The 144,179-nt window shown below is 46.8% G+C and overlaps 1 protein-coding gene and 1 long non-coding RNA gene across 6 annotated transcripts; one reads left to right on the forward strand and one right to left on the reverse strand.

Annotated features, from left to right (window-relative positions):
• Positions 1–10,858: 10,858 nt before the first annotated feature.
• Positions 10,859–93,002, reverse strand: SERTAD2 (SERTA domain containing 2). 5 transcript variants are annotated; one of them, XM_057423486.1, is made up of 4 exons: positions 89,488–89,958; positions 89,321–89,422; positions 33,238–33,394; positions 10,859–16,343 (listed from the first exon to the last, which is right to left on the reverse strand). In XM_057423486.1, the coding sequence occupies exon 4, from the start codon at positions 16,337–16,339 to the stop codon at positions 15,395–15,397; it is 945 nt and encodes a 314-aa protein (XP_057279469.1). In that variant the 5' UTR covers positions 16,340–16,343; positions 33,238–33,394; positions 89,321–89,422; positions 89,488–89,958; the 3' UTR covers positions 10,859–15,394. The 5 variants fall into 5 exon arrangements, with proteins under 5 accessions (XP_057279469.1, XP_057279471.1, XP_057279468.1 ...); XM_057423488.1 differs by lacking the exons at positions 89,321–89,422; positions 89,488–89,958 and adding an exon at positions 92,988–93,002; XM_057423485.1 differs by having other exon boundaries at positions 89,321–89,958.
• A 1,218-nt stretch (positions 93,003–94,220) lies between these two features.
• LOC130606883 (uncharacterized) lies at positions 94,221–94,967 on the forward strand. Its single transcript, XR_008974098.1, has 2 exons — positions 94,221–94,425; positions 94,800–94,967. It is a non-coding gene; the product is annotated as an uncharacterized LOC130606883 (long non-coding RNA).
• Positions 94,968–144,179: the final 49,212 nt, after the last annotated feature.

Here is a 144,179-nt window from a genome sequence, read left to right on the forward strand (position 1 = left end):
GGTTTCCCAGTGCTGCTGTGAGGGAAGCTCATTTTTGAGGGATACAGAAAGTGCTGTCTACAACTATGGGATGTGAAAGATGAACATACCTGTAATGAGGCAGCAAATCTCATTTAGAAAGGTTCCTTAGTGGAAGAAGTACATCTTCCTCAGGTGCTCTGTTGTTTTCTCCATGAATTTGGGTGTCTGATGCCTTTCTGCCACCTGGCATGCTGTTAAGTGTTCCCTACATCAGTAGTGGTCCTCAAATCTGCGAGCTGGTGGGGTGATGACATCCCTCCTGGTGACAAGATGCAAAATGAAGTAATGCAATGGCACACCGCGCTGCCCCAGATTGAATAGTTCCACCTTCAAAAGAATACCCCTGCTCTCCTTAAAGAAACCTTTCCAGATGCTGTCGTGCTGCAGGCAGGGATGTATCTGTGGTGTGTTCCAGCAGCACGAGGAACTCGAGATTGCACCTTAGCACATGCATCCTGAGTGTAATGTGGGAGGAGAAGCTGCACAGCCGTGGGGTTGCATTGCATTATATAGGGGCACATGATACAGGGGCCTGGGAAGCCTCCTGGTCTTGTACGTTTGGGAAAGTTATGTTGATGGAAGACAGTTATCGGTGGTGCCATTAGCACCAGGTAGGCTTTCCTTGCATTTGGAGGGTTGTAAGTGAAGAGGGGCTTTGCAGAGGCTGAGATTAGCAACGCGGTTCTGATTGCGGGGAGCTCCCGTCAGCAGCGCTCCAGTTTTATGAAAAGAAAGAGAAAAGGACAAAGAAAATAAAAAGGGGGGGGGGGGGGGGCTGTTTATTCCTCTGTAAGGACTGAGTTGGTTCTGCAGTGACAACGGGGTGACAGGCAGAATACAGCACAGAGGCACTAAAGGTTTCTCTTTGCTGCTTCCCTGCAGTGAGCCCAGCACTGACTTCTCGGTGCAGAAGCATTAGGGTAAAGCTGAAGCGCTGGGCGGCGGGGGAAGACTTTGATTTATGCACTGGTAGGGGCTGTTTAATCTTAGGTCTGCCTCGTTCTCTTATTTTCTGTCTGCGTTGCTTATTTCCATCTCCCTGGGTACCTCTCCCAAGACTTCTTAGCTCATTTTGTGTTTAATCTTCCCGATTTGTCTACAGCCCCGGCTGCTCTAATCTCTGCAGGTCACTGTGCAGTTGGCATGTTTGTTACTCGTCGGCTGTTTGCTGCCATCAGCACATTCGATCGTGGTTGAATTTACATCAAAGAAACACCTGACAAAGAAGCAGGCCTGATAATAGGCTCTGGTTTCTTCTCGGCAACCCAAACAGGTAGAGGCGGACGAGGGAGCGCTGGCAGGACCACAAGGGACTTGGTGCTCTACTTTCAATGCGGTGTGCTTTCCTCAGACCCCGCTGCTGCTGTGGGCTCCCCAGAAATAGAGCTGCTGCTGCTGGAAAAGAGGAAAACAAGGCAGAGAAAAGATCTTCTGCTAAACAGGCCCACACGTGGGGACGTCTGACTAGAGACAGGGAGGGAAAGGCTCTCCTGCAGTTGCTGTTGTAGCTGCACAAACGCAGCTCCCGAACCAGAGGTCCCTTTCCCTGCAAGGAGAGTTGGCTCAAATGCCAGGGTCAAGAGAGATGCTACAGTCATGGTGATTGTTTCCTGCTTCTTTGGAGTTGGTCAAGGAAGAGGCTTCTTTAGCAAAGGCTGACTTCTCTAGCAAAACACTTCAATATCTAAATAGGGATTTTGCCTTTGCTTTGGCTTGTATAATTTATGCTGCCCATACCACTTTTGCAGTGTAGTTTGCTGTTAGGAGCTGATTTTATATAATGATCATATATAGTTACATACACTTATACCCCCACGCAGTGATAGATACATAGAGATAGATATATGTGACATTTGGTGCAGCTGGGACTATTCTGTCCAATACTGGGTGCTGTTTAGGTTGGTGCTAGTGTCTGGTTCAGGGGTGTCTTATGGATGCATTGCTCAGGGTTTGGCAGCACACAGGAGATGTTCACCCTCAGGTTGTGGTGGTGTTTGGGGTGCTTACAGAGCCCCAGCCCTTTATCCTCTGCTGAAAGGAAAGCTGGTGGCACCACATCACGTCTCCTACAGGCTTCCCCTGATGGTGTCCAGGAGCTGGTACTCTCAAACCACTGTATGAAACCTGGGTGTTTGGGGGCTGCTGTAAACTGTAGGGGAGAAGGGATGAGATCCTGTGGTCTGGCTGAGCTCCTTGGTGCTAGAGCTCCCTGGGCTTCCACTCTGTGGAAGTGTGCAGGGTTAAAAGCAGTGTTCATCAGGGGCCAGGTCCACAAGAGGGATGTGGACTGCTGGAGCAAGCCCAGAGGAGGCCATACAGATGCTCTGAGGGCTGGAGCAGCTCTGCTCTGGAGACAGGATGAGAGAGCTGGGGTTGTTCAGCCTGGAGAAGAGAAGGCTTCTGAAGGGGAGACCTTAGAGCAGCTCCAGTGCCTGAAGGGGCTGCAAGAAACCTGGAGAGGGGCTTTGGACAAGGGTGTGCAGTGACAGGACAAGGGGGAATAGATTTAAGCTGCCAGAGGGAGACTGAGATGAGCTCTTAGGCAGAAACTCTTTCCTGAGGCGTGCTGAGGCCCTGGCACAGGGTGCCCAGAGAAGCTGTGGCTGCCCCATCCCTGGCAGTGTTCAAGGCCAGGTTGGACGGGGCTTGCAGCAACCTGCTCAAGTGGAAGGTGTCCCTGCCCATGGCAGGGGACTGGGACTGGATGAGCTTTAAGGTCCCTTCCAACCCAAACCAGGCTGGGATTCCCCTTCGAGGGATTTCCAGCTCCTTCCATTGGATCAGGGTTGGAGCTGGCTGCTGTGTCCCTGGTGCGAGTGGACGAGGACGGACAAGCAGGACAGCCCTTCACACCTCACATGCTGGAAGCACCGCTGCCCACCAGAGCAGGGGTGCCGTGCTTGCTGCTTTGGTGCCGGTAGCCGGCCATTTGGGGACTAAAGCTGCTCTTTATTTAGGAGAAGATAATAATAAATCAGACCTGCCTGCAGTGTTGTAGGGACTCCAGTATCCAAATGAACTCGTGATAAATGGAAGTATTGGCTCATCAAACATCGCTTTGGAGTTTGCCCTTGGGAAGGCTCTGGTTTCACAGCGTGGCTGCGATTGAGATGGTCCAAGTTCTGCTTTGTTTTGGGTTTGTTTTGGTGTTTTCTCTTTGTCCCGAGGCCCGCTCTGTGTTCAAAGCCACTCTCAGTTGTGAGCTGTTAAAACCATCGCCAGCAAACTGTCACTGCCCATCCCTGCCTGTTTGTGGGGTAGGAAAACAACTTGTGTTTTGTTTTCTACTGTTTTAGACCCAGGCCTGGGTATGACGTGTGGAATATCTGCTCTTTGCTCCTGACCGTTTCCACTGAGGAGCGTGGAGGGATGTCTGGAAGCTGTGAATTTACAAAGAGAAGCTGTGCTAAAGCTTCACATGAAGCAACGGTATTCAGAACGGAAACGTGGATAGATGGGATTTATCCAGGTGTATTTCTCTGGGCCCACGTGTTCCTGTCCCATATAGCCAGCTCGTGCCCCCCGGACATCAGAGCCATCCAGCAGCCATTAAACTCCCAGCAAAAGGAGGGTGATGAAGCCATCCCACTTTCTGGAATTACATACGGATGGATGCCGTTTCTTCCTCTGTATCCCAAGGATTTAACCCTCGGCTGCCCTGGGTCTTAGCATTTTCCCACTGCATAGGTGGATGCAGCTACAGAGCACAAAGAAGCAGAGGCTTCCAATGAAACAAAACAGGGAATGAAATGGGAATCTCACTGTGGCGTTAAGTCCTCAAATTGCATCAGTCTGAATGGGAAGTCAGCATCCTGCATCCTGTGATTAAACATAACAGCACTGCCTTCACGGGAGCAGCAGGAATGCTGCTCATGGTTGGGTTAGAGGAGAAAAGCAGGAGCGCGCTGCAGAGCTGGCTCACAATAGCAGCAGCGGTGCCATCATCTCCCGGTTCCTTTCTTGCCTCGCTAATAAGAAGTATTATTCAGTGTTCACAACGTCCCAGACCTGTGGCTGTTCGATTCAGAGCCTTAATAAGGTTCTGCTGCCGAGCCAAGCAAAGCTCAGTGGTTTTCAGCTCACTTTCTTCTGCTGGGTTTCAGTTTCAGGACACTTGTGCTGTGCCCGAGCCCTGTTTCTTTGTGAAGCCTGTATTCCTTCAGGATCACTGATGTCCGTGTTGAAGCTACCGGAGGTGTGAGTTGGTTGGGCTGGGGCTGGGTAAAGTCTTGAGCAAATAAAAGGGAATTTTGGCAAAACAGAAGCATTTTAGGAGCCGTTCTGATTTGCCAAAGCTTTTTGCATGCAGAGAAGCGGGACAAAAAGAAACCCCCGTTTTGTTTCCAACGAAAGCCTTTGAGCTTTTTCTCTTTGAAGCAACTTTTCGCTTTGAGTGCTCTCCGGAGCTCACTTCTGTGAAGGGCTGCAGAGTCAACACGAAACGTTTGTTTCACTCGACCCCAAATTGTTTCCCCCCCCCCCCCCCCCCCCCCCAGCGGACCGAGATTGCCAGCGGACCGAGAAATCAGTTATTCACCCAGCTTTGTACCCACCGTACGCAGATAGAGCCTCGGAGCACCCCAGTGACTGCTCCTGGCGTGCAGCTGCCGCTAAGCCCTCCATTTATGTGTTGGTAAATTACTATGCTTCTCAGGGCTGCGTGAGATGTAAAGCATCAGCAAGCGCCTGTTTGCCTGCCTTGGGTTAAGAAGGAGGCGATGCTGCACAAAATACACCCCTAACGTCGCTCCCATCGCACGGCAGGTATTAACTTTGGCCGACGTGCACTTGCAGGACCTGTTTGATGCAGAAGGCGTGTGTTAACCTCCATGGAGGCTTGGCTGCGGGAGGAAAGGCGTCACGTTAGGAGCTGGTGTGAAGCAGCAGGGCTGAGCTCGGCTTTGGGGGGAGCCGCACTTCAAACAGAGGAGCACAGTAACCCAAGATCAAGTGCCTCATCTCGGGGTTAACCACAGTCAAACAGCACAGTTAAAATGTGCTTTTCCTATGGTGACTTGGATAGATTATGCATAACATGAAGCTATTTATTTAAAACAGGTTGGTTTAACTCTTTTCGGCAGGGTGCGTTTTCCCTTCATGAAACAGTTGTTTGCTTTCTGGAGCAAATTCCCTGGTTTTACTGCAGCTGTGGATTAATCCCTGCAGAACAGAACCAGGATACGGTCCTGCTGGTCTGGCGCAGACTGCGGTGTGCTGGGGAGAAAGGAGTCGGGCCAAATAGGTTTGTTCCTGCTCTTCATCTGAAATCTGAATTTAAGCTTGAAATCTTAAGGGCCTTCAGCTGCGAGGCCTCAGCATTTTGGGCAGCACAAAGCAGGCTCCGTGTGTGAAGTGCTCCTGAGGTTGGAGCTTTCCCTTTGTGCCGCTGTCCCACTGAGAACTGAGCAGGGTAAAGCGGGGTTTGCATGGGCACAGATGCTGGGGGGGCTGGAGGCATCAATGATGCTCTATGGTGCATCATTCCTGCTCTGTCTGAGCCTGGTGAGCAGGGCCAGGAAGGCACTGGATGGGCTGGGGTTACCTGGAGAGGGGTGTTCTGTGGTTTTAAATCTATTTCCTCTATTCCCACCTCTGGAGAGCTCTGACCCTGGCTTAGGATGAGGCATGAAATGAAGTTAGAGCCAAGCAGATTCACTATGGCCCAGGAGCCACCTGTGGACTCAAATGGTCAGATCTTCTCCCATCCCTTCTAAGGACACTTTGGTTGAGCAAGCCCCATGGCTTTGAAGCCCTTCTCCTTCTCCGGCCTCATTCACTTCATCCCCTGCATCTCCGCTCCCCACAGGCCCTGTTTTCTAGGCTCCTGTTTGATCTGATCCCACACCAGGAGTAAATTCTTCCCTGTGAGGGTGCTGAGGCCCTGGCACGGGGTGCCCAGAGAAGCTGTGGCTGCCCCATCCCTGGCGGTGTTCAAGCCCAGGTTGGACACAGGAGCTTGGAGCAACCTGCTCTAGCAGAAGGTGTTCCTGCCCATGGCAGGGGGTTGGAAGTGGATGAGCTTTAAGGTCCCTTCCGACCCAACCCATTCCATGCTCTCCGGGTGCCGGAGGGAGCGGTTGCACAGAGCCGTGCCAGGAGGGAGGTCGCAGCAGGAGCATGGAGCGTGGGAGGGAGGCAGGAATCAGTCTCCGGGAGCAGGGAACAAGCCGGGACTTGCAGCCATCCCGAGCGCATCCCCGGGGCCGCACAGCAGAGCCGTCCCTCCTGCCCAGCGCGTTCCTCTCCCTGCCGCCCCGCTCCCTGCCCCTGGGGTTGCACAGGCCGGGGCTGTCCGTGAGCTCCTGGGGGGGTTCAGACTGGTTGGACCAAGTCGTGGCAGGTGATTCAGGGATGTGTTCCAGCCCTCGCTTTCTTCCCCAGCGTTTGTCAGCAGCTTCCACCTTCACAGAGGTGCTGCTGCTGTCCTCCTGTGTCACTGCAGCAGGGATGTGCAAGTCATAGATCCATAGAATGGTTCGGGTTGGAAGGGACCTTAAAGCTCATCCAGTTCCAACCCCCCGCCACAGGTGGGGACACCTGCTCCAAGCCCCGTCCAACCTGGCCTTGAACACTGCCAGGGATGGGGCAGCCACAGCTTCTCTGGGCAACTCAGCGCCCTCATTGTGGAGAAGCTAATTATTATTCTAATACCTATCCCACAGGTAACCCCCAAAGGCTTCTGAGATCCTGGAACTGCTCCTGGTCATCTCCCCCCAAAGCTCCTGCTTGGACTAAAGCTCCACAGCCAGGAGCAAGTCTTTGGGTTCTCTCTGGCCTGCTCTGGCCAGCCCCTGTGTGGTTTTGGGGCAGCACCACTGCTTCTATTTGTACTTGTTTCCTCTGGGGGACACGGTCGGGGACCAGACCCGGCTCTTGCTTCCACCCAGCAAAAGTTGAGATCTGTCAGCTCTGCTCATCGTCCCTCAGCCCCTGTGTACCCTAAAGCTGTGTCCCTGCAGCCACATTCACGGAGGTCCATGCCTATAGCCTGGAGGGAAGCAAGATGCTCTGGTGCACCTACAGCTGGTCATCTGCTGCTTTCAGAACGGAGCTGTACAGGACAGGTGGGAATAGGTGCTCCTTGCACTGAAATCAGAGCACTCACTTGTGTGTCTCCTATAGCTGTGGGCAGCCTCAGGGACCCTCAGCCCCGTTCAGGGCGGCAGAAACAGCTTCTTCCCTGTGCTGGGGGCGAGAGCTGTGAGGGCAGAGCCTGGGCTCACAAGCGGCTCTAGAAACCGGTATCCGCCGCGGGCCGGGGCTGAGCCGGATGCCCGGCCCCGCCTGGGAACGCTGCTCCCGACCGGAGCAGGACTCGGAGCCACCCGCAGCCCCGAACGCTGCGGTTCCCCTCTGGACCCTGCCCCGGGGGTCTCCTGCCCTTCTCCCGGCTTAGCCTGAGGCTGTGTTGGGCTTCCCCATCGAGCAGCGGGGAGATGCATTGCTCGGTGTGATGGTGCTGGAGGACTCGGGAGGAAGCTGTGACTGAAGCCAGGGGCTGCCGCGGTGTTAACCCCGGGCAAGCAGGAGGAAGGCAGTGATAAGAGATGACGTTGGCACAGGGGGAAGGGGGTTTTGTCCCTGTGTACGGGATGCAGACCCCATAGCGGGCAGGGTTAGCTCTGCCGGGGGACTGTGAGCAATACAGTAAACTCCATTTGGAGCAGCCTGAATGATCCATCCCTTCCTGTGTGAGCTGCGCAGGGAAAGCAAGGGTGAGGTTGCCCTGACCAAGCATTGTTTCCTAGCAAACTTCCAGGGGTTCATGGCTTTTTCCTCCCACATACAAATGCAGGCACAGGATCCGTGGCATCCCTGCTCGCACCAGCAAGGCAGATGCAAAGGCAGCAAGAAACGAAGGCTGTAGGCTGAACAAAAGGGAGAGAAAGCAAGGGGAGGAACAGGGGGAGGAAGCCCAGTGAATAGGGGGAAAAGGAGAGGAAACGGGAGAGGAAGTAGCCCCGGGGAGAGCAGCGCGAGGTGGGCACGGCAGGGCCAGAAGAATGGAAGGAAATCCTTGAAGAAATGGGTGATCTGAAGCCTGTTCCTTCTGTGCCCGTGATGTGCCTTCACCCGGCGGGGCTCTGGAGCTGGGGAGGAACGGGCTGGGTTGGGAAAGAGAGGGGGAAGGAGGGTGAGGAAGAGCCCTTGCCCCCGGAGCACCCGGCTTTACCTGGAACACTCATCGCAGAGGATGGGTGCTGGGGGGTGACCTCAGCCCAGTGCCACACACACAGGGATCCCACAGCACACCAGGGCTCACGGCTCTGCCCCCCCCCAGCGCATCCCAGTGTTCAGAGGAGGAGCAGGGGGTGGGAGGACGAGCGGGCTGCCAGCTGCTAAGGCAGCTTCTGCAGGAGGGAGAGGCGCTGCGGGAGGAGGGAGCTGGTGATGCACAAAGGGACCGGGGCAGAGAGGAGCCCACAGCCCCCCGTGATGGAGGCAAGCGGGGCCGTGGGCACAGAGGGAGCCGAGGAGAAGGAGCCAGGAGGAAAGGGATGAAGTGGAAAACGGGGAGGATCAGGGAGCAAAGGCTCCTGGCACAGCTCAGCCGTGGAGGCGGCATCCCCATGGACCTGCCCCAGCTGATGGGTTAGCGCTGGTTCAGAGCAGCGCTAGGAAGCATTGCCTGTGGCCGGAGGGGGTTTATCCCCAGTGGCTTTTCCCTGCTGTGTTTTCTCTGGTGGGCAGCGGATGTGTGTGACCCGGGGAGGCTGTGCCAGGAGCTGGGCTCGCTCTGGTTGCTGGTGCTGGAACACTCACCCCCCCTACCCCCCCCCCAGGCCCGGGTCAGATGTGCAGAGGCAGGAAGCGTTATCCCTCATGGGCAGGGGTAGGACAAGGTGCCTTTTGCTGTCCCACCCTTGCATCAGTGCCGCCTTTGAGTGCGTTTCTACCCACAATGGCACCTACGTGGGGAGGGTCTGTGAACGCTGGTGGTGGCCTGGCCACATCACCTGAATCCTCCAATTGCTTGCCCCAGGTTGGAGCGTGCTGGACATTGTCTGCTGTGGGGTTGCTGCCCTGGCTCGTGGTGATGGGGCTGGATGCAGCCCTTCGCCAGCTCCGAGCCATCGCTGCTGGCAAGGAGCTCAGCACTGCAGCTCCTCTGCTTAAATCCTGCTCCTGGGGCACCTGGAGCTCCTTCAGCCCCGAGGACACCCAGGCTCCCATCACCTCTGTGTGCTGTACTCTGCTGTGGTGTCAGTGAGGTGCCTGACCTGAGCCTTGCCTACCAGTACCAGTGCTGAACCCCAGTCCTGCTCCCCATGGAAGCAAGCTCGAGCAAGGGCTGGCTGTGCACATAAGCCTGGCAGCTGCCCCCAGGCCAGAGCAAGCACCCTGCATGGGTACCCCGTTTTAAAAGCCCAAAGCAATGCTGGAGGTTGGAGCAGGCGGGAAGCCACTCACTTAGGGAAGGGGTGAGCAGGGCTTTGCATCTCTCACTAACAAGTTCCAGGTGAGGAAAGAAGCTCTTCAGAGGTGGCAGCAAAATCAGAGCAGCTTTGGGAGCACAACAGCAGCACCTGCACGTGTGCTGCACCAGCACGATGGGAAAGGTCTGCACCGTTGGCCAGCACAGTGCCAGCACTCACCATAGCCTGGGAGGGAGCGGAGCCACTGGGAGAGGGTTCACACCATTGTGCTGGGTGCGTCCCACCCGTGCTGAGCAGGCAGGATCCAACCCCTGAGTGGTTTAATTCTCCCTTTGCGTTTCTGGTGTCTCCGCAGCCATTGGTCCCCGAGCAGCAGTTGATGCTCAGGGCCCCGTGCTGTGGTGCTGCCTCCTGTGCCAGCTCCCTGCAACACAGGCCGGTTCCCTGGCATTGCACTGGGATGTGGGGCATGTCGGGATGGGGAAACTGCTGCTTGTGGGTCGCTGTAAACGCAAACTGGAGCAGTTTTGTCTCTGTGGGTGTAGGAGGGCAGGAGAAGTGGGTGAGGATGGGAGACTCACTGTCCAGAGGGCACTGGTGGCCTGCACACACTGACCTAGATATCTTAAGGTCCTTTCCAACCTTAACCATTCTATGAGCTATGGCCACAAAAGGCTGGAGCCAAAGATGGGGTGAGATCTCCCTCCTGACTGGCCCTGAAAGCAAACAGCAGTCACCTGGGAGGGGGATAAAGGGGAAATAATAGGGCACTGATAAATGAAGCAATGGATTAAGGTATCAGATGTTTCCTGCTGGGATTTAATGCCCTAAAGGCCTAGTGCATTATATGTATTAGAAGTGGATAGGTTCTGCTCTCAGCTAACTAAGCAGCACCCTAGTAACACACAATCAGAGCTGCAGATTGTACTGCATCAGGGCTGAGCACCCTTGGCACACATTATCCATGAAGGGTGGCAGGACATGGTCACTGAGGGCACCTCAATGTGAGGAACAGGCCTCACACAAGGTGCCCTGTTGTATAAGGTGAGGGAGGGGGTGACAGAGAGCAGGCTGTCCATCCCTTGTGTGCTCCTGACTCTTTACAGGCAATAGGAGAAGGGGGAATGGCTCTGAACTGACAGAGGGGAGATCTAGATCAGACATGAGGCAGAAGCTCTTTACTGTGAGGGTGCTGAGGCCCTGGCACAGGGTGCCCAGAGAAGCTGTGGCTGCCCCATCCCTGGCGGTGTTTAAGGCCAGGTTGGACACAGGGGCTTGGAGCAACCTGCTCTAGTGGAAGGTTCCCCTGCCCATGGCAGGGGGTTGGAGGTCCCTTCCAACCCAAACCAATCTGGGATTCCCCTGCCAACTCCCACAGACACCCCGTGGTGGATGAGGCCCATGGGCTCTGTCTCCCCCTTTCCATCCCCTTTTGTTTGCAGAACAAATCAAAGCCAGAGTTTATTTTAATTGTTTATTGTATAATATAAAACTACAAAAGTAAGACTGCTCATTTCCATGTACATTTGTCCAATTGTTTTTTTTGATTACAGCCCATACCTACATGTGAATACAGTAATCTGGTTTCAGATGTATATGTCTGTAATATTGCATAGAAAAGGCACAGCTCTAAGGTCTGTGGGAGGGGAAGGGGAAATACAGCCTTTTTTCTTTTTTTTTATATATTTTTCTCTTTTTTTTGACAATAACAAGCCCTGTTCAAAAATCCATGCACTGAACATGTCACACTATTTACACTTTATCCAGAATCCTGGCCCTTCCAGGCGCTCGTACAGGTAACGCTCCGAACTAGATAGGAGTTGAGGTTGGGATTTTATCTGCAATTGGTGTGTCTCAAGAGGCTCCAGAACTTGCTTAGTTTTCAGGGGGAAAAGAAATAATAAAGAAAAGAAAAAGTGCTTAAAAGGAACTAATTTCTTGAAAACTGTTCAGTCTCATTCATTAACAGAAGCACTGAAAGCAACTTGCACAGAAGCAGGATCCTGAAACCTGATGGGGGGAGAAAACCAAACCAAAACCAAACCGAAAGAAACCCTGTAACAAGAACAAGAAGCTCACAATGTGCTGGAGTGAATTAAACCGTTTGTCAGACAGGACCCATCGCGATTTACTCAATTTAATGGTGATAAAAGCACAAACTTCGGGGTTCAAACACTGGTTTAAAACAACCCAGGCTGTCGCCACGCAGCACCGAGGAAAAACCAAATTACCTTTCACAAGGTCCAGATTTACTCTCGCAGTGATTGCTTCAGACGGCGGCTTTACCGCTATGCTTTCCCCGCTGCCCGCAAGGAAGGTGCCACTGGTGGGTGCAGTTCTCTATGACGCTGCTCAAAGACGGTCTCTTGAAGAGGGACGTTCCCCTTCCTTTACATACGGGGCTGCGTGGTCCTGCGGTGTCCAAGGACGGGCTGGTCGGACTCACGGGGCAGCGCAGGTCGCTTGAACCCTCTGCCGCACGTGCACAGCGCGGTCCTGGCTTCGTGCCTGGCCTCGCCTTCTGGCAATGAGGTGGTCGCGGCTCTGTCACCCCTTCCAGGGCTGAAAGGGGCCATCCTGTGATGTTCTCCAGCCCCGGGGACTTCAGCTGGGCTTCCCGTGAGTGACAGAAAGAGATTCCCCTTTGTCAAACATCAGCCAGGCCAGCACGACGGGGATGATGCGTTAGCTCCTGCCTCCTGCTTGTGGACACCGCCAGCGTGGACAGGGTAGGAGCCTGATTAGGATGAATTTTGAACCTAAAACTGTCCCTCATCCATACCTTTTTTTTTGCATATTTCAAACAACCAGACCCATATTAGAAAGAGTGGGGGGAGTTACAAAAATACTAGCATTGAACCATACGCAACCTGACTGGAACTCAATTCATGTTCTCTGAATCTGGCTCCCACACCCTCTTCCATAGAGATTTACATTCCTACAAGAGGATACATTCCTACCATACATTCTGTACATGTTACAATCCAGATGTTGTTAGCTTCACAATAAAATAAATATATTTACAGAAGGAAAAAAAAAAGGAATAAATAATTTATGAAAAAAAAATCACTTCAAATCCAAAGCTCTTTTATTCTGCTCCCATCTTGTCACTTCATTGCACATTAATGTCAATGTCCATCCCTGCTGTGGAGAAACTCCACACGTGGCTGCTGTTCTGCTGTTAGGACCGAGGCAAAGGCCACACTAGAGACAGTAAGTGACTGCATGGGGACAAAACCACAGCTGAGCCTTTCCCACTGTAGCATGCACTACCTTGCTAACCTCTTGCCCAGTCCCATAGCTTATATCCTATGGGATTCCCCTAAGAATTCTGCTACAGGACATGTGCTTCAGCACCAAGGATACATAGACATTATCTTCTGTGTGGAAGAGAGGATTCAGAGATTGGCTCCTGTCCTCTGGATACAAAAAACAACTAACCCCACTTGACAGCACAGCTCTCCAAAATGGGACTGATGTCAACTTTTGCCTGGCATATGATATTTGTTTAAATGCATAAGGAATCCCAAAACCACCAGGCAGCTCCAGCACACTGCAGATCAGTTTTTAACCATGGTAAGGCAAGCACTTACCAAGTTACCATGGGAAACGTGGTAGCACTGACAGCACTGCCCATGTTTTCCCAGTTACTCCAGCTCCAGGAGGTGCAGAATCCAACAGGGCCATTTGTTTTCCTACAGGGGCTGCGGTGTGTGAGATGGAACCGCCCCCCCCACCTCCCACCCCGCATTTCTGATGGTCCCTAAAGCTACACTTGGTCAATGGTTTTCTGGCTGAAACAATAGCTTACTTTCTTTTTTAAGTCTATGTAAGGAAACTACTTCAAATCCATTGCTCCACTGAGTTCAGCTTGGGAAAAAGAAGAAAGCAAACCCACCCCCTTAGTTATTTCCCACAGCCCCACATCTCACCCTGGCAGATGAACTAGGAGCCAGAAGCACGTTTTGTACTTGTAGATGACGCATTTCCATTAGGAGTTCCTTCATTGCAAACCGTACTTGCTCTCTCACTGTGTCTGTGCGCACATCTAAGTTACATCTATCTATCTACAGACTAATAAATACATATGGCCTGGTTTAAAGTGCCAATTTATAAAAAGCCGCCTCCTCACAAGGCAGGCGAGACCCAATTTCATCCATGACAAGAAGGGAGCAGAATGGACTGAATATTGCCAAATGACGTAAAACATAATTTAAAATTTCTTAAATAAATATAAAAGTTATTCCTAAAGAAGCCATAGGCATGTCAACAATACAGGTTGTAACCGGCACTCAACAGCTAAAGTACCATTGAAAAATTAAAATGCCATAGCAACTTCAGCAATAGGCATGATACATTGCAAACGTAGGTCTTTAAATTAAATGTACACCACAATGAACTTAAAAAATGCTATTGGTGCAGTAATGAGAAGACTTCTCAGGTGTTAGGGGGAACGGGACCATGCATAGAAAGCTGTGTCTGTATATTCGTTGTAAAACAGGTCTATAAAGTGTAAAGCAGGTAACACAGTTGATACAAGAAACCAACCCTACGCGAGATGCCAAGTGATGCAACACGACTGGCTCCAGTTTCAACAGCAATGGATATTGAAGCAAGTCCATCCAGTGCAGGTTAAGAGATGAGCTTCACTGCAGTAATACTGAAGTTGCCTTTTTCAGCACTTAGCACAGTGAGGTGGGGAGAGGGAAGGAGAAATGCTCCAAGATAGGGCGAGTGGATGCTGCCAACGCCAGTCTTCTGCCCGCTCCGCTCATTCGCCTGTCGGTCACGAAGGTTGAGAGCTGGCTCTCGGTGGGCAATGGGCACGTTCCCCCTCAAAACCATTCATTCCCAGGAGTGAGGAATTCCATCCACACCTTCGGGTGAGGAAGTGCTGATCCGCCGCTGTGTTAAGGCGCTCCACGTCACGCGGGATGGACTGGATGCCCCGGCAAGGGGACACCGAAGCGGGGAGGCTGGAGCCGCGGTGGTGGCGCTCAGGACCTCTCCGGGTGAAGTTCCACAACTGTTTCCTGCCAACTGCTTCACATACGTGTTGGAAAAGGACATGGCTCTGAGTTTCAGGAATCACAGTAGTGCGCAGTGGGTACAGCAGGGAGCAAACACTTGTGAAACTCCGACAGAAGCAGCTCCCAGCCCTTTCTTAAAGCACTTTTTTGTTTGTTTGCATTCAGGGAAACCGACTGCAGGCTTATTTGATCCAATTTTCTCTTTGCACCATACACATATAAAACATTACAACTCTGTATAAAAGTACAAGTGGTTCTTGTACATCTGAATTATGCAGGAACTATGTGAGCAAATCCTATCAAAATAGCTATTTTTTTTGTGTGTATAAACAGCATTTGTTTTTTAGAAAAAACAATATCATAAACTGCAGAATCTGTACAAAAATATAAAATAAATTTGGGCAGCAGTTTCTAAACAGCCATGTAAATGCAACACTTAAAGAGGAGCAGGTTAATGCCTCCAAAAGGCTGAATTGCTAAGTCAACCTAGACAGGGCTAAAATGGTATTGAGATTATCTAAATAATAAAATTTTCTTTACCTCTTGCAATAAAACTTATAGAAAAAATAGACAAATATGCACATGCAATTTACAGCTTTCCCCAACATAATCCTTGTGCTTAGCTTTGACATAGTTTTTTTCCCATTTTTTTATCTTTTTTTTTTTGTAGTAACATACCATTGTCTACAATAGATATTCTTCCCTATCCCAGGATATTCGGTCTTCCTTGAGGAACCACTTTAACAAAAATACATTAGAAGTGGTCAGACATGGATGAAGGCACTCCAACTCTGCTTGAAGCAAAAACTAGTGTGATCCTTTTCTCTTCCAAAAAGGCAAGCAAGGACGCATGCACAGTGCTGTGAATTGGGGGTGGGACTATGGAAATACTACCGAGTGTATATATTGGTACTTAAAATAATTAAAACAACAACAAAAAAAAAAAATTTGCTATATTTCTATGCTTTAAGACCCAACGAGCACCTCCATGATGTGATCCAGTTCCGTGAGGTCCATTTTGAAAGGCTGATTTGGAGTTACTGGTTGACTGCTGTACGGAGCGAGTGTTTTTAGGAGCTCATCTGCTGAGACAGGAGCCATTTTTGAGGCAGCCCCCGTGGCAGATGTGCAGGGGTCAAAATCATACATGGACGTATCAATGTCAGCGAACAGGATATCATCCAGGGTCAAGTCCGTGAGGAACCCTGTGGAAGCTGTTATCTCAAAGTTGCCAGGAAGGGAGTCCATGAGTTTGGATTCAGCCGTTCTGCTCTCCGGGAGGCCCTCTGGCTTTTGGACACTGGACTCACTGGGGTGGTCTTTAGAGTCATCGGCTGCTGTTTGGGCTGCTACTGCCTCTGCGGAGGTAGGTGCTGGACAAAGCTCCTCGATTTCGTCCAAGGCTGAGGAGAAGCTGTCCTTTACTGGTTGGAGAGCAGGAGGTGGTGGTTTTGTGGGACCATCGTGCTGGACAGTCGGGGAAGTGCAAAACGTGTCGTCCTCGAGCAAAGAGGCTGGGGTGAGGCAGGACTCCAGGGGCATAGTGCTTACGAAGTCAGTGGGGAGAAGGGGCTGGGAGGCGAGGTGGCTGAACGCCGGCTGCGCCTCGCGGAAGTTGTCGCTGAGAGGGTCGGCAGGCTGCGAAGCGGTCACGAACACGGGCCTTAAGCTGCCTTCTTGTTTGAGTTCTTCCTGGATTCGCCTCAACATGTTGTTAATTAAAACTGTCTTTTGCAAGCTTGGCTCAGTTAATGGCCTGTGGTTATAAAGTTTCATAAGGGAAATGTTGAAGATAGTCTGACGCTGTAAGGTGTAAGACACCTTAGAGGGACCGTCAGTAGGAGACACCACTTTGCCTTCCAACCCATCTTCATGCTCGTCAAACTTCCGCTTTCCTCCTTTCCCCAACATATATCTGAAAGGAAAAGAGTAAAGACTGATGAAGCCAGCAAAGCCTGAAGCCTGTTCTTCCTGCCCAAGTCACTATCCCAATCCAACTACTCCCTTGCACAAGCAGTATGGACAGATTGACCACTCTGTCTCTGCCTTACTTACCCCTAACAAGTGGAAATCAGTCCACATAAGCACAGCGGACACCTTAACACAGTGCTCTGGTCCACCACGTTTCAGCACCGCTACACTGGTAAATTACAAGCAGGAACTCAAACAGCATCTATAAAACTCAAACCCTTGCACTCTTGGCAGCAAATTTCCCTCTCAAATATGTTAAACGTATGATCCCCAAGTATCTGCACACTGGTGCACAAGCTACAGATGGTATATAGAACATTCCTTTAGATTTCCTGACTGATGCAGTACTATGCTTAGGAACACAAACCTAATAGACCAAAGTTCTTGCAATGCATTTCCCTTGTCATTCAAGAGCATGTTGACAGGGCGAAGGAGAGCAAGGCTCAAGCAATCATATACTGAGAGAAACCTCTCTGGTGAAGTCAGGAGATTGAACCTTTCAGCACACCAAGCTATATGCCTATGAGACCTTGTGGGATTATTTAACTGATTGCCTAAGGACTTAACTACTAAAGCAGAAAATGCAGTTGGTACACTCAGAATCAGATAAATTACAGATGAAGATGATGATCCATCAGGTTTTTCAGTCTTAATCCCCAAGACCATTCTCCACACTACTCTCTCCTGCTGCAACCAGGGCCTTCAATCCTGACAGTGCCTGGGTACCAGTTTGAGGACAGGTGCATCTGCCTCAGAAAGCTTCAAACGATTTTGGCATCTCCTGAAGCTCTGAGCATCCCCCTGGACCAGACTCCAGGAGCACCCCTGGTCCCACATTGTGAATCCATATGGGAGTGTGGACCTGCCGGCCCCTTGCACTAGGGTGATGCCGCTGCATCCTCACTTGCACATGAAGCAATGGCAGCTCTGACAGAGGGCTGTGTTCTCACCCCCTGCTCTTCTGGGTATGGGAAGCGTTTTCACATGATGGTGTTTGAAAAACTCAGCTTCTGCCTGGCTACGGCAATGCCAGCAGCCTTTGCTTCCTCTGGCAAGACTCTCGGGAGCTTGCTAGCCACAGACAAAATAGCTTTTGCACCAGAGCAAGGACGCATCACTCTGGATGCACCATTTGTCTTTCCTTCCCCCCATCAAAGTGTTTCTCACTCAGGGCTACATCCATGTCAGGTTTCATTTGAGAACAAAAGAATGGTGGAGGGCTTTTTAAGGAACAAAAATCAGCATAAATGTGTGCGCTTTTCTCCTGCTCAGATGGCAGATTTTGAAGAGGGAAACAATGGGAATTTTACCAAACTTGCCCCCGTATCATAAATAATTGCTGAGCTAAGAGTAAGTAGGGCAGTTCAATCCTGGTGCCGTCTCTTCCAGGATGCTTCCGGGCGCCTGGAAACGCTCCTCTACACAGCAGCCTCATTTTGTCACCGTTATTTTTGTGACATGAAGATCCCCCCAAACACCGATGAATGCAGCAATTGCTGCGCCGTGACAGAGGCACAACCTAACATTCTACACCTGAAAAGGAAGGTGTTAGGGACAGAAGCCCTCTGCCCCACACCACCACCCATCTCCAGTAAGTAGCCATGGTTTGGTTTGGTGAAATAGCCGCAATCACATAGGTGAAACAGCACAGGCCTTGGGACAGGGACTTCCTTCAGTGCTGGTGAGATGGCAAGTTGCCTCCAACAGGCAAAGCAGCTAAGGACTTGCAAACCTCCCCAGGAATGGGTGACAAACATATTAAAAGCAAAGAGCCCTTGAGAAGCAGGAGAAAGGGGCAAAATAAGTCAGGGTCTCAATGCAGAAAAAAAAGGGCTTCAGAAAGCATTTGCTGGCTGTTCAATCCAAAATGAGACTGGGTGAAGTGAGCCTCTTCTGGTCTAAAATAAGTCCCAAATCCAGATCATTTTCTAACATATTATGCAATTAAAGAAGGAAAGGCAGGGGGGAGAGAACAAGCTGAGCGAGCTGAGGAACAGGTAGGCTGTCATCCAAGCTCCTTGGCCAGCTACCAGCAATCCCCGCGCCTGGAATCTCGGGTGAACAAAACCTCTCACTGCTGCTGAAGCCTGGTTTTTCTCTGCTCCCTAGTGTGACTTCCATGGACTACTCCAGAGCTGTGCATATGGGTCTGGGGTGCAAGGGGGGGGGTTGCTGTTCAAGATGGACATGCACCCTATCACTTCAGACAGAGCAAGGAAGGGAGCACCAGGCTACCAAGAATTGACACCCTTGCCCAAGTCCAGCAATGGGGAGGAGGAGAGCTAGGAGCTTTCTGTCCCTTCTTGCTACCTCTTCCCCCTGAAAGAAGGCAGACTCTGTCCTAAAGACATAGCAATGCTCTTTCCACAGTGCTCTATTTAAAGGAGACATTTTTGAATTGCTTGGGGACTATCAGAGCTTCAAAGTTTGTCAGGCTCTGCCAGGAATGTATAAAAATATTCACTGCACAAAGCAAACCTTTTTCCCCCCAATAAAGGAAACAGACCGTCTGGGTGGCCACGCTCAGCTCCCTGGGCTCAGCTATTAGCTATTATTATCAGTTGTTATTATTATTCATCAGCAAGCATTCTGGATGAACCCAACTGAATCCACTTGCATCAAAGATTGAGGGGCTGGTAGTTAAGATGCTGTTTAAGCTGATCAGTCAGAGCTATGGGATCATCATTAGTAAACACGACAGCCTCTCACTACGTCATTTTCCAGGAAGCTTACAAATGAGTCAAGGTTTCCTGTATGTATGACTATGAAGCTTCCACATCTTACTCAGTCTTCACATAGCTTGGTTCAGGGCTTATCCTTTCAAAAGATAAAATAGATCAGGCAACTCCCAATGTCACCTACTAGCTTTTCAGCACAGCTTTCAGTTTCCTTTTCCCCAGTAACACTCTCTGAAGCGGGTCTAACCATTAAAGGAGCAAAGCAGGATGCCAGCCTAAGCAAAGGGGTTTTATTCCCCCACAGAGGGGACTCAAATGAGTATGACCAGACTCTCAGCTTTATAAAGTTTCATTTTATTCCCTCCAGCATGCAAAGGGGAATTGTGAAAACATTTTCCTCCAGTTTCCATAAATCACTTTATTCATTCTAGCAAGCAGGCGGTATCTTTTAGCCCAACTGATAGACCTGGTAAAAACACACATGCTTTCAGGCTTGCAAGCCTTTCTCTGGGTTTCCATAAAGGAGTTATATAGCTTCTGACCACCAGAGCTTAAGACGTTGCCTGTTTGTTCTTTACAGTTCAAACATATTTTCTCCTTCAATCAGCAGCTTCATGCATACATTTAAGAAATCAGTGTTGTACTTCTTAAGATACTGAGTAACATTACAAAGTCAGGATGTACCATGCCAGCATTTGATCTAGCTCAGGTCTAGCTCATCTCAAACTTTGCTCCTAGCCTTTTCAGCTGAAGTTCCTGCTGGGAAAAGGAAAACACAAAACTTAACAGATCAGGCTGGCCAAAGATCAGTACAAAAGGAGACAGACCCACACCCTCCCAAGTGGCAGAAGACAAGAGTTGGCCTACCAAGTCTCATGGCCATAATGGGACAGTTGGCCAACAACAATCCACCAAACACGAGACTGGACAGGCAGTGACAGACGGTCATGTCCATAGAGGGTCTTCCAGGCATCCATTTTGGCTGAGCAGCAGTCCCAGCCAGATGTATTTCTGCTATATTTCCATCTGTCTGCCAGCAAGCATCATTTTGGGGCCAAGCATTAAGAGTTGAGATGGGATGTCACTTTGTTGTTGTTTTAATAAAGGGTGTTGCAGGGTTTTGGTATGCAAGCTAGTTTTCAATGTTACTGAGTTATGTGGAACCAGAAAGCTGATGAAAGGCAATGGAAAAACTGCATTTATCCAGGGACTGGGGTAGGGGGAGTTGCTTGGAGATCTTCCCAATATTACCCACCAGTTGGCTCCAGGTCTGGCAGACCCAGACCCAGAAGCTGAAGCACTGTTGCTGCGAAAGCTTCAACTTGCTTTTTTGCCCATTTAGGGTGATTGCACGCGCCTCAGAGCCAGCAAAACCCTAGCATTGTCTGGGAGTTGGCTTTTCTTAATTGAAAAACAAAAGTTAATATATATTTGTATGTCATTTAGCTGCCTGTTATTGGCTCTGCATCCTCTTCAGACAGAGCTGGGGAAAAAAAAATACAGCTGGGGCTCAACAGAAGAGATAATCAGCCTGGAGCGGGTGGTTCTCTGGAGTCACCCATCCTCGATTAAACACAGCAAAGCTTGTGCAATGCCTGACTATGTCTCTGAACCCACTCAGTGATGAATCCTTCACTCTCCAGAAGACAGAGGTACACAACATGCTGTGAGACAAGTAATGTATTTATCAGTTGTACTTAGGACATTATACCTTGTCTCTGCTGGACTATTTCCGAAGTCTTTAATAATCGGGAGATTGCCATAGGGAAGCACTAGGTGTGTAAAAATGAAGGGTAAAAGTGACTTGGTTATCTTACCAATAATAAAAATACCCTTTAATGTAAATTCTCAAAGGCTTTTAATAGTTTAGTTAGTCTCTCAAGACTAAGGGCTTTTCTTGGAACTCAATTCCACAACCCAGTAGTCCTTCCCTGCTCAGAGGAACTGAACACCAAGAGGCACAGCAGCAGAAAAGGGTTTTTAGTAAGTCATATCACCTGGTCTAGAGGATGAACAGCAGTACAGTGAGGTTCACTTTTAGAATGAACACCACATTGCTCAAAAAAGTAAAAGCATCAAGCCTCAGAGTCCACAGGTCACTACTGCCCCCATGACAGCCCAATGCTGACAGATGTGAACAGCGTGGGCCTGTGTGAGAAATGGAGTTTAAATCAGGATCAGTTACTTTCTGAAATCTTGGGTAATTAAAATTGAAGTGGGGGAACAGAGGACACAGACATGACTTGATGGAATTTAAGTAAAATACTGCTTCACACACGTGCACAGAAAAAATGAAACACAAAAGCCCCCCTAAAAGCCTCCTGAACCACAAAGAAAGTACTGAACTTGCACATTTCATTCCCAAAACAAAGCTTCCCAAACCTCAGGTACAAATGAACCTCACACCAGGGTTTTGTAGAGTCTCTATCCAGTAAATCATGCACTGTGTCACTCCTGGCACATGAAGTATTATTTTCCTCTCTTCCATCCCTCACTCCTCATCCTTGAGGGTTGCACTAGCTGTACCCTGGCCCAGCCATAGTCAATGAGTGTTCTGTTACTGACTTCAGCAGGATCAGGATTTGGCATAGATAGCTGCAGGACCAAAATTAAAAGGCCTTTTATGGCAACTGGGTTCAACCTGCAAGAACAAGGGCTAGATCCTTTTAGCTAGCAGAGGTAGGCTGGGCTGCAATGGGGCATTTTAGTGCTGCCAGATCCAGCCTAAGGGACCACCTGCACTTGTAACCAGCCCCATGAGTTAAAAGTATCTGTCCCCTAGAGCTAGGGAGGCAAGCCTCTCTCTCCCTGTGCCTGTTTCCACATCCCCAAGGCCATGGCAGAGCGGCTGGCATCTCAGGAAGACCCCCTTAGAGCAGGACCACGGGCTCACCCACCTCAGCATGATGCTCCTTGGCCTGTAGGATCCTGGCAAAGCAGAGCAAACCTGCCCTGGCAGCTGGGAGCTGGCCTGCCCTCCGAGAGCACAGGCATCCTCCTCCCATTCAACACTGGAAAGGAAGAGAAGCAGTGGAGGGGAACGCCAGGATAAATCTGGCACCCTCTCCCAGCCCCGCCTAGCACAAGCTGAACAGCCCAGGTGCCGAGCTCTAACTGCAGGGCTGGAAGCAATCAGCAGTGTGGACTTTGGGAGGCGACAGCCACAGCGTGATGAAAATCCCCACTCCCTGAAGATTTCCTCTGTTGACACTGGGGTCTTTAAATCCTGGCTCGGCAGCATCCCTGGGAGCCAGTACAGCGTGTACCGCGCAGCAACGCACGGCTACGTTTACTGTGCTGCAGCTGGCTCGCCGTGCGCACGCTGACGGGTGCTGTGGGGTTTGCTGCCTGCTTTTTTTCCCCTCTCGCTTCTTTTTCCAAGGCTGCTCCTCAGGATCTGATGCAGATTTGACTTATTCAAATGCAACACGTCCATATTGCCTGGCTGGAGACGACTCCTGGCAACCGCTGCCTGGTAAGAACTGGGTCTCGTGTCACACATGAGTTAGAAAACAACACCCCCAATCCTAAACAAGAGGAATGGAGTTATGATGGGGTGCTCAGACATTCCCCATTTACAAGGTTTGTTTTACCCCAACACTTACATTTTATATTCATTCTGGCTGCCTTTTTTCTTTCTTTTTTTTCTAACCGAGTGAGGTTTAATAAGCACTTACAAAAGTCTCCTTTACAGCTCTATCAAAAAATTGGCCTCCTGGGTAGCTCTGTGCTTCCAGAGAGTACAGGGAATTGTTTTTATGTTCGCAAGCCTTCACTGCAAGGCTGCTGGTGGCAGCAGTAACTGTAAGTGGCAGGAATTTCTCACATGTACTTTATAGGGACCTAACTCTTCCCATCTCCTGTGGTGGACGGGTGGACCTTGGCTCTTCCAGAAGAAGCAGAGAGGCAAGCAACACTGCTCAGCACCCCGCTGCTGCATTTAGCAAGAAAGGCAGCATCCCTCTCCCTACAGAAAGCAGCCTTTAGGCACTCACAAGTGAAGACTGGGGGAGAGCAATCAGCAAGCTCAGTGATCTAGGTCTTTTCTAGCCTTGAGTTAAAAACCAAAGGAGGGAAACCATAAGTGGGTGACTTTCAGAGGCCAGTCTAAGCAGGAATTAGTTAGGGACTGTGCAAGGAAACCTCCTGGCAAGCAGGACACACCAGAGGAAGCTCAGACTCTTATCTGAGGAGCATCTAAAGTCACGCAGCTCTCATAGGGGTTGACTTTGGTGCTCGAAGCCTGGAATCCCCAAGTCCCCGAAGGAGTGTCCATGTTAATGAGGCAGTAAGGTGAAGCCTCCGGTAGCAAATAAGCAATGCAATTATAAAGCCAGTCAATAGTGTAACGCCAGCCAACGTGTTCCAGCGATATTTTGAAACTGTAATCTGATCCTACTGTTTCCATCCTCGTGCCTTGCCTGCTCTCCCTTGTTGCATACTGTACTATTTGAGGCCCAGAGGGCAAAGCAAGCGCTGGCTGTTTGTTAATGATCAGAAACTGCGTTCCGAGCGAGAGCGCTGCCTGCGCCGCCCACTGCACTTTCTTGATAGTTCCTTCAACTCATGGCCTGCACAAGCCCTGTAGAAGGCTTCCCTGCACAACACAAGCCAGCAAAACAACCCCAAAACACAACTACAAACTCCACTTCTGCCTTCGGTTTCCAGCTCCCTTTTACCGCACTAAAAAAAAGGCAAAGCCACAGTCTAAGGCAATCTCCGACTCTGCAGTGTGTTAAGTCTTGCAGGAAACATATGCTTCTATTAAATTGGAAACAGCTTCTAATGCTGTCAGTTTGCTAAATGTAACACGTTCCCTTGGAAGAAGTGGAGCAATTTTAATGTTTTTGACTAACTGCACACACCAAACAGAGTATGTCTGATAAAGCTGGAATGGGCTCCAATAAATATAGCTTAGAATAAATTACTGCCTCATTAAGTAATTGTTTGGAAAAAGGAGAGCAGGTTTTCCAGATTATAGCTGTGTTATTAAGGGTGTTTATAATATTAGGAATTCTATCAGGGTAGCAGAACATAATGCAAGTTTAAATCAGACGAGCACTTGTTAGCTTGTTAAACCATTAAAGACTACCCTGGCAGAATGAGAAGGCGAACAAGACGGCACAGGTCCTGTGCGTGGAAGGCTAGCGAAGCACGCTGCAAACCAGCCGTGAGGCTGAGGAGCAAAAGCTCTGAGCAACTCTTGACAACGTATTTTCTGTACAAAGCGAGGGGGGATGTAGCTTTGTAATGTACCTGGGCTAGAAAACATTTATTCAAAACGGGGTTTATTCACGTACAGGAAGGCAGTTGTCTTTACTGGAAGAAAAGAACAGGCTTGGATTGCCCAGACCTTTCTCTTTCAAAGGTCTCACACAGTCAAAATGTCATTCTCGCATGTCCTGCTTCAGACAGGACTTCTCATCAGCATCTTTATGATAGCAGCCACCAGATGCAAACAAGACCCCAGCCTATCCTTTTTGGTCTTTTCCTTAACTGGAAGCTTTATGAAACAAGCCCACAGCTGCTAATGCCACCTCAGCCCTTCACAGGCCTGGTGCAGATGCAGTCCTGTTGACCACCAACTGCAGCAGTACCTGCTTTGAGTCAGACTGGGGTGCAGGATTCCTCCTTCCCACTCCCAGGAGCTGTTTTGTTAGGGCTAGTCATTGGGAGGAGGAGAGATTTTTGGGAGGATGGCAAAGCTGCCCTCTCCTTGTGTCAACTTTGTGCCCAATCCCCTTTGTAGCCTTGCCCAGGATGACTGCATGCACCAACAGTGCCCGTGTCACCACAACAGCCTGGCTGATACTCTGTGAGGTTCTTCAGAGAACCACCCAAATGAGCTGTGAAGTTTGGGTCTCCACATGGCAGCCTGATGAGCATGGATCAAATTGTCCTGTGCTGTGTACACACAGGCTAAGCAACTCCGCTGCCAGCATCAAAAGCTCAAGGACCGGGAGCTGCATTACACACCTGGGCATTGGTAGTAGGAAATCAAAGCTGCAGCAAAGAAAACCAGACACAGCACTAGGCCAGGTCCTCTGACTTTACTACATGATTAGCCGATTATTCAGCAGACTCTGCTTGTTGTCACCCGAAAAATATGTGAGGGCTTCTATGCACAAGCCTCCCTGGATCAGCCAGGAAGCTCCCCCTGCTCCATATCATGGTTTCTTTCCCCAAGTCCAGCACTCTGAGCCTCCTTGCACAGGAGCAGGAGATGCTGGTCCCGGAAGCAGGATCACAGCACAATGAGGTCTTCCCACCAGCAGGCAAGGAGCCACGCCAGAGCCGGTGCACACAGCTCCATGCTGGAAGAATCAGAGCCATAATCTCTTCAAGCAGTGGCGCAGCAGCAATTAAGACAACTGTGTACCGCTCCAGGGCCCAATTCAGCCAAGGGCTGCCCGCCTTCCATTGCTTCCCACTGCAGAGCCAGCAGGCACAAGCACAGCAAAAGCGCTCTTTTTAAAGAGGCACCTTACTTGTAAATTAAATTCAGAACAATGTGAAAGAGCCACACAGCCACCAGTAAGTGACACAGGCTAGCAAACACACGCTCCCTTTTCACTGCTAAAATTACACGCCTGTAATGACAAGATGCTACTGGTCAGACTCTAAGGGAGAATGATGAAATAGCAACACCGGCTACGCACCCCTCCTCCCCTGCACCGTCGCCCTGAACAATAGATTACAGCAACACTGTGTGTTGTATTGTACAAGACATCTCTATTGGCACATGCATGTCACTGCATAGCTGGTATTTTTAGTGGATGGAGAGACTGAGTATTGTAGGCCCATCTTCCTTGGATGTGTGTAATTCCTACAAAGGTTAATGAGACTTGTGCATGTGTCCAAGAGAGATGAGACCCCTTTGTGTTTAATAAGAGTTTCTTCCATGTACGTCTAATTACCTGGATTGAGTCCTTGTTTTCAAGTGTATCTTTTCCCCAAAGATACCTTGTTTTTCCCCTTTGTCACAGACCCTTAACAAACACATGGGGGGGGGGGGGAAATGCCCAAGCTACTGTGGAAAGAATTGAATGGTTTCCCAAAAAGTAGGTTATTGCTCTGAAAACAGTGCTGAATAAATTATCACAGTCAAACTGAAAAGCAACGAAAGGCAGGGGGAAGAAGAGGCGAGGAAAAAACCACCTCTATAAAGCAATGTATACTGCAAAACGCAGCACACATCCCAGCAATGACAAGTCATTTTAGCTTCTGGGCTGCAGATTTTATTTGCTAACCAGTTTCTCACCACTGAGAGTTAAATGTAGAGAAAAGGAAGGTGTTTCCCTGGCATATTTAGAATGCAACTTATACAGCATATGAGTTGTTTTCACTGTTTTTGCTTAAATGAAGTGAAGGCAGCCCTGAAAAGAAGTATATTCTGTGAGAAAGCACCCACTGAAAACAAAACACACACACAAAAAAAAGCAGTTAAAGTTTGACAAGGAAGTTTGCTAAGACGGTGTTAAGTGATGTTGGACAAGATGGTAACTGCTGGCCCCTTCAGTCCAGCTCATGCTGTATTTCAACAAGCGCCTGTTTTCCACGTCCTGCGAAGGAGCCTTCTGAAAACTGATAAAGGGAATTTTGGCCAGCCTTGAGCCATTCTCAACCTGCAACAGCTACAAGTTAAGAGATGAAAGTGGTCCAGTTTTTCATGGCACCTGCTTGATTTCACAATAAAAACTACTATACCAAAGCGATACCCTAGAAAAAACAGCCACCATGGGATCAACCTAACTTTCATGTGTAGCAATTTAAACATGCTCAAATAAATCTTTTAAACTTATACGGGGACACCCTTTTAAATAGCATTTTTTTAACAGCATATGTATTAAATCTGTATTTCAAAGCAGGCTTTATACAGGTCAATTAACGAACAAGCTTAGCCACAAACTAAGTCTTTGGAAATTGAAAGCGGAAAATACAGAGGGGAAGAGATCAGGAAACTGAAACTAAATGTCCTAAACTTCGTTTCATATTCAGTCAGGCACAACCCATTCAGCTCACCCAAGGTAGTATTACACTGATTTTCCCCACAATTAAGAAAAGACCCGCCTCAGAGCACATATGTATCATGTATGTTCCACTGCCAGAGAGGGGAAGCACAGCAGCAACAGGAAGCTTTACACTGCACATTACACACACAGAAAATATTCTCTCTTCTACTCATTCGCAAGTTATTTGTGGAATACTTTAGTTAGAGGAGGAAAGGGGAAGGGTTGTTTAGAAGAGCCAATTCTGCCAAACAGATGGAGTAGGAGGCTAAGGGAGAGAGTGAGCTGGATCACAGAAGGGTAACCTAAGCAGGTTATTGTACCCCTGGGACAGCCAGCAGAGTACCCTGCTCAAAATCCCTTTGACCACAGCAGAGAGTAATAAAGTGTAAGTCACTCCTCCTACACAGGGATGGGTGAAGGCACAAGAACAACCAGCCACAAATCATTCTATGCCAAAAAAAAGCTTAAATAGAGTGGCTTCTCTCTCACATGCACACACACAGAGCAGTAAGAAAGCAAAATGTTACCACTGTTTAAAGAGAAAAAGACCTGTGGTTTGCGCATGAACGCCAGCCTCCTATCTTGATGAAATCTGTATTTAAAACCTATGCAAATGATATGCGTGCACGTGTACATGTATCCATTAAATGCTTCTTCCAAGGGGGAAATGGTGCCTGTAAAAACACATGAGAAGTAAAGAGTTTGTGGAGGCACCGGAAGATGATGATGTATTCCTGCATTAGGTTTTAAAACTTCATTTTGCAGCTACCTGAAGTTAAGACAAAGCTGCCTTTAGGCATCTCAAACTAGTCAGACCTGCTGTAGCAGTTGCAGTCTGCTTCAAATATGCCCTCCACGCTCCTTTCAACCTCCACCCCAACATATATCCGCATAGTTTACCTCCAATCATGGGTGGTTCTTTCTATAGCGCAGTTCACTCAACCTTACTGCCTGGCATGACAGGAGATTTTTAAAGAGTAATGTTACGGGCTGCTATAAGAAACTGTATGAAAACAGCTGATAACTGTCACGTTTCCATTAGAGGTGAGCATGGCCCACACAGCACAAGGGTTTTCCAGTGGGATGGAAAAATCTAGGATCAAGAAAACAGCCTAATTTGTCACAGATCATCCAAGCAAGTTTGAGGGCGAGTTTAGATCTTTCCACCACCTCTGGGTTCCTTTGAAAAGGGAACTTCTTTCTTCTGCTACTCCCATATACTGCCCAGTTTTAAAAATAACATTAAAAGGAAACAATCCACATTTGCACTTCAGTCTTTGTATTCTGCCTTATTAAGAATACAATTTTTATTTGAGCTTCACTAGAAAAAGCTGCCGGATGAAATCCAACACATCTTACTGGTGTGAAAACAAAGTAAACAGGCTTTGCCTGCTAATAATTACACAGACTTGAGACTCATGTCATTCAATACCACTTAAAATTCAATTACAGAGCAATATTAACAAGAAATTCCTCTTTAAGCCCCCTGCTCCTCAAAACACTGATCATGTATATAGGTTGGGAACTTCAGATTTTATATAGCAACACCTATAGTTTTACGTACCAGGCAGCATACTGAACCCAGCCCCATATTTGGAAGGATAATGGTCCGAGCTTGCCTAACACAGGACTCTGAGCATGGTTTTAATATCACTGCAGCAGCCTGAATCCACACTCAATCTGATGTGGTGGTGGTGGCTGCTGTCCCACTTGAGCTTGCAGAGTCTCCGCCCTCAAAGAAGGGACACGTGAAAACTAAAAACTTGCTGTTCGGTGAGGTGACAGCTCCTCCAGTCCTTTCAAGCCATCTTACTCCTCATCACGAAGTCAAGCTGCTTCTGAAGGCCGATGGGCTGTACTACCAGCTACCCAATGCCCCTGCAGACTGCCCCAACTCTCCCCTGGAAATGCCCCTCAGATCAGCTCTTCCCCACTCAGGAATTCCCCTCTGTGCAGGAGGAATCTCCCAACTGTGGGTTTAGTGCTTCTTCACAGCTCCTCCTGGCCACTTCGCAATGACACCAAGCATCTCACACGTTCATCAGGAGCCATCAGTGCAGCAAAGGTCGCTGTGCAGTTTCTATTCTACACAATGACACACCATTTCATTACCATGCAGCCCCAACCAAGACTGAGGGTAGGGACCCTGCTGTGATGGATGCTTTACAGCCACAGCACACACACAGGCCCGTTGCTTCCACAAAACCTCTGCCACACGTTTCTGGATTCTGTTTTGCTTGACTTCAGCTCATCCAGCAGCAAAGTGAGCACTGCATTTACAGAGCTCTCTTTCCCCACTTGTGGTGAACAGTCAGCATTGTTATCTTATTTTTTTGTTATAGTGTTTGCACTGGTAATGCTGAGCAAACCTGAAGCCTCCACTACAGCAAACACAAAAAATAAGACTTTGTTTAGAGAAGAATTAAAGAACACACACATGCTGGGGGGGGGGGGGGGGGTCGGGTCCTCTCTCCATTTACAGAAAACAGGCACTTATTCCTGACAGCACAGTTGCCCTGACTGATCGAATTTAGAAATGCAACCAATGGCACAAAACATGCAATTATATCCCCCTGAAGCAAATGAGTGCTGTTCTGAGATTGGCAAATTCCATTTTCTACAAACCATTAATTAGCAGGAGATTCATCTACGCTCAAGATCTGTGCTTACTGCCAACCTGCTTGCATTTAAGCTGGACCTTGCTCTCTCCTTTGGAACAGTCCTGATCTTTGGACTTGGTAACTGAGAGTTGCCTTTTCTGGCACTGATTTGGGTGCCTGTTACAAGGAACTGTTGCAACTGGAGCTCTCTCTTCGTGAAATGGTTACACATATAAAGCAGAGTAAAAAGACAGCGCCTCTCCTGCTACCCAGCCCTTATAAAAGTAGATCAGCAGAAAACTACTTGCACTTTCAAAGTACTGCATTCCCCTTGACAGATTACACTTTAAGATGTTACATAAAAGCAAAAATAGTCACAAGTATTTTGGATCACCTGTCTAGTGTTAGCACTGCTGGAGACAAACTGTGCCAAGAATGTTTTACATCAGTGCGAAAAAAGAAGTCAGAGTTCCTAAAAAAATTCTTTTTCCCTATGAATTATTTATTGGAAAAATAAAAGCAGCTTCTGTAAATGATGGCAAAATCCCCTTCAAAACAGATATTGCATAAGATCTGTTGTACTTCATGGAAGCTAGGAAAAAAATACAAGACTATGAAATTTGATGTTTTCCTTGATACTAGGACATTATTTCAAATTCCTCAATGCCTCTCAGGCAGACAGTTTGAGTGCTTGGATTATTTACATTATTATTTCCACCAAAACAGAGAAACTCCTTATTTCATCTTTCCCATTAAAATGAACAGGTGTATAAAGGAATACAATTACAATCCTTTATAAATCAGCACCTACAGACACATTTAATGCTCTTTTAAGACTGCTTCTCCTACAGACAAAACCTGAAGTACCTACGGCTAGCAAGTTTCTTTCTGTTTGCTTTTAACCGGCTTCAGAGAATAAGAAATCAGCTTGACAGGAAAATCAAAGCAGCGTCTTAACATGCACAAAGTCTAGCTTCATTCGTTAGCAGTCCAATCCAGTTCCTGCAGGAAAGGAGTGGGTGGTTTTTGCTACCAACTTAAATGGAAGTAGGATCAGTCACGAAAGGAGGAAGAGCCATAGCTGTTACGTTAGATGCTGCAATACTTGCCTGGACAATGGAAGGATTCCCTAGGACACATTCTGGGATACCTGTCTGGCAGCACAAACGGCTAATCCTCCTCCCATCTCCTACTACCACCACCACTAGCTCATTATGGTAAATCAGATTCCGAAGATACCATCTTATTATGTAAAAAACGTATGCCTTTTAACTTCAAGCCGAAAGGGCTACTTTCAGTTTACCCTGCTTAATCGACTGCTTCATTTCTACAGCAATTTAAGCACAAGCAGCGGCAACTTTTAAGAAAGCACAGTTAATTCCTACAGTTCTTTTTACCACGTGAAAGCTTCCCGTGCACTTAGGTGGAAAATGAGGTGCCTCAGTCAATTTTGTACCCTGCGAGAAGCCCGTAAGACACAGGCACCTTCATTTGTGCAGCTGAATACCCCAAAAGAAATCGGAATAAAGAGGTGGGAAGTGTAATTTCAACTCGCACAAACAGAACTGTTTATTCCATTCGAGAGACACGAGCATAAAACTGTTGTTAGGGGGCAGCCAAGCCCTCTACCACCATTGTTCGAGCAATAGCGTGTTCTCCGGTGGCCAGATCCAGCACCCACTGACGGCAGCGAGAGCCACCCCGCTGACTTCACCGGGCACTAGCTCAAACTGCCTGGACTTTTCCTGATCCCGGGAGCTTTTGGCTTGTCTGGACACAGACTGACACATGCAACCGCTTTGGTGTGCTGCGCTGAAGTTGGGGTGAAGGGGCTAAGCCCCCCCCCCCCCCCCGATGGAGGTGAATTGGGCAGATTCGCTTTCTTTTACACGGGCAGCTGACCCGTAGCTGTAAATCAGCCACCAAAGGGTCCCAGGGGGACAGCATGCAAACCCCTCCCGAGATTTTCAACGCAAGTGGCCCCGGGTTTCCCAGCTGTGCCTCACAAAACGCAAGGAATGACAGCAGGTAACCGCACTCGCTCTTTCCACGCTTAAACAGAACGTACATTCCCGGATCCTGACACACTGACACGAATAAAGCAGCAAACGCTCTAAATGAAAGCAGCACCGCAAAAGGACCTTTTCCAAGTATTCCCCCATCCTGAAGGCAATCCCAATAAACGGGGGCACTGCTTCTAAATGCACCCCAAACGCCTGTTTCTCCGTTTTGGCGCTGCTCCCAAGGAGGAGGGCACAGCCACGCTAATTCCTGCCCTGCTGCCGCCCCAACACCAACCCTGGAAGGGTCCGGCCAGCGGGGCCATATGTCAGCTTCGCTCCGGCGGAGTCGCAGCCTCCCCCAAGCCCTTTTAGCCCTCCCGGCCCCACAGCACGCACTTTTAAGGGTAGCCCGAAGCCCCCGCTGCTCTTGCCTGGGTAAACGGAGGCACGGCTGCAGCCGCCTGGCTCCGAGGCGCACACGTTCACTTACCGGGGTAAGGCTTCGAGTCAGGTGTAGCACGGCTCTTCGGAGCACAACCTCCCAGCACTACCGGGGCCGGCACAGCAGCCCCGATTAAAAGTATATTCCAACTCCACGCACGCACCTGCTCCAGCCCCGGGATCCCCGCACATCGGCGGCGGGAGGAGGAAGGGGGATGTAGTATTTTAAGGATCAACTCTCCCTCCTCTGCTCATCTCAGCACGGAGGAGAGGGGGAGGACGCCCGCCCGGGTACGAATTTAAAGGTAGAGATAAAACCAGCCCCGATGACTCGCAAAGCCGAGGTGGGGGTCACGGCCCCCCGCTCCCCCCTTGCCGCCCCCCAGCTCTACTCACCACATGCAGCTCCACCTGAGAACTAACGCATGGAGGGGAGGGGAGGTCGCAAACTCTCGCCCTAGAGCAGCTCCATATGTCGCTCCCTCGCCGCGCCGCTCCGGGGAGGGGCCGGGTGGGATGCGGAGGAGAACGAGGAGGAGGAGGAGGAGGAGAAGAAGGAGGAAAAGGAGGAGGAGGCAGGCGCAGGCGGCGTGAGGATTTAAGCCTCCGCTCTCCCCCGGCGGCTGCGATCACGCAGCATTATACAATGGAGGAGGAGGAGGAGAGGGAGGAGGCACCAGCCCCAGCTCCCAGCACTTGCCGCCAGCACTGACGACAGGGGCGGCTCCGGCGAGCTCCTCGCCCTCCGGCCCGCGTTAAAGCCCCGCCTCGGCCCCGGCCCCGGCCTTCCTCCCCCCGCTTCCCCCGCTGCTGCTGCTCCTCCTTCTGCTCCCGGCTCCCTGCGCTGCCCACCCGTGCCCCGACCGCGGGGGTTCCCTGGGAGCGCTGGCCCGGCACAAAGGCGGGTGCCAGCGCGCCCCGACCGCAAATATGACAAGTATCCCTGCGATCCCCGACCAGGACCCCGCCGCGCTGCCACCCCCCCCCGGGTCGGACCGGTCATAGCCCCCCTTCCCCAGCCATCTCCCGGTCGGGCCAAGCGGAGCGGGGAGGGATGCAGGAAAGCCGGGGCGCTGCCTGCCGCCCCCCGCCCCGGGAGCTCACCTGGGAGCCGAGGGAGGCGGCGCCCCCCTCCGCGGGATCCTCGGTGCTAATTTGGGCTGTGCAGGCACCACCGAAGCACAAAAATGAGGCCAAACGGAGATGCTGGAGAGCACGAAGACTTGGGGGGAGGGAGTGAGAGCTCGGCACCAGGCGCTGTCTGGAAAGAAGATGATTATTTTAAGTTACCTCCGATGATTGTGTTTGGAAGGGGGCTGTAATCTCAGGCGACGATGTGAACACCTTCCAGTTTTGGCTGCAGCCCCAAAGGCATCTCGGATCATTACCAGCCTTTGATGTCCCACTAAACCGGTTGTATTTCGGGACAATAAAGCTTTAAGACCTAACATAAAGGCGATTATTAGTCATTAATATCACGACTCGTTTAGGTATTATGCTCAAAATGGCCTGTAACGATTCGCGATCAATCAAGCTGATGGTCTTGTTCGAAATTAAGTTCCATTTTCAGCTAGAAAACTGTAAAGGAAAAGGAAGGGAAGATTTCCTTAACCTGGAAATTGTATCTCTCAAAAATCCACAACGGGGGAAAAAAAACCAAACTGGTGAATCTGCCAAAACAGAAAGAGATAAAGGGATGATTTTATGGATTCTTAAAATTACAATTGAAAAGACCCCATCTAGTTGAGTTTTAAACACCAAGACTGGTATTTCAGGTAATATTCTGCTGAAGTCACTGCAGTGGGAGGAAAGGGCATCACATCTAAAAACCACCCTTTGACTTCGCCACTTCTGGAGGACTGGGCACCCCTTTCCCTTCCACTTCTGCTCAGCCATTCCTTTGAGGAGATCCAAACACTCTCAGCCTCCCTTTGCCTGCAGTAAAGAGGGAGCCCAGAACCAGATCTGCAAAACAATTCACGAACCATTTACTGCCTTTTGACGAGTGACTTACGAATTGCTCCAGAGCTGGCAAAAATTAAAACCAGAATTTCCCCCAGCTGGATTCTTTCCAGCAGCAAGGCTCTGAAACGCGGTCCTTCTACTCAAGGAAACAAACATCTTGAAATTACAAGTCATACTAAAAATGACTAAATAGAAGGAAAAGATTCCTTTTGTTTCAGGCCTGAGTGGTGCCTGTTCAGTGGGCTTCAGCCTACTCAAAAGCCACCCAGAGTATTTGTAATACCTGTACATGTTTAGTGATAGGAGGAGAAGGAATGGCTCTAAACTGAAAGAGGTTTAGGTTAGACATCAGACCCCGTGAGGGTGGTGAGGCCCTGGCACAGGGTACCCAGAGAAGCTGTGGCTACCCCATCCCTGGCAGTGCTCAAGGCTAGGCTGGATGAGGCTTGGAGCAGCCTGCTCTAGTGGAAGGTGTCACTGCCCGTGGCAGGGGGTTGGAACTGGATGAGCTTTAAGGTCCGCTTCCAACTCAAACCATTCTACGGTTTTTGGCAGAGGTTTTTCTTTCTGCATGCTGGATCAATTGAATTTCAGGGCCACATTCTGCCCTGCTTCACACCAGATTTGTAACACAGCAGGATCTGGCCTTGCGTAACCGCTCTATGGATGCACCCAGATGAACCTTCTGGAGCTCAAAGTCCGCAGCAGGTTTGCAGTCCCAGTGCCTGGGTGTGTGCACACTATCACCGGCACCATAGGCACAACCACAAGCATTTGCTAAATAAGCAGCTGGGCTCCAGTCTAATATCCAAGGCCCTGATCTTGCCATGTTACACTCAGCAGTAAAAGGCCTGAGCCTGCATCGTCTGTTTTAAATGCTTCTGACTTTGTTCGGTTGCTCCAATTTTACACGAGCATAAGAGAAAACTCACCGCCCCTTCTGTTTCCTACTGTAACTCCCCTGGGCCTTTCTTGGCAGGAGTTTATAGTCACGCTGTAACTGGGATTATTCCTGCGAACACAACTAGTACAACCTGCATCCACACTCTGAAGCACTCTCAGCTGAGCACAGGTCACAATACCGATCAATACGAGTAGAGCTCCTTCCTCTGTCTCGCACGCAGCAGAGGCTCCATCGTGGCGGGGTGAGGTTGAGCTATGCAAGGTGAATAATCCTACCACTGACTACTCCTCAGATTGCCTCCTACCCGATTTAACGAGACCTTGCTGGCCTAGAAACTCCGTTCTGCAGCTCCAGAGTGATCTGACCAGAAGGTGTCTGCAAGGCCCAAACACAGTTTGCCCAAACATGTTAGTAAGCACAGAGAAACAGCCTGCAACCGAGCCACGAAACGCTGTATGAGGAAGTGTGTTGGCAGAGGCAAGAGCCTGCAGGAGAGGGGAAAAAGTCTGCATGTCTGCGAGGAGGAGCTACCCAAAAGGCATCCCATTTGGAATGGTGCTTCCTGATGAGCAGTAGCACAGATGTAATTTTGCAGTCATAGCCTTGACACAGACCCTCGCCCGTGAAGGCCACACACTGAAAGAGAAGGAGCCTGACTGCATTTTTCTACACCGGTACTGACCTGATATGGGCCACAGGCACAATCTAAGCACAGCCTTGTCTGTGAGCTAGGATAGTCAAAGCTTGCCTGATTAAGGCCATGTCTCCTGTACATCATCCCAAACCCTTCTGTGTTAAACAAATGAAATAACAAAGATTGGAAAGACTGGGAGGGGGGAAACAAGCACCAGACTTCATAGGCAGTTTATCAGAGCTACTCTGGACTTTTAGGTAATCTCTGCCTATCAACACGTGTACTAATTAGGAAAGAGTAGCAACATTTGGTGTGCTGGAACATTGACATCCCTCATGTTTTTCGAGTAAAGAGGCAGTGAACTGCTTCCTACGTTTCTAATTGTATCCTTGGCCTTTTTTTTTCTAATTGCAGTACACATTAACACTGAGATTTCATCAGGTAATTGTATAACACATCTTCATTTTCTCCCTGGATGTTTTTGCTGCAGTGCATGCAGGAGCTGGCAGGCAAATACCCAGTACTGCCCCCAGAGCACACAACTGTTTGCAAATAAAGACCCCACCATCACCTGTAACTTGTGGCCAGGAGAGCCAACACTATCCTGGGGTGTACTGGGAGTACTGTGGCCAGCAGGTTGAAGGAGGTGATCCTCACCCTCTATTTGACCCTGGTGAGACCACATCTGGAGTCATCTTTCCTCAGTACAAGAAAAACAAGGAGCTATTGGAGAGGGTCCAGCCAAGGGCCACAAGGATGCTCAGGAGTCTGGGGCATCTTTCTTATGAGGACAGATTGCAGGAGCTGGGCCTGTTTAGTCTGGAGAAGACTGAGCAGGGATTTCATTAATGCATATAAATATCTCAAAGACAGGTGCCAGTAGGATGGTGCCAGATTCTTTTCAGTGGTGTCCAGTGACAGGATGAGGAGCAACGGCCATAAACTACAACACAAGAGGTTCTACCTCAACATGAGGAAGAGCTTCTTTATGTTGAGGGTGGGAGAGCACGGGAACAGGCTGCCCAGGGAGGTTGTGGAGGACCCGCCTGGACATGTTCCTGTGTAACCTGCTCTAGGTGGCCCTGCCTTAGCAGGGGGTTGGACCAGATGATCTCCAGAGGTCCCTTCCAACCCTAATGATTCTGTGATTCTGTGAGAAGCATAACAAAGGACCTACCTACAGCCAAGGATGCTCCTTCCACCAGATCCCCACTGAGGAACCAAGGTCTTACAGATAAGACGAAAGCACGCTACAACCAAAGGCATGTAAACATCAAAACCTTGTGCCATCCCTGTTCAGGCCAGCTCTGGAGTCAGTACTGACCTTCTAGAGCAGGGCCCTTCTTATGCAAGGCTCAGCCATAGATAAAAGCAAGGCCCTCAACAAAAACAAAGTGGGGTACTGCATTACTGCACTCTGCACCTATATGTTAGCAGGGAGGAAGCTGCACCTTGAGATTTCAATTGCCTTTTTGCCTTTTTTCACTGGTGCAACTCTCCCACTGTAACAAGGCTGCCCCACACATCCCAACGCACAGGAATCAGGTAAAAGCAAAGGAAGGAAAGCTTCCCCTTTCCCACTCCAATTTTAGCTCTTCTTTTCCCTTTCATTTTCTGTGTTAGTTCATGTTTTTCTCCTTTAATGTTTTTGTGGCAGTAGGAGAAACACCGTTCCCTAGAATGCATAATATGCTTAATTATCATTCTCCGTTAGTTCTCTAGGAAAAAAAAAAAAAAACCTACAGGAGAAATCAGTTTAATTAATGAGTATGACCAAATGCAGCCTTAGTTCTAATGCAGTATCATATATTATACGTCCAGTTGGGCAGTTGGTCTTACTTGGGTAAAATGAACAGAGATGCAGAAAACCATGGAGCTCATGAATCAATATTCTCAGCGCAACTAACCCCTTTTGTACAGTTATTCTAAGCCTTCCTACAGATTTCGATGCCAGCGTCTGTTCCCAAATACTGCTTTTGGCTTCAGTAACGCAGGATCGGGCTCGTACAGTCTAGTAATAGAAAGCTGTTGCTTGGCAGTACCAAGGGTTGTGCCACATGGTAAATTCATTAAGTAATTAAGAGAAAAAACACAACAACCTAAACTCCAAGATAGGTCTGAAATAGTCAAATACCCAGTAAGAGTCCCCAGTGTGTGTCAAGGACAAGGGTGGCAAGGTTTCATCTGAAAGTAGGACTTGGTGATTTAGATGCTTTTCAAAAGGGCTACTCCTCATACTAAATTATTAAGGAAATATTATGGAACAGGATTATCAGGAAAGGGAAAAAAAAAAAAGAAGCAGTGTGCATTAGCTGGCTTAGTCAGAGGAGGTTTTGCTGCATTCCTCATGCAGGGAGATGACTCCCTCCCTCTGTAATTCCCTGTGCACTCCCAGTCCTCTGGAGACTGCTGGTGTGCATCATCCTCACTCCAGCTGAAACATTCTGTCCTGACAGAGGTTCAGGCTGCCTACCATTGCTGTTTATCTTCTTACATCTTTTTGCCTCTTCTAAATAGCTATGTTCTTTGCCCAAATCCCATTCACACTGTACCACCTGCAAGATGTACTTCAGTTCTGACCCAGGCCAGACTGCTCACACCGATGCCATTTGTACGGCACACAGGCTTCTCTACAGTCTCCCCTTTCCACTCATGCTTCTCGAGACAGTGGATTGTACTTTGCATTGAGTTGAGTTTTAAACACTTTCAGGCTGCTTTTCTTTCCCTTTCAGATTCTGCTCTGCAGTCTCTAGCAACAGCACAAGTCACTCTTTTCTGGAACACTCGGTTACTTTTTTTGCAGAGATGCTACATCCTGATATTCATCTCTCACAGGGACCAGTGGAGTTAAGAGAAGAAAAGAACTATCTGCAGACAAAACCAAAGGCTCTGTTTTACAGTCGAGGGGAGAATACTTTTAATAAAGAAAAACATAGAAATGGTGGGGGCAAACGCAGAGATGGCCAGTCTTCAGCCTAATTAACCACTGGTGTAAACAGATGTCGATGCAAGCAAGCCAGAAGCCTTTGGCCACCCACTAGCCCTGAGCACAAACCCAACATGAGCCTGAAAAGCTTAACAACATGGGGCTCTCAAACCTGCAAGCCAGACACACACACTTAATACAAAGGATGTCACCGTCTCCCTTATGCAGATGGAATACCTGCTCCTTGTTCACCAGGGGAGAGCAGCTGTACTGGTGCGGCTTACACCATGCACTGCACATACTACAGCTCTTTCCTGAAGCAAAGCTATTCCAACAGAGCTCCATATGGAGCCATACGTTTCTGGAGCGCTGATGCCCCCCCATATAAGCACTCCTGAAACGTGAAAGATGCCTGATGCAGAGGCAAGTTGGAATATGTTTAGCACTGCTCAACCCCACTCTGATGCCAAAGGCTTGAAAGACCAAACAGGGACACCAGTGGGGTGACGAGGCTTCTAGACCTGGATGTTCTTGCTCAGATTTGTTGCACTGAAGTACTGTACAACGGTAGCAATGTGTCTGAGGCTGGTGGTGTGGCTACCCTTGGATGGAGGGTGTTAAATAGTTTCACAATACATTATGTAGGACTTAAAACCATGTCACTGGAGTTTACCGTGCTCACGATCAGATGCATTACCAAAAGAACACCTAAAAACTATTTCAATCCTTATTTACATGAAAACACAAGTTACTACATCAACATCCAAATGAATGCACCCACCACTAGCTGCTTCTGCTGCCGGCTGGAATACAACCTGTAGAGCATATTAACACTCCTACACAAATTGGGGTTTTGGGCATTCTGTTTAAGACTAGTTTCTCCATCGTCTTAGAGCCACTAGATTCAAGGAACGCTTACCAATGAGACATATGCAATTCCAATCTGCAATAATAAATCTTTCCTCTGACTGTCCCAGGTGCAAAATTCATCAGAGACAATGTTTATGTGTACTCTTTTCAGACAGGGGTTTCTGAGGGTCTCATTTTAAGTAAACAGTGAGTTGTCCTACACCACCCCTTAAAAACACACCCAGTAAAACAACCAACAAACCCCAATAAAACAGAAGTTGAAGCTGCACAGCTAAATTTAGAAAAGAGGAAAAAAAGAAGAGCTGGCAAAAAAACCTAGCACGAGAACATCAAATGTAGCATAAACTCCCACTGCCATTCTGTTCCACTACAAATAAATGGAGATCATATAGAACTGAACTCATTGAGCCAATGCAGTGAATGCACAAGCCGTTCTGGTTTAACCCTTCACAAAATGCATGATTCCTGGTTATGTGCAAAGAGGAGATTAAAAAGACTGAATGAGTACATCAGATGCTTTTACTGACTGTGCCTGTGGTAATGATTCATTTTACCTCCCTACATTCCCTCCTGCAAGCACGACTAAGAGTCAGCAAAAGCTCAGGCAGGTAAACAGGCTGTGGGTGAAGTCTGTGTTTCTTTAACTCTACCTAAAACCACCCCTGTAACGGTCAGAAATCCATTTCAGTTTTCTGAAGAAAAAGGGAACTGCACAAATTCATTTAGGTTCTGTTCTCCTCTTGCCTTTTTTTATGCTCTCTCACTTTAAAGGAAGCTGTTCATTTACAGTGACCATTAGCCAAAGGCTAAAAGAGGTTTACACCTAATTGGTATTCCCAAGCAAAGATGAAACACTAAATCACTGCAAACCCACCCAGTATTTAGGATCTATCACCAGCACAAAGAGAAAAGCTGAGAATCCACCATTTATCATAACAGTCCATCTTCCCTTCCTTTCACACCTCTTATGCTCCCTTTCTCCCTCCCACAGTGGCTTTGGGGTGCTAATGACCTTGAAATGTGGCAGGGGTCTGGAAGAGGGAGAGGCAGCTCTATCAGGTCACTGCCATCTCACACAGTACGTGACAATCAACGGAGATGGGGGGGGGGAGGCGGACAAAAACTTAAAGAAATAATGGAAAAGAATGAAAACACCGAGCTCTATTGCGGGCAGGATGGCAAGGAGCTAGAGAAGCAGATGCTGCATGTGGCATACTGCTCCCTAAAGCCAGCAGTGGCTTTTTGAGACACAGACATAAGCTGCTCTCTCAAACAGTAATATTTCTCCCCTTTAATTTTAGCCTTGGTGGGAGGGCAAAAAGGAGACATGATGGGAGGACAGAGGAACAAGCCAAGGAAAAAGAGTAGACCCAAGAAAACAGGGAGGAGGAGCTGCATCCCCATCGATGGTGCTGCTACAGAGTTCGGAGCATTCTCTGGTTTGACCTTTGGATAGCAGGATAAGAAAAATACAATGAGGAGTATCACTAAGGCTCTCCTTGCTTCTCCCAACCTCGAACTTTCCTAGCACAAAAGGATGGGCAGAAGGCTCCCAAACCCCTCTCTCTTTCACAGAAAGATCACCTTCCCATACAGATTCAGCTTCACAAGCCAGCTTCTCTCAGTTTTTCGTGCAGAATGGCTGTCTTCAGCCATAACCAAGAGTTTCACAACCAGCACGAGAGCAGCCAGGTACTTCACAGAAAGGCACCAACCTATTTGCAATAGATGGGCAGAAACAAGTACCCTTATCAGGAGGCTCACAGCCGGGGGCCAGCCAAGTCCAGGAGGGGTGACTGTCCCATGCCCCAGAGCATTTACTAATTAATCACCCATATCCAGGGGACATTCCTAGTGTGATTCCTGCTAGAGCAAAAACCTCATAATTAACTCCATTTGCTTGCTTACCTACTCCTATAGCACAATAGCATTAACCTTAAGGTTAAATACATTTTTTCCACCCCCAACCTTCTCTTCTGCTAACTTTCCTTTACTCTTAACTGCGTGTTCAGCCCCTGCCATAACAGTGAGTTAAGCAGATGCCAAAGTGCTGATAATTCGACTTCACACACATGCCCAAATACTGTTCCCATGCAATTGAGCAGACAGAAACCTCTTTTTGCTGTCAGTGCTTTCCGAATGAAACCTTCTCATCTGAGCAAGTTGGGAAAGTGCAAGTGCCCACTCCTACTCTAGTTGTGGGGTTCGTAGGAAGACTTGCTACCCAAGAACACCAGTGTGGAGGCCTGGCATTTGATAAGTTTGGGTTTAAAACCCAAGAACAACCTAAACCACCTCTATTAGAGAACCAGTGTCTTCCACGAGATGTTCAGGTGAAAGACCTCAGGCTCCAAACAATGTATTTTGCTAGCTGTCGCTGGTGATGTGGGTGAAAGGAGAAGGAAATGCGTTTGTTGTTTTGAACTTTTTTCTCCCGTTTAGCAAAGATTCCCCTTAAATAAATGGAAGCGGGGAGATCTTGAAATAAGCCCTAACAAGTTTTAATCACACTTTTTCTTCTTGTGAGCGAGCCATCATTCAGTAGCTAGGTGGTTCTAAATAAAGAACTCTAGTCAACAACAGGAAATAACTCCCACAGAAAAAAAAAGGGCAGAATACAAACTCTCAGCAGCTCTAGTACATAGCTCACAACGGCCTTTTGTTCCATACACATTAAGTCCAAAATCTTTACTTTTCAGAACATGTTCTTGCTCTAATTTAAACTTTGTTTTTCCTTGTCACAAGTATGGATCCTTTCCTTGCCTTTCTCCTGAAACAGTTACATTGAGGAGTCAGAAAATCACAAGCTATTCCCATTTCATTTGATCAGTAAGGACATTCTAGGAACACCACAGGATGTCCAGGATCTTTTAAAGTTATTTATGGTGGGGTTTTCTCTTTTATTTTTCCTTTTCCTTCCTTTCTTTTTTTTTTTTGGGGGGGGGAGGGAGGTGCACTGCTGTGTCCTCAGCTGTGAACAGTTTACATCCTTCTTAACGTTCAGAAACCACTTTGTGTTCAGCAAATACAGAGCACCTGGTCTGCACTTTGTTGGGAGGGGGATAAAGGAGAAACACATCTCTAGCGACTTCATAAAAACTCAGGTTAGTGCTTAGAATCATCAGCTTTTACATTACACAAGACATCACAGGCCAATCACTGAGCACAGGCACTGAGCACAACATCCCAAATGAACAACCAAAATCCCTGGAAGAATACACTGGTTGACTCCATCTGGCTTTGAGATGTGGTTTTGGTTGTGCTGGGGGTGGGGACATTAAAATGGCTGTTGCTTGTTAGCTGCCATGGACAGATCTCTGCAGGAGGTGGGAAAGCTTCCTCAGGAACATTGCTATCGTTTGTAGCAAGTATCTTCTGGAGTACCAGCATGTATACAGCAGATTTTAGTGGTCAGCTGACCAAGCAGCTCTCCATCAAATCTAATTCGGCTCTGCCACATTACAACCTAACTGTAAAACCCATTTCCATTTTAGAACTAAGTCCTGTTTGAATTAGGCAGCTGCAAGAATCAAGGTTACAGATCCAGACTGGATTTTTGTAGTTGGAGTATGTGTGTCCTCCTGCAGCTCAGCAGGCACATGTGTATACCTGTGTGTCTGTGTGCACATGCACCATCAAAAGTCTACAGGAAGAGCAAATCAAATTTGCTTCCTAAAGCAAAATGAACACTCAGGATGAAGCATCTTCACATTCAAGTCTAACCCAGAATAAGTCTTGGTTGGTTGTATTACAAAGTCCTTGAAAGTGGGTTCAAACCTGAACTTGCAGTTACAGCCTTTTCTGGTTTAGAAAACAGATGGGACTGCTGAGCAGTCCAGACTCTGCTTGAACTTTCAGAAAGGCAGAAAAATCAATGTATTAAAGTATCCTGGAGCAGCTATCCCACCACCATTTCCCAGCTCTCACCCATTAGGTTAAATACTACAGTGATTTCAGTGGGACCAGCACACTTTAAAAGATGCAGTCTCTGTCTTTTTCTCTCTCACTGAATGATATTTCTGCCCACATGCACTGACACATACAGTGTCTAACAAGGCTGTGATTCATTTTCAGTTCTAGTCATGCTCACAAGTGATGGAGCATGCTTGCTGTGCCTTCAGGATCTGCGTAATTTAGCTTCATTTTCTCTGCCCCCACCCTGCATTAAGTGAAGTTCCAACAAAGCCAAGTCATCTCCCACCAACTCACCCTCCCACCTGCCTGGGGGATGTGTACAGCAGGAGTCTGAATAATAATAAAATTAAATTAATTTTAAAATATTTTAAAAAAAAAGAAAGGGAGAAGGAGATGAGGGCTTGAGAGATACCGTGAATTGTTAGAAAGCTTTCTAACATCTACAGGGAGTGAAGAATAATAATAATGGGATGTATACTACCAGATCGTTGAAAAGCTGTATCAATCCTGAATCATCTCCCCTAACGTGTTAAAAGCAGCGATGTGTCTTGCATCGCATCGTGCATGCTCATGCTAATAAATGACTGATGGTAAATCTGAATCCCTGATTTATAAACACCTCCCCAGCCTCTCCCACTGTAACCTCGTAGTGACCATTCACTTGTCCTCTGTCCTGCTGCAATGACTTTGACCAACTGCTAATGTCAGCAAAAGCTGTTAGCACGTCCCAACTGCGAACCTCTGGTATCCAGTGGCTACCATCCATCATGAATTACACACGGTGCTTTTGTGATACAAATTACAAGCAGCTTCCGAGCTAAACTCCATGTATTTGAGGCATGAGGCCAAGCTTGAACAAAGTGAAAGACGGGCTTTTTATTTGATAAATCTCATTATCTTGCTGGCATTCAAAATTCATCTCACAGAAATGCATCACAGAGTAGTTCTCCAGTTACTTGGAAGAGCCAAGATGCTTTAACATGCATGTTAAAAGGTGGTTACACCCCCATCACACTAACTTTCTAGCTCTCCCCCACCTTCAACCTCGAACTGCGTTTTGATGGAACAGAAATCTCCATTTTCAACAGAAAAACAAGTCGACTGCATTTCTTCAGTACATGTCCCCAGACACAACTGAGTCACTGCAGACTCAGATCTCAGTGATCTGTATGATGTCCTTAACCCCTAAACCAGGGACACAGGGAAAGAACACCAGAAGCTAGAAGGTACTTCAATATTACAGGCATAATACTGCGAGAGTTGCTGTCACCACAGAGCTACACAAGACATATGTCATGCTTCTTCCTTTACATGAAATGCATATGCAAGGCTCTCTACCACTTAAGACCCTCCCACTGCCCCAGCTAAGCAGCTTCTCCTATTGCTGACCAGCATTCATGACCTACAGGAGCAAGCCAGAACTTAAAATTCCCTACTTGCTTTAGCAGCTCATCTCCTTTTCCTCACCCACTGAACACTCAGTTTGGCCACACAGCTCACTTACTAGCATGTCCCCAGTTCGGGCACACTTAACCATCCTGCAAAGGCAGAGCCAAAGGAGACATCAGAGTTTTGGGCCATCCCCCAGGCCTGTCCACGCCTAATGGTTGGGGGAGGTGGAATGTTGCTCTCTACCTTCTCACCAACATCCTCAGGAGCTGAAGAAATGCATTTCCTCATGGTCATTTGTTCCTGATCCCTTCTCCTCCTCAGCAGCTCTCAACTCTGTCACAGAAATGGAGCAGTGACCACAGCCAGAGAAGGGCTGATGTGCAGCTCCGTTTATATCACACATAACTAGGAAGGAAATGGATCAATCCACAAGGCTGGTATCATGGAGGGTTCTAGGAGCTCTGAAACATTTGGAGGAGGACAGTTCCTGTGGCTGGATGCTGGTTGGGAGTAACGGGTCAGCAGAGCAGCGGACTGTCACTGCAGCAGATGGCAACTGCCTCATTTTGCAAATTGAAGAAATGAAGCACAGGGAAACTACAGGATGGCTTATTGTGGAAATGAAAGTCGAGGCCATGCGTTATGATTTCCAGAGCACTCAACCCAAGTCCAGCCTTCCCCATCCACGAAGTCACTTCGTAAACATCCTCAGGGCAGGGCCTGCACCTCTCATTTGCTTTACGTCTGTGGCTTCCAATCTTTCCTGGTTTGCAGATCCCTTCATGCTTTCCAATAGGGCTGTGCATTCAAACCTGCTGACGACAGGCTTGCTTTCCCTGGCTTTCCTGCACATCTTGCACGTAGCCTGTGGATCCTCCTGAGCAAAAACCACGGTATGTTCTCTGCAGCCCTTTCTCCAAATTCCCCTGTATCCCTCTTCCTACTGATCCCTACCCACCACAGGCATTTCCAAAGTAGCCCTAACTCGATCTAGTTGCCCTAATTCAAGACAAAATCACAGAGCTTCCCTGTCATTTCAGCGTTTCCCATCTCAAGGTATGGGAGCTGTTGATCTCCCACATGAAAATGCATTATGCTGTCAGCCCAGCCTAAGGGCTGTTATTTAATTTACTTGAGGAGGTAAGTGAAAGCCCCTTCATGCAAATGCTTACAATGTGATCTGGAAAACAGCAGGCGTAATTAGATAAAATGGCAGCAAAGCCCACCAGGGAAATAATGTTAATTCATGAGGATTTTCCTCTCCACCTCCCTCTCAGCAAGGTTTGAAGCCAAGGAGGGAAAAAAAGGGAAAAAGAAAAAAAAAAATCAGAATGCACCTCAATGATCTATCTCTTGGTGAAGTAGGAAAACAGAACAGCAACCAGTGGGGTCATTGAAAAGATGCCCCAGCGCAGCACCTCTGGATTGGCAGCCCATGTTCCTAAGTGATGAAGCACTCATTGAAAGCAAAACTTGCTCTGTAACTGTCACAAGTTATTCTGAGCCAACATCCTTAAACTTCCCATGGACTCCTGACCAAGGCCTAACCAGGCGACAGAGATCTGTCACATGATAACATAATCACTGCAGCCCCCTACCCCCAGTAGTAATAATAAAAGCAGAGCTCTTGCAAGCTTTGAGAGCAGATCACAGAATCATAGAATGGTTTGTGTTGGAAGGGACCTTAAAGCTCATCCAGTTCCAACCCCCTGCCATGGGCAGGGACACCTTCCACTAGAGCAGGTTGCTCCAAGCCCCGTCCAACCTGGCCTTGAACACTGCCAGGGATGGGGCAGCCACAGCTTCTCTGAGCACCCTGTGCCAGTGCCTCACCACCCTCATTGTGAAGAATTATCTCCTAATGTCTAACCTAAATCTCTGTTCTTCCCCTCATAAATGAATTTCCTACCAATATGAATAGCAGCAATGCTCTGTTACCTCATGAAGCTGTAGCTCTGTGTTTCAGCTCCTGCTGGCTTCTCCCTCCCACCTAGAATCCAGCCAGGGAAGTCACCTCCTGATTGCTGACCTGCCACTACCAAAATGGATTCCAATTAGCCAATTCACTCACGGCTATTAGGAAAGAGAGACATTTTTTGTTGTTGAGTAATTACTCCTCATGAAATGGCTTACATCCCTAGATGATTAGGTCACAACACACTGTGAACAAACTGATGTAACAGAGATATCTTTAACCTGATAAATTAAGGCATACTTTCTCGATATAGAAAGCTTAATTGAAGCTGTGCACGGGGTACTTACCAAAGGCATCTAGACACAGAACTGTAACATTCACAAACAATCGCTGAGATCAAAAGAAAACCCATACACTTCTAACTTGCATATTAATTTGGGGGGGGAAAAAGCTGGCTTGTTTGCTTGCTGTGAGGATAGCAAATGACTCAAAGTGAACAGAGTAGTTTGACATCAGCAGTTAAATATGTAATGGCAATATTCAGGTGGTGCACATGGAAAAAGAGATCTGTTTGTTTCTGTATATACTTTCCTCCAACTAACAGAGGGAAAACCTCTTTTTCTAGTCAGGAATTCACTTGGTAAAGCAAATTTACACAAAGCCCAAATAACCACCCAGTAAGGGTGCCACAGCAAGGGTTCCCAAAACACAGCCCATGCAGCCCCCCCAGAAGAACCTTCAGCCACAGGGCTGCATTGCAAATAAGTCTGATTACATTTTCTATCCCTTCACAACATCCCAACCTTTAGTGTCTCTCCACAAAGAAAACTTCAGCTGCCTGGAGAACAGCAGCTCCACCACCATTTCTGTCAAGCCACCCATCGTAATACGCTGGTTTACTTAAAACCAAACCCAATTCCCCATGCCTGTAAACACCGATGACTTCCTGATTTTGGAACTTGCCCGACTATTAAAAAGGAAGCCGTTCGCTTTCCAGCCCGTGGCCCTAATCTTTCAAACAGTTACGCCTGTGCTTCGCAGGAGCACGCGAGCACTTCAGTCCAATGTAAGCATTTGTCGAAGCGAGGCCAATATTTCCTGTTGCAGTTAAAAACACATTATACAGTTAGGATGGAAAAATATGACTGCGACAAAATCAACCCTTCTCTTCCCATTTCAGGGCTGGGGGGGGGGGGGGGTGTCGGGAAGCACTTGCAACATAAATATATGTGACAAGGGCTTGGGCAGAGTGAGTGCCATGAACAGCTTTATACCGTGTTGGCTTTCTAAGTCAGGAAACCAACTGGGTGTCATTTAATCTCCTAGATTAAAATCACTTAGCGAATATTGTATTGTTTCCCTGCTCTCGCTGTCATTTCGGCGCGCGGGGCCTCGCCGGAGCTCTGCTGCTGGCTAACTCGCCGCTAATGAAACCTCGCGCAGGAGCAGCTGCCGGAATCTGTGTCAAACTGCATCTGGCACCCATCTATCTTCCAGCCATCTAAATTCACCTCTGAAATCATACAAAAGCAGCCGCAGAGCTCCCTGCAGCCACTCCAACACACCAGTCTTTGTCTCATCAAGCCTGTTAAGCAATTTAAAGCAATTTATGTTTTTTAATTCGCCTTGTATTTTACAGCAGCAGCTTTTTCAAAAGGAGTGAAGAAGTTAAGAAATAAATGGGGGGAGAAGGGCAAAATGTGCCTTTGTTCCCCCCCCATGTTTTTTTTTTAAAGCCTGTCAAGCTCTCAGTAGACTATCATTAAACCAGTTTTGGCTGAAACTGTATGTTTAGGGGTTTTCCAATGGAGACACTCTGGTGCCTGCAACACTCAGACAGGGAGGGGAGGCTGCTATACAATTGTTGAATTGTTGTCATGGCTATTAAATATGCTGTAGCACAAATGCCCAACAGGGCTGAAGGTTTGCAGTGTATTGGCTCTGGAGAGGTATCAAAACCCCGGTATTAACTAGCAGATAACTAGAGTTACACAAACACTGAATAAAAGATTAAGTCAGAAGTTTTAAAAGGTTTAACAACTTCGCTCCAATCCCTCCCTCCCTTTTCCTCCTCCTCGCCCCTCACTTGGGGCTTAAAGCACCCTGTAAATTCAAGATATTTGGCATTTACTGTAGTGTTAATCTGAGCGAGTCTCCTCTAAGGTTTGGGGTAAAACTGCCTCTTCTCTCTTTGCATTTTCTGCAGAGAACAGGAGTTTTGCTCCACCATCTCGTTTAGACTTACGAGTGGCAGCTTGGGAGAGGGGCACAGTAAAGCCACGACTTGCTGACTAAAACAGGTTAATGAAAAACAGGCTAGTGACTGAAATTGAAACTTCTCATTTCTCTCAAGAAAAGGGTGTATTGTCAAGATAAAGTAGAGCTTGGTGTGTCTATTAAGCAACTCTCAGAGAAGAGCGGCTCCAAACAGCAGCACCGCAAGCGCCACAGCCAAGAGGAGGGGACATGGCCCCCAGCACAGGCACCGGGAGAGACACTGTCCTCTCCATGCCAAAACTCATCCAGCTGACAGCAAGAAGCGCTTAAGAACATGGTGTGTGGAGGGCACGGGATGTGCTGGGCTCCCCTCCCAGGCTGAAGTTGTCCATCCAGCCAAACAGGTCATGAGCCAGGTCTCTCTGACATCCAGCCGCACAGCGCGGAGGACTCTTAGAGGACTCTAGGTGAGTGTGCCAGGTCTACCGTAAGGGCACTGGTGGGCGAATCCAGGAGGCGTTTCCTAGACTGAAGGCTGCAAACTGTGGAAGGAGCAGGAGAAACAGGATCTGTCAACCCATCTAATTAAGGTGCATCTTCCCCACGCAGACTCAACATGTCTCTCCAGGCTATAGGGCCCTCCTTTCTTGCCTCAACCCAAAACAGACTGAGTGTATTTTGCACTTCTATGACAATTTGTCCTTAGCACTTCTCAGAGAAAAGCACAAACTATGTGTCCTAAGAAAGTCTTTGCATGCTCAAAGATACCTCCGTTTTCTGCTGCTAATTGTATTGTGTCCATCCCTCCAGCAGCTAATCTGTCGCAGCCACTGGCCCCGTTACTCCATCCTAACTCTACCTGAATAAAAATAAAAAAATTAAAGTAAAAGCATGTTTTTGTCCTGTGAGCTTCCCAAAGTAACCGTGCAGACAAGAAACAGTGTTCTTGTGCAAAGGCTGCTGGCATAGTTGCTCTCCTACACACTAAGTAAAGGGAGATTTGGTTATGCCCTGCATAGCATCACATTATAAGGCTGCCTAAAATGAAATCACCAGTGGTGAGAGGCTGAGTGACTATCCCAGGCCCTCTAGTCCTCAGTTAAGCTCTGCACTGGGACTGACGACAGCCCCAGTACTGTGGCCACTGGGAAAAGCAACATAGATCAACAACTTGTTTTTTACAGGCCAGTGGGCCGACCTCTGGGCAGCACTGAAACGAGTCAGCATAAAGGTGACAAAGCTCTGTACACTATTATAAATCATGCCAACCAGCCAGCAGAAAATCTGTACACCCATGGAGCTAGCTTACACCTTCCTCTTTTTTCTCCTTTGTACACAGTTCTCTCCCCTTCATCTCTGAGCACCCATCTGGCAGGTATCATGAGGGGCGTTCGCACATCCCGCTCTGTGAGCAGGCTGGTCCTGCTCACCAAGCGCTCGTGCAGCACACTGCATCTCACCGCACGTCACACCAGCAGATGATGCAAGCAATGCCTGTTGTTTAGGTGGTAGTCTGTGACCTGCTTCTGGGCTACAGAGGTTTAGTTTGGGAGGAGTGTGCAAGTGATAGGGGTAGGAGTGATAGTGAATCGCTGTCAGAAAGTCAGGAATGAATCCCAAATCCTACGTATTGGCTCTGTGATTTCAGAGGAAAGCGAGAGGCCAAAACAAAAGCACAGTGTCACAGCCTCAGGATACCACCATCAATCTAGAGTGGAAGTATCAAGGGGAAAGCATCCCTGCTGTGGGAAGTAGAAACTCTGGCTGCTTACAGAACTCATGTCCCCAAAATCTGGTTTCCTTAAAGGCACATGGCATCAAGAAGGAGAAATACTTCAAAGATACATAAACAATTCCTTCCTCCCCTGCCTTCCAGCAATCCCATTCACTCAAACACAATCTGTGTCCCTGCCTGACCATCAACAGCCATCACCTGCCAGCACCACTACCAGATACCTCAGGTTTTATGCACATAGAAGCTGGCCTGTAACTGGCAGAAATGTATTCTCTGTTCATCTACCGAGTGGAGTATTTCTTCAGTCATCCCTCTCTCACATAATAGACACAACCAAATGAGCTCCGTAGCAACAGGGTAAATTTTCACAGCTGACTCTCCCTCTTGCAGGATTCTCTGTGGTTGGTTTGTACTATGTGGCATGTGCACACTCCTTATCCAGAAAATAACATAACAAAAACCCTCTCCAAAACACCCCATTCCCTCTACTGATTATGGAAGTCTCCCCAGTTCCAGTTACTCCTGGAAAAGCAGGCAAGCCTTTGCGCCTACATCCCTCACAATACCATTTGAAGAAAAATGTTTAAATAATAAAGGGAAGCCTTTTTTGATGTGGAAAACCAGAAAATTGAATATAGCTGGTTTTGTACCAGGTGCAGTGTTCATTTGATGAGCTTTTCTGTAGTGCAATAATTTTCATAACAGGGCAGCCAAGAATTCCCTTCTCGTTATCTATAAATCAGGGTTGCAGAGAGAAGAAGAAACAGTCCCAGAGTGTGGTATGCATCAGTCTGAGCAATCACTCCAGCAAGTCATACAGGTAAACAGCCACACAGCCTCAATTAGCACAAAAAAAGGGTCATCTATAGACAAGGGTACAGAAAAACAAAGCTAACAACTCTGCCAACCAGCCAGGCTTATCTGTTTAAAGAGGGGGAAAAATGCAGTTACCTCCCACCCCAGCAGACACTGTCCAAAGCAAGCAAAGAGACCAGGTTCCACTTCTAGGAGTTTCTATTGCAGTAAGACCACCAGACACAGGTACAAAACCATTTAGCAAGGCAGTCATCATGTCCTGACAGCGCTTCTCCATGAGCTGTGTAAAAGCTCTGGCTGACAGGTAGAGGGGCAGCCTTAGGCTGCTTAATGGTGTGCTTGAGCCATACCTCAGAGCATAGGGCTCACTAGATGAAGGCACTGACATCAGAGAACAGAGGAGTATGGACAGAGCAAGGGAGGAAAGCACCTGAATAGACGGAGGAATAAGAGCTAGAAACTGGGCAAGAGGCTTACAGGCAAATACGAGATAAAATAAACATATACATAAACATACACAGCTGCAAACTGGCACAGGAAGATCTTCAGAGCAAGGAGGGAAAGGCAAAGGGAAGAGGGAGATCCAGACCTGACTGTAGCAGCAGGAAAGAGTTCCTCCATCCCCTTCATTTGGAAATAAGGACTGAGGAGGTGTGAGCCCAAGAGGCCAAGGATGGGAACTAGAAGCAAAAGATGACCAGTTTGGACAAGAGGTTTAAGCAGAGGGAAATCAAGAGGAGAGACGGAAGTTTGGAAACTTGTGTAGAGAAGATAACAGCAGGATTTAGCAACCATAAGGAATGGGAAGGGGGATGGGTAAGGAGAGGGGAGTTAAAAACAGCAGAGTTGCAAGCTATGCTTCATGGCACTAATTCAGCAAAGAAACCGCCTCAAATGGATGTAAACAATGGACTATTCATTAGGGGTTTCATTCCCTGCAACCCAGCAAACTATTGTCTACAAGTTTTAAATACTCCCTTCACACACACACACACACACACACACACACACACACACACTAAATTACAGAAAATGGGAAACATCAGATAATCTCAACAACTTGCCCCAAAACCGCTGCCCTCCAGCATGCACTGTGCTTGGCAGGGTCTGCTCCAGACCATCTGCCAGCACGTGTAGGAAAATAAACCATCAGGACCCCAACGCAGCAGTTCCATAGGGGTCTGACAGTACAAACCACTCCGCAAACATCTGAACAATACACATCATGTTTGCGAAGCTTAAAATGCAGTTTTGCTCCTGTCATTCTCTCACATTTGAAGCAGGAGGTGGCTGTTCCGTGTGTCTTATCCAATAGCCACAACACCAGCAGCAATCTTGGCAGGACCAGAGCTGGTCAGGCTCCCACATCTGTGCCCTGCCTGCCCTGGTGCCAATGTCCAGCACAGGTAATCAGTCTCTTAAGTGCTATGCCTTGCTTTCATACCGCCTGAGACACTGGGGCCACCAGAGAGCAAATTCTGGCCTGCAGAGCCTAGCAGCCAGGCTCAGAGCTAGGGAAAGACACTGCTGCGCTTAGCTGATGGCTGCTTAAAGCAGCCTACACTGTGCAAGTAATTAGGATCAGGGTTTCAAGCCTATAAGCCAAGTAGTGCTGGTGCAGAAATCACCAAGAGATAGCACAGAGGAAATCTGATTGTGCTATTTCCATTTGGCTGTGACAGGGCAAGCCTTGACCAGCTGGGATCAGACTGCAAGCTACATCAGCCCAGCCTGAAACCCATGCACAGCTCTGCATCAGTGAAGAATGGGCACTGACTGACAGCAGGGATGGGTGAGCTCTCTGGGGACTTAAGCTATCCCACCCCCAGCAGCCTTCCCACCTTGCAGCAGGAGCCCCCCCAGCTGATGAAGATGATGCACGCTTGTGTCTCACACAGCCCATCATATACAGAAGCTAAACCAGCAATTCAAAGTTTGGGGCTACATTCTCAGTTCTAGAAGGTACAGATGCACAATTTCTCCTAATGCCTCAATTACAGTAACGGGCACCTTGGATAGCTAGAAAATACGTTTAACATCTGTATTTGCTCATCTGAACTTTGCTTGTTAGAGCTCTCGAGTAATATCCCTTCCTGAGCAACCAGAGCGCATGACAGGGCATGCCAGTATCAACCATATATATATCCTGCTCTTGCTCTCAGAGGGGACTTGGCTCTTCAGGCTGCCTAAGTGCAAGCACTCACTGGTTCTAATCCACAGACCCCTGCAGGGAAGGCTCTTGTGCTTCCCAGTGAAGGGCTAGCAACCATGGGACACATTTGCAGGGCAAGATGGAAGAAGAGGCAGGTTACCTAAGCTTCCTTTTTCCTCCCCTATATGAAGGCACCTGCATAAAGGACTTTTCATAACGCGTCCTTCCTGTATTCATGGGCAAAGGCTCAAAGGACCTATCTAGTCTGCAGACCTGCAGAGCACAGGCTGTACAGCCTCGCTCAGTGTCTCTCATGTCTGGCAGGATATGACCTGTCTTTCAGGAATACAGCCAGCCCGTCTGGAGGACTGCAGGGAAAAGCTCCTGACAAGAGGCTGTCTCACAGCATTTCTTCCTCTTGCTCAGGCCCAGAGTTGCATGAGTGCAGTGCCTCTGCTCAGTGCTACGTCACATTGCTCCCACCATGAATTCCAGAGATATAAGAACAACCTGGGCCTCCCTTGAGGTTTTCACTCAACTTCTTCAAACTCTGAATCCTTGTGCTGAAGGTCTAAGGAGAGGAGGGAGAGGAGAGACCACAAATCTTCTCTTATCCTTAGTTTTGGCCGTATGTGTGACAATAAAGCACCTAATTCTGATTTGTCTGTTATCCAGAAGTGTTGCGTGTTTCATTGAGCCCTGGAAGCATGCAAGCAACACAGCCCACTCCGGAAAAAATAACAGCCTGGAAAAGTGGCAGGAGGAGGGGAAGAGCACTACAGTTTTCATTTGTGTCTTTTATATTGCATGGAACACTCTTTGTCCATGTTACACAGTGCACAAGTGGCACAAACAACAAAGCGTTGTCCACTACAGTGGAAAAAATAAAGACAAATAGGCTGAAAATAGGTAGATCCATTTACATTTCCCCTTGTCTCAGCATGCTTCTGTGCATTTGATTCACATTTAGGGTTCCCAGAGTGAACAATCACACACTGACAACTACTATGGTTTAGGGACACCTTCATAACTGCCACGTCAGCAGCAGGAAACAAAATACCTGTGTACAACACTGAAATTCCCCTTTTCACCCCTCTGAAAAGCCTCTGAGCTAAGTATAAGACAGCGTTTGGGGCTGTACAAGATGAGCCCCAGAGCTTCTGCAGCAATGTCTGTGTTTTAATTTTAGCCTAAGCTTTCAGTGCGAAAGGGAACACAATTTCTACCTCTTTCCATGGTGAAGATAACCACCAAAATGTGAACTGGAGGCTGGGCTGGAAAACTGAGGAAGCGCAGAGCGGGTGTTGTCAGTCACATGTGGTCTCCAGCATATGGGTAACAGTCACACTTAAATAAGGAAATCAAATGTCAGTCCACTACTACCCTTTCCAAAATGAATCTCTCTACTGACTCCCAAGAATATCCAGCTTCAAAGGCTGAGTGCCTGCTCGCAGGAACAGGCAGACAGTCGAAAACACACACTGACAGAACCTGAGTTTGCTCTGCTTCTCTCTTCAAAACCTTTTCATTAAGCATTTTTTCTTCGTCACTGAGCTGTACAAGAAAGACAAGCAGGAGAGGAAGGGGCTGGTGGGAGGAGGGAAGGGGGAAATACGGCATTTCCCATCAGCTCTACCGGAGGAAAGGCATGGTGGGGAAACAGTAGCGTAGCCGGCTGCAGACCTCATCCAGCCAGACAAGTGCAACCGAGGAATGAAAAGGAGAATAGAATGGAAATCAGGGAAAGGAAAACCAGCACACAGGGGAAAGACCAAGAGAATACGTAGGAAAGGAAAAGAGAGCAAGGAGGCGCTTTTGGTGGGACTGAGGAAACAGCCAAACACATACAAGTAGGTTAAGAGTCAAGGAGAAACAGATGAATGTTTGAAGCATCCAGACGCAGAAGAGCACAGGCTCTGTCTGAGTGTCCTGGGTTCAGCAGCAGCAGTCATTTTTCTCCTTCTTAGTAGCTGGTGCAGTGCTGTAGTTTTGACTTTCAGCCTGGGAACAGCGCTGATAACACCAGTGTTTTCAGTTGTTGCTAAGAAATGTTTACTCTGACCAAGGACTTTCTCCGTCTCATGTTTTTGTTTTGAGTTACTGGCTGGGCTTAAGCCGCAACAGTTCTTCGTGGCGCCCAGTGTGGGGCTGGAAGGGCTGAGATAATGACAGATCTGACCAGAGTGTCATATTTGTGATAAGCATTCATTGGTTTGGATTGTCACTCATCACAATGCTGATTTATTGGCTCTCAAAGTTGTTGCTCTTGATCTCAGAGTTTCAGCATGTCATACCTTACTTATAGCCAGTATTTGCTGGTTTAGTGTTTATCGACTGGGGTGCCTGGGATAAGGTTCTTGTTTTGCTGTACTTTATGGTAATGACTTGTAATACAATAGACTGATTGATCATGAAACTGATCTGGCTTGCATTCTGACTGTGGTCACCACCTCTATACTTTGGGAGGTATATAATAGCACTGTATGGCAATTACACATCTTTTTTCCCCTCCTCGGGTGGTCAGCCTATGAAGGAGACATTCCCTTACATTCCCAGCTCCCCCACCAGACTATTTACAGCACCATTTGAGAGTTTTGAAGGTTCTGAATGGCTTTTGGGTACCCTTGAGACCTGCCTGCTGATTGTGATGGGGATTACCATGGTGGCACACATGCAGAGTGTGTTTTACACGTGGAATCAAAATGACTGGAGACAAACATGTCTGGAAAACACCAACAAGAAAAGAAATGCTAGCAAGCAGGTGGGGAATAAAGGTAACAAGGTTAAAAAGCAGCATACAGAGGTTTGCTTTCTTTTACACATTGAAATCTTCGCTCAAGTTTATATCTAAGTTCAAGTCTCAAATCTCAATTTCAGCAGAAAAGCTTCAAGTTTGAATTAGCCCATAAAGGCTATTCTGCCACCACATCTAATTAGGCCCTATCACCAAAGGACATGCCGAATATCTGAAGTAGATTCTGTTTAAGAGCTAACCCAGTACCAGTAATAGTAACAATTCCTGGCTGAGTCACATTTTCATTTTAAGCTCCAAACATTACCCATTCAAAGGGTTTTATTTGAAAATTGTTATTGTTGAAACTTGTTGGATTTTTTTATAGTATCTCAGATGAGTAGGAACAACATTTCCTGTACTACGGATGAGATGCTGCTTTGAACATTACAGGGTTTTTCCTTCCTCCTTTTCCCAGCCCTCAGACACCTCTATTGGTGGGAACTTTCCTTGCAGACACCGTCCTTCCCAAGGACAGACTGAGAAAAGGCAATTCCCTCACACAGGTTTAACACCCACCTGGGGCTGATGAAAATGGTCGCTTGGGTGTAGTCTGTGAGCCCATGGAGCCGCAACCAAATGTCTTCACTCTTCCTCTTGTAATCTGATACCTGGCTTTAGCCATCCCTGCAGCTCTTGAATTAGGAATGGAAAATATGAGAGCTCTGTTTCACAGCAAAGGTTCAGACACAGGGGGAGGAAAAGAAAGGAGACATCTCGGGGCTACTTGCAAACAGTGTTTGCTTTATGCTGGACTTTAACACCTGACAGCAACAACACATGTAGGCTCTGTGTACCCACACATACCTGCAGCCGTGCTACAAAGCACTGTCAGTTGGTAGTCGGAAGCCTGAACCCAGATCAGGCCTGAAGCCTGATTTCTAGCCATTCCTTTCACTTTGTACCTCTCTGCTCCAGCTGCTTTGGGTGCAAATAATGACATTTAAAAGCAAACAGCTACCACTAGCTGCTGAGGGAATGAGACATTAAAGATGCCAATAGCTGCTTTCTGCATTACTGCAGTTTGTCGCAAGAGTAGAACAGAATGCTGGGCTGAAGGCTTTGTAACAGTGTCGTCCCTAATCATCATCCTCATCTTCCAAGTCCTTTGACAAACATTTTTAAAGCATCTCTCTAGTTATACGTGCTCTCAGCCACACAACCAGCACATTTCAAATCCCAAAGCACAGTACAAGGACCCCTTCTAAACACAGCACTCGGGCACATCGCAGCACAACCAGCAATCCCAGGCTGCCCTCGTGCACCAGGGAAAGGGATGATGCATCCGCAGGCTCACAAGGCAAAACCTTTTCCCTGAGCACTGTGGCTCAGCCATTTCAGTGACACAATCACAGCGTTTGCCAAGTGGCTTGCATCATGTAACATGCTGTGAGGCTTTTCACGGCAGCATGGCTCACGAGCTTCCCTTCAGGGGCCCATTCCCAAAAGCCCTGCTGCAAAGTGCTGCAACTCCTGTGAGCTTCCCCCCTACCTCTGCCTCAACAGGAGCAGGAATCCTGCACCTCTTCTGCTCCCTTCTGCAGGAGGGTGAGCCCTGCCGAGCTCAATTTGATATGGGCTCCCAGGGTTTACAGGGAGTGATAGCTGTCACCTTTCAGAACATCACCAGAGTCATCTTCACATGAAGGTTTTCATGTAAAGCAGGTGGGAAAGTGACAGGGAACCAGCAAAACCACTTTTGTTGCCTCCTCAGGAATATGAATTTGTGGTACCACAAGGGTCAGATTTCAGTTAATGCAGGATTAAATCCTGTCCTTAGAGCCATATGATGATACTGGCAGGTAATCCAGGTGAAGATCCAGGTGGAAACATAGCCTAACTTTGCCTTCTTCCACTATAGCATGAAAGCATTCATTTTTACAGACTGGCTACAAGATTTCTGAACCAACACACTACAGCTATGAGATGACATATATCAATAAAGCTATAGCTTTGTCGGGATGGTGAGAAACAAGCAGGGTGCAGTGCAAACTAAACAGTACAAAAACACAGCGAACTAAGCAGTTGGTTCCTGAGCTGAGGTTTGTAGAGATCTGGTGAGCTGCAGGATATTGGCTCCCCATCTTGCTTCCAGCTGCTTCTACAGATGTCCGGGCTCCTCGTTGCCAAGAAGAGCTAGGAGGCTAGTGAAAGCAGCTGGAAGAGAAGGAGGTGGAGGAGGAGTCAGGCTCGCTGCCTCTGGGGATGGCACAAAGAGGAGGGGAGGGAAGCAGGCATTGCCCACACATGCTCCCCAACTTCAGCTGAGGGTGCTGACCACAAGGAAAAGGCACAATGTCCAGGGAGAGGGCAGTGAGGTACTGGACATGTCGCAGTGGGTTTTCTTCCCCTTTTTTCCTTCTTTTTTTTTCCATTTTTAAAGGGAGCTGGGGAAGAGAATCAAGTCCTCGGGTAGCATCTCTGCAAGAAGGTGGGAGCAAGGAGGGCAGAGACTCAGAAACCAATAAGGAGGGGGAGAGACAGAAATAAAGTGATCAGATATTAGTGGTGTATGCAAGAGCAAGAGAATCACCGAGCAGATGGGAGGAGGGAAGAAGAAATGATTAATAGAGAGTGTGAGGCCCTTCCCCCTCCCTCAAGCAGGACTAATCACGTGGAAGACAGCAAAAATGTTACTTCCTAATATTGCTCTGCTGCGGTAGCTGCCACATGACAGCGAGAGTGAGCCTGTCCCCAAGGCAGAGATCTCCCTAAGAGACGGGAACAGACACCTCGCAACAGCATGACCCCCATCTTTAGGCTGCTGGTGCTCCGGGGTCATCTGTCAGGATGTGTCTGTCACACCCCACATCCCAGGAGCTTATCTGTAGTGCTCCTGCAGGACCACCTAGTCCTGCAGCAAGTCTGAAGCAGCATTCCCTCACCCTGCTCACCTTCAAGCTCCCAGTGTGAGCCAACCACCAGTGTTCAACTTCCCTGCATCAGGAGCCAAAAGTCTGATGGGCTGATGTCAGAGCATACCTCTGACCACGCATCTGTGGGGCCACACCTGGATATTAATCCACTGCCTCCTCAGCACGAAAGCACGGCGTGAGCTCTGCCATTACACGTATTGATCAGAGGGGCAGGTCAGCTCTGGAGCGGGCTGCTCTCCGCAGCTTTTGGGATGAGACAAGAAGCACAGGCTCCCTTTGCACCACACGTTTCTCAGGCTGTCCACCAGGGAACAGGAGAGAAGGGACACTGCCAAAGAAACACAGACCCTAATAAGTATATTTGCTACAAAAGAGAAAGAGGCTCCTTTGTGTTTCTGGTGACAAGTGTGTCACCAGGACTGCTCTACACACAGCTCTCATGAGAGACACAAGTACACAGCTCTGTTCCCCAGGTGCATGCGAAACAGTTTATTCCTTCCTGCATTTTACAGGTGCTGTCACGTCCATCCATCACCTCTGCTGTTTTTATTTCTATGGACTGAACAACCCCAGTACCTTCATTTTCCCCTCACAGGTCATGTCTGCTCCATCACCAATTCATGCTCTTTTCCTCCCTGTCCCACTTTTGAGTTGTTTTGCTGTTTCTGAAGGCTGTGAACAGAAAACTGGTTCATGACTCCAGCTGAGACCCCACCGAGCTGAGCTGCATTGAAAGATCACTATGCCCTCTTACTTGTAAACCCTTTCACAACCTTATGAGCCTGGTGACTCATGATCAGCATGGAATCCATCACCAAATCCAGCCCCTTTCTGCAGTGCTGCTGGGACATCTCCCATTTTGTATCTGGGCAGCCCTTTATCCTCACCTAAGTTTACAACTTTGTGCTCATCCTTTTCTGGATCACCTCTTACTTTTTCCAGGTAATTCAGCCAATGCTTTGAATCCGAACCCTGTTTTCCAAAAAGCTCAGAGCTCTTCCCACACCAGTATTGCTTGCAAGTGTAATTAGCATCTACAGTAGAAAAATCCCCACTGTGTCACTTCTGTGGAGGACTCACAGGAATTGACCACTGTGGACACAGCCTGGTCCTAGTGCACTCATGGCACTGCACCCCACAATGGCAAGTCCCTGGAATTTCCCCTGTAAGTAACCTGAGAGCCATGATTAAGTGTGGAAGATAAAGGTGTCATGGTTGTCATGCAAATATCCTCTGCTCACAATGGAGCACCACGCTATGCCAGAGGACATAATAAAACCAATTCAGATCAAATGCCATGCTGCAGCTCAATCCAATGTGTGAGGGCCAGAGCTGATTTAAAAACCAAGGTGCAAAAGCCTCAGTAAGACAAAATTAAAAGGAGCCTTTGCCTGATGATGATGGTGGAGCACCCAGATGAACCAACCAATGTTCCCCGCCAAGAAACACACATGGTGCCCTAAAAACTTTCATCCGTAAGCATCACTTCTTCTGCAGTATTCATCAAAGCCACTTAGATCCACACAAGACATCTTTTCCACGATGTTCTGTTTCTCTCCAGAGCTTTGACACTACACTATGACAGCAGGTATCTTTAGACTACAGAAAGTGAGCAAAAATTCCACTGTGGCTAAAGGCAAGAAGGCAGAAGGGGTGGCTATGTCTGCATCAGACAACTAATCTTAAGAAAGGGCCTGAGGGCATTTTACACACAAGTTATCCCCCTCAGCCTCCCTGTGAAAGAGCAGCAAACACGCTCTGGGCTGCAGGAGGTCCTGATCACCATCCACAGCTCATGGGCAAAATGGCTGAAAGGCACTTTGATCCCAAAGCAGTGTTTCAGGGCAGCAAACTGCAGGTGTCCTACAGGACACTGCTTATTAATCCCATAGAACACAGTACTGAGCTATAAATTCCATCAATTGCCCACTGTTTAAATAAATTAGTTTTCTTAAGGACAGGACATGCTGGGACCAGTTATAAACACATCTGACTTAAACCCATCCTATTCCTCTCCCAGTTATGCAGCTGGAAAGACTTCTGGCTTTATACTGGGAAAAGCAGTGCTCAAAATGTGACATGTCCTTTTATTCCCAGGGCTCATGCTTAACTGAAAAGCAAAGAACAAAACCCAGCCTGTGTCTACTTTTATGATTTGAATAACGAGGCACGTGGGACAAGCCTGAATGCCAGGGAAGTAAGGAAATCCTGGACCTGAGGGGCTTCCAGCACAAAAAGTATCTGGTCAAAATGCCAGTGGAGTCTCCAATGCTTCCTTAGGAATAAAAAGCCTCCTTTAGTGTGGTATATGGCATTAAGATTGCCAAGAGATTACCATAATCACAAGCACTGCAAACCTTGCCATTGGACTGTTTCAGCCCCAGAATGACCAAATCCTAGCTCTGAGGCCAGACACTGTAACCACCAGTGAACTAAACAGTGCCTGTGGTGTTTTACAAGAGGATGATGGCAGTCTAAAAAGGCACTGTGGGTGGACCACTTAAAGCAAATAGAATGCATTTTATTTATTCCTTTATGCCAGATCCTTTAAAAATTGCAGCAGGAGATTGCAGTAGAGACAAACTGAGATTTTTATCTGTTTGTTTCTACTTTGGGGAGAGCTGCCTCACCAAATGAGGTTCACACAGTACAGGAACCAGAAAGAAAGAAGGAAAAGAAGAAATTCCATCCTCTTCACCATTTCATTAGGATCCCTTTCCTAAGCTCAACAAAGCTCTGTACACCGCACGAGTGCCCCGATCAGCAAGATTTACTGCTTTCGGAAGTCCTGGGTGGAGTGCTCCAGCAGAACTGGACCACTGCTACAGCAGGGTTTAAAGCGATGTCAGGAAATGGGTGGGGGCAGGGAAAGGGAGCACAGCAAATGACATAGCCCACAGTCAGGAAACTCACTTGGCAGGATTTGTGGAAAACCGGAGGTATAAAGGAGTAAAGCCCCATAAAGCAGTGCTCGGGCTTCTCCCACCGCTAATCTGTTCCCGTTATCAGAGCTCAAAGAAAAGAGGACACTTGCCAGCTCTGGAGAATTGGGAATGGTGCCAGCTGATGACACGCTGTGACAGGCAGCCGCTCGGGTCTGGGTGAGGCCTGCTATCATGTGATGTGCGCTTGATAGCTAGGGAACAGGGGAGGAAAGCACCAGCGACAGGAAGCACTGACTCTCTAGTTACTGAATAAAGGTAAGAAGGATGCAGCAGGGAGGAGGAAAAGAAAGCATCCTGCAGCTCTAAGTCAGATGCAGCAGATTACTGTTACACAGGTAGTTTTACCAGGGATGGCAAGAGCAGGAGGCTTTACAGCAACACACATACTAGGCAATGCCACTCTTAGCCAGATGCAGCTGCAGTGCTACAGGGGGAAACCAGTTGAGACAGAAGCAAAGCAGGAAAGCCTTTTAACACCTGCAGACAGGCCAGCAAAGCCCCTAAACTTCACCAGGAAAGGAGTGACAGCAAAGTCACCCCAGTGGGTCTGGTTAGCAGAGGCCAGGCTCCTGGATAACCAGCACTGCACCTTCTCAGATGGCATCTGTGATATGGGCTGAAGCAATCACAGAGCCTCGGGGAAGGAGAGGCCAGGATGTGGTGGGATACTCCTAGGAGGTTATATGTGCTGCAGCAACTTGCAAAGGAGTGTGGCTTTCTTGTTCCTCCACAGAGGAGTTACCTAGAGACAAGCAGCCTCAAATACAGGAGCTGTACTCAATGGAAATATAATCACAGCTGTCCTCCCCTGCGCTGGGAGATTCACTGGGGTCCTGCTCTGCACATATATCCATGCCTGGACACAAAATTCTGTGCCACACATCTTGGAAGCTAAACAGATATGTCAGAGGGATGGGAAACAGTAATATAATCATCAGGAGTTAAGCACAGCAAGGGGAATAGAAAATGCAATGCAGCAAAGGGAATGTTTCCTGAGTTGCCCTTACAGTTCTGCACACCCCCTGTTCTCCTCTCCTGTATTCCAGTCTTCTGAAAGACATCTGTTTTAGGAGAACTTAAAAAGAAAATCAATATTATGCAAAGCACCTACACTACTGCTAGGTTAAGTATTAACCAGATTTCTCCCTCTAAAGAAACCAGAAAACCCAAATGAAAAAGCAACACAAGCCAGCTTTGGAAGCAAAAAAAAAGCATTAGTGTAGCATAATCAGGACAAATTTGGAGCAACAGGGATAAGATGGAAGTACATATAACAGGTAAGAGTTAAAGCAAACCCATCCAAAAAGAGGATAAATCAAAGGGATGAAGGTCTCTGAGGTCATCAATATTCTTCCAACAGTTTCTAGTCATAAAACATTAGGTACCAAACAATAAAAACTAGGTGTTTCACTTGAGAGCACCTCAGACTGCAGAGATACTTGGGTGGGCACCAACTGGATTTTGATGAACAGGAGTGCAAGACACAAACAGCTCTGCGTCACAGGCAGAGACTCACAGCTATGAGTGAGCAGATCTAAGAGCTAGACCAGGTTAGAAGCAAGGGAATCAGAGATGGAAATTTTACCTACACCAGGGACCATATTAAAGAAAAAAGGGCACCAAGACTATGCATCCCTTGGAGCATCCTATTGTTGTGTTTCACATGCACAGTTACCCCCAAAAATTTAATGTTTTCATTACTTCATTTCACTACCAAGTAGTTATCGACTGAAAACACAGAGTTGAGCCTCCTCACCTTATTCTGCTAAACAAAAACACACTCTGCGGCTTCCTTCCTCCATTATACTCACACAGAGAATGAGAAGTTTTACTTTCCATAGCTGTTTTTTTCTCATACGCTCACACAGACATGCACATCTAAGAAGTGAGGGCCCAATTAACACTTACGTGCGGGTACTTTTTGATAAGCCCTAGAAATTTCCCCTTCCAAACCAGCCATCCTAGGCAGCCTTCCAGCGCTCTCACAGGCCTGCACATTCATGACAGATACCACTTAAGGTTTGGCAGCCTGATGTCATGGAGGCAGATGATTTAACACCACATATCTGACTTTCCAAGAGACAGAAACTACTTGGATATTCTTAAGTAAAGACACAGCTAACACCGAGATTGTATTCTTTTTGAGACTGTTTAATTAGGCCATGAGTCACACATGATACAACAACTCGCAATGCAGTTTGGAGAGGACCAGTTTACTTGCAACTGCAAGATACTGGGGTTTAGCCCCTTGGCCTACAGGAATCTGGTTTTCCCACTGATCAAAAGAATTCAAAATTAGAGGCACAAAATCAATCCATTGTGGCTGTCTGAGTGGTACCTGGAAAGCTGTTACTGGCACTATAACCTAACACTCCCTTGTGCGCGCTGTCTCTGCCATGTGAAACCAGTACAGTCACTACCTAAACTAGAATCACCAGTTTGGTTTAATTTCATATGTCTAGTTATTGGTAATTCTCTCTCTCTTCAGGTGTCTGTGCTCCTGCTTAATTACCCTAAGTCTCTGCCTCTGGGCAGCTCTTAAAGTCACACACCCATATCTCCAGTTACATGAAGGAAAGTATTTTCTGCCCCCTTTATGCAGCAAGTCTAAAACCAGTCAGTTACACTGACTCCATCACAGTCAGTAGCAGCTATTTTCCAGGGCCGAAGTTTTATACCAACTGTTTTGCTGATTTCCACAACCATTATCATGTCCTTGGAGTAATTCGCATGTTTTAACGGCTGGTGGCTTCAAAAGCTGCACTAACTTCTAGCAGCAGTAGAAGTACCACACTTTCTTTTTGCCTTGTTTTGCAATTTCGGCTGCCTTTAGATCTGAAAACAAGGCTTCTCAGTTTTGCTTGGTTCAGTTTTGAAATCATGCAGAGATGGTGAATTTTGTGACATTTATGACTAACTTCTATCCCAGCCTCATTTAGATCACTGCTGAAATTTGCTCAGTTCACCCCAGGAAGTGTTAAGGTAATGGAAAATTCATGAAAAAGAAAATGTGAAGTCAAACAGATCTTTGACCAGTCAGTTTCTGGAACAGAAAGAGGAGGAAAACAGAAGAGAAAGTGGTTTTGGTATATGCAACCAAACAAAACCAATGCTTTAAGAAAAGCACTTTGAACAGGAACACATCACTAAAAATATTCCAGTGGTCACATATACCTAAAGGACCACATCATACCTTGAGTTATACCCCAAAACCAGCCCTACTAAACCCATCAGGACTGCCTGATCATGGCTAAGGATAAAATTTGACCAGTTGTGCAAAATGAAATCAGCTGAAAGCAAGCTGAAGTGTGAACTCCCTGTCCAAGAGTGGCAGCTCCAGAGACCAGACTGACACTACGCACTGAAGCCCAAGCTGAAATAACCAAAACCTAAAGAAATAATCTTCTCCTTGGAACATACAGAGCTTCCCTTTCATTAATTCATAGACAGTTTTTGTCCCTGCAAACTTTCTGGTACATCACCTACCAGAACTCTTGCAAGCAGCATAAAAATCATCAGTGACCATCGCAAGAAAACATTCTGAGCTTCAGCTCCCTGCATCCCTCCAGAATGAGGTCGCTTCAATTTAAGGCTGAATGGTCATGTAAGAAAAACATGAGGGTATTCTGCCCATGCTTATGCCCATCCAGAATAAGAAAAATGCTTTGGAAATGGTTTAATTAAGGGATTTTGCCCTTTTTTTATCCTGTAGTTCTCAAGCATCTGTTAAATATGCTCTACTGATAATAGATGAAAAGAGAAATGCATGAATGCTTTGGCTTCATCATTCCTTAAGAACACACAGAGCAGTATAAGGCTTCCTGCTCATTGATACAATCAGTGTCAGGCCTCACACTTTCATGCCTAGAGCCATACCACCTTTAGCTGTGATCTAGGCAGTTCCTGCAAGGCAAGCAGGGTCAGGTTGGGTTAATACGCAGAGGAGAGGCCCCCAGGGAGGGATCCAAGTGCTGCAGATACTAGAAGCGGTAGTGATGTAGCAGCACTGCTCTTCTCTCACTGACTGCCTACCCCCAGGGAAGCTGCCATACAGTCACCTGGCTGCCTATCTGCAGCACAGTATCTTACAGCCTAACAACTCTCTGTGTAGATATCCTTGCAAAAGGTCAGATGCCCTTTTGCAACACAGATCACTCTCAAAGCAGATACCACACTACCCATAAAGGAGGGGAATAAGGCAGAGCACCTTGTACATTGCCTTGAATACCCTATGCTCACTAACTGCCCTATAACCAAACCTGGAGTAAAGTTGAACCAAAGCATAGGTTTTCATACCTCAGGGAAAAAATAAAACAAAAATCCCCATCAAACCAAGAGTCCACGCTTTGCAGAGAAATAAAACTTTCTCAGTCAGCCAACTGTTAAATCCTCATGTCCCTGTTAGCTTCCATTCTGGGATACCTTAAAATTCTTCCCAGTTTCTCTAGGACACAGTTCTCCTACTTGTCCCAGTACCGTATGTGCTGTTCTGCTGTCAAACAGTTGCTGTGTTCCACCCCATGCTAAGGGGAGAGAACAGTTCCCATCTTCAAGTATGTATCCACTTGCAAAGTGCATTAGGCTTTCTTCTGTGATTAAGCCCATGAGAAACACACACTGTGGAGTTACTTTTGTTAGAGTTATTAATGGAACACGGGGAAAAAGGTGTCTGAAAAGCACAGAAACTCTTCTTCAGCATTTATGTGTGAACAAGGGCTAAAACCCTTTGAAAAAGTTCATGGAAATCTTCAGTATCAGTCAGTAACATGATTGGGTTTATACGGCTCAAGTACACGGGGTAGTTCCTGCCACCCCTGTCAATTTGACCTGACTGGAGGAGATATAAACTGAGGGATGTGTTTTGCAAAGAACTTTGTGTTCATTGCAACGAAAGGAAGCTGCAAGAGTCAGATGAGGAAAACCCCCAGAAGTATCTACCCTTCAGAGTCAAGGTGATTTCATAGTCACGCAGCTTTAATAATGGGACTTCCTCAGGGACACAGTATTAAACCATTTGGAGGAAGCAGTTGAAGAGAAACTATATTATCAACTTGATTTCTAATCTTTTCACTTTAAGATACTTAAGAGATATTGCAGAGTTGTTCCTAAACAATGCAAAGTGACTATCCCTGGCATTCTTTGTGGGGCAGGGTTGGGTACTCACCTTTTCTCTCATTAACACTTTCTACAGATAAAGTTCAGATTTTCATTTTTACCAATTGACATCTTTAATTCCTCAGTCCACTAGCTTTAATATTCAGACCAGTGCCTTTGATAAAACACTATATGAAAACCAAAAGAACTAACAAAAGAAGCCCCAAAACACAGTTTCACTTTCCACTGATCTTGCAGTAAGTAGCCCATCAGAAACTCGGCCTTCTAAAACATATATATGAAAATGGAGGGGACAGGAAGAGAAAGCAAAAGCAAACCACTAGAATCCTTTTCTGCTGCTGCTGCCCGCAGACTCCACTATCATCACCGAAGGAAAAAACAACTGGATTATTGTACACAACTCATTTGAGTGAAGTACAGGATAATACAACTTCAGGCTGCCTCTTGACGTTGTTTGAGGAAAACCTCCACATAAATCATTATAAGAATCATTAATAAAACTTCTCACATCAGGAAACTGCACGTAAGATAACCTTAGGAACTCCTCCCCCCCCCCAAGAAAAACTGATTTAAGGACACTGCCTATTTTTCCTCTGTGTATCAAGGGGCACTGTGCAACCAAAGAGCAAGTAGGGAGATCACTACTTGTTAAGAGTTGACAAGTCTGAGATAAATTTTACTCTTGGATGCACATCACTTTTTTCTTCCCCCCACTGATTTCACATATGACATTAAATAGACCAAATCTCCACGTACTCCTTTACGTATTAAATTTGTTTTAATCTGATGAAAGAGTTAAACAGCCAACTAGTCTTAAGAGGCAGCAGAGAAACCTATGCCTTGCTTTAAAAAAGCAACAAGGCAAAACAAAACACTTTCTGGAACTTCCATCCAAAGGGAGACCTAGCCAACTCTGGAACAAACAACTACAAAATAAATGAAGCAGGGTCTGAATCTTTCTTTAGTCTGCTCATCCTCTTGTAACTTTACAGACTCCATGTCCCTGTTAAAATACGTACAGATACACCTTTCCTCCGAGTTGCTCTGGAAAATACTGCCACTATCAAGGAAACCTGTCAGAGCAAAAGAATAAAAACCAAACTAATGACTCACAAAGCATTGTTCAAAGGCAGAAACAAGTTAAAGAATGGGTTGCGAAAGAAAAGTCTTCTCTGATATCTGCCACTTACAGTAACTTTCTAAGTCAAAGCTAATAGAAAAATGTTTTCAGATTCACACGTCGCTCTGTTTATCCCCTTTTGGCTATTTTGCTTAAAATAACATTCCTTATTCATAAAGAAAAAAACAAAACCCACGTTGTTTGTGAGAGCTGGGGCCTAAGAAACTACCCCGAGATAAGCGGAGTCCTGCCGGTCGTGCGGAGCCTGCGCTGCTGCTGTCACAAGAGGCAGCTCTGCTGAAGGCTGTGGTTGGCGAAGGCACACTGTGTGCTTGGCACGGGGCACCCACGGCTCCTGGCTCCTCCACGGCACCCTGCCAGTGAGCAGTGGCGCAGGAGGAAGCGGGCTTGGGCCAGCAGATGTTACCAACACTTACGCCTGTCACAAACAGAAAGGACAAGGGAAATCTTCAAGAGGCAGCAACTTGTTTTCTTCAGCAAGAACTGGGAGACGGGGCTGGGGAGAAGGGAACAGGATGGCACCTCTCAGGACTGCTACTCACAGTCTTTGTTGGTGTGCCATTGCTTGGCCATTATTGCTACCGAAGAGAAAATACAATCAGTGTTATAATTAAAGGTTTTCAGCCATTTTAATTCTGCACATTATTGTAGTAATGAGAAAATATAAAGTTTTTAGTGGTAGAAACAGGCATTTCAGCTGCAGATCTTTTTCTGGCTTTGGCTGGGTTTTGTTTTTGTTGGTTTGGTTTGTTTGGGATTTTTAACCATACTGGTTTATTCAGGGTGAAAAAAATACAGAGGCAAAACTGGGGCGCCTTGATAGGGAGCACCAGTACCATGCTGCTGAGCTCTGTACTTTACCAGTGTCCAAACAGCAAACAGATACCTGTTTTGCTCTGTACTGATCCACAAAAGTCCTCCTGCTCCTCACCACCCTTCTGCTCTGCTTTTCTTCATCGCTCCCTCCCTGTTGGGGTTTCTTGGCATTGCCAACGAGAAGAAATCAGGTAAGGTGTTTTGTGCTTGTGTTTGGCTTAAAGGGCCAAACGAGAACTTTTCCAGTCTGAGAAAAAGGTGGTGAGGAGCTTTGGGATCCCTCTGGGTGGGACCGGTCTCCTGTTCAGTGAGACATGAGCAATAATTGAAGAGAAAAATAAAAGGAAGGAGCAGGCCATAGTGGCTATCTATCTCTAAGCTACACAACAGGATCACTATGGCTCCCTGCCTTTGAGCTCTTGCTGATCTCCTTCAGCTGGAAACCCAGACTTTATGCTAATAAGTTGTGAGGACCTGGCTATGGTATGAAGCCAAGCCTGCAACTTGTTCTTGGGTTCCTGAGTTTAGGTAGAGCCGATGTGAGTTGCAGAGCTCTCCTGCTCCTTCACTTCCCAGGAGTGCCAAAAAACAAACAAGAAATGCCCAAATCCCCACCATCTACTGGGGACTGTCCTCCACCTTATTAACCTCGCCGATGCACGTGCTTTAGCGGAACAGATCAGAGAGCAGCTCTTGCCTTATGAAGCAGCAAAGCACCAGTGGTAAATGCTGGTACGAATCCTTCCTCCCTCAGTCTTGCCTGTTTGTGCAGTCTGCTCCCATCTCACATTGTGATCATGTATGGGGAAAGGCCATTCTTTACCCCTCAGAAAAGTTGTAACCATTATGGAAGTAGAAGGGGCAAAGGCAGGAGCATGCAGTGTTGCAATAACTGAGAATTGATTAAGTAACTTCAGCTTCACTTTGTTTCTTTTGGTTTTTAGCCCTTACATTACACAGAAATCTTGAAAATACCAACCTGCAAGGATCAAAAAAATCATCTAAGAGCAAAACTAAGTACTCAGCATCACTCCTTCAGAGGCCTTGCAACATGACTTTGAAGGGTCTGACCACAAGATTTTTCTGAATCTTTGAGGAAGGGTAATTCCTTTTAGGACGCGTGACAAAATCATACCAAAATTACACCTTGATAGCAGAGCAGGCTATTTAGAAGCCTTTTTAGGACTATCTCCATAAAACCAAAAGCAGAATCAAGGTTTTTTTACAACTGGTTAAGATTCCACATTGTTGGATCCCTGGCCACATTAAAGCTAAACTTAATGCTTCACTCAATGCAAAGTGAACCATAACCTCAACAACCATCCAGTAAACTTTGTTGCATGAAGAAGAGAGCCAAGCAGGGCTGGCTATCCAAGAGGCTACTCTGTAGGCTCCCAGCAAGAGGAGACACACCACAACATGTCTCTGACTTGTGGTTTAGGTCAAGGCTAGTGTGAGCAGCTCTGGGTTACTCCTACCACTGGCAGTAAATGCAAATGCTATCCAGTTGGAGGTAGAGGCACAGTGCACAGGCCTTTCCCACCAGCTCATCTCCTACTTAAAAGCAGTAGCAAGCTGGTAGGACAAGATGAGAGACAGTAAAGGAAGGGGAAAAAAAGGAACATGAACGAACTTTCCCTTTCTGTATGTCTCCTCCCATTCATGCCATAACAGATCTTCAGCAGGGCTGCAGCTGAGAGATTAACTGTGTTTGCTAGTTGCTGGTATGGTTTTTGGAAGGGGAAGTTCTGCTGGGGGTTGTGACAAGCCCTGTGTGACACACAGTGCTGCTGAAGTGACCTAGCATGAGATCCCTGCTTAGCTAAGTCTGCTGTAAGGAGTTTTACAGTCTTACAAGTCACAATTCCACCCTCCCCAGGCACAGCCAGACCCCAGAAAAGGGAGGCAGGCTGGAAGGGAAGGGATGGACAATGAAAGAGATGATAAACAGACCTAAGGCACCCTGCTCCGAACTTTGTCCACAGGTTAACACTGTCACACCCGCAGCTGAAGAGGCTTGCCTTTCTCTTATACACTGGCAAGTTCACATTCACATGGGGCCAAAGTCGTGATGCTGGCATCGCCCACGGGCCTTGAAGTGTAAGAAGTCTGCAGTTGGGAAAGGTCACCTTGCCACACTGATGCGGCTCCAGGGCCTCACCACCCACTTCACAAGTCTCTTGTGCTGCAGCAGAGCTCTGGCTCTGCCTACAGCCAGTCATCAGCTCACCCATGGCCTGCCTGGCTGTTCAGCCTGCGATTTTAGAAGGTATTGCTCCAGCCGACTCCTCTTGAACAAGCTCCTTACCTGAGCTGTCAACTCTTGTGCTACTGCAGGCTTTCAAGCTCAAGCTTGCCAATGGCTTGGCTTCTAAAACCATCCTGGGCTTTTCTGATAAATCAAGAGCCATCAGACCCTGCCACATGCAGCCCCTGTGGGACGCAGGAAGTCTCCAAGGACATTCAGACTCACAGAGAGCCTGGACTTTCCTGGTTTTGAAAGAGCTGCTGTTCACCCTTCCCCTCTCCTCACACAGCAATCCCAGTTGGATCATTCTCTTGAGGAGATGCACAGATCACACCTGCTTTTGTTCTCCAGGAATTCTCTGAGCTCAGACAGATCCTCACATTCTTGCCCACTTTCTGTGGGATGTGAATCTTTGAGACTTGTGCATCTGCATCAGATATGGCCAAAGGTTTAAAAGCTACTAACAGGACAGACACCATCTTAGACAAACTCCAGTTTTTCTTTCCTTCTCTCACTCTTGTCCCTCCCTACTAAGGCAGTTTTTATGATTAACCCAGTCTGAATATACCCCAAAAGCAGACGTAAAAATTAGAAAACGTTTAATATTGGCAGTTATTCACATTCCCTTCCAGGATTTCACAAAACTGTGTCAATCCCTCGTGACGGGACCTAAATGGAATATGAGCTTTTTGCTATCGTTGCAGCAGTACAAGAAACAAAGCAGAAGTCCATGCACTGTTCTTTATATCCTTGAAATATTTGCTTGGAAGTGTCATTGGTTCAAGAATAGCCCATCAAATAGTTATTCTGGTAGCTTTATCAACCTTTAATTTTAACATTCCGATTTTCTGTCACACAACACAATGATTTTCATGTTTGTTTTGTCCTGTTACCAGAGCAAACCATTCATTTTTAACTGTTGGTTTTGGCATAAGAGCACTGTAAGTTCATAATGGAAATGTGTTTTCAGCAGTAGTACTGAACAATAGAGAAGTCTCTTTCAACTGTGGGGTTATGAGGAGAACCATCTGTTATTAAATTTAAGTCACAGTGGCTCTGTTTCAGAAATGCAGCAGAGGCTTCGCTAACTTTGCAGTCAAGGCATTTGTAGCATTGCAGGGAAACAGCTACTTTGCTAGAGGCCTTATCTGGAACCAGCACCACAAAATGGTACTTTGATTCTAGCCTAATTTGATAATGATGAAGAACCAAATATCATTCAAGTAAACCTTTTCTGGGTGTTGTGGTCACAATTTAGGGCCTCTGTGATTTATACACTCGTATCCTAGTAATAGACTGAATATACAGAAAATAGTAAAAATCTCAGCATCACCAGACTCGGTTCTTTGAGCTGTATCTACAACTGAATAAAGCAAACATCAGGAATTAAAATCATAATGAAAGTGCTTAATTCAACACAATAGCAAAGTCAAATTTCATCATCTGCTTGATTGACTGTTATATGGCACTTTAATTGTTCTCCGACTTCCAACATGGAACAAATGTGAATTCTACAGAGCAGCCAAGATTTCAGAACCTGGAATAACACTGGAGAGAACAACTGCAGCCAAAGAGGTGGGAATCAAAAGATGCTTTGGTGCAAGACTTAAAACTCACCTCTCCACCCCATATGAAGTTATCAGGAATTGCTCTATTATTTCTGTCATTAGCCACCATTCCTCTCCCCCACCTCTGCACCAATTCCTCTCAAGTTCAGCCAGAGATTATCAAACCCAGCGATAGCCTTTCAAAAGCTTGGCCAGTTCAAAAATCTCTCAAGTTATACTGCTATCAGTGCTGCGTAAGCTGACGTCAGGCTGTTGTTTACTGCAGATGGGATGGTGCCAATTTCCACTGAGCTGAAGACAGCCCTATCCAGCCTCTTTTGGCTGCGCACAAGCAAGAACAAACTCCTTGTGTGCGTTTGCATGCGTGCGCACATGTGGGAGAGAGTGTGTGTCTAGTTGTGGGCACACAAAAATGCGGGGGAAAAGCAACTTGCTTTTATTTTCTACTGCAAAAAGAAGTAAAACCAACAAAAAAATGCAACATTCCATCTCCTCTGAGAAATTGAAAAGGAGAGAAAGGGAATCACTGACAGCTTTCTTGCAAGAACTATCACAGCATAGATGAAATCATCATTAAAATACCATGGAGTAAAAGAAAGCTTGGGATACCCCTGAAATCCCTACAAAGAAGCTTACACAGTTAAACAGTTTAAAAAGCAATGCCCAGCCATCAATAAAAAGACTTCAGGTGAATGTTTGCATGCTTGACAGTGTAGAAGAAATAGCTATGTTTTACTAGGACTATTAAAGTTTTCAGAGTAACTGCATTCCCCTTCTCTTCTAAGAAGAGGAAAGCCCCCGGTTGATGTTAAGTAAAATCACTTAATTAAAATTTGTTATATGAGAATATGCTAAAACATATTAACAGTCCAGAGGAAAAAAATAATGCAGCAAAGTCTGACTTTTTCATAACATTTATCCACTTATTCCTTGTAAAGGGGAAGCCTATTTGTGAGTGAATGTGTGCAGATGGGAAGGGACGGAAGATACAAGTCCTGTTTTCAAGCACAACTTTTACACATTACAAATATAATTACCTCAGTGGCTGTAAGGATCCATTTGAAGTTTTAAGTGTTACATTATCATTTCTGCCTGCAAAAACAGGCCAGCATATTTGAATATGAGGAATAAAAATGCAACTGTTTGCCCCTCAAGTGAAGTTTCCAGTATTTGCCTTCAAGCACGGACCGCCGCTGTCATCTCAGTGAAAGAAGTAACTGCACTGAAGTTTTCTGGTTCCACTTGACAGCTTCTTCCCCTCAGCATCTAAATACACACTCCTCTGCCTTCTTACTTCCCACAAACACATCACAAGAGGATCTTCATATGCACACCAACTCGCTCTCCTCATGATTTTAACTCCCTCTTATCCCATCTTCTCATGGAGCTTCCAAGTTTAAACAATTTCTCAGAAGTTTCTATTGAGTCAATTACCTGAAGAGGCTTCACAGACCATTAATACTACTCTGTAGGTTAACCACAAACAACATAAATAATTGTTTTCCTCCTCATTTAGGGAACTACTGAGTTTTGAGATCCCCCCTCTCAACATCAGTGACACAGTACACACACAAAATATGCAAAACTTACAGGGGAACTTAATTTGAACTATTGAAAATAGTGAATTTAATTCCTTAGGTCCAATGTTCTGTGTATACATTTATCAAGTCAGCTTGGCATCAGGACATCCATCCCAACCCCCAAAACAGCTAAGACATGAAAGAAGCCAAAATATTTAACCTTAACATAAAAGGTATGAAGAAGGCACATCGGCTACAGCATACAAGTTAGTCAAGACCTTGCAGTCTGCCTTGACAAGAACACTTCGCATCATTGATACACTATCAGACAATAAAAGATACGCTCCTTTCGAGTCTGTGACAAAGTTTGAGGGCTGGTGACAATTTTTAACATGAAAGTTTGGAACTTTTACTCTGAAATGACAAGTGGCATCTCCTTATGTTACTGTTTCCTCTCAGTCAATTATTTCTCCTCCATGCAGGCTCAAAGACACCAGACAGGATATCACCACCTAAAACAAAACTGAGAACTGGCATTTTGAAGTCTAGACATGATTTCCTCTTTTGGAAGTCTTCTCATCTCTGTACCTTCCTCATGTAACCACACTGGGGTAAAGAGTTCTCAAGGTAGGCTCAATTAGACGTTTTGTATACGTACAGCAACTCAAATAGCATTTACTTCTTTAAACCAGAACCATATGCTAATAACTTGGTCGATAACTACATTGAATCAAGAATTTTTAACACTTTCACCTTCTGTTTCATGTCTCAGGGCCAAGGGGACACGGCACGGGTCATACACACTACTGGTATGCAAGGACCTGTACACCAGTATCTCAACACAACTCTTTAATACACTCTTCCTTGAAATGCTTCTTGTATTGTTTAAGAACACTGCTCAGCACATACATTTGTACAACTGCGTTTGCAGAGCGTTTCCAATCAGGCTTATGAGACTTTCTATTCCATAGCAAAGTACTACTGCATGGTATTGAACTACAGATACGCCAACACAGGCTTTGCCACATGGGTTGATCTTATGCCCAGCAGGTGAAACTGAGGGGGCTTATTTTTTCACTTTTATAAGGCTGGCACCAATCCTTTCTGCATTCGTTTGCCTGAAATTTCCCTGCACCCAGCTCCAGCACCTATCTGGAAATTCATTTTCTGTGAAATTGCTTGCCAGTGCATTGTAGAGCTTTAAAGGGTTGCTTCAAACAAGGTGACCCCCAGGATCACTGTTTCTGTGGTGATCTTGGTATTATGTTCTCCGGCTATGTCCTTTTGAACTCCTGCATGCATTCTGTGCTTTGCAATTTGTTCTGATGACAGGCTTTCAGAATGTATCATTGCATATATTATCTACATATATGTGTGTTATCTACACACACTAATATCCCCTGGGTTGGCCACCTTTTTATACTGCAGCTTTATACTGCACTCTCCATATGTATGGCAAATAGGTTCAGTCTCTGTCTGCATCTGGTCTACAGAGTTTGACCTTTGTTTAGCTCTTTTACTGCTTTTTCATTAGGGAATCATTTTCTCTTGCCTTCCACATGCACGTTGCTCTTTGGAAAAAAACTCAGCTCTATTTCTGACTGTGACTGACTTCCAGTTTCATCTGTTACAGATGGTGGGAAGTTTTTTGGTCTGGAGAACTATTTCAAGGGCACAGTGATGTTCTTAATAAGGGAGGTGAACAGTTGCGATTACACTCGCATCATACAGGAGAGACTATGAGTGTTAATGAGCAGTTGGGGTGACTACAGCTCCCTTTCCCTCTGCAGGTGAATCTGTCCCATGTTATTTATGTTCAGCAAAATGTGGATTCAGGAGGACTGAAATAAATTTTAATTTAATGAACATCCCTTAAGATTGCTATTTCTCTAAAACTAGAAAACTGTTTTCAATCAGTCTTTAACCTAAAGGAGTTCAGACAATCCAAAATACTTGGGTTTAAAGTTACCCAAAATCTTAATTTTTCATGTTAGCAAAAGATTTTCATCTTTTGAGTTCAAACCAACCCACATTTTTGGTTCAGCCACAAAATCAAAAGCACCACAGTTAATCATGGCTCTAATCACTTCTATCTCTACTCCCTAATCTGCTAACTATTCAAAAATAAAAATCTCATTACTGAGTTTTACGCTACTATGTAATAATGCTCGAGCAAATTGTCTCAGCTGATCTTTAGTTCCTTCTAAAGAAGGAGGAATACTCCTTTCCGAGGTGGTATTCCTCATCCAAGTACACACAGCATTCAAACAACCTTCTGGGAGTTTGTAATCCTCTCGATTTCTCCCATTGGAGCCTACAGATTATCACATATGCTGGATTCAGAACCAACACAGAGGATTTCAGCCTCTCCAATTCCCCAAACACAACTCCACTGAGGCCAGGAGGATGTGCAGTGCAGCCAGCATCTCCTCTGCCAGGCACCGTTCTGCACACCAAACAACTCTAGCATCATTTACTCAGTCTGGTCTAGGACACAGTTTATTCCCAGCTCCAGTCCCTGAATGTCAGTCCCTTAGGTGCACACAGGGGATTGTTTCCTGCCTCTTGACACCTGACATGCTATTCCCTCCTCTCTGTGCCAACGAGAAAGGAGGCAAGCCAGCAGCAAACGAAAACCCACCCTTGTACAATGTGTGAACATTATAGATCACAGCCAATTACCACAAGAGCTTTGATCATAAGCTCAAGCCAATTCAGTTACAGGTTTTCAGCATATCCCTTTTATTTCTTCCAGTGAAACAAACTCTTTCTTTCCAAGCCCCCTCCCTTTCTTTTGGTAAGAGGCTGGCAAACTTCAGTATGAGAAATGCAGCTCCTGATCTCCAAAGTCTCAAGAGACACGGATCACTGCTGTGATCTTGTTTGTCAGGGGGCCTTGATGCTGCCAAAGATGCAGTTTCCCCACTTGGTCGTCTTCAAGATTCCAAGTTTGAGATTCACAGGTTTTGTTTTATTTTGTCTGGCAGAACATACTTGAGAACGGCTTCTAGCAATATCAAGGGAACAAAACAAACACTTCTGGTAGGTGAGCATACCAGCTGTATCCACTGATACACAAGCAGCACACAAAAGCATGGAGCCCTCAGCGCTGGGTGAGAATACAGTACATCAAAGTCTATACTAGTGCTCCACGCAGAGCTATATAAAAATTGACAGCCAAGTGAGCCTGAGGAGAAGGCAGACCTCAGATCTCAGCTACCGACCTCTGAACTCAACCAGGAGATCCCATGGAAGGTTAGGGTCTACTTTGATATTACAGAAATCTCTTTCAAAAGACCCAAGGCACGAGGGAAAGACCACTGGCTGCATTCTCCAGCCTGCACACTGCTTCGGCATCATTCCAGGTCGAGAAAGCAGACTTTTTTTAACACAGTCAGCAACACAAGCAACAAAATGACTCCCACTGCCAACTTGTTTTTGCACAGGCAAAGCACCAAGGGGCTCTGTGGACTTATTGACTGTTAAGCCAGAAGCTTGTCAGGACTTCCTGGAAGGGGGAGGACATGGAGGAGCTCTGCACCTTCAGTGGTTCTTGTCTAAGTCAGAAACACACGTCATGAGCATGCTGTGGTGAGTTACACAATCAAATTAAATGCTGTACCTAGTACCCAGTCTCCTTCTCCCTACCATGCCGCCCCCCCCCCCCCCACACATGCACAGTGGGAAAACCCACTCCAAGCAGTCCCAAAGATCCCTCAGTAACCCAAGAGTTTGGTTCTCTGATAAAAAGAAAGGCTTTTACTTGTGCTACTCCCTATCTTCAGGGACAAGAGGCTCAAGAAAGGCTTTTATTTGGGCTACTCTCTATCTTCAGGGACAAAAAGCTCCAGGTTGTTGCAGGCTCAAGGCCTCAAGTCAGAAGAACAGCACAACTTGTCTTTCCAAGGACCAGCCGTCTCTGTGCACTGTGGTCACGTCAGAAGGACACACAGGCAGAGCACGGCTGTCAGAAGCATCATGATCTGCGCACAGACATGACACTGGCCACACACAGCTTCTGCTGCTTGTGCCTGTGAAGGTGCCAGGGCTGAATGCAGTCAAATACCCCAGGGTGAGGGGAAACCCTCAAGCCACAGCTGCTATGCCATTCGTATGGTGGAGAAAAGCCCTAGTAGGTAGAGAGGCACAGAAGGAGCTGGCAAAGCACTGCAAGTTTTCCTTTGCTGTCCCTTTTCTAGGCAGTGGCAGATGATTTTGCTGTGGAGTCTCAGGTGTCCTGGCTGCAGAGCCATTCCCTATTTTGATGGTAGAAAAGAAACTGGCTTTCTGGGGAGAGACACAGACAAGTCAAGCCAGTTCCAGACTGTCATTTCTCCTACTGTCTCATTCTGCTCAAATCACAAGCTGGAAAAACTGGAAAGGTAAGCAGTCCAAATTAATGGGAACATCAAGTGAACTGGTTTGTTTATGTATTGGTTTAACTGGAACAGGGAGCACAATTCCAGCTTTGGGCACTAGTTCTGCAGACATTCCCTTAGCTTACCTTCTACCTGAGAAAGCCATATGCAGGCCTGAATTATTCCTGGTCTGTCCTCAAAACACATCACCGTCTCTTGAAGCTTCATGCTTGCATGGCACCCATGACCACAACTCTTATTATGGGATGGCAACACTCATATCCTACCAGCTCATTCTCCCAACTCCACATAATTAGGAAGTTAAAAAAAAAAAACAACCCAAGATGAGAAACAACACAGGGCAGGAAGTTGTGTTTTTCCTCACACTGCTCCTTACGCATTATTATTGCCACCATATCATTTGCCCACCAAACTTATATTTTTCTTATGGAAGGAGAAAATGCAGGTTTTAGGAGTCTTATAACTGGTCGAAAATAATCAATTTAAGCCTAATGATTTAAAAATCCCCAGGTACGTATTTATAGTTAATTTCTACCATAGAGCAGGCTTCACCAGATGCTCAATTGCATTTCATCCTTAAGAGCAAACAAGGGCTCCTGCAGATCAGACCTTTCCAGCAGAGCTGCTGCAGATGGGCAGCTCATGGTGTCCTGCTAACTATCACCGAGACCACAGCAGCAGTACAATGATTCTACTTACTGGAAGCAATAAGTTAAAGTAAGTACTACAAAGGGAAGAAAAGTGGCATGGATCTTGCACATCACTTCTCTTTAGATTCTTTATAAACTGTAGGATGGACCTATATTCTGCAGGTGGGGAAATTCAAGAGTAGTAGCTTTGTTACAGAACTCAGTGCCTGATACCCCTGTACACCAGGGCTGGTCATCCTTACCTCCAACTCGTAGGATAAGAAATCCAGAAACCAGTTTCTTGTGTGTGCACATTAAAAGCCTGATTGAGAACATAAACGAGTCAGACGGCCTTGCACAGTTTAAAACTACAGCATGACATAACTGCAAGTCACTGCCATTAAGTTAAAAAAAGAAAGTCCACACCTGCCAAATACAGCTCCATTGTCCACTGCTGAGTTTTAATGACAACTGCTGCATCTTGGAAAGCTGTTCGCTAATAGGGTATTACATTTCCCCTGCAGGACCAGAAATCAGGTACTGTCGCTTATCTACATAAAAGGCACACATAGGAAAATATATCACAGCCGTGTTGCTCATGCAGCAGTCAAAACCTTGGACACCCTCTGCACACAGAAATCTGCTCTTATCACAATATATTCCAGTTGGTCAGCAAGCTAAAAGCTCCACTCAAGATTTCTGGCTTTTCCAATTAAGCTTTATAGACAAAAAGTCTTTTTTTTTCCTTTAATAACATTGCCATCTATTGCAAAGCTATGATGAGTTCTTATCTCCTTGTGATGCCCCATGGTAACTCATTATTCACTGAACTTCACTTTTTGATGTATGAGGACAAGCAACATATACTTAAATAACTCTATTTAAACAGGGCCTATAGTTGAAACAAATCATTCCAAGAACAGCACTGTATTACAGACAGAACTGCTCAAAAGCTTAGGATGCGATATTCTTCAGTATTCACAGAGCTTATAATCTTCAAACAGAAATTACTCAAGCTGATGTATCTCTCATTAAGTTAAAGTTCTTCCAAAAGAGAAGAGGATGATTGATAGTCAGAGATCACCAGGGCCAGGGCAGTGAGAGATCACACTCTTTATGGCCACAAGCAAGCCTGGGAGGGCTCAGCTGCCCCACAGCCAAACACACTGGGAATGCTGCAAAGCACCCCCAGCACCCCATGTCTGAGAGCCCAAGCATCTTCATCATTCAACACATCTCTCTGGTGCTGACAGGTAACAGAACATAGCCTAGTCCTTTCAGGCCACAGATGCATGCAAGCATTCAGACTTAAAAAGGGAAAAAACAAAAGAACCCACAAAACCAGCAAGGAAAACAACCCAAAGCCAGAAACCAGCACGGGCACTATCATAGCTCCAGGCCTTTCCCCCACCCCTCTGGTTACCCTCCTGAAGGTAAACGCTGCGAGATGTCAGGAACTTTCCAGGAATAAGCAGCTTGGATCAGGTTCTTTGCTTATCTAACACCGATGGGATCAACTTGAGAATTCAAACTGGACCTGGGTTAGAGGTGGCAAGTGCAGTTCAGAATGTCTAGAAACACTCTGGGAAGTGAAAATACTGCCACTGGCCTCGACCATTCACTACTAGCTTCCTACATTTGATGCTTACGGCACAGTGGTATCACAAGAGAGGAGGAGCCAGATTCACATGCTCTAAATTGCACCTAAGTCCCTGTATCTTTTATTTCCTTCCAGCTGACTCCTGGCCTTCAAGCACAGAGCATTAGGTGGAATTTAGGTCACGAGAACATAGCCTTCAGCCTCTCAGCAAGTGGAAATACCCACCGCTTACTCAGACTGGAAGATATTGAACACATTACAGCAGAAAATATACCTGCTGAGCATACACATACGAACAGCAAAGCAATTCTTCTGCCTCGGGTCCCCAGACTTTGAACTCTGACCTGTCACACAAAATAAATACGAGATGAATTTATATACATGGAGCATATGTTGCAACTGGACACTGCAGGTGAAGCATGCAGTGGAACAACCTCTGCATGCTGACCATGCTCTGCAGCATCCAGATGCCAATTTTCAAAGCAAGAAACTACATATCACCCCTCACCCCTACTGCAATTGTATTACTTATCAAAGTCAAGCTACTGAAATGCTTCCAGGAGCATCAAGATCGTTGTTTCCATAGCTGTTATGTATCAGGAAAGATCATAGGCAGACAGTATCCCAGGCACAGGTAAGAAAGATGGCAGAATTAACATATCCAGGTCTTTTTCACACACAAGCACACACCCTGAAATAAGCCAGAATGCCAATTGTGTTTATTATACTATAGTATAAACAGCAATCACGAAGCTAATGGAAGTAACAAAGCACCCCTGCCTGAAGGGTCTTCTCCAGACTATAACATATCAGAGGAAAGATAAAAGCAGAAGCTTAAGACACAGTGGAAGAAAAGCCCTCCCCAAACACAAAGTCCAGCACTGAGCCCTAATACGCAGAAGCATTTCACTCCCCAGAGCACTGTCTTTCTATGACATGGTTTCACATCCCAGCTCCAAAGTGTCCTCCCAAAAGCACTCTGGGAGGAAGCAGAGAGATACAGTCTCTGACTGTATCTGTTCAGCTTCAGCAATGCAGGAGGGTTTCACAGTCCCTGCCTGCAGTCACAACAGGCAGGGACTCCAAAGGAAAAGGGCACATGTATTTCACCTCAGAACAGGAACTCTGCTGCTGAAAGCCTACAAACACCATTGGCCATCTCCTTCTCCCCCAAACCTAAAACATACTAAGCAACAGGCCAGTACTTCACACCCCTGAGCTCAGAATGTTGTTGGCTGCAGTCATCCAACAAAAGATGTTAAGAACAGGGCTGCATCTTAAACTCAACCATCACAAAGAAGCAGAAAGGATGTTCCTCCATCCATGCACAAAGACAGGAACCTGTCCTTCAAAAAGCCAAAGTTCCCCACTTCATACACAAGGCAGTAGCGTAAGTGGCCCTAAGCCTGTATCCTCCATGCAGCAGAGCAGGACTTAGCTACCCCAAGTTGAGGTAGACTGATGTTTCCCCCCCCTTCCATACCCATCCCAATAAAGGCTGAGGTCTTGCAGGAGCAGTGCCCTAAACTTCCAGACTACCCTGTGCAAGATGGAGAGATGACTTTTGTTCCTGCAGAAGAAGTAAGCCTGCCTTGCAGAACAGACCCTGGTTAAAATGCAGAGCAGGAACGGGGAGCAGAGAGGCTTCCTGTTCACTCAGCACTCCCCAGAGAGTGCCGCTGGTCCCAGCTCTGAGAACAACTGGTCCAAACACCAGCTCATTAAATGCACCAAAGACCCTGAGGGCTGGCAGTGCATCCTCAACTCTCCTCTACCTCATCTCCAACTGTCCTTCAGAAGAAGGAATCAGCAAAGGCACATCCAATCCCAGGGACACATGTTTGGTGAGTTTCAAGAGTGCCTCAAGGAGCTTCAGAAGAACATCCAGCTTCTACAATTAGGTTTGAACTGCACATTGAGCTGGGCACTGCTGCAAGATGAGGACATTTTCAGTCATGCTCAGCAACAAAGATTAGCAGGTTTGATGGAACAGAGTACTGAGAGTAAGGGGCCCATTTTTTCCTACTGCCCATTCTGACACCACATTAAACACTCCTCCACAAAAAGATGGGAAATTAATACAAAATTCTTTCTTGACATCACATGAGCACCTGGGACTAAGTTAGTTGAGGCAGGGCCTCAGTCTTCTTGCAAATCAAGTGAAGGGCAGAATATACACAACGTACTGAGTTTCCATGAACAATGTATGACATTTTAAAAAACAGACCTTTTTTCCTGTGCACTCAGTACTACTAAATGCTGCCTTGTCCTTTGCAAAGCATACAAGGTTAGAAGCAAAACAAGGTCTTCACCCACACTTGGTGTTACACTGGTAGCGCAAGATGCCTTGCTACTCCTCTTCCCACACCTGGGGATATTCCACGAATACCCCACTGCTTCCATCCATTCCATGTCACACTCTAATAAAGAAAACCAGTTTAGTGCTGTTACTCCCACTTCCCAGTGCTTGGGCCACCAAGGAGGCACCACAAACGAGAGCGAACAACATGCAACTGCTCTGTTTGCATGTCCTGAGACTGGCTCTGCACACTTGTGCCTGAAGAAGCAGCACATTGCAAAAGCATTATTTTTCCAGTGGCAAGCTGGATGGGAAAAGTGCCAGCCACTAGCTGTAACCCTTTTGTCATGCCAATTGCTGGCTGCTATGAGGATGTATGTTAGATACCTCCATAGAAAAGATCTCTGCATCTCATCCTTCCAGATGGAGGAGGAATGATTCATACACACATAAGCAATGCTAGGATGATGGCTGAAAACATTTTCTTTCTGTTTTGTGTTACAGACATGCTCAGGGGCCTTCATTGCAGCAGAAACTGAACTGAAGACGATGACACTTTCTGCCCCAAGGAATACACATGCAAAACCCCAATGCTACTTCTCCCTGGCCTTGTCAAGCATCATGTTGCATGCAGACACCTCATGTGCCTCATTCCCCTGCTTTCCCATTTCCACAGCATTTCTCTGCACAGAACATGACAGAATAACTCCACTTACACAGCTGTCACATCACACAATGACAAATACAGGGGAAGGCATCCAAGAGATGGATCAAGTGTCGAGAGCTCTAAACTGACCAAGGACTGACTTGTAATGCAGAAGCAAAGCAAAGGATCTCTTTCCTTTCCAGACACACCAGGGACCAAAACTCACACATTTATTAGGCCTAGATGGCTGATAAATGCAGAATGGATGGAAGGCCCAGCAGTCAGAGCACTTGCCTGCATGATGCCTGTTTTCTTCTTGGAGGCCAATTCAGGTATCCTCCTCCCCACCTCACCTGCACAGCACCTTTGCCACACACTCACATGCCTCTCAAGGGCCCTGCACCCTGTGAATGTCATTCTGTATCTCAGTACTAACCTGTAAATTCCCACCTATTTACTTTCCTCCGGCCTCTCTCATATTTGTGAAGTCTTTGGAGCAGAGATTATCCGTAAGAACCTGGAATATCCTGAGTTCTAGTGCAAGTAAACCAACAAACAGCAATGCATAAGCATGCAATATGTATATTAAGCCAAGCATACAGCAGTTATCTCTGACAACAAAAGTGAGGCCAGTAGCTTCTTCCCCTACAGTGACAGAAAATTTGCACTTTGGGGTACATCCACTGACCAGGAAAACCTTCAGATTTGCCTTCTCTGGCACCCACTTCCTCCTTCCCCCAGCACATTATCCATTTCTGAAATCCATGCCCCACTTTTTATTATAAATTATTCTAATGGGTTTTGTGGCATGGCAGAAATCCAGCAGAGCCTTCAGAAATACGCATGCACACACTGGCTATGCAACAACTTCATTTTATAGGGCTTTCACAACAGCCTGGTGCAAAGTCTATAGGGATTTGGCAACCTTTCCTAGCAGCAGCCCCATGGTGGTGACCCTTTCCTAAAGGGTGCTAGATGGATGCATTCACCTGCAGTATTCCTCTCTTTGTAGAAGAGGGATTTTTCCTTAATGCCTCATTAAAGACAGGGAAAAGTGTTCAAGTGGGAATTTTCCCTCCACTGTTTTTCAGGTTGAAGAAGTGAGACTTGGGGATGACAAAAGGGTGAGAGAAAACATCTGCAGTCCAATGCAGACCTTTCTCACCTTAACCTTCTTCCGAATGGAAAGATATAAGATAGGCTGGGTTATAGCTCCAGCTCCTTCAGAAACAGGGTTCAAGCAGGGAAGAAAGGGAAAGATAAAAGGAAAAATGAAACCACAGAAAAGCCCCCGAGATAATAAGGATTTTCAGCTTTTTGGGGTAGCACAGGCTACTTCTTTAGCTCTTGAAAGAAGCCCTGTGCAGTTTGTTCACTCATCCTCTAACAGCTCCAGAAGGAGCTATGGCTTTCCCATAAAACTAGTAAGAAGATCTGATTCCCACAGTGAGGAAGGAGAATAAGAAGAGCCCACAACAACAAGCAATTTAAACACAGAGCGCTACCATCTTGTTAAATAATACGTTAAGAGCTCATCTGCAAGCCTGTCTTGGCCAATGAGGGACATAAATCAGGAAGATACAGTAATACTCACTAGCATGCAATTAGTCACTGCTGTTAGCATTTTAACTCTGGATTTCTTGGATTAAAACATTTCAAACACTGTTGTTTTATAGGAGTGATAGGATAGCTGTCCAAGCACCACAACCAAATTATGCCACCAGGACATTCGGGCAATGGATTATCACAGCAAAGGAAATGGATTATCACAGCTTTTATTCTGAACAAGGGAAGAGTATCTCATTTTGAACACGGCAGAGGGGAGAGTAGAAGACTATACCTGAGGGGTTTTAATTTTATTCCCTGCCCCTTTTGGACTTTCTGAGGTGGAAATGCCACAAAAATCTGCCAATGTGAAAAGACAGACACTGCCTTTCCCTAGAATTTGCACTGAAATATCTGAAAAGAGGGAATAAATCAGCCTCTTTGGATTGTCTGAATGCTGGAAGGATGCCCTGTTCCTGGGCATTCTCCCACTGCGTATCTGGCTGCTACCTCTTCCACTTTCTATCAGGCAATAATCATCACCACCACAAGGCCTAGAGACTTCGGCTCTGTTCAGGAACTTTACTATCACATATGCTCATTCTCACAGGAAGGAGGGCTGCTCACCTTCAAATCCTTCAAATTAGCAGGTTCAGCAAAGAATTCGTGTTATTCCTTTAAAAATGTTTAATAGTTTGAAGGTTCTCCTAAAAAGGCTGCACCTTTTATCTTTACATCACCACAGAAAATCCATCTCATTTTATACCTTCGTTCTCACACTGCATCACAAACCAAATGTTAGCTTTTTTAACGCCACAAACCTTGTTTGTTTTTTTTTGTAAAGAGTATTTTGGTACCTTCAGCACATACAGACATACTTTTTGGTGCATGGTATTCAAGAAGCCCTGATTCTGACCTCAATTTCTTTGGCAACAGCCAAACATCCAGCACAGGATGAGGGAAAACCCAGTAAGTCTTTATAACATCCCTGCGATGCAGTCTGAGAGGTCAAGAGTAGCCATGATATACTGAAGACAAGACTAAAACAGAGAAGACACACAAAAAATAGAACAAGAAGAACATATATATACACATATATATACATATATATATAAAACCGAGCTCCACAAAGCATAGAATCAGCAAACCTCCTGCTTTGCTACAGCACAGGGCACGTGCCTGAAGCTGATGACACCTGGGTATTATTTCTGGCTGTGGTCCTGACTCCTTCAGGATGACTGCTCCAACTCATGTCACACCTCCAACAGGCTCTCCCTTCACATTTTCCTTCTGGACTATGGGTCAGCAATGGTGAACCTTTTCTTTGCCAAGGGCAAAGAACACTAAATATTACTGGCATCTCATTCCTCAACATGACAGCAGCACAACCACTCACCATACCAAAACCAAGAAGTGTGGGCCACAAAAATCAGGAGCTGGATCCCCCAGATTTCACATTCCCACTGTAGCTTTTTAAGGAACGCTCGGTTGCTATTTATTTGTACCCTGCATAGAGAAGTGTTATTTGGAGCTGTTAATGTGATTCTATAAGCAAGCATCAACACTGGTACTTGATTAAAACTAGAAAGAACAATAAATGGGGAGAAAATTGGCTGGAAAGAAGTGGAGAATCAAAACTAACAGAAAAGGAATTCAGCGGGACAGAAAGAAGGAAAGCAGATGATCAAAAGACTATTAGAAAAAAGAAAACCAAAAAGGATAACCAAGAGTGACAAAGGCATCCACAGGAGTATCTGTTGAACAACTTCATTTCAACATAAACTAGGGTGCATTTTGTTTTGGTTGTTTTGTTGGTTGTTTTCTTTTTTAAAATGAGAATGTTGAATTTGGATAATCAAACAGCAGTATTTTATTTTGCCCCACAGCAAAGATATGAATATAGGCTTTTAAACCTTGAAGAGGAAGAAATCAAGCTCTCAACGCACTTGTTCTCAGAACTAATGCTTTAACCACATCAGTAACAGCTTAGGAAAGGACAGCAAAGTGACTACAATGCCTTCTCTATCTAGGAGCTGGTTTTTTCAGAGTCACCATTACTGCTGTAATTTTGCAGTTATGAAAGACTTTATCCTCATCATTTCTTGGGTTCTTCCCTGTTTCACACAACAGGAGCTAAAAAGGGTTTGTGTTCAGCTGAGAGCTCTTCATCCCCCGTTTTTCTTCCCTCCACCCCACTCCCACTCCCCCTGTGTTTTTAAACTTAACTGGACACCCATGGCAATGCTGAGATAGGAAGCACTGTGGATCACTACAACTAGAGGCAAGTATTTTAGAGAATGGGGAGTTCACTTGCACACTGTCACTCCAACTCCCCCACCCTTCCTGTGACTTCACCTGCTCATAATCATTAGAAAGCGGAATGTCATTTCTAAGCTGTAGCTGAGCACTAAAAGCTTAGACATTGGCCTTCACTGGCTCTAGAGATTAACAGAAACAATAAGGCATAGGGAAAACACACACATAATTTTGCCAGTCTCTCAGTAAAAAAGGTTTGGGTTACCAAAGAGATAAGAGGGAGGCTGTCCATTTTATCTGTGCAGCCGGAGCAGCGAGTTTACATTCACTGGAACCACGCCCCCATCAGAATTCCCTCTGAAATGTCAACACGAGCCATATTATTAATTTTCCAAGTTGCTGACCTTTACTGTTGCTTGCATCATAAATCCAGCATTCTGAACTGTTTCTATTAATACAAGAACATGCTCCGCACGCCTCACTGTATCTGCACTCTGTACATACGCTGCTCACATGTCACAAAACAGATGCTCCCTACAGTGTCCCTGGAGAAGCTTCTGAGTTGGACCTTCCTAGCTCCATAAAGTCCACTGGACTGCCATTAGTTATGCTGCCCACCACTAAGGCAGACAGGTTTCCCCAAAGCTCTTAGTGTATCTTTACTTGAATAAAATGTTTCAGAGTATTTTATCAAGGGTCGTAGCATACAGATGTATTAACACAAAAGAATTTTATTATGAACTGAAGTTTAATTTCAGTGAGGAAGAAGAAAAAACAAAAGTCCTTGGGTTAGATAACAGCCATTCCCGTTTACTGTTCCTCCCAATTAAAATGTTTTATATAGATGATCAGAACTTAATGCATCATACATGTTACACAGTACTCAACATAAGGCTGTCGATCTGTCATTTCTCTGTAGGCACTTAATGTGATGAATGATCTGGTTACTTGTCTTTCTGGTATAAAAGCAGGAGAAGCTTTGAGACAAAGAAATAAAGGCCAATGGATATTACAGATCTTACAGTGATTAATATCAGCCCTCCTGACTCACATCTCTGAAAACAGTTAAAGTCACTATTTCTCTTTCATTTTTTTTACCGTGGATTTCAGTGCATCTCATCAGAACTCTCCAAACACTTGAGGTAATCTAATTTAAAGCAGAAGCAGGGATGTCAGGAACATACAGCATTAGGGCTACAACGCCACACCAGCATGTCATAAGAAAAAATAAGTGACCTTCACTCTTGCCTCTACTGACAAACAGACACCATTGAAGCCACTTGCAGGCCAGGATGTTAGTGTGATTTCTGAAAGACAATCTAATAAATAAGGATTTAAAAGAGTTAAAAAAGAAAAAACCCTGACTACTTACTGTCTGAACTGAAAAACGTGCCTTTCCAAATCAACTAATGGTTTGGCAAGCCTACATGAAAAGCAGACAAACAAACAGCATCTTTTCCTTTTAACATGGAATCTGCAATAAGAAATCAGCATTTTATTGATTTCCATAATGCCATCTCTACAGCTTAACAAACTCACTCAGCTGCTAATGCTAATTCACTGATGCTATGGAGCCTTCCGTATAATTATACACCCTCCACTCCGCTGAGCCCCAGGGCACTGTTTCTAACTTTCCAGAGGACCACTGCACTGAAAGCAGAAACAAAAAAAAAAACCCTTTCATTACCCAAAGCAAACTGCAAACCAAATTTTGCTTATTTAAATGGGAAATTAGAGACACTTCATTTTTAAGACAGGGAATAATCTGCTAGTCTGCATCTATTTTTGGATTCAGTATCATGACAGCAAATTCTCATTTAAACTCTCCCCACCCCTATTTTTTTCTTCCCGAGACTATATAACAATATAGCATATAAATATTGCAACAATTACAATTTCTATGAAGAGATTCTAATGTCCTTCTCAGCTCACAATTGTTTCAAGGGGGCGATTCCAAATCAGACATGGAGACTTTCGTGAATGTCACTATAACTGACATTATAAAATGTTACCATTGCTATAGGGAATATGTATATTTCAAAAATATTTCAATAGGTTTGTCATTTTAAAAATAACCAACACCTGGAACACCTTTTAAATCAAATTAAAGGAAGATATCTTCTCTAAGTCTAGAATCTGAAATGTCGTGAATAATTAATGACAAACACTGTTATTTTTCTCCATTTCTCAACCATATTCAGCAGTCCGCAACCAAGCAGACAGCTCCAGCATACTTCAGTGAGAGTTTTGCTCAATCAGGGACTGCAGAATCTGGCCCAATTAATCTAGTACTGCCTATCTGGAAAGAATGTGGTGGAACTCTGCAGTGTAAACACCCTCCCAGAACGCCTGTACCTAATTCTCTTTCTTGCTCCCCGTTTACCCTGCCTTGATGTTTCAGATCCAACCGTACTGTATTCACCATCTCCATCAAGAGTCAATGCACCATTTGAGCTAAAAACAGCTTAATTTTGCTATGCTTTCCCATGCGTGTATTAATTTGGAACCAGTTAATGTATTTTGTCTGAGAATGGTGAAATGTCTGGATTTTTGTTCACCAAACAAGCTGACAGTATCAATATGGATTTAGAGAGCCTCTAAAAACAATTTAGTTTTCATAATTAATGTTAATTACAATAACATCTCAATCAGTGACACAAAAGCTTAGCTATGAATACAGTCATAGGAGGAAGTGAAAACATGAAACAAACATGAAAGAAATGTGTCTTGCTCTGGAAGAGTATCAAGCAAACTTTCAAGAGATTTATAAATAAGATCATGAAGGCAGAAGTCAGCTGTGCTTTGTTAGACATATTTTCTTTACAGGCTGCTTAGTCCAGAGCTTTCTTCTGAGATTGTAATAAGACAGTGGATTTGAGCTGTGGACATACCAGGTAATATTATCATTTTACAACTTCACATCCAGCCATTATCAACTGCTTTAAAGAAAAACAACTGAGGGCCTGATCCTGCTGCCAGTGATTTCAATAGAAAACATTTAAACAATTCAATGTGAATTGTTTGGGGGGGTCTGGAGGAGGGGAAGAAAAAAAACCCCAAAACAACTCCAAGTCAAACACAACACGTAGGTATGGATTCCCTCAGGCACAGAGGAATTTCAGGACAAGAATGAGTTTTTCAACTATTTTTTTCCTACTTTCCATAGCAACAAGGGAAAGCTAAACACACAGAAAACTTACCTGTTTCACTGGTAGCACATAAGCCTTAAACGGGGAGGGGGTTGGTACGGTCACTTAATAGAGCACCTTTACATTTAGTCCTCAGAAGTTTCCTTCGCCACCCAAGAAAAGTAGTTATCCAATATATTCTTATTTCAAGGGAAGGGGGAAAATAAAAAAGAGTTATGAAAAAATAAGCACCACTCTACCTCACCCGGACCGGTACTGTTGTACACAAGTAGTCATACGAGCATCGAAGGGAGTACTTGCGCAGTAAAGTACCACTCAGCATGAGTAAGGGTGGCGTAATTGGGTCTGATGAGAGAAGGAATCAGAGCTTGTCACGTCACTACTATAGGGGCCTTCTAAAATCATGGGTTTCTTGATTACTTTTCACATTAATGCAAATTCACTCCATTAAAGTTAATGAAGTTACACCGTTGCTAAACTAGTACCAGAGGAGAAAGCACGCCCACTTCATATTGATTTAAGAGACCACAGCTCAAGGACCCGCCCCCCCCCCCCAAGAAAAAAAGGGCAAAATAACAATTTAATAAGTTTTCAGGTTACATTGGCCAAGTTACTCTTTGGGATAACGACTGATTTTCTGTTTGGTATCAGTCTCAGGGATGATTTTTTTTGTTTCCTCCCTCTCTTTGTAGATAGAAAGAAGACAAGATGTGTTGAAGGCTTCATTTCCTCTAGAAATTTGCTGATCTTAAGCATACTTAAGACTAGACTTAAGTAGTCACTGACTAAAGCCGTATTTACTACTTCTTATTTACAAGAGTGCTTGCCTTGAAAAAAGAAACTTTACGTGGAGGATTCTCAGAACGATGTTGGCCTTTCCTCTTAACAAAAGTTCAGCAGATTTATTTTTCAGATAACCGAGAAAGATGATTTTTGGAGCACTGTGAGGTTTGGTAAGCCTTCAATTCAGCAATTAGTTTCCATATGATATGAATTACAAAAGATCGAGCAATTAATATTAATAACTAAACCAGGCAAAGTACTGAGGCTTCAGATGCACTGTGTATGGAAACGCTGCTGGGGTTTTCCATGTATCTACTGTATTTTAGCTACTCAAAACGTATGGCACACGACGAATGCACACCACATTCACGTTGCTAAAAATACATTAAGGAGGGGAAAAAGAAATAAAAATCGATAGCAATGAAACAGAGACATAACCATTTTACATTGAGCTCTCCCCGCACCAATCCAAGCCACCAAAACTGCGGATTTCACCCTACAACACCCGCATTTTCCTGCCACGCCAAGTCAAGCCTAGGTAACAGCGAAGCATCCAGGCACGGCAGGGTGGGGAGGAGGATGGTGCACCTGAAATAAGAAAGGTGGGTTTCCCTGGTTTTCCATTAGGACAGTATCCAGAGCCTGGGCTGGAGGGATCTGCTCGACCCGGGCAGCTTTCGGGAGCCCCTTACCCTTCCTATCAACCTTTGCCACAGCCTCAACCGCAGTTTCAAGCAGGAGTGGGGGAAATAAAACAGAAATTACAGACAAACGTGTCACCGGCAGCATGACATGCATTTGTAGGTGGCAACGACGCCGGGTTTTTTATATATATATATATATATATATTTAATGTCCCCTTTTTCCCCCAGTCCGAGGAGGAAAGTGCCTCCGCGGCCACTGCCAGGCTGCGCTGAGGCGAATGCCCCCAACTTTCAAACAGTTGGCAGCCAGGTGAGACAGCCGGCCCGCAACCGCGCTCCCCCCGCCCGCCTCCCCGCACAACCGGCGGCTGCCCCGGCCCCTCGCCCACCCCTTACCCCCGCTTCCCTCCCATCCCAGCAGGCAGAAAGGAGCGAGCCCGGGAAGGCCGTGCCCGGCACTCACCCGCTCCGGGGGGCTCCTCGGCGAGCGCCGTTGAGGACTGTTGAGGGAGGCGGTGAGGGGAGCGGGGGGCGACCGGGGGTCAGAGGTTGGGGGGGGGGGGGGAGAACGCACGGGTGAGGAATGTGAACCGGAGAGGAGGGAATCAGTGGGCTCGCCCATGGGCTGCCTGTGGAGCGGGGCGGTCGGGCGGGAGATGTCCGGGGCGGAGAGCGGCTCGCCCCCGGGCAGCGCGGAGCAGCCAAGGTCGTTTCCCGCGGGAGGAAGGAGATGGGAGCTGGGGCCTGCTCCGGGGGAAGCCGGGGCGGCCCCGCTGGCACCGGGCGGGGAAGGGCTGGCCGCGTGCCGGGTGGGAGGTGAAGAGCCAGGAGGAGACAGGGAAGGGGGGTCTGGATGCAGCCAGCTCGCTGTGAGAGCCTCGGCTTCCGCAGAGCAGCCCGGGCTTTGGAAGTGGGACGTTGGGTTTTGCTGGTGTTTGACAGGTGTCGTGGCTCAGAGTCTGAATATTGCCACTTCCTCCCCCCATCTTTTCTTATTTCTTTATTCTGACACGTTTTTAGAGAACAAAGTGCATTTCGGGTTCAGGCGTGTTGTCAGAAATTGACCAGATGAATGAAAGAATAAAAGTAATAGCTCTGACAGCCACGTTACAAAGCGGAATGGCTCTTGTGCTGCTGGGGGCAATTGACAGGAACGGTATCAGTGGTGTGAAAAAGCTACGCTGTTTTCACAAATGATTAATATTGGATGAATTTATTTTGGGTAGAGTGAGGAAGTAGTGCCCACTAGGAGTTTCCAACAAATACTGGAGCCTTACCAAAAACTTAATCCCGGTGAAGGAAATGAGGTGGTCAAATTGTGTTTCACCCCTTCATCTCTACACACAAACTAGGACCTGTGGGGTTTTGGGGTGTTTTTTTTTCAGTAAAAGCATAAAATACCTGATAAACTGGTGTAAGTTAATGAAGCAGTGCTATCAGAATAAGGGACTACATTGGCATTCTCCCAGGCTCCAAAAATAAACAGTTTTGTTTGCTTTAAAAACTTGTTCCCTGGACAGAGCGATATAAATACAGATTTTTCTTAGTTTGGCATCCGCAGTAATTGAAGAGCTGAAAAACTACAACCTGCAATAATTTGTTGGGTTTCTCTTTAGAAATAATGGGGCTAATTGCAATTTTTTTCCGGCTTGCTTTTATTGAGATCCAGGTTGCTGAAGAGAAGATTTCAGTTACTCATTTGAAGCAGGAATGGTAAATCACACCCAAAAAAAAGCCCTTCAGAGTTGCCTTTTGGCATCTAAGGCATCATCCTGCCAGCTGCCCTATAGTCTGTAGCGTCTTGCAAGAAAGCCAGGGTGGGCACTACTCACATTGCTCCAATATGAAAGGAAGAAAAGTAAGACCAGCAAGGTTATCATGTCAGGAGAAAAAGGAAGAAGGTAAAAAAGCCCCAAACATAAAGTGGTGGTAGACAGATTTAGTAGCGTAGGAGTGGGTTATTTCTTTCATCAAAGAGCAGAAGAGGGGTCTTATTTGTTCTTGAACATCTCACACTGGCATACAGTGAATGTTAAGAAATTAGCTGCAATACGCTACAGTTTTACCCCTGACCACTGTGAAAGATACCTGGCTTAATGCCTTGGGGTTTCTCCTGCCTTCATGGTGTGGAGGGTCCAGGAAGTTTCTTACATGCAGAATTCCTTGGGCAGGGGACTATTATCCAACAGCTTCATAAAGCCATTAATCCTTCATATCTAAGATAATATTGAGAAAATAAAGTCATTTAGTTACCCCATCTTCCCTGTTTCTTCAGTCTGATTTGGAAGCATCTGAAGCCTTCTCCACCCTGACTGGCAAGTTCAGAAAACTCTAAGGATTTGTTGACTAATATTTCCTTTCCTGTTGGAATCTGCTGAGCTCTGCTATTGCAAATGCTGCTGCTTTAACTGCGCTTGGATGAGAATAAACCAAATCCACTCTATTGTTCTTCTGTTGCTCTTTATTTTACACATACTGCGTTTTGCTGCTCTTCTGAGTGATTGGCAGCGTGCATTAAAATGTATGAATACGAACATGCATTTTGTTTGCCACAGACTATTTCTATTGAAACCCAAGACTCTTACCTTGGCATAAGGGATTCATTTCAGCTAATCATTGGGAATAATAAACGACTTTTGTAAGTGATCTCTGTATTTGAATTGATAGCAAGTGCAGAGAATTTAAGGTCTGTCATTAAGTAAGAGGTTAGAATTCTTGCAAGGTTCTGCAACCCTCAGCAGTGCTCACATGCTGATTTGTGCTTCTGAATGCTGCACAAATGAGGGATGTGCATCAGATTCTGGGCAATTTGGCAAATAAAATGAAGAGCAGAGCATTTACCATTGAATGGTAGAGACATAAATATATATATATATATATATCTTTAAAGAACTGAGAGGGGTGGGAATTTCCAGGGTAGATGATTGTCTTTTTGTAGTTGTATCTTCTTTAACAGCAATATTCTAACGGAATTGAGACAGGAATCGAGCTCATGAATTTGGGCACAATTGCTTCTGGAGGGTGAAAGTCTATAAGCAATCATCCTGCTCTGCTGCTACAACCTACTACAGGGGCTTCACGCGCACGCTCCCAGAGACAGCGGCCAAGGTAATATTTCATATCATCACAGTACTGCAGCTTTCCCAATATACAGCAGTTTTTCTTCAGGGCCAGTGCTGGCAAGGAAGCAATTATATGAAGATCTTGGCTTTTACATTTAAAATCTCAATTTTGCAGTTACAGAGAGAAGTTTGAAAATGCAGCCACTGCCGAAGGTGATTTCTGTCCGAGGTGGTTTATTTTGGGGTTTTGCAAGTTGGGTTCTTTAAGGTCATTTGTTTAGGAGTGTGTTTCCTTCAGTTGAGCTGAGCCGAGCTAGTCCTCAGACCAGGTTTAGAAACTGCAGCATTTCTACTGAACTGCTTGCAATTAAACTAGTGCTGCTTAGATAGGGATCAGCTCAGCAGGGATATGTGTTGTCCCTGGCTTGGAAATTCGGTAGCTCACCCTCTGTAATTTGTGTGTGTTACAAAACTCTGAAGAAAGGTTGCGCATCTTGGCTTTGGCTCTGGCTTTACCTGAAGGTTTCCACAGATGCTGCTACAGAAGTTATTAGAAAGAGCCAAACCACAAAACCCAAAGTAAAAGGAGCTCTGGCAACCAGGTCTGCTCAAGGTGCATACTGTACATGTAGACAAGGTGGGTCCCAGAAGCCTGATGCCCCTCTTTCACCCTTGTAAATGCAGAGTAATTCCCCCAAAGCCCAAGAATTTGAGGTTTCAAAGCCCAGATGAAATGAGGGTGTGGCAAGAGGAGCCTGATTCCTCCCTATTGCATGCACATCTCAAGCAGTCAGCAGTCTCTGACCCTGCAGGTACCCTGGTGACACAAACTTTACTTTCAGCTACATCTTCCAGGGAGCATCGGTGGGGTGTATCATGTTGAAGGGAACACCTGCTAAAAAGACTTGTTCTTTTGAGCATTATTGCGATGATTTGGTAGATAGTTTCACACAAAGACCTCCGAGCCTGACTTCCTTACTGCACCATAGCTGTTTACAAAATAAGGTTGTTTAGTTAGTTACTGACCTCGGGGAATACCTCTAAAAACCTGCAAATACTCACTTACATGTGAATAAAAGCAGTGAATTTCCTTCAGCTGTGTTTGCTTTCTGAAAACATTCCAGTCAATTAGATTAGTGGCTAGAAATGTTTATGGAAAGAATTTTAAGCCCATTTTAGAGGGTATTCATGGAAAGCAAAATTTTATCTCAAAAACACAGTCATCTTACCTACCGGTGTTAATTTATGTTCATCGACTCAGGGAATGGAAACCAGTGGTAGATGTCTGATTTGTTCAGGTCCTGTGCCTCTCCTGTTTATCCAGTCTTTTTCTGCTTTGCTGCGCCAGGGATGGAAAATGTACCATTTTATTTGTTCACTTCACACCTTCTGCATTTCCCTCTGAACAGAGGGCTCCTTTCTTGAGCAACAGTGAAAGTAAACCGCTATCACAAAGCAAACTTGGGGCCCTGCAATATAAAACCGCTCCCTGCAATATTTAAATTCCTTTGAAAACCATCCCCTGCCATATGTCTATAAACACTGTCCAGCTGCAACAAGCTTATAGATTCTTGGAGACCATCTGAATTCAGCAGAGAAATAACAATACCGTGTGCTGAGATGGAACCAATTGCCATTTTAAACATTTCACTTAGAACTTCAGATACTTTTTATTGTTTCTCTGTTGGCAGTGGTTAGGTAGAACTGGAACAAAGGTATTACCAGTGTAATATACTTATTTTTCTCAAAGGGTGTTCAGCTTTCTAAATAGTTATATTGAAATTATTTGTTTTATTACAGGACATACAGTATAATTGTGCAGTTTAAAAGACTGAGGTTTGAGTTTAATGTCATTATTGCCATTACACAGGCAGGCTAATGTGTGTGCTCCAGCAGTTTAGCATCATGTTCCCGATCCCTTTACTTCACAAGTGACCAAGAGAGAAGATCCAGAGCTCTTGTTGCAAGAAAACAGACCCTCCTTTACTTAAAGGGGAAAAAAAATAAATCTCTGTAATGGTTTTTATTGCTGAAGTATGCCACTAACATGCGTGCTTGTAAGCTGCGCCTACACCTTTCACCATGCTGCTTCCCTTGGCTGTCCGGTGTCACTGTTCCTGCACAGCACTGCCAAACACCAGCTTTTCATGTAATTTAAAAACTGAAATTACTTCCCTAATACCTTGTAAGCACTCCTGCTCAAACAGCTTTATTGCCTGGTTTACACACATTTCTGATCTAATACCTGAATGGATAATGTGCTGAGTTGCTCGTCTTACTCTTACCAGATGCCATGGGATATTTGTTGTATTAAAATACAACACGGAACACTCTTAAGTCTAAAGTCCAAACCACAGATTAAATGTGTTAATTTATTTATTTTGTCCCTACATTTATTGTCAAAACTAGCAGAACTTTTACACAGGCCTCTCAAATGCCTAAGGGGTATTTGCAAACTGCCACAGCTGAGTGTACTGGAAGCTTTAAGATGACCTGCAGCACCTGGGTACTGCCAGTTGTCATCTGAGTGCAGCTGAGGTGGGCCAAAGCTGTAGGGAGTCTCCTGCTTAGGAATGAAGTGGCAGAACTGGAACACTGAGAAAAATACAATAAATAATAGCAATGAACCAAGCAGAGTTCCTCTGTCAAACACCAAGTGTCAAGTTCTTGTAACAGGGATGTTTTTGTGTGGTCCTTGTGAACAAGGTTTAGTTGTAGGAAATACCTGGTGAGAGCAGAAGGAGATGTCTCTAGCGCCTGCAAGTTCAAAGAGATAAGCATGGAGCAGGGTGCCACACAAAAACAGAGAGGCGAAGTGATTTATTTAAGGGTAAGACTCCACTCTCCCAAGGAGACACCCCTACCCCTCAATTGCTTTATCTCTGCGGTGCTGATGGGGCTGCAACGAATGGAGTCTCCCAGGTAGGGCAATGGTTAATTCAATGAGAAAGTAGAAGGAAAACATCTTGTGACAGATTTAATTCCCACAGTTGTCCTCTCTTACCCATGTTGTAAGCCCAAGGGCCTGCATGCGGGCGGGAGTGCTTCTGTTAGAAATGCTCCTGACAATAAATACTGTGAAAATCAGCATTGTTTTGTTAAAAAAAAAAAAAAAGGATGTGTACCTCCAGTGACCTCTATTTTTCACTTCACTGAAGTGATTGTAAATGGATTTACTTCTCCATCAGTGCCTTTGCTGTGGACACTATTCATGGGTTTTACCTCGCTGCCCATATCCAGGTGTACAGATTTTTTCACTCACATTTCCAAACGCTGCCTTTGCCCCGAGCTGGGGCAGACTGTGCTCCTGCAACAGCGATCCCAAACTTCCTGCTGTGGTTATCCACTCTGAAGGATCATCTGTGATTGACACAATGGTGCTGTTTCATCTGCGGCTCAGCTTGGTCCTCATCAACTCACCCACCAGCCCAGGTGCAAGTCAGGGGCTGGATAGACGCATCAGTGACAAGGGTACTGACCTTCCGTGAGTGACCAGAGAGCTGTAGCGTGGCCCTGTGGTCAGGAGAGCACCAGAAGATGATGTGTGCCAGAATAAGGGTCAGGGCTCAGCCTGCCTATTGGGAAGAGACACACAGGGAAGCGCTTGGCAGGAGCTGGGGACATTTGTTAAGCTCAATAGAGAGGTCTCCCCCGCTCTGGGCTTCATCCAGCCCTGCTGAGGAATAGCCAAGTCAATGCCAGGAACTGGAAAGTGAAACTGCGCAAAAATGGAGAGGGAAAAGAGGAAAAAAAAAGAAGGGGGGAGAGAGAGAAAGAAATCCAGGCTGAAAAGCTGGAGGGGAGAACACCAGAGCAAAAAGCTGGCAAGCTAGAAATGGTTGTTCAGACTGAATGTGCCTGGTGATGTGAATAACAGAGGGGCAGAAACTTTACTGTGCTCGGGAATGTCACGCTTGGACCCACTGGTTTATTTACAGCATTTCTTTGCCCCCCCTCCTGTGCTGAGCTAAAGCCAGTGAGCAAGGCGGAGAGGGAGGGGGGGAGAAAAAGAGAGGCCGAGAGCCTTCTGCGGTCGGCGGGGGCCTATAAATAGCCGGTGAAGTCTTCTAATACCAATCGGGTGCGTCATTATGGCCCTCCCCGGCTCCGCTCGGCAGCAGCCGTGCCAGCAGGAGCGGGAGCTGCAGCAGCACCCGGAGCCGAGCAGCTGGGCTTGGCACGGACCGAGCGGGGAGAGGGAGGCCGGGAGGTGCAAAGGGGGCTGCACGCTGCCTGCCGCAGTCTGTCTCGGGGAGGAGAGGCAAGGGAAATGAGCCACACGTCCTGAGGAGCCGCCTCGCCTCGCCTCGCCTCGCCCCGGCACTGCAAAGCCTGTTCTGCTTCTTGCTCTTGTGGCTGCCCCGGTTGGCAGCGGGAAGCGTCTCTTACCGGAATAAATGGGCATCCAGGTCTGCGCCTCTGCCTGACCTGGATGTTGGGGGGGTTTCGGTCCTCCTCACCCCATAGTAAGGGTCAGAGGAGGAACAAGGGGTGCTGGAGTAAATTGGCAAGATGGGCAGGCTGGTTCAGTGCCACCAGCCAGTGATCCCTTCCCCATAGGTTTAAATACTGTTCTCAAACGGGACTCAAGGCAAAGATCTGGGGATACTGGAGAGAATTTCAAGCCCAAATTTCCCTTCCCTGTTACCACCACCCCTCACCACTGCAGATAACCCTCTTGTAAATAAGGCTGCTGCTGCTACCTGTTTTTTTTTTAACTGTTGCAGTCTAAATCCACATTTCAGGGCAGTTTGAGGACCTGGTGCTTTCTTTTCCGAGCTCCCACTGTCAGCCCCATAGCAGCAAGCTATGGTAAAGCACTTCCTGCAAAGAACCTGTGTCTATGACAGTATAAAGTGCTTGCATAAATACAAGGAGGACTTTTTATCGTAATTAAAATGAGACTCATTTTCTCTTTCTTTTTTTGCAACACTACTATATTTTCTGAGCACCCTGACCTGCTTCATATCAGTCATTTCTTCATTGCTCTTTAGGAGGGCTTGCAAACTCAGATGCAATTTGGTGCATATGCAGGAACACAGTTAATGGAGATCTGCTTATCAGGCACCAGTTTCAGTGACTTATGATAAAAGTATGAGGACGGATTGGCCAAATCTCATTGGTTTCAACTGTCTTCCAAAAGAAAACTTCCACTGTGGAGTGTTGTGGAAATTGCGCACCTCAATCCAATGGGAAGAAGTGGATTAACCCCCTGGCAAATTCTTCCTATCTATCTGAGTCAATCTGCTCAAAAATCCACTGGTTAAACAAGAAGATGCCAGGCTGACACAGGCAGGTCTCTGCCAAGCCAACGCCATGCGACTTTTCAAGGAACATGGTAATTTGTCCCAGTTTGGGGATCTCCATGGGGTCCACCAGCACCACATCAATGCCAGTCAGAGGAACCATCCCACTGTGAGATCGCACCACATCCAGCAGCTGGAGACCCCTCCAGGCATCCTGATTTCCTAAATCTCCCAAAGATGCTGAAGCTCTGGTGCAGCTTGGAGCTGGATAAGAGCAGCCTCTGCCAGAGGAGGTGCAGCTCTCTGTGGAAGCTGGAACACCCAGCACAGAGAGAGGAGAAGGATGAGAGTTAATCTGTTTTGCTATCAACACTGGTCACTGGCACTTAATGAACAGCCCATGGTGGGCTCTGCTGTGTCAGAGAAGACTGCAGTGCTCGTGGCAAGTAATTAAATGCCACTTAAAGAGAGTGGGACCATCCCACATAGGAAGTACTCCCTCCCAAACTGTTTGACTCCAAGCATCACTGTTTTCTCAGTGTCTGAAAGATGTAAGCTTCAAAACACTTGGTTTTGTGAGCATTTTGGAAGGATGGGTGCAAAAAAAACTAGCAATCCTGCCTTCCCCTCAAAAAAAAAACAAACAACACCCTAAAATCCAGTGAATAAAATTCTTGATGTGAAGCTTGTGTCTAGGCTGACTTTTAAGAGAAGACAGTGGGTTTGGGAATAATCAGTAAGTTATTATAATAATAATATACCATATAAAATGTTATAAATTGAACTCTGAATGTAGGTGCCAGGCTCCCCTTCCAATGCGCTCTTCTGACTCCCTTTGCAGCCAAGCCAAGCTCTGTACAGGTTGCAGGACACTGGGACAGAGGCGGTTGTGCCATGTTCCTGTATCCTCTGCACCAGACAAGTCCCATTCACAAGGATGTGATGTCTTTGGGTGCCCATGTCCCACTGGCCATTTGCATTTCTCCATCATGCTGGAAACGTCTCCATGATGGTGACTTGGTTCTAGGCTCTACTGTCAGCAAAACACAACCAAAGCAAGAGCAGCCTTCCCAGGCAGACCTGCCTCAGTCCCGGAGAAACCTCAAACTCTGTTTCCTCACCAACCAGCAGCCTCTTCCATGTCCTTGTTAATCCAAATAGATTTGGGTATGTCTATCTTTGTACAGGGAAAAATGAAAGATGTGACTTAAAAGAGGTTCAAAACATAGAATCATAGAATAGTTAGGGTTGGAAAGGACCTTAAGATCAGCAAGTTCCAACCCCTTTGCCATGGGCAGGGACACCTCACACTAAACCATGTCACCCAAGGCTCTGTGCAACCTGGCCTTGAGCACTGCCAGGGATGGAGCATTCACAACCTCCCTGGGCAACCCATTCCAGTGCCTCACCACCCTCACAGTAAAGAACTTCTTCCTTATATCTAACCTAAACTTCCCCTGTTTAAGTTTGAACCCATTACCCCTTGTCCTGTCACTACAGTCCCTAATGAAGAGTCCCTCCCCAGCATCCCTATAGCCCCCCTTCAGATACTGGAAGGCTGCTATGAGGTCTCTACGCAGCCTTCTCTTCTCCAGGCTGAACAGCCCCAACTTCCTCAGCCTGTCTTCATACGGGAGGTGCTCCAGTCCCCTGATCATCCTCGTGGCCTCCTCTGGACTTGTTCCAACAGTTCCATGTCCTTTTTATGTTGAGGACACCAGAACTGTACACAATACTCCAAGTGAGGTCTCATGAAGTCTCACGACATCTCTTTTCCTAACAGTGAGGTCCATGCTGACAGACTTGATATGAGCTGGGATCTACCTTTCTGTACTGAAATCATGAGGGTTACTCACATCTTTAAAAATGAGCCCATGTTGAAATTCCCTTGGATTAAGACCTAAACCCTGCAATTTTCACTTTTCCCACCAGAGGAAAGTGCCAGTGGCTTAACTAAATATACCATCCCCATCGCTGCCTGCCGTTCCCAGATTGTTTCTCTTTCCTCGTTCACTGGAACTTCTCCATCTTTAAGTTTATTTTACTTTTAGGTTGGCTTGCTTTTTTCCCCCCAATCCATCACTTTTCCTGCTACATCCCTTCCCCTGAGCTATTTGTGATCTCTCATCCTGCCCTTTCCGTTTCTTCCCCAACCTTCTCTGCTCGTTTGCCACCCATTGCTTCAAACTCAAAAGAAACTACCCAAACTATGCATTTCTGCAATCAGTGGAAAAAATAAGGCCAAATTCATCCTGAATTTGTGTCTGTTCCATGCAAGAGCTGTTAAAAGCTTTTCCAGGGTTGGGGCAACTTGCTGATAGGGATTCCCTGATGTCTAGTGAGAGTTATGCTGACACAAAGCCATGACCAGGTAGTGTGCAGTCTTTGGGATGACTCTGATGCAAAAAGTGAACTCAAGGTTTTGTCATACATGAATAAAGAGCAAGAACGAGGAAAAGGCAAGGATCTCATGTGAGTCCACTGGTTTACTCTGCACTTACTTTGCTTTGAAACAAAATGTGTTCACGAAGAGCTTTTAAAGCGCTTTGGTGTTTGTTTATTCGCCTGGTTTGGCCTCTCTTCCCCTTTGCAGTTTTCCTTGATGAAAATGAAAAGAAAATGCTAAATTAAAAATGAAATTAAAAAAAGGAAGGAAAACAAATTACTTTTGAGAAAAGCTTCACAGAAACCCAGAATAATTCCATTACACTTGGAAGCATAGCATGGACCAGCACCCCTGCTTCCAACATAGTGCTGACACTGCTTGTTTCCGGGCACAAGCTGAATACCCCCATGGTGTGCTCTGCCTGTGGGCTTGCTCAGGGACTTGGCCAGACCCAGCTGCTTCACTCCAGCCCTCGCCATCCTTGGAATTGCTCAGCCTGGAGCAGCGCTGAAGGCAGCTTTCACCCTGGTTGCCAGCCAGCCCTTGGCTTGCCAGCCTGATTTCAAGGGGCTTGGGGAGCTCATGGGCTGCCTGGGTGCCGGGTTGCTCCCTCAAACGCCGCTCTGCTGGCTGAGACAAGGCTGCCCAAGTGCCTGCAGCTGCCACTTGGAGCTTGTTTAGGCTGTGATGGGGCTGAAAATGCAGCAGTAGAAGTATGCAGCGTTGTGCTGATCACTTAAGCCACCAGCACAGGAAAAGCCCAGCCATACCTGAGCCACTCCTAACGCAGGCAATACCATGACTCCACAGGACTCCCCTAGGAGAAAAGAAGATGTCGGCTCATTACTTTTCCCTCAATGGGGCTTTTCTACCCAAAACCTTGGGGAAAAGCTTTTTCTGTGCATTCATCTGACATACTGATAAATAAGAGAGCTGGGGAGCAGCCCCAAAGCCAGACACCAGGCTCACTGTGTGTTCCCTGTGCAGCACCCCATACAGTGCAAAGTCATTCTTGCTATTTTTGTTGGTTTTTTTCAGTGTTTAAAATAGCATCAGCTCTCAGCTGCAGCCAACCAACAAGAGGTTTTCATGGTGTGGTGGGGACAGGGGTTGTGCATGCCCCAGAGGGCAGCATGAGGGTGTTTGGGTGCAGAGCCTCAAGGGATAACAAGGGAGGATGGTGGCCAGCAGTGTCAGAGCTGAGACACAGACACAGCCTTTGGGTCCCTTTCCATCTGATGAATTTGGTTTTTGCTGGAGGGACAGGACTGAAGGGGAAAAGAGGAGGATGTCAGGAGAGATACACCATAGAGGACTGAAGGGATACCTTCACAGCTGACCCTGGAGGTGGTTTGAAGTGTTTCAGCTGACTTCACCACTCTAATTTAGAAGGCATATCCTTCCCTAATGCTCTCACCCACTCCCATCTATAAGGTAACCCCTTAGGGGTACTAAAACAGCCTGCTCGCTTAATGATACCAGCTCAGCCACCACTAGCACTATTAATGCTTCTTAGCTCCCATTGATTGCCAGCAGCAGCTCCCTCAGCCTGTTCCTCTCCACCAGCAGCATTTCAGCCCAGGACAGAGCGGGAAGCAGCCCAGGGCTCACACACTAGTCAGACATACATGATTACCCAGGAACTGGATCTGTCCTGCACCCCAAAGGGTTGATTTTACCCATGTCAGGTCATGATGTTAATTCCAAGACATCTCTCCTCTGCTGTTGTTTATTTTTGCTGGAGCCAAGAGGTCACAGCCATGCCTGACAATTCCCTGAGAACCTGCACTCTCGGGCCCCCCAAAATCAGCTATCTACAAAGCAAAGAGGTCTTTGTGTTAATAACCCTGGTGTTTTGATAGCTCAGTCAATATTTTGGTAGCTTTAGGGAGCACCTATAAATCTTGATGAGTGTGCCGATGCAATAGATCGCTCTCCTTAGCTGCTGAGAGCCAGCTAATGAAACAAGGTGAGGTTTCATTCTTTTCTGACCATCTCTTTCCACAGCCTGCTTGCAAGGGCTTAATTTTTCTGTCATCACAGCCCAATCAACCACTGAAACGCTATAGCGATGACTGTGATTTAATTGCTTCTCCAGTTCAGTGACACCAGCTCTGTTAGATGCCCAGGGTGTAATGACATGTGGGGTACTTGCCCGTGTGCAAGGAGGGTGTTAAATGCTCTTGAAGCGCAATTACCACCTTGCTTCAGTGCAAATCCACCAGCTATGGTCTTGGATAGGCAAAGTGAAGACACAAGCATCATTTCTCATAATGCAGTGTAAGCTACCCCCATCCGTGTTTACAATAAAAAGCCTTCTCTTGATGGAAGGAAATAACTTTGCCCCCTTTTTTCCTCCTGGGCTTCCTGGCCACTGTATTGATCAGTGTCTCAAAGGTATCTTAATTCAAGTGGTTTCCTAATGCACAATGTGTCCGAGATTAAGCTTTTTCCAAGGGTTTGCTGATACAAAAGAAATGTATTTCACAATGAGGAAAACAATTGCCATTATAAATATCAAAGCACGATGATACCCACTTTGTAGTTACGTTCCAGAGGATGCTTTTTATTCAAATTCCCTCTTTTCAGGAGCTTCCCCTTCTGAATGTTCTCGCTGTTGATGAGTAGCCCAAAAGGGGATTTTGTTTGTCTGTGTGTGTGTGTGCATGGGAGGCTTGGCATAATTCAGTCAGGATGTTGTGGTAATAGGGTTATGCTAAGCATGAAACAAAATAATTTTCATGCCTTTTGGAAGCTGTGCTCCTGTTTGGTTAATATCAAACCATTTCCCTTTCGACATGTTACTCCTGTACGCTGCGGCTAATGCGATGCTGCATATCCCAGACAGCAGGGCAGGACTGATCCTGACATGGGCACCGGGCTCTTCTCCATCACCTGGGGTAACTCCCACCAGTGTGAGCAGGAGACATGTATAGAGCCAAGGAGAAACCACAGCCCCTGGCTTCCTTGCTTGCGCCTCCCAGCAAGCCCACTCCATAGCCTGGAGGTCTGATGTCAGCTCCCAGAAGAGATAGGGATATCCTGCAAATTTGGAGGTGCTGGAAGCAATCTTTCCAAGCTTGCTTCCTCACTGGGCTGGGTGAGCTGTGATTTAGGGGGCGTACTCAGATTCTTGTCTCCTCACCAAAAAGAGGAGGCAAGCAGCCAGTGCCTGATCTTACAAAGGACACATCCTCCCCTCTATCCCACTTCCCCACATTAGACCCCATTAACCATGGGGTAGATGGTTTGAGTGTATTTAGCAGCCTGGAAGTGTAAATAGAGGTTCAAAGTCCCACTGACAGCACAGGGAGTTAGATGCTGAACTGGCTTAGATGCTTTTAGACCTCCCTATCCCATAGCAAACTCCTGTTGAGCTCCTTGCTGTATCTTCAGGGATGAAATGGAAGTTTGACCTGTGAGCATACACATTATACACACATGCTTTGCTGATTTAGAGTGGGGGGACTAAGCCTTTGAAATGCTTTCCCTCAATTTGAGAATGCTATGATTAACAGCTGATTTTTACCGTATCCCAGTCCTTCTCACTGTTATCCTGAAAGGATAATAGCAGCACTCATGATTGTGACAATGATTTATAACACCTATAAACACTGCTACCATTGCAACTAAACCCTGCATCCCCCTCCCTCCCCAAAGCACGTGACGCTGTTATTATGGATGTATAAAACGCACGTGGCAAGCAAGAGTCAGGGATTTCGGGAGCCCAGACCCACCATGCTCCAGCGTGACAGCGCTGCCGGTTGTGCCAGGCAGAGGAGGGATGAAGCCTTGCCAATGGAGGCTTTATATCATCTGGGGGCTGCCCGTGCTGCAGCTGGCAGGGGACCAGCGCGGCTCCTGGCATCCTTTCTCGCTGTCTCAGGGCAGCTCTGATTTATGCCTGGCTCCCTTGGCCCGCCAAGGGCTGTCCCAGCTGAGGCACCGGGTGCTTCCCTTATCTCCTGGCCATCTCCCATCATTTCCACCCCAAGCCTAGTTTAGGGCAGCAAAACAAGGATTGCTGTGCTTATGCTTGGTGTATCTTGACATCCCAGCTATACAGGAGGCTATAATCTTCATGGCAGACAAAATACTTGTTTGAAATGCAAATTGATCAATAAAACCACTTTTTGGGGGTGGGACTGAGCATGTATTTCCCTGGCAGATGAGAAAGGGGCATTCCCAGCCCCTGAAGTTTACAGAGTATGATAAAATAGCACTGAAAATTCAATGCTGAGCTGTGAAATGACAACCAGGAGAAAGGCTTTTGTTTTCCCCCTCCTTTTCTCTTGAACCAAACAGTACCTAACTGTTTAACTTGCAGCTAAGGATTATTTATGTAGGGCTCTTGTGTAGGTAAAGCACCACGTCCTTGGCCCTGTGCCCACGTAGCGCAGCGCGGGATCTCTCGTTACAAATTGCAGCTGTATAACATAACAGGAAACGTGGGGCTTTAAGTTATTCCACTGGAAAGATTAATTATTTGGAAAATAGTTATGCAGCGGCTTTGTGTATTTTTGGAGCAAAGGTGACCGGCACCATCTTAAATTTAGAGAAAGAAAAGGAAGAAAAAGAGGCGGTTTAGAGAGTGCAAATGTTGTGGGACTGGTTTATTCTTAGTTTTTAAATCATGTTTGAATCCTCTGCTGTTCTGGAAGGAGCAGAGCTGAGCTCCACAAAGGGCAGCCCCCAGCAGGGTGAGGGTGGTGGAGGGATGGGAGCTGCTGGGTTCCTTGACTTGATCCTCCAACCTAGTTGATTCTGTGATGCTATTCTATGCCTCTATTCTATTCCCATTCAAAGCATCCACCTGCTTGAGGGGAAGATGCAGGAGTTCTGCTGATGGGGGAGGCAGATGAGAAGAGAGCTCGGAGGCACAGGTTGTGGTGTTCTCAAGGTATGCTGCAGACAGCCCATGGGAAGACACCAGGTCCTGGGCAGCCTCTTCCCTCCAGGTAAACACTCCTGAAAAGACTAACACGGTGTCTGGAAGGGATCTTCTCTCATGGGGCAGAGGATGGGATGACAAGTGATACCTCCTGCTCATGTCATGGACACAGTGTGGCAGCACGGCCAGGGCAGTGATTGTCCCCATGTACTTGGCATTGCTGAGGCTGCACCTCAAATCCTGTGTTCAGTTCTGGGCCCCTCACTACCAGAAAGACATTGATGTGCTGGAGTGCATCCAAAGGAGGGCAAGGGAGCTGGTGAAGGGCCTAGAGAAGCATTGAAACAGGATGCTCAGGGAAGTGATGGAGTCACCATCCTTGGAGGTATTTAAAAGCCGTGGTGCTTAGGGACATGGTTTAGTGGTGGAGTTGGCAGCAATGGGTTAACAGTTGGACTCAATGATCTTAAAGCTCTTTTCCAACCAAAGCGATTCCATGATTCCATGTCAGCCCATCCAGCCTTGTCCACCGAGCTTCTTTATATAGCTGAGTTCATGGGATTTTAATTTGCTCCTCTCCATGCGAGCAATCACCCCAATTAAAGAAAGAACTAAACCAGGAACCTCGCTGCAGCAGTGTGTAGGCATGGGTGATGGCCAAGTTCTCCCCTCACCTCTGCAGATGTTACTCAGTGACTTCAGAGGGGTCTGTGGCCGAAGTGAAATGTCTCCCTGATTAGGATCCCTCTTTGCATCCAAATGTGCTTAAATACCAGAGCTCTCGGGAGGGATGTGGTTTGGATAAAGAAGCAGTAGTTATTTTTAGGCAGCACAACGCACCTCTTAGTAAAGTTTTTCCACTCAGACACTTCACCCGTGGCCATTTCGCGAGAGCAGCTATCCTACACCTAGCTTTCTGCTAACCTGGTCTCCCAGGCCTGTTGCCCATGGATGCGACAGGGAGCTGGTGGTCCTCCACTGCTCTGCTAGAGCTGCCAAAGTGAAATCCCTGAGGGAGAAACCCTCCTCAATGAGCATCTCGGTGGATTTGGGGAGGAACAAAGTGAAGATCATGATAATTACGCTCCTGGATTCCTCTTCTCCCCTGCAGGCAGTATGTGCCCCAGAAGCAACATGATGTGCATCCCAAACCATGTCCATCATCCCTCCCAAACCATGTCCGTCGTCCCTCCTTCCATCAACACACAGGGGAAGCTTGTTTTCAAAGCAGCCCAGTTTTCCCCGTCTGTACTGGGAAAAGGACAATTAATAATGAATTACTAGTAGCAATGGGCTGCATTCAAGGTGTAAATGTCTCATAACTGGTGCAGGATGGTCCATTATTTTTAATTCTTATGCTCCAGTTCCTGGCAAAGAACATCAGATTAAGGAGGAGCAAAAAGTTTCTTATGAATTCAAGAATGCCTCCTATGTCAGCAGCAAACCAGAGAGAGCAGTCTCTTAACTTTCCAAGCTTTTCATTTCTGCTCCATTTGCTGCTACCTCAGACTAACCAAAACTCCATGTTTGTCTAATAGAAAAACACTGGTTTTGCAAAACTCTTCCAGCCACAGTAGTTGAGCTCTACCACAATAATTCACCACTCTACTATAGCAAATGTTAATATATGAAAAACCTGCTGGGTATTGGGAAATAAATAAAAGAGGAGGAAATTACTTAATTTAATGCCTCGAAATTTGATAGAAGACAGAAGGCAAAAAAACATGTTAGTAGAAGGTTACTTTCCTCAGTGCGTTGCACCTCATGTGCCTCTTGGCTCTTTTATACCTGCAATGCATTCCCAAAGCAGATATCCACAAAACCTTTATGGTTTGGGAGCTGGAGAATCCCACCCTGCCTGAGAGCCCAGATCTTAGCCCAGGTACCTGTGTTAGCTAACTTGTAATTATCAAATCACTAAGCTAGCCAAGATGGGACCATGGTCATTCAAGGCTCCATGTAGACTCAGTGGAAAGAGAGGCCCTATAGAAGACAATCCTGCCTAGCTATAACTCCTGCTGAGACAAATATCTCTTATGTCTTCTGGGGCACTGACGACAGGAGCAATAGAACTACTAATTTAGGTTTTTCAGAGGGCTGCTTGAAGGTGGGTGAAACAAACAGAAGGCAACAGTGAGGTGTGTCAGGAAAAGGTCAGCAAGCCTTGGTGCAGTACATAACATAAACCTTTTATGTGGAAAGAAGAGGCCACTGTAAATAGCAGAAGGGTGGTTAGGTCTGAGGCTAGCAAAGAAGCTCAGCTGGGAAACAAGGGTGCCATAGATAAGCTGAGAAGCTTCCAAGAAACCAAGTCCTTTGGGCAAAGCCACAAATCTTCTACGTCCAAAAGTCACCTGAAGACAGAAGGTGGCTGGAAGAGCAGGGTCTTACTGCCAGCTCACGTACGTCCGCATTGTACAACCAAAAGCGATGCTGGAGATGTTGTTCAGCGTGAGGATTGTTTGGGTTTGCCAAAGAGCCAGATGTTCCTTGCCATGGGGAAATTATCTTCCTCACCTTGGCATCTGTTTCCTGTAGCTGCCAGTAAAAGAATGGGACAGACACAGTGTGCAGAGGGGCAGGTGGCACATTGCAGTGGCTTTTTCAGATCATTACTGAGAAGAAGTATTAAGACAAGATTTGGCTTGAAATGATGCAGATAAATGCTGTGAACAAGCTCTGTGAATGTGGCTCAGGGAGTCACTGAGATTAGCATTTACTCCTTGATATTGCAGAGTGCTGGGGCGGAGGATTTCAAGAATGAAGGATTATTTGGCAATAAAATGCTGTTCCTGGTGCAGTGCGCATCAATGAGCAGCCAGGCAGGCTATGAGTGATCATGTGCCCACTCGCACTGACTTGTACTCCAAGGGGTGAACACCAAGCCCTTGCTAACCTCCCTGCAGGGTTGGGTGTTTTGGAAACCTATGAGCAAGCAAAGGGCTTGGAAAATCAGGCAGAAAAATAGCAAATCTCTTTATACTCCATTTGAGGAATGAACAAACCTCTGGCAAAGAGGATTTTGCAAATCTGGCATCTAAATTATGTGCTGGGGCTAGACTATTGCCTTTGTAAGGCACTGTGAGGTCCTCCTCTCAAAGAAGGTGTTATCTAGGTGAGAAATACAGGATGAGCAGAGGAACAACAGCTCCAAATTCCCTGCTCATGGGAAGGGGTAAGCCATTGCAGATCCCCCCAGGGCAGAAGTTACACCAGCCTCAGCACTCTGGATCCTGGCCTCCAGCCAGTGCCTCCCATCTATCCCTGGCTTCTATTCTACCACCATCCCAATTGGACTCTTGCTGATCTCCAGGAGGCTAAAAAAAGGTAATGGGAAAGTCTTAAGAAGATAAGTCTGGAAAAATCAGGAATGCTTCCTAAAACCCTGGCTTGTGTGACATCCATCTGCTCAGAGCACACATTGGCAGGTTGTTTCTTCTAAATTAAAAGCTGTGATAAACTCAGCTGCTCTCAGGTCCATCACCATCTTTATCCTTGGGAGTTTATTTGCAGAGATGGAAGGGACTGTTCCCACCTCCTATATCCCTACTGGCCCAAGTTGCCTGCACAGACCTCTGCATCCCACCATAATTGATCATGGGTCTGCTCTGATCTTCTCAGAGCTGCCAACGGAGCAGGGCTGGGGCACAAGCAGCACCAGGCATCCTTGGGATGCAGCTTGGACCACACGTGGTGGACCTGCTTCGCTCCTGAGTGCTGTCACCATAATCATGGTGGAGCCTGGCAGACGTCTGAGCCACTGACACTAGCAGTTAAGTGTAATTATCTAAGAGGGTGGGTGTGTGTTATATGGAAACAGAGCCCTGCTGTGATGCTAATGTTAAAGGTAAACACAGAGCTGAGCAGAGAAATAGAAGTCAACTCTGAATTTGTAGTTATTTTGTTTTCACAGACCTGCTCACTGTTACAGAGCTCAGCCTTTGATTTGTTCTTGAGACCCTGTTCAGGTGGATGAGGGACATCCCACTTCCATAGAGGGAGGAGGATCTGGCCACATCCTCTGTGCAGAATTACCCCAGCAGATCCTGCCCACGGGGGCATTGATGAGACATCACCACTGGGGAGTGAGAAATCTCATGAGCTCTTGACATGACAGGGGAATAGGATGGAAAAGGTGAGGTGAGCATCCAAAGGATGGGTGAAGATGGACCCTGCTAACTGGGAGTGCCTGATGTTATGGTTTATATGTGCGTTTAGGTTACCTTGAGCGGCGCTGAGCAGGAAAGTAAAACAATGACCCAGATAACATTCCTGGTCAAAACAAAGGAGGTGTTTATTGGGGAGTAGCTCCTTGCTTGGCTCCAGCCAGGCAGGCTGCGAAGAGTTTACTCTTCTCAAGGCTGAATCTGAGATAAAAAGGAGATTTCAAACATTAGAGGACACCAGGGCCCAGCCAAAGCTTAGAGGAGGAGGAGAATGGAGAGGCTACAGAACTGTGCCTGCTGCTGGTGGCCCAGAATGACTGTGTCTTTGAGATGAATAAAAATGGCTTTACATTGGAAGAGGCTGGTTTGATGTTGAGCACGTGTGCCTCCAGACCAAAGGGGCCACTGGACAAAGTCCTGGACAGATGTGCTGTAGCCACATGGGAGGGCTGTCCCCATGCCTTGGGGGACCTTTGGACCACCACACTTTGGCTTTCATATGTTTCATAGAATCATAGAACAGTTAGGGTTGGAAAGGACCTTAAGATCGGCTAGTTCCAACCCCCCTGCCATGGGCAGAGACACCTCACACTAAACCATGTCACCCAAAGTTTCATCCAACCTGGTCTTGAACACTGCCAGGGATGGAGCATTCACAACTTCCCTGGGCAACCCATTCCAGTGCCTCACCACCCTTACAGTAAAGAACTTCTTCCTTATATCCAACCTAAACTTCCCCTGTTTAAGTTTTAACCCATTACCCCTTGTCCAATCACTACAGTCCCTAATGAAGAGTCCCTCCCCAGCATCCCTATAGGTCCCCTTCAGATACTGGAAGGCTGCTATGAGGTCTCCACGCAGCCATCTCTTCTTCAGGCTGAACAGCCCCAACTTCCTCAGCCTGTCTTCATACAGGAGGTGCTCCAGTCCCCTGATCATCCTCGTGGCCTCCTCTGGACTTGTTCCAACAGTTCCATGTCCTTTTTATGTTGAGGACACCAGAACTGCACACAATACTCCAAGTGAGGTCTCACAAGAGCAGAGTAGAGGGGCAGGATCACCTCCTTCGACCTGCTGGTCACGCTCCTTTGGATGCAGCCCAGGATACGGTTGGCTTTCTGGGCTGGGGGCGTACACTGAAGCTTGCTCATGTTCATTTTCTCATCAACCAACACCCCCAAGTCCTTCTCCACAGGGCTGCTCTGAATCTCTTCTCTGCCCAACCTGCAGCTGTGCCTGGGATTGCTCCGACCCAGGTGTAGGACCTTGCACTTGGCATGGTTAAACCTCATGAGGTTGGCATCAGCCCACCTCACAAGCATGTCGAGGTCCCTCTGGATGGCATTCCTTCCCTCCAGCGTATCAACCCAACCACACAGCTTGGTGTCATCGGCAAACTTGCTGCAGGCGCATTCAATCCCACTTTCCATGTCAGCGACAAAGATGTTAAACAAGACCAGTCCCAACACCGATCCCTGACGGACACCACTCGTTACTGGTCTCCAGCTGGACATTGAGCCATTGACCACAACTCTTTGTGTGCGGCCCTCCAGCCAGTTCTTTATCCACCGAGTGGTCCACCTATGAAACTGATGTCTCTCCAATTTAGAGACAAGGATGTCGTGTGGGACAGTGTCGAATGCTTTGCACAAGTCCAGGTAGATGACATCAACTGCTCTACCCCTGTCCATCAGTTCTGTAGCCCCATCATAGAGAGCCACCAAATTGGTCAGGCAGGATTTCCCCTTAGTGAAGCCATGCTGGCTGTCACCAAGCACCTTGTTGTTTTTCATGTGCCTTAGCATGCCTTCCAGGAGAATCTGCTCCAAGATTTTGCCAGGCACAGAGGTGAGACTGACTGCTCTGTAGTTCCCAGGGTCATCCATTTTCCCCTTCTTGAATATGGGGGTTATATTTAATGTTTGACAGCATGCAGCATCTCAGAAAGAGATGTTAGAAACCCTAACCCTAATCCTACCCTAAAAAAGGAGAAAAAAGGTATTGTGAGGAAAAAAAACAGCTTTGTAAAACGTCTTTATTTGGGATAAGGAGCTCTGGGTGGCATCAGGCAAGATTTTCAGAAGTGGCTAATAATCATAAAACAAGAAGTCTCCTGAAGCTACCTGGGGGAATGAATCTGGCTCAATGGGAATAGAAGGGGACAGTCCGTTATATCCCCATAACTCTAAATTACAAATGCCTCAGGCCAGCGAGGTTTTTACATATCAAGCAGAGCACTTGGTAAGAGGCGTTGAGGTGGGAATGGCAGCCCTTTATTTTTCTGAGCATCCCAGAAATGCATCAAGGCTGTAGGGAATGTTAATATGTTTTATTGGACAAGCTGCTGGAGCTGGAAACAGCTTGTCAGCTGTGGGGCACACGAATGCTTCCAGAATAAAAGCAAAAAAAACCCTTAAAAGCTTTTAAAAAGTGCCCAGAAATGCTCAGCTCATGCCAACAACACCTTAAATAAACCATCAGAAGTAGCCAGACAAGAACTAGGAATATCCCCAGAAAGCAAAGATCCGGATCAGCTTTGGGCAAATTATTGCTGGTTTGCTTGAAAGGCAAAATCTTTTCCTACAAATTTTTCCTAGAAAGTGTACTCAATTCTCCTTTTTTTTTTTCCTATCAAAACTCAAAAGTGTAATGAAGAGATTGACTGAAACCCAGCCGGGCTGGACATGGATGGGACACCAGCCTAAGCAGTTTTGCTTTGATTCAAAATCCTGATTTTTGTCTAAAAATAGCACTATAGGAAATCCCTGTGGATTGGCAGGGTGCTCTTGTGGTTGCTGGGAGAGCCTGAGCAGCCCAGGCATCTTGAATGAACAAAGCCTGATGGCAGGAGATGTATTGATACTATGAATGAACCCAAACTGGAGAATTCCGGCTCTGGAGCCTCATCCTATTTTGTGTTTGATCCTATTCGGTGCCCAGGACCAGACAGTTTGTGAAGCTCTCACAGTCACTTGGGGTGGTTCAAGATTTGATTGAAAAGACAAGACAGAAGTCAAGGCAAAATAGAGTATTTCTCATTCTCTGTATTCTTTCATGCTCCTTCCTTTCCTATTTCCCTTGTTTTATGAGTTGTAAGGAAGATCAGACAATTTGCCATGAACCTGTAGATCCAAAGAGTTATTTAATCACTTATTACCCAGGCACTTGCTGCCTGCTTTGCCTATCTAAAAGGCATTAAAGAACCAGATGAAATGTTTTTGTTCAAGTATATTGCTTTGACATTCCTCATTCATATTCAGAATCTGTCACGTTGGGTCAAGCTGTGGTGTTTATCCCTGCATCCCCTCTCACTCTGAGCACTTCTCCATCTGAAGAAAGGGAGAATGTTACAAGCAAAGTCCACAGGGCTCGTTTCTTCTATTGCTATGCAAAAGGCACTTCAAGCGAGGTTGACATCAAAGCGCTACCGCAAGCACCAAGCATAATGAGCGCCAAGGAAGGACTGCCACAATTCATACATCAGGAGAGAAACAGAGGCTGCAGAACAGCGTTTCCCTCTCTTTGGGCTCCTTATTGTGGTGAGGTTCTTGTCAAAGGCACAAAAAAGGCAGCCCCTTGCAATATCAGACATTTGTTTAAGTCATGGTGGCTGCCAGAAGATAATAGCCGTCAGTGTAAAATTACAACTCATTCTGCATAATGCTGTGCTGATTACCATGAAAGCAATGGCAGTATTTGAATTTTACTCCCTTTTTGTCCTCCTTGTCTTTGTTGCTATGCTTAGCTGAGGAGCTGGATGTGCCAGCCTCACTGTTTTGTACTCAGACCTGCATGGCTGGCCTGATGTCTCTTATACATAGCTCAACACAAAAGGTTCAGCAGGTACCTTAGGCCAGGTGGACAATCCTACTGCACAGCACCCTTGTGGAAAGCCTTTGTGGGCTCGTCCTTGGGTCCCCCCTTCAGCAGCAATATGGCTCTCCTGTGATGGGGGAAGCGCTTTTCACTGTCCTTTTAAGTCTGAAGAAGGGAAGCATAAAAGCTTGAAGTCACTTGTCTGTGTTCACAATGCAAGTGGCATAAATGGGCTTTGCATGTGGATGTCTGGAGTCATGAGGATTGACATACCCAGCATCCTCCAAGTGCCTCTAGCAGCACTGGAATCACAACGCTGCCACAAAACAGAGCTCAGCTAAGGTTTTCCACACCACCAGCACCTTGAGTATTTACTGAGTATTTCTCTGTAGTCATGGCTATGCTTCCCTCAAAACACTACGTGGCTACACTTCCCTGAGGTAGGTTGTTTAAGCTGAACTCACGTTAAACCACAACATCGGTGTCACAGTGTTTTTGTAGGAGGAAGGTCCTGGAAATGTTGACCAGGGGGATAATTAATGAGGGTTGCTTGGGAAGGTACTGTTTTGGGATAAGCAATTATCTGAAGGGAATCCTCTACTGAGAGAGGAGAATGTTTTGTAGCCATGATAAAAGCTGGCACTTATTTCTATTTGATGTGAAGAACAAAAAGGATTATCATCAACATTTTTCTGTGCTGCAGAATGAGACTGCTGGAGGGAGGGACGTTGCTGTGGGAAGTCAACTGGATTAAAGAAATAGTTAAAGGATATGTAGGAACAGAATATGGCAAGGGGTATAATTACAAAACAAGGAGCAGAGGGATGGCTGATGTTTCACCCTAGGAAACCCAGTCAGGACGGCTATTCATAGAATTGCAGAATGGTTTGGGTTGGGAGGGACCTTAAAGCTCATCCAGTTCCAGCCCCCTGCCATGAGCAGGGACACCTTCCGCTAGAGCAGGTTGCTCCAAGCCCCGTCCAACCTGGCCTTGAGCACTGCCAGGGATGGGGCAGCCACAGCTTCTCTGGGCAACCTGTGCCAGGGCCTCCTCATCCTCATAGTAAAGAATCTAAATTCAATCACAAACAAGATGTATTTCAGTTTGCCTGGTGGGGCTCCCGTGATCACCAACCATCCCCTCAGCCCCCAAAGCACACCTATGTGAGCAAAACCCAAGACAGCAGCACATCTGGGCACCAGGGTAATGTTTGGACAGCCAGATGTGTCTGTTGGCTTCATGCTGTACCCTGCCTAGGTCACAAAGGGTTTGCTAAAACATTGCAGAGCTGGAGGTGCCGATGCTTGCCTGGTTTGATGCAGCCAGACTCTAACCCAGGTTAATTATATATGTGCTCGGCTTCATAAACATATAGGTGTCTCTTCCTTCTGTCCTAAAGCAATTTAGCTGGCAAAACTGCAATTCATGTGGTGTGTCCTTGAGTATCTCTGCTGCACCCAGTGCTGCTCATGGTGTCTGAAGGGGGAGAATGTAGATGGGATTTGGGGTGATGTTCATGTGCTTTCCTGATCCCCTCTCCCTCCACTACTTCTCAAAGGACTCTGAAGGGTTTCTGAAGAGCCTGAAATGGGGTTTTTGGGCTTTGGGAGGGGTTATGCATCACAAAAGCATCTGGAAAACATGCCAGGCCCTCTAAAGCATGAGGTCCTGCAAAAAAAAAACCCAAACGGGCATAATGCCCTCAAAGGAGCTGACACGTCCCCTTCCCATGCAGGAGCCTTCCCCATCTACCTTCAGTTTGCGGTCAGGCTTTCCAAAGCCCAAGAATTCACAGCAAAAGAGGCTTTCCACCTTTAAACCCACCCCTGGAAATGCTGTTTCCCCTCTCCCTGGTATCACAATGTTGCTGGCAGTGCTACCAGGGAGCAGAGAAGAGCCGTTCATCTTCTTCTTTAACACCCTCAGGTTTTGCTTAGGTCAAGACGTGCTCATCTACCGTTCTCTGGTGATTCACAAGCCAGAAAAAGATCTTTCATAGGAGGGATGCACGAAGTCCTCAGTCACTGTGAGTCATTTCTCTGCCAAATGCCAGTTTTGCATCAGAAGCATGTTTTACTTGTATCTTGAGAGGGCTTTTTTCTTTCTTCTCGGTTCTGTCGAGGACACAGCCCTGCCTGGGAGGTGGTGAGCACCCAAAAATCCTGTGAAACTGGTGGGTGCCAGAGCCTCTAATGTGGGATCTGGGACTAGAGCTTCCCAGTGTGTTAATTAGTGCAAGACCTCCTGGTGATGTAGGAGTAACTTAATCAAGTTTGTAATCAGTGCAGTGGTCTAAGGAGGATGTTAAAAACTAATCAGAAACGTGAAGCTTCACGTAGGCTCCTGCAAGGAGGAGCGTTTCTGAGGGGCTCATTGAGAGCACAGATTTTTTCACTTCTTTGCTCCATTTGTTGCTATTGTGCTTAAGAAACCTTCTTCCCAAGTGGCTGCAATAAGGAAGTCTGGAGGGTTTTATGGCACTTGCAGGACTTTTCCGCCCTGGCAATATGCATACTTCATCCTGATCTTTAGTTATGTCCTTCTCCCTTAATTTTATCAAGCTAAACGGTGTGATTATTAGCTGCCATAGTAAATACATGTCAATGATCCTGAGTTAGAAGGAAACAGAGCAGTTGATACCATTGCAAGCTTCCTTTCTTCTTGCAGATACAAGTTATGGTAGGTTTGTTGGATCCACACATGCTGTCATGTTTGAATGATTAAACATTGGCCCTTGGTGGTCAATGCTTCAATATTATGCAGCAAAGATGAAGCTTGCAGAGGACATCCCTCTTCCGTCATGAAGTCAGTGAGGATGCTAGTCCCTCTTCCCTAGTAAAAATGGTACAGGCTGTGCCACAAGCAACCACATGGACGTTTCACTTCTTCTTCCTTTTCCATCTAATTGAAGGTTATGGGTTTGCACTTTAGAGTAGAGGCTACAGACACAACAACCTCCAGAGCCACACTGTGAGATGCCCTTGTTTGGCAGGGTACAAAGAGTAGCTCCACAAACAGAAACTGGGGCCAAGGTGAGAGGGAAGGAGGACAAGAAAAAGTAGAAAGAGAGGAAGCAGAAGCCATAATATTCTTCTTTGACCTCCCTTCCACCATATGCATGACCATTGTATGCTCACATGAACACTAAGTGCTAGTGAAACACTAGACAGAGCACAACCTGCAGCACCAGGGGCAGTAGAAAGAATGAAGAGAGATAAATGTTCTTCCTCCTCCAGGAGATGTAGGGAAACCTGCTTTGCTTCTTGCATGATATATGCCCGAGCAACATCTTCAGTGCTTGTTTCCCAAATGAAGGCTCCTAATTATTTATGTACATCAGCGATTGTCTCCGGTTGATGCTCATATATCTGGTTGTGTGGAAGCTCCCTGGGGAGGGATAGGAAAGCCCTGTTAGATCAGTAAGTCTCTCCCCTGAAGTGCAGGCCGTGTGCTCTGGATCTGATAGAAACCGATACTGCAGTTTATCTCTGTCAGAAGTGCTGTGAACACTTAGTGCCCGTCTCTTAATCTCATTGTTTCCTTAAAACACCATGTCCTTGGGCTCTGCTGTTATTTCAGCAGAAAAAGGGAAACAGGAAGGGAAGATGCTGCTTAACCAACCTGATTGCCTTCTGCAGAGAGGTGATGGGGGGTTGTTGGGGGAGCAGTGGATGCTGTTATCTTGACTTCAGTAAGGCTTTTGACACTGTCTCCTATAGCCTCCTCATTAACCAGGTGAGAAGTACAGGTTAGATGAGTGTATGGTGGGGTGGGTTAAAACCAGATGAATGGCTGGGTCCAAAGGGTTGTAGTCAGTGGCACTAAGTCCACTTGGGGTCAAGCAGTGCACCCCAGGGGTTGGCACTGGAGCCAGTGCTGCTCCACATCTTCATTAATGACCTTAACGATGGAGCAGGCTGCATCCACAGTGAATTTGCAGACAATACAGAACTGGAAGTGGCTGATACGCCAGAGGGTTGTGCTGCCACCCAAATTGTCCTCAACAGGCTGGAGAACTGAGCTGTCATCAAGTTCAACAAGGGTAAATGCAAAATGCAGCCCCTGGGGAGGAATAACTCCAGGCACGGGTACACACTGGAAAACAGAGAAGAACCTGGGGGTCCTGGTGGACACCAAGTTGCCCATGAGCCAGTAGTGTGTCTCTGTGCCAATGGCAGCCGAGAGATGGGGCTGGAGGAGCTGATCCTTCATCAGAAGGGGTGTTGCCAGCAGGTAAAGGGAGGTGATCCTTCCTTTACTCAGCACTGGTGAGGCCACACTGGAGTGCTGTGTTCAGTTCTGAGCTTCTCAATATGAGGCACATATGGATATACTGGAGAGAGCCCAACAAAGGGCCAATAAGATCATTGAAGGGACTGGAGCATCTTTCGTGTGAGGAAGGGCTGAGAGAGCTGGGACTGTGTGGCCTGGAGAAGAGAATGCTCAGGGGGATCTCATCAGTGTGTGTAAATACCTGAAGACAGGGTGTAGAGAAGACAGAGGCAGGCTTTTCTCAGCGGTGCCCTGTGACATGGCCAGAGGCAATGAGCATAAAGTGAAGCACAGGAGGTTCCTCCTGAGCATCAGGAAATGCTTTTTCACTGTGAGGGTGACTGAGCAGTGTCACAGGCTCTGGAGTCTCCATCCTTGGGGATATTCAGAAGCTGTCTGGACATGGTCCTGGGCAGCTGGCTGTAGGTGGCCCTGCTTGAGCAGGGGATTTGGATCAGATGATCGACTTCTACAGAGGTCCCTTCCCACCTCAACCATTGTGTGACTTTCCGATTCCCTTTCTGACTTCTTTTCCAGCTGAGGAGCCCTTCTCTGCCTCATGTGGCCTATATTTTCAAGGCACCATCAGCCAAGGTGTTTGTCATCATCAGCCAAGCTTTCCAGTATGAGGAAACTGAGTCCTATCCCCAGGGCTTCAAAGATATTCAGCAACAAGCGCTACCTTTCATCAGGTATTCCACTGCTCCTCTGCAAAGGGATGGTATCATGATCATCATCTTCAGTGGGTATCAACAACTGTGGGATTTTTTACCCAATAAACCAGTGCTATAGCACTGTGATATTAGCAGGGTCTTCCTCCTTTACATCTTGCCTGTAAATTATATTTCAATAGGGGAAACCATTCCTAACTCACCATCTCCTGAGCTGGCCAAACAACCACCAGCCTGCTGCTAATCTGCTTTTGCTAATGAAAGCATCAATTCCTAGCAGCGATAGTTGTCATTAAATCAATAAGACACGTAACCCATTCTTCTGGTGCCTCACACGAACACTTGAGCAGCTTGTTAACGAGATTGGCTGATGCTGAGCTGCCACAGTCCAGAAGTTTCCCACCAATGCTCAAAACTGGTACCTGGTACCAAAAATGGTACCAAAAAGTGGTACTTGGATTATGGAAGAGCTTTCCCAGTCTGCTTCGGTCTTCTAAATATTGTAACCCTGTTTTCCTTCTATTCTTCAGTGTTAGAAACCTGTGGATTGGCTTTGCTCAAGTGGAGGCCGTTTGGGCTTGAACAAAGCCCTGACAGCAAAGGTCTGCAGGTAGTCAAACACTGCCACAGAGACAGTCAGTTCTTGGTTTGCCCACCTATTTATTTTCCCCCTAGAGAAACTAGGGGGAAACTAAGTCCTAGTTATCCCTAAAGCCTGGGATTTGTTCCTCATATTGTTGTCTTAATCACTTGAAAGAATAACTGTGGTATCCCAAAACTCGTTTGCTGGGAAAAAAACCATTCCTGGAAGTCTGGAGGCCAGTTAATGCTTTAAGGATGAGGAGATGACCCCAAGGTTGGCAGCGTTGCTTCCAGAATACTTGCTGATGTTAAAGTGCAGGTGATGTGGTTTATCTCTGGAGCACCAAGAGCAGCCTGTTCTGTAAAGGGAGTGCTTTTTGCCATGAACCAGCCTTGTGTACTGGTTTTACAGGTTTATGGTGGCTGGATCTTTCCAAAAGACCTTCATCCTTTCTACATGCATGTTTTGTGTGCGTTGACATAGAGGGATTGAGGGCTGCAAAAATAAGGATCATACCACTGACTGCTGTAATTAGCTTATGACTGAAAAGCACAGCAACAGCAAAATGTTTCATGTGTGTCTGTTCAGAAAGACAAAGAGGGAGGTAAGGAGGGTGATGATGCTAGAGGAAGAAGAGAAGCATAAAACAAGCTGGCAAAGAGAAGAAAACCAGAGGTGCTCAAGGACAGAAACACAAGAAGTCAAGCCGATTATGGAGAAGAGGCTGTGCTTCAGAACAGGAAGGGGAGCAGCACAGAGAGATGCTAAAGAACAGTAATGACAGGGAGATGCATCGGATGGGCAAGCTGTGGATTGAAAGCGAAAGCACAAAAGGGCAAGGACAGATACATACGGCTTTGCAATTAGCGGCTGTGATTTATGTTTGCTTCTTTGTCTTATTATCCTTCCCTGGCAGATGTCCTGCAAGCAGCAGCAGTCGGGGGGGTATCTGGGGAGGGGAGAGAGGGGATTTTAAGTGGTCAGACTGACTGTGAGGTATGGAAAGGGCTTTCTAGCAGCCTGTGCAATAATTCTCTGCATAATTCTCATTAGAAATTGAGTAATAGCTGACCTTTTGTTACTAATTTTAAGAGATCCCCTCTCCCTTTACCCCAACATTTGTGCTTCTCACAGCAGGTTTCTGTTCCCTTGGGCACTCAAAGCTGGTTTGGGTTTCAGCTGATGGCTGGTGAGGGGCTGGAAGGAGGGAAGCAGGAATGAAAGTGGCGCAGAGGAAAAACTTGCTTTGTTGGAGCTAATCTGCTGCTCTCCTCCCTGATCCTTTCTCCTCATCCTGAGCATTCCCTTTCCTCTGTACACACACACATACACACAAAGTTTCTGTTCCATCCATTGTGCCCAAGCTCAAAGGAGCATGTTTGCACGTCCATCACTTGATCAGCTGGTGAGGCTGTGAGGCTAACAGAGAAGCTTGAAACCGGGAAAGGGGCTTAGATATTTGACTGTGGTTTATTTCCAATGAGTTTTCCCCACCTCTGCTGTCATGGCAAGATCAACACCGTAAGTAGGGAGCAATCGGCTATTCTTAACCCAGGGCTGGCCGGGAGGGAGCTCCATCACCTCCAGGAGCAAAGGAGGACCTGGGGCTGCACAGGAGGAGAAGCAGGAGGCAAACAGGGTGAATTTGGGAAAGGAGGGATGCACTCCCTTGGGAGCAGAGGTCAGAGAGGCTCAGCTGTTTGTAGGGGGCCTGCTGCAGCCATGGCAAAGGGCAGGAGGGATGTGTGGGTGACCACAAGCGCCTCTGCTGTGTGTCCCTTGGGGAGTGAGTCAGGACCTGTGGGCTCACCCTTTCCTATAATAGCTGGGGCCAAGGGTGTTTACCCTGTCTGCTCAGGAAGCCCAAGCACAGGCACCCTTTGTAGTCCTCTTGTCCCTGCAGGAACCCTCCCGCAGCTCCAGGCTGACCGGCTTCATGCCCAGGGCACCTCGGGACTCATGTTCCTCTCGGGGGAATCAAGCAATAAAGCTCCTGGGATTGACTGTGTTAATAGCGGCACTATAGACCTATGTATAAATGCAACTACATGAATATATTAACTTTGCTTCGCTGTTCAAAAGCTCCAGGAAAGCTTATGTTTGGAGTGAGCACACCTCAGGAAATCACTCCCAGACACCTAATGGTTGGCCTGGCAGGGCTCACACCATGACAACCTGGGAATAAGACTGAAAGTGCATTGTTTTCCCCCCTCCCTTAGTCTTCTTTTGGAATTCCCTTTACTGTTTTTCTCTTATCTACAGGTCCTTTGGGTGAGCATCTGCTGCCTGCTTGCCCAGCTTGGCTGCCTTTTCTTGATATCCCAGCCTTTTCCCTGTCTTCCTTGGAGGCTGTAGCTGCTCCTCTGCCCTTAGAAGAGTTCAGGAGGAGCCTTGCCTGGGAAATGGGGATTTGCTGCCTCTTAGGTCGAACAAGAGCACACACTCGTGGTAGTAAAGCATTAAATCTCCTCTGGCATTATGTGTAAGAGATGCAAATCCCTGTTTTTCTACCTGGTTTGGGGAATGGACATCCCCGGTTTTCCTCTAAGGGAATGTGTGAACAGCGGTTGACAAACACAGCTCAGGCAAAATATAGGGATCCCCATTTCCACTGGCAGCTTTTAAGGCAGTCTGGATACCCTAAAAAGGCTGGAAACAGCCTTGCTCTTGGCCAGAGCTCATCCCTGTGTCTGGAGGTGACTTCTCCTCCCAGCTGTCTCCTGCCTCCCCCTGGAGCCAAGAGCTTGCAGATGCCTGTTAAAGATGGCTGGGTTGAGCATCTGCGGATCCCAAATTAAGAAATCAAAGGGAAAAGCGGGATCCTTAAAGAAGTGAATCCATTTTTATCCTTGGAAAGCAAAGGTTACTGGCCCAGCCTGGCTCAGTGTGGAGCTTCAGGGTTCAGCTTTGGAGGAGAACTGGGGTTGCCCCTTCCTTGATTGGAGCAGCTTTGATGGGAGGGAAGCAGTGGGAAGGGGCAGGAATGAATAAAACAAATCCAGGGAAGAGAGAACTTCCACCTGTTATTATTCTCTGCCCAGTTACAGAGAGGGAAAAAATTGCTTGGACATTTGTTGCACTTCCAAAAACACATAGAAGTGAAACTGCATAAACAGTTTAAAACCCCAACATGAGTTAAATAGGATTTATCTGCCAAAGCTGAAGGGGGAAGGGAGAGAGGAAAGAAGAAGACATCAATTATAGGGAGAGGAGAAAGTATTTTGATTGAAAAATGTCAACAAGCTCTCCTGGAAGCTAAAACAAGCAGCAGTGATTGTGTTTGCACAAAACAAGCCCCTCTTCCCTATGTAGAAGATTGGTTTTGTTTTCCCCATTTCAGATCATCTACCTTTCCCAGAAGAAAGCCAAATAAAACCCTGTACGCATCCTGATTTCCCCTGTTGAGCTACCCAGAAAGCTTTGGGTAACAAAGAGGAGAAAGGAGGAAAAGAACCCTCTGAAACAGAATCCGACAGCAAGGTCAAATCCTTAAAGACCTAAAAATAGCTCTGAGGACTGGGCTGTGTGTTGGTGATGATGTTCCAATGAAGAAGCTCTTCTTGCACATCCTGGCTCCTAGCTCAAATCCAGGCATGGAAAGGGATTTTGTAGGTGTTTGGGTTGTTGCAGGTTTAGTGTCTCGCTGATGACTTCTAGGTTTTTTAATTCCCTAATCCTACATGAGTGTTGTAGGCTGAGAAAGACATAATCCGGGCTCCTTGAATGAATCTCACAGGGTTCTGTTCTTAGACAGAAAATGAATTAGGTTAAGCAGGGATTAGAGGAGACATGCCACATGCCCACTCTGCCCGGTGTGGGTGCAATTGTTTATGTGTGAGCTGGGAAAAAAATGGTTGGGCAGAAAACAGTTATAAAAATTAATGGGGTTTCCAAAGGAAAAAAACCCAAAGTAAAAAGGAACCTCAGGATGTTGGGGAGACTTTCTCAAAATCACAGAATCACAGAATGGTTTGGATTGGGAGGGACCTTAAAGCTCACCCAGTTCCAACCCCCTGCCATGGGCAGGGACACCTTCCACCAGACCAGGTTGCTCCAAGCCCTGTCCAACCTGGCCTTGAACACTGCCAGGAATGGGGCAGCCTGTGCCAGGGCCTCAGCACCCTCACAGTAAAGAACTTCCTTACATCTAATCTAACTCTCCCCTCTGTCAGTTTAAAGCCATTCCCCCTTGTCCTGTTACTACATGACTCTGGATGAAGTCCCTCTTCGGATTTCTTATAGGCCCCCTTTTTTGTATTGGAAGACTGTTACAAGATCTGAGCAGCCCTGGAGGTCCATGGGAAAATATATATAGGATGGAGCCAGCATCCATGGAAAGATGGAGGTTCAGTGGCTGATGGAGGATCAATGGTGGGCCTGAGAATACCGAGACAAAGCTTTGCTGCACAAAGAAGGGCTGATAGGGAGACCTTAAGACTACAGAGATCATGACACTCTGGGTGGTGTTTAAGAACCTGCAGTTGCAGTGGGTGGGCAGCGATGACCCAAGGCCTGTCCTTAGCACTGGTGTCCCTCCAACCCTGAGATGCCGTATCCTGCTCTGCCTGTGTGCCGGAGCCAGGCTTGCCGAGCACGGAGCGCGGTGCCCGCTTTCTGGATCTTCTATTTTAAGCAGCTTCCGTCAGAGGTGAGGAGTTAAAGTTGCCATGCCGACAGGGAGAAAGCAGCCCCTAAAATAGTCAAAAGTTGCTCCTGCGTCATGCGAGCGTGCGTATGCTTCCTGCGAGGGAGGCGAGGACCAAGCTGGGAGCGCAGGGAGGCTGTAAGCATCCTTCCTGTGCAGGGCATGAAAGGCCCCCTCGCGAGAGCATCTATAGGGTGCTTTCAGACTCCTGCCTTGTAGGTATTCACCTATAGGTGAATGAAGCAGCAGCAGGCAGGGCAGCAGCAGCGATGAGGGGATCCTAATGGTCAGAGCAATAAAAAAGGGACAGATCATTCCTGTTTTCACTGCTGATCTCAGCCTTCAGACCCCAATAAGGAACCCAGTCCTCGATGTGAGACACTGGGAGCAGAGGAAAAGAGGCTGAGTGGTTTAGGAGGGAATGTGCATTTCCCAAGGAGGTCTTGCAGTACGCTGGTGGAGCAATAGTGATCCACCACAATGTAAAAGATTTGCAGCTGTGTGCTGGAGATACCAGAGGGCTGCAGTAAGCAAGCTGTGTCCTGCTGATCATGGACCTGCAGCATCCTGTAGTGCATGAATAAATGGGTTTGGGTTTGCATTTTCCCTCTTTAATTTGCTGTTTAATTCAGTTTGATCAAAGATCCCACAATATGGATATTTAATATTTTTAAAGTTCTTTAAAACTGGGGTGTCCCCTGAAAAGGTGCCCAAATCACTCAACCCAGTGACACAGATCTGCCAGGGGCTAGGGGCTGGTTTTGCCTCTTGTACATGCTCAGGTGAGGTTATTCTCCAGCCCCATAGAAGCACAAATGAAAACACTGTTTAGCCACCTCTGAGCAAGGGGAAAACCAAGTCACTCCACATGCTCGGAGCCAGGCACGCTCCTGACCCTAACGGGTGCTGGAGCATCTCTGCAGCCACCAGAAACCAACCCCGGCACAGCCTGGGAGGCTCCTCACCACGGTGAGGCTCAACGTGTGTTTTGTCAGGGGAAAATCACAGCTCACCTTTCATTTCCCACGTTCTGCTTTCTTCCCCCTCTGCCTCGCTCCCATTGTCTCTCCCTGCTTGCCCCTCCAGCCACTTGTCTCTCTGCAGCCCACACTTACAAATGCAATTTCTTCTGATGTATGAATATTTCACAAGCGCTGCCTCCCCAGGGACGGAGCCTGCTGAGGAGGAGGCAGCCTCTGCGGGGATGGAAATGGTAGCAAATGACAATCTTAATGAAAGATCTCTTCTTCAAGGGCGTCTCTGCAGAAGAATACACCATGCTCCCAGCTCATCCCAGTGCTCCCTGCTCTCCGGCTGCTTGAGTTGCCTTTGGCCATGGATGGTGGATGTGTAGAGAAATACAGCTGAGCCTTTTCCCAGGATACACCATCTGGAGATGGGTTGGGATGCTCTGGTCTGAGCTCCTCATAAGAGTGATGGAAATATCTTCTGTAGATGCACAATGCACAGTGGCATGATGCTTTGGGTGAATTTATTTCCACTAGCAGATGAAATACATCATGTAATTCCCTCCACCCTGATGCACACAAATAGCACATACCAAATCCAAACAACAGACTAATCATCCTTCAATATGCACATGGCCCCGTTTTTCCCTGTACCCTCCCAATCTCCTTGCTACAACTACAGGCCACCAAGAGGGGCTGGCACCCAAAGGACATCTTTTTCCCCCAGATCCATGCAAAGTTTCCCCAGCAAGGCTGGATCTCCCTCGCTGGGGTGGATCTCTTGCTTCGCACCAGCTTTCTCTGCCCCATCCAGGCTCAGGATGGTTGTGTGCTTAAATACTTGCATCTGCCTGCCCCCAGCAGTATGTATACAGCTGTGTGTATATGTCCCACTGACTGTATAGAGCTGGTTATAGATAACCTACCTGACTTAGATACCTGAATGGCACATCTCAGTTGTTGGAGCAGCAGGCACAGCCCATGCTGAGCAGCAGCAGCGGTGCCGTTTGTCTTTCCGACAGTGGGTGGCACTATGCAATCAGAATAACTTCGCTTCCCCTTTATTGCGGGTTTTCAGCCCGGTGGGGTTTGAGCCGTGCGGTTTGAGAGGGACGGGGAGCACGGGTTTCACACCGACAGCATCTCGAAGCTGAACTGCGGGCTGCCTGGAGGATGCTGCCCTGGGAAAATCAGAGATGTCACTCTGAAGGCTGAGCCCAGCTTGAGCTGTGCTCCTTGTCACTTGTTTAATCTTTATTTGAGGAGCAGGAGGTGTCTATGAGAAAAAATAGAGTATGGTTGCTACTTGGTTGCCCTTTTCCCTTGTAAAACAGAGTAATTGCTGGTCCACTTTATCAGGATGGCGTTAATTTGTGGCACTCTCCTACAAATAACTTCAAATTACTGGGACTTCTTGTTGTGGCTCTCCCTTGACAAGAAGAGATACGGAACTCAATTTGTGTCCGTTGAAGTAAGTTTTCCTTGCATTTCTCTTCTGTTGGAAATGAAAGGTTCATTCTCGGGTCTGGCTTTTATGTGCCCCATCAGCACGCTCTCCCTGATTAGCTCCCATTGCAAAGCATTTCCCCAGATGAACTGAACCACAAGTGAACAACAGTGAGATGGTGCAGTCCGTGAGTCCGTGACTGATGGCACAAGGTACCATCCCTAGGAGAAAGGACACGGAAATGTTTGCCCAGACTGCTGGGCTTGGCAGGAGCGCAGAGTGCGTGAGCCTGTATGAAAATGATGTTCTCAAATAAACTGATTAATAAAGAATTAATTAATAAAATAAATTAATAAGGGGTCTGTGGCGTTAGCAAACACTGAGCTGTATGGCAAACTGTATTTAAAAGCTGAATAGACTTTTTTTTACCTAAATCACACCCTTGGCAGGGAAAACAGTGGGGTGATGAAGAAATAACGAGAAAACAACCATGTATTCATGATAAAAAAGCAGAATTCCCGAAAAGCTCAATGGAAGACCTGGGTTCAAGGTGGCCCATGCACCAAAATCCAGTGTGTGGTGCTGGGGGTACCCCAAACCAGAGTTCCCCAGGTGATGGCTGGTGAATCATTTGCAAGGGATAGGTTATACCAGGAGGTGTCAGTGTCTCCTGCCTCTGCTCTGAGTGCTTGCCGGGGTTTTAAGGTAGGAGCTGCTCAGTTTGCAGCTGGGACTTGCGCTGGTGCTAGGATCTATTCAATGGAAAATAACCCCTGCTTTGAGCGGAGGAGTGGGACCAGCTTTCAACAGCAGCATGGTCCATGGAGCAGAGCAGCAGTGTTTAAAGTGGTCAGTAGGGGAATTCTGGCTTCTGTTTGGCTCTTCAAGCAGGACAGGGGTATATCCACATTCGTGCAAGTCCTGGTTTCCACCAAATGAAAGCCACCCCCAAAGAGGATGCTAGGAGCAAAACACTGTGCTCACGCTTCACTCATGCAGCCCAAGTACTGTGGTACCCTGCTGAAGTCAGGGTGATGGAAGGCTTGTAAAACCACAGTGTATCATCTCCCTGGAGGGTATTTACCCAAGGGTCCCCTCTCAGTCACATCTGGGGCAGTTCAGCTTCCCTGAGGTGGATGAAGACCCAAGTGAGGAACCTGGAACACAAACAGATTCAGAGCCAAAAGCGTTGTGTGGCCCTGGGAGCCCCCAGGGCTCAGCCTAGAGGACAGACTGTGCCCAGCCTGGCACGCTGACGGTGTGGACACATCCATCAGCAAGGACGGAAGTCACAGCAGGGAAATAAAAGCAGACAAAGCGAGTCTGTGAACTGGAAATGCTTGATGGCATGTGATGGATGGGGTCTGCACTGCCAACCAGGAGAGCTTAGAGTGACCCTGCTTATGGTGGTGATGTGGGACCAAGCTTCCCTCCACAAGGAGAGCATCCCCAGGGCCTCATAAAGCTACAGTTCACCCTGGAGTTGTGCAGGAGCCAATCCTTCATTCTCTTAGGGGTTTGAAGGAAGTTTTGGGAGAATAACCGTGTTTCTTTCACAGGCACAGACTAGGGAAAAGGAGACTTTCACAGCACTCAGAAGCCTGGTTCCTACATGCAGGGAGAGCAGTGATGGAAACATCAAATCCCCCTGAAGTGCAGTGAGGGGCTGGGCAAGCATACACAGGGTTCATGCAACGTGATGGACACTCATTGCACACCCCAAAAGAGCTACACCAGCAGAGGACACCACTGTAGGAGTACTGCTTTTTCTGCTCCCAGAGGAGACCTCTTTGGCAATTACAAGCAGGCCAGAGTGGGTGACCGGTGTCCACTTCAAGGGATAACAGCTCCTATGAAACCACACACAGAGTGTGTGTCTGTATGTGTCTCCTTTCACAGCTGTATCACAGTCATACCCTGATCTTTATGTTAAAGCAAATGACTCTGTGGACTTTGTGCCAACACTTCAGGTTCTCTAATGTCTACACATCAACCTAGCCAGCTTCAGAGACCAGTGGGTTTACATTAGTTCATGCTTGCTAGTGGCTGGTGCAGCCTGTTTGCTGACATCAATGCCATATGTTGTAGTGTAGCTCCCGCAAGCCTCATCTTACTGGGACCAGATGGGAAAACACAGGATTCATGTCCCAGGGGAGATGTCTGGGTGTGTGAGAACACCAGTTTCCCTGAGGCACACTGCTTTGTGCACGTCAGCATCCGAAGACCTCAACACAACATCAGCCTCCCTGCTCTCGTTTGAGTCCCAGGGGTTCAGGGGTTCCAGACCTTCACCCTCTCCTTCGCAGCATCTGCTCCTCTCAGATGGATGGTTCTAGATCGCAGGGGAGCACCAAGTGACAACATCCACTGCTGTGGGAGCTGCTGTCAGGGTGGTTTGAGTTTAATATATGCTGGTGGAAAAGCCAAACTCTGCCTGTGCAGTGAAACCTGGGAGGTTTAATGTAAAATCAGGCAAGGCAGCCATGGTCCCATCATCTATGCCAGAGTCTGGAGTGGCCAGTTTATCCTATGATCACTGCCACCAACCCCCATCTTTCTTCCTCCAGCATTGCCCAATTGCTATCCCCACCATTCCCTTCCCATGCAGCCTATGACCCAATTCCTTGCCTTTTGAGTGGAAAAATTGAACTCTGCCTACGCAGTTGAGGAACAACAAGCTTCGCCCAGACTTGTGCCTGTCCAGTGCTCAGAAATGATGCTCAGAAAGCCCCAAGGCTCAGACTTGTCCACCCAGCTTTGTTCTCCACCACTCCTCTTCGTGCCAAGTGTGGACATTATATTAATGTGGAGGACTCACAGCCCTGCAGGACTTACCATCAAGATGCCCTTTATGTAATTATTTCTTTTAGGGTCACTTAATAAGAAATATTTTGCCATGTTTTATCTCGGTTGGATGCCTCGGTGGGACTGGAGGAGGTTTGCTCCTGCAGGGCGAGAGTCTCGCCCATGAGCCAGAGGCTCTCAGAAGTGGCTTTGGCTTTCTCAAAGTGAGCTGCTTGTGACTCACAAACTCGTGTCTTTTGTTCAGATGAGAGTGAGAGATAGAGGGAAGATGGGTAGGTGGGCAGACTGGTGCAGGTTCCATCCCTGCAAATTGCTTTAGCTAAACCAGGGATGTTGCTAGTGGGCTTTTGACATGCAGTTCCTGCCTGCTCCTCAGTTAACCCTTCCCTGGGGAGCAGAAAGTGAAGGGATTTAGTTTCCCCACCCGGACCAAAGCACAGTGCTAGGAAGATGAAGTGACCCATCTTGCTTGTGTGCCACTATGGCCTGCCAAGCAGCGTGACCATGCAGTGTGTACAGGGCTCCATCACGGCTCTCCGTATGGCTGGGGACCTCTGGGTTTGTCTAGAAACCCTTTACCAATACCTGTAGCATTTCCCACCAACCTTTCCATGTGCCTGAGATCTGGAGGAGGAAACTCCACGTGCAGTTATCAGTCAGCTGCAGGGAGGGCTAAGGAAGGAGCCAGCAGCAAGAAGGTGGGTAAAACTGTCCATGTCCTCTTCATGCTGGATACCTGCTTCACACATGGTGGGTGATAAGCTCCCAGGAAGTGATTTCTGAATACGCACAAGGCTAAAGGGGAATTGCTGTATTGCTGCTGGTTACGAGAGCCAAGGGTACAGTTACACACCTTGTTCCCATGGTTTAAGTACCAGAAACTTGAATTTCACTGAATGCATTTGGTGAAAGCTGTGTTCGCCACTGAGGCTCCTGATACAATGACAGGAGAAGCTCCTGAGATACTTGTGGGGTTTTCACTTCTGGAATTGATTTATCTGGTGCTAATAAAAGTCTAAGCATAGATTCAGAAGCTCCCTCACTGCCAGTCAGAATACATATCCATCAAGCCCATGTCCTGGGGAAGGGCTCAGGGTCCTCAATACAGTATTTCACATTACCCTATGTGCATGCAGGTGCTCTCACACAAACTGACACATCCCTTCTTGTTTGTCTGGTTCAGCCTCTTGTGAAATACCTCCACCAGATTCTGTGCATTTTCAGCTCAATTGCTCTGCATGTAATTACCCAATCTTGCTAAAGCTGTTTGAATGTGTTTAGCCAATGTAATTATCCAATAATAGAGCTGGTCCAGAAATTGAAAGCAACAGAAAGAAAAAGAGGGAGGAAAAGAGAAAATAGAGGCATTTGCATCAGATCTCTTTTTCTTTATTACTTTCCACATTTGACAGAATGGGGGGAACAGTTGTCTGAAGCTGGAAAAAGACTGGTTTCAAAGTGCAAAAAACCCCAACCCTGCCTCATCATCAGAATTCATTCCTGGAAAACAGTTTTCTGCCTAAAAGCGCTGATCCAGGGAAGATTTTTTGCTGTTTTCCCTGCAGTCCTCTTTAGTCACTCAGAAGCACATGGAGATGGTGTCATCTTGTTCCACATGAGCGGGATCAACCGTGGTCAATGTCCCGTGAAGAAAAATGCATCCAGAACCTGCTGGAGCTGGCTGGTGATGCTCTCCTGTGAAAGACACTGATCCCTGGTGATCACTTTGTGTTCCCTGAGGAATTATCCAGTTATGAAGCAGGAACCTTGCTCCAGGCTGCATCAAAGTGCTGCTTTGTGCTCAGCAGCACCCCAAAGGTTTGCACCCTTCTTCATCCGAAGTAGTCTTTCCAAGAGCATCATGTGGTCACTGCCTTAGCCTTTGCTGAGGTCTCAATCCCTTTCTTTGGTAGCTCTTCACCATTTTCGGCACCACATGAGCAGGCATGTTAAACCTTCAGACACCAAACCAACACAACTCTCCCAGCACACTAATGGAGGTTATAAGCCAGCTGAACAAGTCGAGGCTTACTTCTGGGCATTCGCTTTTCATTCTTCATCTGACTAATTAAGCAAGAAACCTGGCTCGTAAATTAATATGATTAAAAGAATTGAAGCAGTGCAGAATGCACCCTTAACTGTGCAGATCATAGGTCACTCCATCTGTACTTGTTTGCTTAGCCCACTCAGGACAAAGTCCTGCCATTTGAGCATTGAATTGTCAACTCTTCATTTTTCATGGTTCACTGCTTGCAAGACCACAGATTGAGAGGCCAAATCCTGCCCCATCCTGCCTTACTGAACTGAATCAACAAGCTGGGCAAGCATGATGCCAAGGGTGGGATGTGGCTGTGCCTGGCCGCTTGTGCTGCACTTTGGATTGAGCAGAAGTAGAAGGCAGCAGTGTTTTACCACAGAGGAATTTCCTGCCTTGCAAGACCCACCATACCAACCTCCTGTCCCCGTCAGCTTTGCCTTGTCAGCTCAGGCTGGATCCCACAGTCTGGCTGTTTCCAACTTGGATCAAGGGGCAGCCAGTCTCCGATCATGGAGCTCACGGAGGTAGTTCATCCTTGTGCAGGTCCTGGGGTGCCCTGGCTGCTCCCCTTTCTTCCTGCTAAGCACCATATCGTTAGGGGAGCGAACACCATCCAACCACCACTTGCATGAATGTGCTGCAGCACTGTAGCTATCTGATCTCTTTCTGGCAGCACACATGGTCCCGTGGAGGTGAATTGATAAGAACACAACCATTTAGTTTTGGGGAGATCAAAGTGACCTGCAATCCCATCTCAGCCGTGCATCTTCTGGTCGTGCTGGGGCGAAAATGCCATGAGGCTTTTGCAGGCAGGTCTCTAACCCCTTTGTTAACTGGACACAGTGCATCTCACCTGCCTCACTAGGAGCTGTGCTCCTGCACAGGTAAGTCAGGATTCGGGATGGATGCAGGGAAGGGCAAACCTCCAATCACCAGTGTTTTACTTGCCCCTAGGGTGTAGGTGAGACAAAGCATCTGCTGGCTTAAAGTGGATATTGTTACTGGAATTTGGGATGCCTTTCGGATTAAGCATCATGCAGCACTCACAAGGCTCCACTTAGCTGACATGCCTGAGCTCTGCCTGGAAATCTGATTTCCCTGTCATTACTTCTAAAGCTGTCTTTGCCTCTCCTTCTTTCTCTTCTGATTCTTTTAATCCTGGCCAGTTGTAACATGCACCTCCCTGTTATGTTCTTCAGATGTCCTGCTCTGTTTTCACTTGAACTAAGTAATTCTCTGTGCTCTTTTCTCCCCTTTTCCCAGTATTGGCCCTTTCCCCAAATTCCTGGCACAGCCAGTTTGTTTTCTATGGTTTTGCTTCAGCTGAGCTCGGTTATTGAATGTACTTTCTTCTTTCCAGAGGCTCCTGGTCCAGCCCCTGGGCTGTTTTTCCAATACATTGAGTGTTTCCATGTCTTTTCTCTCCCCAACTCCGAGAAGATTTAGTTTTATCCTTTAAAAAAGTAGCAGTAACCTTTTACATCTCTGCTTCTGGCCTGTTGTATTTAATGGTGCTATGCATGGGTACCTATTTGCCTACCTGTTGGTTCCTTCATAACTTGAACCCCTTGGCCAAATTTAATGAGAGGGGATAGAGTTTAGGGGCTCAAGGGCTTCACGTTCTGAAAAGCCTCATGCATATGTGTGAGTGAGGAGACAAGAAAGATGCTCTGAGTTTTCTAGCCAAAGGTCCAAATCTATACTGTGGGTTTTTGGGGGAAGCTCAAAAATATGACCCAAGGGCTCCAGATCCAAAGGCAAATGGAGAACATGCACTTAATTTTCCTTTAAACCCTGTGGGTTTTGAACCATTAAAGCCTCATGACTTTGGAGAGACTGGACCCACAACTTTAAAACCCTTGGGTGTGAAAACAGTTGGGTTGGAGTCTCCCTGCAGCCAAGAGTAGTCAGGCAGAGTCTGTGCAGCATCTACCACTACAGGGTACCCACCAGGTTGTGCCATGCAGGGAGGGACTGAATCGGGTCCAAATAAGTGATAGTTAAGGGCATGGTAATCTCATAAGCGTCACCTTATGAGTGATAAGGGGATAGCCTGGCACTTGGAGGCATTTCTCAGGGGCTTTGCTCCTTGGATGGTGCCCCTTGGCTAGGGTTTGTCCCACAGGCACTCGTCCCAAGCAGCTCAAAGGAGATAAAAAGCTGAGATGGGGAAAAAGAAAGAAATGGAAGAGCAGGCAGGAGAAGAAGACAGAAACCAGGAGACAGAGAGCAGGAAACAGCTCTCTTGTCTCTCGGAACAGGTAACAGCTGACTCAGAGCAAAATATTCCCATTTGAAGACCAAAAAGCTTCTGTAGCCGCAGCCTCTTGCATGCACAGACCCTGCACAAGCAGGCGGCATGGAGAAGCTCAGCACTGCTCCTTGCTGAGGAGCACAGCTGAAGACAGCCACATTTGCTTCCTTCAAGAGTTCAAGTCACTCCCTATAAGGTCTGGTAATTCCAGGGTGTGCATTTGTCTTCCTTCCTAACTGTATTTGGCTGCACTATGGGTGTTTTACCTACAGTTCCCACACGAAGTAACCCAGCTTCTCCCTTCCTGCAGACAGCTATTTACAGGATTTGAATGGGTAGGTCCGAAATGACTCCATGTCCAGAATCACCACTGCCAAAGGAAGGAGACAGGGGTCTTTGCAAAGGGCTTTAACAATCTCCCTGTTGCTCTGGCTGGCAGCTTTCGGCATGCATCCCACATTCTTCACTAGCCCTTTCCTTAGCAATGAATAGGCTTTTAGTGCGCTTTCATAATGGTTTCTTTTCCTGTGGCACTCAGAAAAAGCTTTCAGCCTGCTCCAGCTGCTTCCTCTGCTGCCTCTCCTTATCCACAAGAAAGATGTGGTGGCTCTGCTCAGCATATCCTCTGCCACTAACAGGGCCACTCTTTCACCTCTGAGAAGAGGTGGCGTGTGAGCAAGGGGTGGAAGATGGCTTTGCTCTGCTCGTGCTTCTTAAAGCTCCTTTGCAAGCTGGGGGTTACAAGGCTGAGTTAGGACCTCTTCACCCCTCACCAAGAAGCACACGTGCCCTGCGCTCAGCATGCAGGATCCCCATGCAGGATCAGGGGGCTTCAGCCTGGGCTCTGTGGCTGCACCGTGCCACAGACTGAACTTGCACTCCCTGGATGTAACTTTTCAGGTTATATGGATATATGTAAGGATATAAGGAGGAAGTTCTTTACTGTAAGAGTGGTGAGGCACTGGAATGGGTTGCCCAAATAAGTGGTAAATGCCCCATTCCTGGCAGTGTTCAAGGCCAGGTTGGACAGAGCCTTGGGTTACATGGTCTAGGGTGAGGCATCCCTGCCCATGGCAGGGAGGTTGAAATGAGATGATCTTAAGGTCCTTTCCAACCCTAACTGTTCCATGATTCTATCATTGTGTGCAGGAGGTCTTGGCTCTGGTTTGAGGCAGATGGAAAGTGCATGCTCCTCCTGCTTGTTTGCCTCATCTTAATTCCCATCAGGGCTGTTATTCCAAAGCCTGCAGTGACAGGACTCGTGCACAGCCACAGCAGTGTGTAATCTACTCCACATGTTCTTCAGCTTTTTCTCCTAGATTTCATAACGATGCTGATTAATTAGGGATCCAGAGTTGCTTTAGTTCAGGCTAATAAAAGGACTTTTGGAGCTCGCAGCAGTTATCTCAGATACCTACATCATCAGGTACTCTAACCACCCTTGAACATTGTACAATAGATGTAAGCTGAGATTTCAAAGGCTTTGAGATCAGTGAGAATGACAACTCCCAGAAAAGCATTCAGTACCTGTGTACTTGTCTGGCTCTGGCTAAGAAATGCCTCTGAAACTGTGGACTTCAGCAGCAAAAGCTCATTTTCCTTGAGGCAAACATGACGTGAGGAAAGGGGCAGAGTGGCAATGCAGCACGCTGCTGTCATGTATCAAGAATTGAAGGTTATTTTCATACTAACCTGCGGTCTCTCCTCTGGTTTTGCCCATTCTCTTCACTTGAGGGGTTTTATTTGTGGCAGAGGAAAGCACTGAGTATGTGTTTACCATTTCCCTTATGCATATGTGACTCCCAGACACCTCCACTTGTTTCTATATATTGTTTCAGGATTAAAGAGAAAATCTATACACACACACACACATCCCCCTCTGATATTGAGACAACTACTTTGTGATTCACACGGAGTGTTGGGACAACGGTAGGCATGAGGTAAGTTTTAGCCTGGCTCCTAAAGAATTGTACAGTGGCACATGGCCTGGGAGATGTGTCCCTGTGTAGCTCCTTATGTCCGTCCCTCACTGATAGCTCTTGATTTGAGATCTCACAGGCAGCGTATTTCTATGAGTTTCATAGAAACAGGCAGGTTGGCTGAAGAGAGACCTCCACTGAGGAGCAGAGGATTCACAGCCCTGGAGACCTACCATCTCATTAGATGGGTTGGTTTGGGGCATCTCCTGGGCCTGAATGCCGAATTCCATTCATCACAAAGGAGGGAATTGCACTCGGTGGCTGAACAGCCGCCTCGGAGGACAGAGGCAAAGAAGCTGTAACACCTCCTGAAATCTGTGCTTCACACATACAGCAAACACAGCAAGTTTACGGTGGTTTGGGACTTTACACATCTGGTTAATACGCTCACTTGGTGAATCAACCATGTCAGAACACATCACTGGCCAGGTGCCATCTTCTGCAGTAGGTCAGATGCAGCCCTGGTAACTACCTGCCTCTTACTGCCCTAAAGGAGAGTTACACACCCCGGGGGGCTCAGCATAAATGACCAAGTACTTTTTTCTTCAACAGCCCCCTCTTACACCAAGCAGGTGAAAACTTCATGTTTCAGGGAGGGGGAGAGGGCTCTGCACTGGCCACTGACATAGATGTTATTTCGGATACCCCGATGATGAAGTCTAGCTCTTACAGAAACACAGCATCTGACTCAGGCAAAGTGGTGCATGGCTAAAATAGCAGTCTGAGAAATGGAAGTGTCTGCTTTCTCCTCTGTGCTTTTACTCCTGTTACAGCATTGCAACAACACCCACACATACACACAGAGCAATCGCTCTTTGCTCCAGGCTGGTTACTTTTCTCTCTAATCATGTACAGCCATCAGGGGCCTTATAATAACTGGCTGTGCTTGAATCTGCAGCCACGGACCTTGGCAACAGTGTTAGTGCTCAGTGTCAAGAAGGGAATCAACTTCTCTGGTTTTAACACCCTGCCTTTGGTAAACTCTGCTGCTTTGGCTGTAGCTGGCAGGGAAGAGAGGAGTTTCCACCTATCATCAATCTGTGCCACTCTCTTGTGCTCTGGTCTCAAGGGGTACAGAGGGACCAGGAAAGGTGTAGAGGGTGCCAAAGCACGCAGGGAGCTCTGTATGGGACTAACAATGTCTCTGGGTCCAAAAAGCCTGCAGACAAATCTGCAGGAAGAAATTGCATAGAAGGCTTTTAAATCCCAGGGACTGCACCTGGAAACTGCTGGGCTGCAGATCATTGGATACTTAGAAAGTACTCTTGGAAAATACCTCGTGTTCTTGCTTGGCTTATGATGTTCTTCCTTAGCAGTGTGACTGCTCTTAGGACATTTTGCTGCTCTTTCTGCATGGCCCCAGGGATCTCTAGAGCTGCAGGTACTTCTTAGACCTGTTTGATGCACGTGTATGCTCCCATAGCACCACTGACAGTGTCTTGGAGCAAGCTGGGGGCATGGGAAGACACCCTCACAGGCCAGTGGGCAAAGGGCAGCTGCACGGTCCCCTGCATTCCCTGGCAGAAGCTTTACCCCTCCTGCTCGCTGTCATCCCAGTTTACTGTCACCCATAAGCAGGGATACAGTATTCATTGTCATGCCGTAATCAGGGATAAAATGTGTAAGGACAGAGATTCCCCTTGCTGCTTCTAGCCACTGAATCACAAGTAATGTTCAGAAATTACTCACGCTTTGTTCTCTCCCTAACGTAGCTTTTTATAGCCTACTCCATACAGCTGATGTAAATCAAGGCATGCTCTGCTTGTGTGTTAATCCCTGAATGCCAGGGAAATCCTCAGCTGTCTCACTTACCCGTCTCCTGCCACCAGCGAGGTGCTTTATCAACCCACAACCATGGGAGAAATCAGCAGGCACTGCTGCTTGGAGCAGTTGCAAGTTCTTCATTCAAGAATGCTTCCCATAGTGGAAACCCTCCCGTTGTTTCCCTGGCTTCTCCAGTAGCAAAGCTTCACCATAGGAGGAGATCACGCAGCTTGTTTGCAGAGCAGCACGGCTTGTTTTGAAAAGCCTGACCCTGCATTTTCCCCACCAGCTAGAGGCAATGCCCCCTGCTAGGGCAGGGCATGTGACACGTCCAAGACCTCGAACATCTGCACTTGTTCTTGCCCTTTTTTCCTGCTTTTCCCTCAAAGAAAATCCCAAGGAGACCCTACAAAGGAGGAAATGGCATTCCTTTGGGGAGGCGAGTCAGGGCCCTTCTTTTCCAGCATGTACCAATTTGGTTTTCTTCATGTATGTACATTATTATGGTATCCAAAAAGGGGACAACACACCCAGTTTTAAATTTACTCCTGTCTCAATTTGACTTTGTTTCCAAAGCCATTCAAAGGAGCTTTATGGTAAGCAAGGTATTTGTGTGTGGGGGTTATTCTATATTATTCATCTTCACGCTGTCGAACTGCACATGCTTTTGGAGGATAAAGTTAAACATTTACCCTGGGTCAACCACCCCTGGATGCAGAGTTTATGTTTTGCTGGAGTTTGGGCAAACAAAGTGGCATTTGCTACATTCCTTGCCTGCCTCTGCTATTAGACAATGCACTCATCAAGGCCTTTATTTGGTTTTGCATCCTCAGAATAGTTTCAATCAATCAGTTGTGAGGACTTCCCTAGCCTGGAGAGATGGTGAATCCACGTGTGGCATTGTATTTGGGACTGGGTTATTGTGGTTCCTAGACAGGAAACTACGTGCAGCAGGACCTGAGGACTGTTCTTGGGAGCTGTCATCACTGAGGGCCAGGGGGTTTTGGATGTCCTTATTGTGGTTTTGGATGTCCTGAAATCACGCTCATCCCAATAATCCAGGTGGCTGGTCCTGCTGGTCAGAGGGAATGGGAAGAGCTAAGGAGCACACTTCATGTACTTCCCAGAGGCAGGCAGAGAGCACTTCAGCAATGGGGATGGAGCCTGTTCAAATTGTTTGGCATCCCAGGCGCAACAAAGTCTTCCTGCCAAGCTAAAGTCTGCATACCAAGGAAGTGCTCTAGCCAGCCAGCCTCAGCCAGCGTGCTATGGCTCTTCCGAGGACTCAATCTGGCCTGTGGGAAAACAAGGTCTCTCCCACATGCTTTTCATGTATTCTCCTCAGAAAAAGGCCACTCTGTAATACAGCCCCTGAGGATACTGCAGGCTGCCCAGGACATCTCCCTCGGGGTGTTTGGGAGCACCTTTATTCAAGCTTCTCTCAAACACACAAAGATCAATCTCACCTCCTTCCTGCCCTGGTCCCTTTCATCTTTCTCCCTCTGCCTCCCACTATGGCTTTCAGGCATCAGTCTTCCAACTACTTCAAAGCAGTCACGAGAGATGAGCTGATTGATGTTCTCATTCAAAGCCTACAGAGGTTTCTGGTAGCTGTCCCAAGAAGAGGGGGTAAACAGTGGCCGGACCCAGGGAAGCTCCTGAAAGCTGCAGATGACCTTGCTGGTCTTACAAAGAAGGAGACAGCGGCAGAAGGACCGAGGGAAGCAGAGGTGGCACTGTGGGTGTTCGCTGCGCTCCTGCTGCACGCAGCTGGTATGTGTGCCCAAGGGCTACTCTAACCTGTGCCGAAATGGCATGTACCAGATGAAACAGCGCTTTGAAAGCCGCCTTCTCCTCCCCTAGCAAAGAAACTCAGCTCTGATTTCTTTCAGACTTTGTGTTGACCTTCCTCAGGTGTGGAAAACCTTCTCTTCTGTTTCTTACGGGCTTTTTCCACCCTCTGGAACCAATGTCACTGGAGCTCTTTTGTGCCAGCAGCATAATGTGTGTTGATGTGACTGTATGAGTGACAGAGAAAACACCCACCAGATGGGTTTATTATCATCATAGATTATCAAAAGTTAAGGGTGTAGCAGTTACTTCTTTATGTCATGGGCTTTGCTCTCTCGGAAGTATTTGTTACATATAGTCTATTGTACTTCATGGTAGTACGTAACAATACCTAACATATGTAGTAGAACAGATAGATGCTGTGTAGCAATGTAAGGTGGATTCTACTTTTTTCCTTCCCCAAAACCAAAAATCACAAGGCAGAAGCTGTCATTAATACTTTCATTTCTGGCTGAGATGAGCAGCACTGTCCAGCAAGCGGTTAAATCTGACTTTCTCCAAGATCACAGCTGTTGCTATCTAGAGGTTTGATGTTATTACAGAGGCCACCATGAAGTTCAGAGCTAGCTCCAGATGTGGATATCCTCAGGGCCAGGGTACATTTATATTTTGGAGGTCAAAGCGGAAAGAAGTAGGATACAGTTTGAATGCCAGGATCTCCTCTGAGGAACAGAAAATCATCCTGAGTTTGTAATGTTGGGTGAGTTGAATACATACAGAAGTCACAGAGGGATGAAAATAGTGATTTGCTACGGTATTGCCTGGTTTTGTGAGACCTGCATTATAAGTCAGTGATGGGGGTGTCACACAATGGAAATTGCCTGAAACCTGGGTATCCTTAACCAGTTGTGTAGGTCTTCTCCATACTCAATGGAGCATGGGAATTTCATGTCATCTGCCTCAGATGCACCTTTTAGAAGGTGGGGGGGTGTGACCTTCCATATATGTCTATTGACTATGGAAAAAGCAAGAATTAGACATTAAATTTCTAGGTGGCAACAGTCAGCTTACAGAGGTCCCATCCTAAGTGTCTATCCCACTGATCTGCAGCAAGACTGTGGTAAAAGTTAACAGTGGGAATGGATGAGCAGCAGGAAAAAGGCATTGTAAGCCTGTCCTTGGATAGATCTTGGTATCCACTCAACAAAGCAGGACCTTTTCTAAGGGAAAAAGCTCAAATTAAGTCCTGTGCTCTGCTTGCTTGGTGCTCCAATGTAGAGGGGAAGGACCTAATTCCCTTACAGCATCAAGATCTTTCCATTCCCTTCACTGAGGCTGGAATTTCAAATACCCACCTGCCATGGTTTAACCCCAGACAACAACTAAGGCTCTTCCACTCCCCTGCAGTGGCACGGGGAACAGAATCGGAAGGGTAAAAGTGAGAAAACTCATAGTTTGAGATAAAGGCAGTTTAATAGGAAAAGCAAAAGCTGCACACACAAGCAAAGCCAAACAAGGAATTCATTCCCTATTTCCCATCAGCAAGCAGGTATTCAGCCATCTCCAGGACTGGGAGATGAGACAGGAGAAATGGTGTGTTGCATGGAGCTATTGGGCATCTAAGTCAGCTCAGGTTGAGTCACTGCTGGACTTGCACTGCTTCTCGGAAGACTTGTCCTTCACTGATTTTAGTGGCTCCTGCCATAGTAATTCCTATAACATGCAACTAAAATCAAGGTTCCAGCAATTTAAAGGTATTTCCATTACAGTCTTCACCTCTGGTCCCTTTGCACCAGAGCATAGGGTTTAACATTGCAGTGAACTCCTCCCCTTGCCTCCGCTCCAGCTTGGACTTCCTCACAGACTGCAGTCCCTTAGGGCTGTACCTGCTCCAAATGGAACCTTATCTATGAACCGTGGTCTCTCCAGGGGTGTACCTGCTGTGGCACAGACCCATTCACTGCCACAGTCCTTTCAGAAGTAGACCTGCTCAAAACATGGCCTTACCCATGGCCCTTCAGGGGTATACCTGCTCTGTCATGGGCTTATCCATTGCCACATGCTTTAAGATGCTCCAGCATGACCTCATGCACAGCCACTGATGCTTCAGAGTGTACCTGCTGCAGCATGGGCTTATCCATGGCCACTGATACTTCAAGGTGTGCCTTCTCCACCATGGACTTGGGCCATAATCCCTTCAGAGGTATACCTGCTATAGCAGATATAGCCACAGCCTTTGAGATGTACCTGCTGTAGCATGTCTTATCCACTGACACTGATGCTTTCGTGGTGTCCTGGTCCCGCATGGACTCATCCTCAGGTCACAATCCCTTCAACTGGAGCTCACACTGGACTTCCAGCCTATCCAGTACAGCAGCACAGAAGCAGCAGCAAGGCCACAGCTGTCTGCCAGCCCGGGCACATCACCACTGCTGTTATCAAAACGCCACCATGCACAGCAGAGTAAGGTGATAAGCAGCACTGCACTACAGGAAGCAGTGGAAGTGAAACCAGTGAGCTCCAGACTCTGACAGACAGCAAGGCAAGCAAGTCCCATGGCTTTCAACTAACACTAAACAACAACAACAGCTACAAATTCAATCTACAACATTCCAATCAAATCTGCTGTGATCTTGAACCCTTCATGCCCCCCACTGAGCACCAAAATGGACTGTCATGTTTCAACCCCAGCCAGCAGCTAAGCCCCACACAGTTTTTCTTCCACTCCCCTGCGCTGGGAAGGGGAATAGAATCAGAAGGGTAAAAATGAGAGAATTCATGGGTTGAGATAAAGGCAGTTTAATAGGTAAAGCAAAAGCTGCCCACACAAGCAAAGCCGAATGAGGAATTAATTCACCACTTTTCATGAG

The sequence above is a fragment of the Pezoporus wallicus genome, unplaced genomic scaffold, assembly GCF_028554395.1.
Source record: "Pezoporus wallicus isolate ANWC-B61680 ecotype Strahan unplaced genomic scaffold, APGP_CSIRO_Pwel_v1 contig_4191, whole genome shotgun sequence".
NCBI classification, from domain to species: Eukaryota; Metazoa; Chordata; class Aves; order Psittaciformes; family Psittacidae; genus Pezoporus; species Pezoporus wallicus.

Bases quoted from the DNA above. Each gene is read 5' to 3' on its own strand.
- SERTAD2 (XM_057423488.1), bottom strand. From the start codon at position 16,339: ATGTTGGGGAAAGGAGGAAAGCGGAAGTTTGACGAGCATGAAGATGGG.